We start from the raw sequence: 144179 nt of genomic DNA, 5'->3' as shown, positions 1-144179 counted from the left end.
GGGCATGACATTTCAGTTAACTAAGTGCAAATTTGGTGCAGAACTTTTAACTTTTTAGGACATACTATTTTCGAACAAGAATATTGCCTGATCCAGACAAAATTAAAGCTATTCCTAAATTTTCTAAACCTACAAATAAGAAGGAATTAAGGTCATTTCTTTGTGTGTGCAACTTCTAGGACTCTAGCCTTAAATGCACCTAATTTACATCATCCTTTAAAGAAAAACGCAATATGGGGATAGTTAACTGATTGACAGTTAGTTTTTTATGAGATTAAGAAACAAATTTGTGACAGCCAAATTCTACATAGACCTTATCTTTGTTCTCATATGACCTGGTGATAGTGAATATGGGTTAGGTGCTTATTTATTCCAGCAAAAGGAGGTAGATGGACAGATGGATCAGTATGCAATCAGCTTTGCAAACTGTAGTTAGTGTCAACATGAGAGAAGCTATACTGTAAGAGAAAAAGAACTACTTGCCATTGTTTGCGGATTCAAAAAGCTTAAAAAAAGTTTAAATGGGCGGGAGGTCATCGTTCTACCGATCATAAAGCTTTATGGTATTTGCAAGAACGTAAACTTTATCATAACAGGATAACATATGGGCCTTATTCTTGGAGCAGTTTGATCATACTATTTTACATATTAAGGGTAAGCAGAGCTGTATGGCAGACGCTCTATGTAGATTGCCAATAGGGAGTGAGCAGGAAAATGTTGGAATGCAGAGTGATTAGAACTTCAAAATCCTGTTTATGAAAGATGTAAAAGTTGAAAAAGAAATAAGATATGTGAACAGTTGAGGAGATATCAAAATTAGCGCTTAATTGCAAAAAAAGCAGTTTGAGAAAATTCCGTTTAAAAGACGCAGACCTTATTGTGATCAGTGGAAATTATGTTGGTCTAAACAACACGTTGATTTACTTATTAAGTTTGTACATGAAAGTTTTGCACATTGTGGCAGTATGAAGTGTACTTGGAAGTCGCAGGAGAATGTTTATTTTAGTAATTTGCCTAGAAGAGTAAAGTCTTATGTTGCAACTTGTGACAGATGTCAGGGGGTAAAGGTGACAGGTCAACGTCATAAAGGATTGCTACATATGATTATTCCTAAAGGTAAATCTAAGTTCATTGGAGTCGACTTCTATGGTCAACTTCCTCGTTCAAAAGAGGGGTGCTCATATGTGGTGTGTCTAAAAAGTTTGGTGAATTGTGTCATATCTGAAAGGCAGCTTATCACATGTGTGCTTGCATGTGCATGGGTCCTCAGAGACTTGGAGATATTCGATACGTGGCATGCAGTGCATGTGACTGGCTGTGTAAACAGCCTGCAACAAGTTGAACGTAGTCATTGTGAGAGGAAGTGTCACAGCGCAATGGAGCAACGTGCAAACATCAAGTTCAGCTACAAATTGGGGAAGACTGCCATGAGACACATGGAATGTTGGTGCAGGTGTACTGAAGGCAAGCCGTGAGCAGAAAATTTGTTTACGAATGGTTTAAATGCTTTTGTGAAGGGAAGGAAATAACTAAGGATGAGCCACGTTCAGGTCGGCCATCGACAAGCAGAACCCGAGAAAATATCGAGAAAGTGCGGCAAATGCTGGCACACGATCGGCGACGGACTCTCACATTGATTGCGGAGGAATTGGGCATTAGCAAGGACACGGTGCACACCATCGTCCACGATTGTTTGGGTACCTAAGCGAAAGATGTGCTCCTGATTTGTGCCGCACAAACTCACGGATGAGCAGAAAGCAAAACGGATGGAAACTTCTGGTGATTTCATTTCCATGTGTGACCAGGATCCATTGTTTCTGAGCACCATGAGATCTGGTGCTACCAGTTCGATCCGGAATCAAAACAGCAATCAATGTCACAGTGTTTTCACAGTGTTTACCATCTTAGCCGCGACCAAAAAAAAAAAAAAAAAAAAAAAAAAAAAAGACTGAAGGCCAATAAAGAACATTTGTTTGTATCTTTTGTTTTGTTTGTTGTCTGATAGTATTCACCGAACTTTTTAGACACACCATGTATGTATTTGTAGTTGTGGATTTGTTCACTAAATTAGTTAAGCTGAATCCATTGAAGAAAGTCACTAACCACAAGTTAATTCAGTCTTCTGTCAATTATTACTTCACCAACGTGGGTTAACCAAAAGCAACCCTCTTTGATGATTGCAGACGATTTACATCCAATGTTTGGAAGCAGTTTGTTAGAGATAAGAACATCAAACATACATGCATTGCAGTCTGTTCATCTTCTTGCAATCCAGCAGAGAGATACGTGATGGAGTTGGACGCCTCTGTAGGACTTATTGTGCTAAGGAACACAATAACTGATATTCTTACATAAAACAGTTAGGGGAAATCCTCAACTAATTACAACATACCACCGCTGCGTTTTCTCCACACGAAATTCATTACAATAAGAAGCCTGCAAACTTTTCTTATAAATTAGTTAAGTTCCCTGTATGCTCTGCACTTTCACCTGATGAGAGAGAGGATATTGTGAGGAAATATATGGAAGCGTACTGTAATAAGAAAAAGCTAAGGCATGATAAAGGTTTGAAAGTAACACAGTACAAAGTCGCTGATCTAGTATTAACCAAAAGCTACGAGAGGTCTAAAGCAATAAACAAAGAAATCAAGAAATTTTTTAATATATTCATTAGACCTTCTGAAATTTCTGAGATCCAAATGCTTATAGAGTTATTTACTCAATATCAAGAAAAGTGTTTGGTTTGAGAAAATTGTTGAGCTGAAACCTTATGTTAATCATTAATTTGCAGCTTCAGGCAGAGGTACGCTTTTTGTGCACCATGTGTGCGGCAAACGCAAGGTCCCTAGCCAATGTGATATTTGCTTCTACAGTTTTACACATCAATGCCACATTCCTCTTACACGAGATTACACAAATCTTTCCTTATGATGCTTGATACCATGGGTTGTCAGTAGAAGTGTGGAGGATTGGATAATTAAGCTTACCTTATACTTGTTACACAAACGTTGGGATTATACCCATATACATGAATATAATGCTCCTGAGAGATACTTATACTTTGATAATATTTATAATTGACACATTCTTATTATGATTATTCGCTAATATGCTTTTATGCATTTCACATACATGAATATGATGCTTTTGAATGATTATTGTGATGGTTAAATAGATAGTCGTTACACACTTGAAACACTTTCATATGGAATCTCTTATGTCTTACACTTACTGGATGATGCTTTGAGAAGAAGGTGATGCACCTTATTTATTATTCTGTAGATATTGATGCAATTGTGCTTTGTGGTGTGACTCTATGAAGTATTTAATAGGATTCTGTCATTCTATTGAAGTGTTATGATGACGATATGAAGTTAATGGCTTTGTTTCTATGACTGACTCCATCACTCTGCTGAGTGTTTGGTAGTGTGTTCTCTGGTTTGGCCTTTATGCTTTGCATCCCTCTGTTTTGGCCTAGTGGACCACAGATAATTTATTAATTGATTTCTGCATTGTCCTAGCGTGACAACAAAAATTTACCTAATTGTTCTCTCACTTGACCATTATGCTTTGCAACTTTCTGTTTTGTCCTAGATTGACAACAGATAGTTTACCTAACTGCATTACATTTCATTCTTCACTGACACTCTTTATTAATATTTACTCATGACTCTATGAACTTGCTCAATTATAAATGATGTTTAACTCTATTGGATTGGACACTTATATATACTTGGCTCTTTCTTGTATTTGTTGTTACTCTTGTCTTGCTTGAATTTTTCTTTATTTCTGGCTTTGGTGGAACCTCTTGTAATTTTGAATATATTGTGTTGGTTGATGAATCTTGGGTTTTTGCTCACCAGTCCTGTTCTGTATAGCAGAACTGTGTTTTAGGGAGTTGGGATTTTGAGCTGATGTTTGATGTGACATTCTTAAAATGGACCGATGACGATATCTGGAACAAATTTTTCCATATACATATGTACATGCTTTTTTCCTATTTGACTCCTGGTATCTTGTTCTGTATTTTTGACTTTCATATTTGCATATTACGCTAAGTATTATGATTGTGATAGTGCTCTGGAACTGGATGTTCTATCTTACCATTTCTTGATGTCTAGAATTTTGGTTTTTTTGTTGTGTAAATGCACAAACTATTTAAATTTCTTTTCAATTTTTCAGTAGCGTATTAGGGTTAGCTTTTTAATCTTCATGTTGTATTACTTTATCTATCTTAAGTTATACAGCCTATTACGCGAGTTTGTTTCTAAGCCATCACTTCTTGCAACACCTACATCTGGGTATCACCTTAATTGACGTGGGGGGGGGGAGTGGTATTCAGGGAAATATTTGGAGAATCTTTCTTCTGTTCTTCTGCATTCATAACATACCGTAAGTATTTTTTATGTTTTATGCTGTGTCATCCATGTGATGATCACCCAACTGATTTACCTCTTTGCCATATGCTTATGTCTCTGCCACTGAAAACCTTCTCATTATCTGTGTCATATGTTGACTTTAACCCAGGATTTCAGGAATGGTCCAGGAAGCAAATCTGCAACTTGATTACCTTTGAATTGTATTTATTTTGTGAACACCCACTGTGATTTCTTATTTATCTAAGTAAATGATTAATTACATGCTAACTAAATGAACACTTAGCCAAGATTAGGTCAAGTAAGGCACACTTTTTATATGATAAATATATGAACTTACTGGATCCTAAGTACTAAATAGAAAATTTGGAATTTAAAGTTAAGCTTACTGCTAAGACATACAGATTTTCTCCTAAAAATACATATTTTGCAAGAAATTTCAAAGATGACACTGTGATGCTGTGTATCCTGTGATACAGATTGAAGTTTGGTGGTGGTAAGTTCCTATGGGACCAAACTGCTGAGTTCATCGGTCCCTAGGCTTACACACTACTTAACCTAACGTAAGCTGACTTAACGCTGAGGACAACACACATACCTATGCCCGAGGGAGAGCTCGAACCTCCGACGGTGAGGGGGTGGGGGGAAGGGGGGGAGAGTCCCGCGAACCGTGGGAAGTCGCCCTAGACAGCGTGGCTATCTCGCGCGGCAGCAGATGGAAGATGATTGATTATACATATGTTGAAACTGTACTCATATAACACAAAGGTGATAATTCTGATACAAGCACTTTATACTCAGCCATTGTATATGACTTTTGAGCTTAGAGTCACACTTGAGATATTAGGTAGGTTTCAGGCTGAGTAAGCGTTTTGTCTCACAGGAATTTCCTGCTTCGACCGTTGTGGGATCGATACTGGTCTACCTGCTTGCTTTCATATTAGACTCATCTGTTGCCTTTGAAATTCTTTATATATAGAAGGAGGAAAACTATTCAATGTTAGGATACTAATGTGACGTATAATATGGTGGTTATGCTTATTTAACTCAGTATCTTGATTTTACTATTTATGTATTATTTCTGCTACACGTTTTTCTTTTCTAATTTTGTGGTGAAACGACCTCTTTCAGGAACTACATTCTGAAGTGAATAAGATTTAAATAGAAAATCGTTATCATAAATGTACATAAACGACAGAGAACGTTGATATGAGGAAGGAATTTCATACGGGGATGGGAAGGTAGTCCTATATCAATCAAAATTCCTTAACGTCGTCTAAATCGAGATCAATTATGCCGATACGCGTCTTGCTATTCTCATTTCTGCCATTTCTCATTACTTTTGTCTTTTTCCGGTTTGCTCTGGCATGAGCCACGAAGTCAGTCCGCATTATTGTCTTTCAGAAGCTGTTTGTGTGAGAGTCTTTCGGAGGCTGTCAGACGGCCAGTGTATATTTCATCTATGTACTTGATAACCAGTCACAATATATGGTAAGAAAAGCGTTATACTCGGTGTTTTATTTAAAAATTAGCACAGTAGCAACGCAAGATTCTGGGACTTTCTGAAGCAACAATCCCCGAGGGTACCAAAGTTGAGTATCTCATCTTATGGAGCAGCTAAGTCATTATGTGAAATTTTTTAGTTTTCCCTCGTCTTCGTACTTGTGAATGGTGGAGGCTAAACTATTAAGTTGCTCCGATGGTGTGATTGAGGATTGACTATTACCACTGTCGAACTATAGCCAAAACTAGGGGAACTATATATTTTTCTCACTCAACGTCAGTGATAATTAAAATGCTTCCCTTCTCTCACAATTAAAGGTGGCATTTTATGCTACCTTGGAAGTAATATAATCCGTGAAGGACGAAACAAGGAGGACACAAATAACAGACTAGCGCTAGAAAAGAGACATTCCTGACCTTAATTTGAGGAAGAAATTTCTAGAATGTACGTTTGCAGCGCAGCATTGTATGGCACCGACTCATGGACCGTGGGAAAACTTGAATAGAAGAGAATCGAAGCTTTTGAAATGCGGTGCCACAGAATAACGTTGAAAATCAGGTAGACTCATAAGATAAGGAATGAGGAGGTTCTTCACAAAATCGTCGAAGAAAGGAACATATGGAAAACACTGACAACGAAGAGCTGGTAGCAAGCTTCCATGCTGCTCTTGTGACTATGCTGCGAAGACATGTGAAGCATGATCCTGACAGCCAACAATTGTTTGAAGATGCAGGGAAGTCGCTTTCAATATCTGCTCTGAAGATCATACATTTGTGTCATGAAAGATATACTGTCACTGGTAGTTTACTTAAAATATTCCAACTAGCCTCTCTTACTGAATGTAGTATGTATTCTTACCGTCTCCACATTGCTAAGTTTTGCAGTCATTTCTGTCGTATGATAGGTAGATTATTTTTAACTGATGGTTACTATTCATTAATATTGCTGGCATTTCAGAGGAATAAGTGTTAATTTCAATAACTGTTAGAACATGTGTCGTTTGATAAACAGGGTATGCTACAATATTATTGGGAAGATCAAAATAAGAAAACTAAAAAAAAATTCACCTAGACCCTGAGTGGGACTCTCGAACTTAACGCATTACACTAATACTGTTTTTTTCCTGCTATTAGTCTTCTTCAAATTCAATTAGGTTGAAATGCTTCGTATGTTTTATGGGATATTGTGGTAAGAAAGAGCCATCACTTGGATGTTTTGGCTACATTTTATGTGATTTTATTCTGAAGTACGTCTTTGATGTTGTTCTCTGAAATGTAATATTTAAACTTCTAATGATGTTGTTGTGTTATATATGGGGCGATCGAAAAAGCTGGATATTCCAAAACCGGTATACCAATTAGAGAATATAGCCATGAATATTGAGGCGATAGTCCCATCGACGCATCAGATTTAAGATACCGATTTGCTAAAACACTATGTTCTGCTGCATAAATAAATCCGTAATTGCCTCCTGCACATCCTCGTTCGACCTTTCAGGGCCTTCTTTAAGGGCCGCAAGGGTTGAATATCACATGAGGAGAGATGTGGACTATAGGGCGGTTGCTTAAGTGCATGAGGCTGGCCTCCCAGATTAACTGGCGTCTTATGTCAAATCGCGACCTGTGCAGAACTTGGTGCACCATTTCGCAGCGGTAGTTATCGACATACATGCTACCCCGTATAAATTCTTAATTGTCTGATGGATGTCTACCGGTACTGCCCTCCGGCAGCGAAGAAAAGAATAACAGCACACTGGTCCTATTTGAACGTATCTGAAATAACGTCGCTATAGTTCACGTTTTCGCATTTGCCAAAGACAAGAATTTTATAAACCCCCATCGAAGTCGCGCTACATTGCATATACTATCCTACATCAACGCCACGAGACGGAAACTCTTTGATCACTTCGTATATATTACTGAATATACGCATTGTCACATCATCCTGGTATAGTTATTATTCTTGGACTTTGGAAGCTGTTTTCAATCCAGTCGTAGTATGTTATTTTATATTAATTGTGTGCTCCACTGTTCTGTTTATTACTGCTAGTTTTTTCTGCTCCAGTTCCGTATTTATATTTGATTTCTGCATGTGGACAAGCACCATAAAGTGTCCACGATTCGGCAGCTTGTACAGTAGGGCGACGGTTTAAGTCTGAATTTGTTTAGAATTTTGCCTGTCGACTTGACGTTGTTTACTTCATCGTACAAAAAAATGGTTCAAATAGCTCTGAGCACTATGGGACTTAACTTCTGACATCATCAGTCCCCTAGAACTTAGAACTACTTAAACCTAACTAACCTAAGGACATCAAACACATCCACGCCCGAGGCAGGATTCGAATCTGCGACCGTAGCGGTCGCGCGGTTCCAGACTGTGGCGCCTAGAACCGTTCGGTCACCCCGGCCGGCACTGCATCATACAACACTGAGCGAATTTGTATTGGTAGTATTAGGTTACTGATATTTTACCAGACATTTGTGGCGTGCTTTTGATAATGGGATTCAGGCAACCTTCTCATTCAGAGTGTATATATGTATATATGTATATTTGTGGTTTTAATACTCTCCAGACTCGTTAGCTTAGCTTCAGTAAAACTGAATCCATCAAAACAACATCTCACGCAATCCATATTTTTATTTATGTTACCCATAATTATTGGGACGTTTTTGTTTTCGGGTTCAAGGTAATAAGCTGACTGGCCAGTACAGCTACACAGTTCTGAATGAAAATACTTTCGTATGTGCGATCACAGAATTGCGAAACTGCCTTTTTTTTAGTACATTTTCTACCAAAAACGTGGACTGTACTAAATTTTGTTAAAGCCCTTTTCGATTGTCAGTATGCAAGAAATTGCGCTATGACCTCCGAATGCGTGCATTTTGCTTCAAATGCCATTGTGGCATGAAGTTCTGCTATGAAATATGAACTGCTATGTTTAGTAGCAGTAGCAGCTGAAGAGCGCACACTGAGGTTACGAAAGTCAAGGGATAGCTCTTGACATCGTGTCGGGTCTCCTTTTGCTCGGCGTACTGTAACCGCTCGGCGTGGCACGGACTCAACAGGTCGTTGGATGTCCCCTGAAGGAGTATTGAACATGCTGCATCTGTAAACATTCGCAATTGCGGAAGTGTTGCCGGTGCATGATTTTGTACACAAAATGACCTCTCGGTTATATCCCATAAATGTTTGATAGAGTTCATGTCGGGTGATTTGGGTGGCCAAATCATTTGCTCTAATTGTTCAGAATGTTCTTCAAACCAATCGCCAACCAGTCTTGCCAGGAGACATGGCGCATTGTCATCTATACAAATTCAATCATTATATACCAGGTGATCAAAAAGTCAGTATAAATTTGAAAACTTAATAAACCACTGAATAATGTAGATAGAGAGGTAAAAACTGACACACATGCTTGGAATGACATGGGGTTTTACTAGAACAAAAAAAAAAGTTCACAAAATGTCCGACAGATGGTCCTGGACAGCAAAACGTCAGTAACAGCTACCGTGACGGGTGAGAGGTACGCCGATATGTTACAGAATCGCATCATCTCCACACCTGCTGGAACGTACGATGTTTATGCAGGATGGCGCTCCACTCAATATTGCTAGACGCGCGAAAGATCTCTTGCGCGCGTCGTTTGGTGATGATCGTGTGCTCAGCCGCCACTTTCGTCATGCTTGGCCTCCCAGGTCCCCAGACCTCTGTCCGTGCGATTATTGGCTTTGGGGCTACCTGAAGTCGCAAGTGTATCGTGATCGACTGACATCTCTAAGGATGCTGAAAGACAACATCCGACGCCAATGCCTCACCATAACTCCGGACATGCTTTACAGTGCTTTTCACAACATTATTCCTCGACTACCGCTATTGTTGAGGAATCATGGTGGACATATTGAGCATTTCCTGTAAAGAACATCATCTTTGCTTTGTCTTACTTTGTTATGCTAATTATTGCTATTGTGATCAGATGAAGCGCCATCTGTCGGACATTTTTGAACTTTTGTATTTTTTTGGTTCTTATAAAACCCTATGTCATTCCAAGCATGTGTGTCAATTTGTACCTCTCTATCTACATTATTCCGTGATTTATACAGACAGATGTTGTTGGTATACCTCAATGAGGACACATGGAAATGTGTGCCCCGACCGGGACTCGAACCTGCGATCTTCCGCTTACATGGCAGACGCTCTATCCATCTGAGCCACCGAGGACACAGATGAATAGTGCGACTGCAGGGACTCATCACTTATACGCTTCCCCTGTGACCCACATTCCCAACTGTCCACAATCTACATACGTAATGTACCTAAATGATATTTGCCCATCTACTCATTACTCGCGCACACTAAGGTGACGATTCCCATAAGAGTTCGGGCAACCTGGGCGCATTCCTGATTCTGTGGTTCTCGGAATATTGAATACCCTAATGATTTTTGAAATGATATGTCCCATGTGTCTAACTCCAACTACTATTCCGCGTTCAAGGTCTGTTAATTTACGTCGTATGGCCGTAATCACGTCGGATACGTTTTCACATGAATCACCTGAGAACAAATGACAATTTCGCAAATGAACTGCCCTTTTGTACCTTGTGTACGAAAAACTACCGCCACCAGCATATGTGCATGTCGCTATCCCACGGCTTTTGTCACCTCAGTGCGTATGAAGTAATATTCAATAAAGAGGGACTTGAAACTTATTCAACTTCTTTTGTCACCCTTTTCTCGCGATCTGGACCAAAATTATCCGCTACTATACTTTTGAAAAAACACTTATTGAAAGGTTATTCAGTGTTTAGACCCTCTTTGATCAATTCACAATTTACTTTTAAAGTTATCACCTCATTTCCGTAATTTCCTATCTCTTCTTATACTGTGTTCCAAATGCACTACTGGCCATTAAAATTGCCACACCAAGAAGAAATGCAGATGATAAACGGGTATTCATTGGGCAAATATATTATACTAGAACTGACATGTGATTACATTTTCACGCAATTTGGGTGCATGGGTCCTGAGAAATCAGTACCCAGAACAACCACCTCTGGCGTAATAACGGCCTTTATACGCCTGGGCATTGAGTCAAACAGAGCTTGGATGGCGTGTACAGGTACAGCTGCACATGCAGCTTCAACACGATACCATAGTTCATCAAGAGTATTGACTGGAGTATTGTGACGAGCCAGTTGCTCGGCCACCATTGACCAGACGTTTTCAATTGGTGAGAGATCTGGAGAATGTGCTGGCCAGGACAGCAGTCGAACCTTTTTCTGTATCCAGAAAGGCCCGTACAGGACCTGCAACATGCGGTCGTACATTATCCTGCTGAAATCTAGGGTTTCGCAGGGATTGAATGAAGGGTAGAGCCACGGGTCGTAACACATCTGAAATGTAACGTCCACTGTTAAAAGTGCCGTCAATGGGAACAAGAGGTGACCGAGACGTGTATCCAATGGCAACCAATACTATCACGCCGGGTGATACGCCAGTATTGCGATGACGAATACACGCTTCCAATGTGCGTTCACCGCGATGTCGCCAAACACGGCTGCGACCACCATGATGCTGTAAACAGAATCTGGATTCATCCGAAAAAAATGGCGTTTTACCATTCGTGCACCCAGGTTCGTCGTTGAGTACACATCGCAGGATTTCCTGTCTGTGATGCAGCGTCAAGGGTAACCGCAGCCATGGTCTGCGAGCTGATAGTCCATGCTGCTGCAAACGTCGTCGAACTATTCGTGCAGATGGTTGTTGTCTTGCAAACATCCCCATCTGTTGACTCAGAGATCGAGACGCGGCTGCACGATCCGTTACAGCCAAGCGGATATGATGCTTGTCACCTCGACTGTTAGTGATACGAGGTCGTTGGGATCCAGCACGGCGCTCCGTATTACCCTCCTGAACCCACCGATTCCATATTCCGCTAACAGTCATTGTATCTTGACCAACGCGAGCAGCAATGTCGCGATACGATAAACCGCAATCGCGATAGGCTACAACCCGACCTTTATCAAAGTCGAAAACGTGATGGTACGCATTTCTCCTCCTTACACGAGGCATCACAACAACGTTTCAGCAGGCAACGCCGGTCAACTGCTGTTTGTGTATGAGAAATCGGTTGGAAACGTTCCTCATATCAGCACGTTGTAGGTGTCGCCATCAGCGCCAACCTTGTGTGAATGCTCTGAAAAGCTAATCATTTGCATATCACAGCATCTTCTTCCTGTCAGTTAAATTTCGCGTCTGTAGCACGTCATCTTCGTGGTGTAGCAATTTTAATGGCCAGTAGTGTAGTTCTAATCTTGTTGCTGGAGCAACTTCCTTTTCTCTTTGAAAATAGATGCAATCTGATTACTTCATAATTTTGAGCAGAGCCTTAAGTTCAACGGCGTTGCCGCAGTGGACACACCGGTTCCCGTCAGATTACCGAAGTTAAGCGTTGTTGGGCTTGGCTGACACCTGGAGGGGTAACCACCCGGTTCTGCAGAGCGCTGTTGGCCCTTACGAGACTAGTGGAGGAGCTACTTGATCGAGAAGTTGCGGCTGCGGTCAGAAAAACTGACAACGACCGGGAGAGCGGTGTGCTGACCGTATAGACCTCCACATCCGTATCCAGAGACGCCTCTCGGCTGAGAACGACACGGCAGTCGGCCAGTACTGCTAGGTCTTCCGAGGCTTGTTCCGACGGAGTTTTAGAGTATATACGGAGTTTTGCAATATCAGTTGTAATTTGATTTAACCTGTAATCATCCATGCTTACAACCTTGTTATTCTGATTCTATACGTTGCCCAGGGCTTAGAATAAATTAGACTACTTACAAAGACTATTTTAATACAACAGTTTTCAGAGTAGCCTATGACTATGCAACGGAATGCATTATACATACTTTTCATTAATTAAAGTCGAAGTTGCTGTATATATCTTTCCACTTTATGTTTCACAAATACATTTTGAAGATCTTGTCGAGTAATCATAGACTTTAAGGTAAAGTCTTTGTTCCACGCGGTCATAGTGTAACGAATCAATAGCACGCGACGGGGTTTAATAACTAGACAAACAGGCCACAGCTCCATAACCAGTCATACTGTCAGAGGTACGCAACACGTCGCCTGCGATTCATCGGATTTCTTGGAAATTACGAGCTATCAGCAATCGATCGCTGCGATCTGCGATATGCACAGAAAAGTGGTATCCACGGACAGACTGCGCGACTTGGCGACAGATTCCCGCATCCGCCGCTCGTGCGGACAGGAAGACACTCTTGTTTTGCTGTTGATGAACTTAAATGTACATATTGGTTTTCTGGCTAATGCATATACACCATACTGTGCCCAGAACAATACGAGTTATCGTGAACAGCAATAAACTTCGATGAATTCTTTTTAACGTAATGTCATGTATTTTAAATAGTTTTGGTTCCCATCAGATCTTAGAGGGTGTTCATGTCGGGACAAGCTACAAGTTAATTTCAACAACTATATGAACCTATTTAAGTTAAGGACGCAGGAGAGATATACATCTTCTTAGCGCTGGAACTGTAAACTAAGATTTTTCATATTATGGAAGAACGATTAAATTTTATGCATTTCGCCAGTCTATGTGAGATTCTTTATTTCGCTCTAAAATATACAAATGAAGTCCCTAATGGAAGAAACTATCAAGAAAATACGAACCGGGAAGTACAAACTATACCTGACTTTGTTTCCAAACTTTGCTTCAGAACTTATTAGACTCACTACTCTTTATGTCAAGAGTTAAACATACATTCGAAGTTATAAAATCAGATCCACGTACTGGCCATTGCTTAGGCTTATACGTTGTTGCTGATGCAGTAAAATTTAACGTACACAGAGGGTCTGAAAAGGTTAAGTTGTAGATGGAGTGTAGTATCTTTTTATTCTGTTATCATGGATATCATTAATGAAATCTCTCAGATGTTAGCTAAAATATAAATAATTGCCGAAACCATGATCACAAATGCATAGGCGCAAGACTCATTTGGAAGAGAAGAAAACGAAAAAGAGAAATTAGTTTTAATGTCCAACAAGGTAAAATTAATTTTCTTCCTAAGAGAGCGAAAAATTAAAGACAATATCCGAAAAAGTTAGTCCTGCATGAGAAAAAGTAACTGCAACATTCGAAGCGAATGAAATACTGAAGTCACAACCCAACGCAGTACATCAATAACGGGAAAGTAGATTCGATTTCTGAAAGAGCAGGCTCAGTGCCTGCTCAACAAACAGCCATAGCATATGAATTAATTCGTGTAAAAGCAACAATGTAGAAGCCTAAGCGACAAATTCAGAAACAAGGATTAGTTGTAGGTAAGGAATCTATGAAATGGAGAAAAGATAAAGATAAGTTACAGATGGAAATGTTAGATAAAACGTGCGACCAGTGGGGAAAAAAAACAAAAAACAAAAAAAAACAATAACGTCCTGTTTTGAAGAGGAGAGCAAGATAAAGAACGGTGCGATGATCATGAGACTGCAGTCAATACTTATCAGAAAGATTCGTGGAGTGCCTAGATACGTTCGATACTACACGATTATCGTTGTGCAATCACAGAAATGTATCTAAAGCCTCTCTTTGGCACATTAAGGAAGACACGTAGGCAGCCTGACTACGCAATAAAATCTATAAAAGAACCGTGAGGTAACAATAAACATCGAAAATCAAGATTAGAAGTGGCGTACCAGTAAGATAGGGATGTAGTCTGTTTCCTCTACCGTTCAACCTGTATGTCGAAGACGCAACGAAGGAAATATTATAAACATTCAGAAGTGGGGTGAAGATGCAGGGTAAAATAATATCAGTGATAAGACTCGTGGATGACATTGGTGTCTGTGAAATTTAGAAAGAATTATAGGCTCTGTTGAATGAATCAACATCCTAGTTGGCATAGAAAATGAACTGAGAGCAAACCAAAGAAAGGCTATAATGCTGACTGGGGTAACAGAAATGAGATTACTGACAAACATAAAATAGACCAGTGAAGGAATTGTTACTTTGGAAACAAAATAAAACAAGGACGAAGCCAAGGAAGGTTACTACAGGAAAAAAGCTCTTTCCTTGCCAATATAAGTCTACCAGTAATAAACAGAGATCTTCGTTTGAGAAAGAAAGTTTTGAGAATCCATTTTTGGAGCAAGCGTTTTAATGAAGTAAAGGAAGGGAGTTTAGAGTTTAACATCCCATCGACAACGAGCTCATCAGAGACGGAGCACAAGTAACTTGATTACCGTATCTCACAAAGCCATCAATTGTTGTTTTCGTGTTAACTTTTCTGTCTGAGGTTTCACTGTACGATGTTCGACAATCGAAACTATACCAGGTCGCAAAAGCTACGATAAACTGCAGTAAACTTAATTCTATGTATATTTTTTGGCCCTCAAAATCCATAATAAACTAGCTTTCCAAGAAGACGATCCTTGAATCCTTCTCTAACAGAAAATCAGCTAATGCAGTAATAACACCTAGAGAACAAGAAACGTAAGCACGACGTCCATATCTCCAAACTCCATTTCTACCCGGATCTGCAACGCACCCTGTCGACTTTCCCGCTTCGCTGGCGCAAGTTGCAATCACCTGCCACTACAGGGCTCCGAATTGTAGCTTGTTAACGTGGCTGTGTTAAAGAAACTACAAGGGGATTTCAATAAATAAAACAACACATTTTTCTCTCTACCAGTTTCGGTTGAAAAAATATAGAATCCGTTATCGGAAATCGTGGAATATTTCCACTTCAGTCCATACAGTTTCATGAAGCTCAGTTAGGCGGCGGCGCTATACGTAGCCTTCAAAATGGCGATTGTAACGCAGGTGCGTTCCAAGCAGAGAGTTGTCATTAAGTTTCTTTTGGTGGAAGATCGAAGTATAGCTGATATAGGCCCCTGTAGAAGGTCTAAGGAGACCTGGCAGTGACCAAAAGCACGGCGAGTCGTTGGGCGAGGCATCTGTCATCATTACAACGAGGTCGCGCAAACCTGTCCGATCTCCCGTGTGTTAGCCGGCCGCATACAGCTGTGTCTCTGCGACGTTGGAACTTGTGGACACTCATTCGAGGTGATCGACAGATCACAGTCACCTCGCTGCGCAACTGGACGTCTCTGTTGGTGGTGCTGACACACTCGTCCATCAGTTGGGGTACTCAGAGGTGTGTGCCCGCTAGGTTCCTCGACGCCAAACATAAGGCCTTAACGAGCAACGAAGGACCATCTGCACGGAGTTACTTGTGCGTTACGAGCATTGCATGAAACTTCGAACTGCAAATAAAACAGCGATCTATACAGTGGCGCCACACCGCCTCCCCGCCAAAGAAAAAGTTCAAAGCCGTATCCTCGTCCGATAAAGTTCTGGCGACGGTTTTCTGGGACATTGAAGGGGTTATTCTATTTGATGTCCTCCCTCATGGTGCAACGATCAGCTCTGAAGTGTATTGTGCTACCCCAAGGACACTGAAAAACCGACTTCAGCGTGTTCGTCGCCACAAAAATGCAAACGAACTTCTCATTCTCCATGAAAGCGCGAGGCCTCGCACGACTGAAAGGAGCATACAAAACTTCATGCGACTGTTTTTTCTCATCCATCTTGTAGGCCGGATCTCGCACCTTCCGACTTCCATCTGTTTGGTCCACTGGAGGTCGTACTTCTTGGGAAGCAGTAGGTGGATGATGGGGAGGTTATTGAAGCAGCAAAACAAAGACACCGGCGTTGACCAGTAGAGTAGTACCATGCGGGTATACAGGCCCTCTCAGTAAGGTGACGTGAGACCGTTTCGTTAAACGGAGATTATGGTGTAAAATTGGATTTTCTAGCCCAAAGGGTGTACTGATATCCTGAATAAATCCAACCTGATTTCAGGAAAAATATGTGTTGCATTAGTTATTAAACGCCCCTCGTTTCTCTGTGCGTAAGAAACAGAGTGCTGTAGTCTAGTTTCTACCAGTCCACAACCTCTCCTGTGACATATGTAACAATCCGACGCCCTGGGTTCTCTGTCATCCATCATCCTCAATATAGTCGCGACTTGGCCCCATCCGATAGCCATATGTTTCCAAAACTTAAAGAACGACTTCGAGGACTTCACTTGACAGTGATGCAGCCGTGCAAGTACGGATGAGGTGTGGATCCGTCAACAAAGCCAAACATTCTATAGTGACGGTATCAACAAAGTGGTCCCTTGTAGGGAGAAATGTGTTCGTCGTCAGGGTGACAACGTCGAGGAAAAAATATGTAGACATGAAGAATAAAGATATAGAATGCTAATAAAGTTTGCTTCCTTTAAAAAGCTTTAAGAGTTTTCACATAAAAAATTCAGAGGCTTGCACTTCAGTACGCCGTCGTATTTACCGTACACGAGTAGATCGCTATATTCGTCTTGCTCAACATTTTTTGTCCTCTACTGCTCCGGTTTCTTCCTAGCACATATCTTACCATTCTGCCCCTTCTTCTGTTAGGCTTTTCTCTTGCGTATTCTACAGTGGACCTCCTCATTCAATAAAATGTTCTGCATTCTTCTGTAAACCACATCTCAGGTGCTTCGACTCCATTCTTTTCCAGTTTTCAAGTAGTCCGTGATTCAGTTCATTATGCCGCGCGAGGTGGTGCGGTGGTTAGCACACTGGACTTCGGGGGATGTGAAGGTTCAAATCCGAATCCAGCAATCCACATCCAGGTTTCCCGTGATTTTCGTAAGTCGCTTAAGGCAAATGCCGGGATGGCTCCTTCGATCCAGCAATCCACGTCCAGGTTTTCCGTGATTTTCGTAAGTCGCTTAAGGCAAATGCCGGGATGGCTCCTTCGACAAGGGCGTGGCCCTTGGAGTGGAAGGTACTGAGGCACAACTTAATGTCACAGCACCTGACCTATTCAGAAGGATCGAAGAATAAGCAAAAGATCTACGGCTGGTTGTCAGTAGAAGAAAAACTGTAGAAGCCACTGGCGGACGAACTAAAATGTTGCGTTGCAGATCCGGAAAGAAATGGAGCTTGGAGATATGAACGTCGTGCTTACGTTTCTTGTTCTCTAGATGTTATTACTGCATTAACTGATTTTCTGTTAGAGAAGGATTTAAGGATCGTCTTCTTGGAAAGCTAGTTTATTACGGATTTTGAGGGCCAAAAGATATACATAGAATTAAGTCCACTGCAGTTTATCGTAGCTTTTGCGACCTGGTAATGGTTTCGATTATCGAATATCGTACAATGAAACCTCAGACAAAAATGTTAAAACGAAAACAACAATTGTGGCTTTGTGAGATACGGTAATCAAGTTACTTGAGCATGATGTTCAAAGGACTGCATAATATTTTGCTTTAGCGGATAATTCATAGAATGTGCAGTCGTATGCCCAAGACGTGGCTTGTTGTGCTCCACAATTGTCGTCGTTAATAGTGGTATAAAAAGACAGTACAGTGTTCTTTTGACTCGCTAGTGTAGAAGATGTCACGCAACCAGATAAGAGTTGAATCCGTTCATTTTGTACGTTTATTTAAGCATTTAAACCGACTTGCACTTCCTTTGTGTACATGAGATCATGTGTATCAGATAAATTATCTTCTAAAACCTAGATCCAAAAATTTTATGTAACATTTTAGAGTACTTTCCGTGTTGATTACATCAAAAGCAAAGGGCCTGTCGTGAGATACGGTACACTGTCGAGCCTTGAGTGCTGTGGATAAAGTATTTTGGAAGTAAGCGTAGCAAAATTGATCTTCGCGAGTAACACTTAAGCACTAAGCAAATTAAGCAGCTATATCAGTTCCGAAAAATCTTTACCATTTACCAGTGCAGATATTTACGTAGTCAGCTCTGTAATTCTGCTCTTTGGCTAGTTTGTTGTAAGGAAGTATATGATAAAGCGACGTAAATATAAGTCTTACGAAGTCGATTGCCTTGGAACAATATTAAGTTTTGAGCCTAATTTAATTGTAACATCTTATTACATTCAGTTTTCCCTTTCAACAACACTGTACACGCAGTGTACCTACATTGTAATTTTTAGTGGTCATGAACTCGTAGCGGTGGCCGCGCGGTTCTAGGAGCTCAGTCCGGAACCGCGCGACTGCTACGGTCGCAGGTTCGAATCCTGCCTCGGGCATGGATGTGTGTGATGTCCTTAGGTTAGTTAGGTTTAAGTAGTTCTAAGTTCTAGGGGACTGATGACCTCAGATGTTAAGTCCCATATTGCTCAGAGCCATTTGAACCATGAACTCGTAAAAATAGATCAAGATTCAAACTTCCAAGTAGCTGCAGGTAATCAGCAAATTTTATCCCAGATTTTTCTCTTGTTATAACAGAAATACCGTTGTTGCTTGTTAGGCTGCGCCCACTGTGCCAGTGACATCGGTGAATTCAGCTGGCGACAGACATCGGCCGATCCTTTTAAATCAGTGCGTCAGTACGTGTGCTGTCACGGTGCTACCAACCTCACCACCCGAGAGAACAGACTTCGGACAACAACCGGAGGAATGGAAATAAATTTGTTTTCTTGCATTGAGTCTTCTGACATTCTCACACACGAAATGTGCACTGTGTGAAACTGTTAAGTTTAGTCCAAGAGAGAAGGACATTGTGGCACCCTGAGGATGAAAAGTATCATAATGTGGATGTAGCTCAGAATCCATGAACTGAATTCGCAGCGTTACTGGAAACCACAAGCAGGCAGAGTCTGTAACAGAAATTTTAGGTGTAAATTGTAACCTCAAGAAATAATTTTCTCGAGTGAGAAGGCTGGTATATCTCATATTTAAAGCTATTGTAGTGGATTTCTTTTAGATTGGGTTAAAGAAACAGTCTAGATGGCAACGATACTTATTTATTTTGACCGGTTTCGACTTTAAGAACATCCAGGGAGCCGTCAGCACCAGACATTTTGAAGATGACTAACTTATTTTAAAGTCGAAACCAGTCAAAACAAATAAATATCATTGCGCTCTAGACTGTAATTTTAAACAAATTATTGTACCAGATTGCTGTTCTATGGACGATTATGTCTATATTTACATATCTTAGAGTGTGATAGGTGGGCATCAGCTGTCTACAAATTATTGTTACTGCTTACTGGGTTTCTTTATGCCAGTAGGGTGATAATTCTATTACATAGGATGGTTTGCCCATGTGGTGTATGTGTTCCCACTTTTCAGCGCATTAGATGTTCAGTGTGTCTAGTCTAAGATTTTTGTTTGCTTTCACCCATATACTGAACGACAATCAGCACAGGCACTGTGTTGAGACGTCGCGCCTACTCAGGCAGCAACCAACAACGCAGACAGGTTATCCGAGCCTGCACCTCACAGGGGACAGCTCTCCAGACGACAACGAGGGATGGTCGTACTCTGCCTGGACACCAGGCCTCAACCCAAGTGCCGCCAGAGATAGCTGGCCCTGTGAATCTTTTCTCCCCCATGGGCCACGTGGCCGTAGGAAATACCTGCAGTATCCTGAAACCCAGGCAGTATTTAGGGCCACACCTGGGCTACACTTAATCAGTTCACTCCGACTGCGTTTCCTGGACCAGTCGCCGATTGTGAAACCATTCCCACAATCAGGATTTTACTCTGAAGCCACCACTACGACGAGGACTCCGTCCACGTCCACCTTCGCATCTAGCAGCTGCCACCTATCGCCCTACACCATTTGTGACCTCAACACCGAAGACATGTGGCCTCTGACGGCATGTCCAGCAACTGGACTTTGTAATATTTGTCTTTGTTTTTCATTAGCAATATACCACACTTGAATTTTTGTGCATCCCGTTGGTACTTTAACTTTTGCTCGTCCTCTCAAGACTTTAACTACTGCATGCCTCTTCTGGACTTGGCCTGTGGCACACTTAGTGCATGGACATTATATTTTGGAACTTTCAATTTAGTGTGACATTTTCAGATCTCAGCCTTCAGACATTCTTATTGTTCTTTCGATATTCAAAATTGAATTGTTTTCAATTATTGTGTTCTAGAGTTACTTCCATTGGAGAAGGTTGTTTCTTTGTTTTAAAATAAACTTCATGTTGTTGTTGTTGTGGTCTTCAGTCTTGAGACTGGTTTGATGCAGCTCTCCATGCTACTCTATCCTGTGCAAGCTTCTTCGTCTCCCAGTACTTACTGCAACCTACATCCTTCTGAATCTGCTTAGTGTATTCATCTCTTGGTCTCCCTCTACGATTTTTACCCTCCACGCTGCCCTCCAGTACTAAATTGGTGATCCCTTGATGCCTCAGAAGTTGTCCTACCAACCGATCCCTTCTTCTAGTCAAGTTGTGCCACAAACTCCTCTTCTCCCCAATTCTAATCAATACCCCCTCATTAGTTATGTGATCTACCCATCTAATATTCAGCATTCTTCTGTAGCACCACATTTCGAAAGCTTCTATTCTCTTCTTGCCCAAACTCTTTATCGTCCATGTTTCACTTCCATACATGGCTACAATCCATACAAATACTTTCAGAAACGACTTCCTGACACTTAAATCTATACTCGATGTTAACAAATGTCTCTTCTTCAGAAACGCTTTCCTTGCCATTGCCAGTCTACATTTTATATCCTCTCTACTTCGACCATCATCAGTTATTTTGCTCCCCAAATAGTAAAACTCCATTACTACATTAAGCGTCTCATTTCCTAATCTAATTCCCTCAGCATCACCTGACTTGATTCGACTACATTCCATTATCCTCGTTTTGCTTTTGTTGATGTTCATCTTATATCCTCCTTTCAAGACACTGTCCATTCCGTTCAACTGATCTTCCAAGTCCTTTGCTGACTCTGACAGAATTACAATATCATCGGTGAACCTCAAAGTTTTTATTTCTTCTCCATGGATTTTATTACCTACTCCGAATTTTTCTTTTGTTTCCTTTACTGCTTGCTCAATATACAGATTGAATAACATCGGGGACAGGCTACAACCCTGTCTCACTCCCTTCCCAACCGCTGCTTCCCTTTCATGTCCCTCGACTCTTATAACTGCCATCTGGTTTCTGTACAAATTGTAAATAGCCTTTCGCTCCCTGTATTTTACCCCTGCCACCTTTAGAATTTGAAAGAGAGTATCCCAGTCAACATTGTCAAAAGCTTTCTCTAAGTCTACAAATGCTAGAAACATAGGTTTGCCTTTCCTTAATCTAATTTCTAAGATAAGTCGTAGGGTCAGTATTTCCTCATGTGTTCCAACATTTCTACGGAATCCAAACTGATCTTCCCCGAGGTCAGTTTCTACCAGTATTTCCATTCGTCTGTAAAGAATTCGCGTTACTATTTTGCAGCTGTGACTTATTAAACTGATAGTTCGGGAATTTTCACATCTGTCAACACCTGCTTTCTTTGGGATTGGAATTATTCTATTCTTCTTGAAGTCTGTGGGTATTTCGCCTGTCTCATACATCTTGCTCACCAGATGGTAGAGTTTTCTCAGGACTGGCTCTCTCAAGGCCGTCAGTAGCTCCAATGGAATGTTGTCTACTCTCGTGGCCTTGTTTCGACCCAGGTCTTTCAGTGCTCTGTCAAACTCTTCACGCAGTATAGTATCCCCCATTTCATCTTCATCTACATCCTCTTCCATTTCCATAATATTGTCCTCAAGTACATCGCCCTTGTATAGACCCTCTATATACTCCTTCCACCTTTCTGATTTCCCTTCTTTGCTTAGAACAGGGTTTCCATCGGAGCTCTTGATATTCATATAAGCGGCTCTCTTTTCTCCAAAGTCCTCTTTAATTTTCCTGTAATCAGTATCTATCTTACCCCTAGTGAGATAAGCCTCTACATCCTTAAATTTGTCCTCTACCCATCACTGCTTAGCCATTTTGCACTTCCTGTCGATCTCATTTTTGAGAAGTTTGTATTCCTTTTTGCCTGCTTCATTTATTGCGTTTTTATATTTTCTCCTTTCATCAATTAAATTCAATATTTCTTCTGTTACCCAAGGATTTCTACTAGTCCTCGTCTTTTTACCTACTTGATCCTCTGCTGCCTTCACTACTTCATCCCTCAGAGCTACCCATTCTTCTTCTACTGTATATCTTTCCCCCATTCCTGTCAATTGTTCCGTTTGATCTCCCTGAAACTCCGTACAACCTCTGGTTTAGTCAGTTTATCCAGGTCCCATCTCCTTAAATTCCCACCTTTTTGCAGTTTCTTCATTTTTAATCTACTGGTCCTAACCAATAGATTGTGGTCAGAGTCCACATCTGCCCATGGGAATGTCTTACAATTTAACACCTGATTCCTAAATCTCTGTCTTACCATTATATAATCTATCTGATACCTTTTAGTATCTCCAGGATTCTTCCAGGTATACAACCTTCTTTTATGTTCTGGAACCAAGTGTTAGCTATGATTAAGTTATCCTCTGTGCAAAATTCTACCAGACGGCTTCCTCTTTTATTTCTTACCCCCAATCCATACTCACCTACTATGTTTCCTTCTCTCCCTTTTCCTACTCTCGAATTCCAGTCACCCATGACTATAAATTTTCGTCTCCCTTCACTACCTGAATAATTTCTTTTATCTCATCATACATTTCATAAATTTCTTCATCATCTGCAGAGCTAGTTGGCACATAAACTTGTACTACTGTAGTAGGCATGGGCTTTGTGTCTATCTTGGCCACAATAATGCGTTCACTAAGCTGTTGGTAGTAGCTTACCCGCACTCCTATTTTTTTTATTCATTATTAAACATACTCCTCCATTACCCCTATTTGATTTTGTATTTATAACCCTGTATTCTCCTGACCAAAAGTCTTGTTCCCCCCACCACCGAGCTTCACTAATTCCCACTATATCTAACTTTAACGTATCCATTTCCCTTTTTAAATTTTCTAACCTACCTGCCCGATTAAGGGACCGGATATTCCACGCTCCGATCCGTAGAACACCAGTTTTTTCTTTCTCCTGTTAACGACGTCCTCTTGAGTAGTCCGCACCCGGAGATCCGAATGGGGGATTATTTTACCTCCGGAATATTTTACCCAAGAGGACAACATCATCATTTAACCATACAGTAAAGCTGCATGCCCTCGGTAAAAATTACTGCTGTACTTTCCCCTTGCTTTCAGCCGTTCGCAGTACCAGCACAGCAAGGCCGTTTTGGTTAGTGTTACATGGCCAGATCAGTCAATCTTCCAGACTGTTGCCCCTACAACTACTGAAAAGGCTGCTGCCCATCTTCAGGAACCACACGTTTGTCTGGCCTCTCAACAGATAAGCCTCTGTTGTGGTTGCACCTACGGTATGGCCATCTGTATCGCTGAGGCACGCAAGCCTCCCCACCAACGGCAAGGACCATGGTTCATATTTATGTTAAATTTGGGTATTTTTCCTGTACAACGTCCAGCGGACACATCAGAAGGTTAACTGATATTTGTATGTTTTGCTGAATGTTTTTGATGTTGTACAGAGTGTTTATAATCTTGCTTTCCAATGTCACCATAAATCATCTCCAATATATAATACACTCCTGGAAATTGAAATAAGAACACTGTGAATTCATTGTCCCAGGAAGGGGAAACTTTATTGACACATTCCTGGGGTCAGATACATCACATGATCACACTGACAGAACCACAGGCACATAGACACAGGCAACAGAGCATGCACAATGTCGGCACTAGTACAGTGTATATCCACCTTTCGCAGCAATGCAGGCTGCTATTCTCCCATGGAGACGATCGTAGAGATGCTGGATGTAGTCCTGTGGAACGGCTTGCCATGCCATTTCCACCGGGCGCCTCAGTTGAACCAGCGTTCGTGCTGGACGTGCAGACCGCGTGAGACGACGCTTCATCCAGTCCCAAACATGCTCAATGGGGGACAAATCCGGAGATCTTGCTGGCCAGGGTAGTTGACTTACACCTTCTAGAGCACGTTGGGTGGCACGGGATACATGCGGACGTGCATTGTCCTGTTGGAACAGCAAGTTCCCTTGCCGGTCTAGGATTGGTAGAACGATGGGTTCGATGACGGTTTGGATGTACCGTGCACTATTCAGTGTCCCCTCGACGATCACCAGTGGTGTACGGCCAGTGTAGGAGATCGCTCCCCACACCATGATGCCGGGTGTTGGCCCTGTGTGCCTCGGTCGTATGCAGTCCTGATTGTGGCGCTCACTTGCACGGCGCCAAACACGCATACGACCATCATTGGCACCAAGGCAGAAGCGACTCTCATCGCTGAAGACGACACGTCTCCATTCGTCCCTCCATTCACGCCTGTCGCGACACCACTGGAGGCGGGCTGCACGATGTTGGGGCGTGAGCGGAAGACGGCCTAACGGTGTGCGGGACCGTAGCCCAGCTTCATGGAGACGGTTGCGAATGGTCCTCGCCGATACCCCAGGAGCAACAGTGTCCCTAATTTGCTGGGAAGTGGCGGTGCGGTCCCCTACGGCACTGCGTAGGATCCTACGGTCTTGGCGTGCATCCATGCGTCGCTGCGGTCCGGTCCCAGGTCGACGGGCACGTGCACCTTCCGCCGACCACTGGCGACAACATCGATGTACTGTGGAGACCTCACGCCCCACGTGTTGAGCAATTCGGCGGTACGTCCACCCGGCCTCCCGTATGCCCACTATACGCCCTCGCTCAAAGTCCGTCAACTGCACATACGGTTCACGTCCACGCTGTCGCGGCATGCTACCAGTGTTAAAGACTGCGATGGAGCTCCGTATGCCACGGCAAACTGGCTGACACTGACGACGGCGGTGCACAAATGCTGCGCAGCTAGCGCCATTCGACGGCCAACACCGCGGTTCCTGGTGTGTCCGCTGTGCCGTGCGTGTGATCATTGCTTGTACAGCCCTCTCGCAGTGTCCGGAGCAAGTATGGTGGGTCTGACACACCGGTGTCAATGTGTTCTTTTTTCCATTTCCGGGAGTGTAGAAGATTCCTCTCTCCCTCTCATACATTCCTAAAACATGTCTGGTTATTCCAGTAACTGAGGAAAGAGTGTACAGTACTGGCCACGTTTTTTTCGAGACGTATGTAGCTCCTTCACATGCATTTTAAAAGCAAAAGCCGCAGTCTAGGAGTCGTCTCCTGGCACTCCACTCGCCCAAGGAGGTTAAAACAGGATGTATCCTCGTTGATAGGATGAATTCTAAACTAACCTCCTTTATCTGGCCAAAAACTGACGAAGGAGATCGAACTTACTCAGACCAAGCTGTCGGCCTATGTTATGGTGCCTCTGGCGATTACGTCTGCCAACTGTTGTTGGTGTCACGATGAACACAGCCTTAATCGCTTCAGTTCTTAAGGGGACTGGTCTGCGAACATAAGTAGAAAGCTTCAAAAATTTGTCAGTTTTCTGAACAGTGTAGCTGAAAGAATAAAGAGTTGTAAGCCCATGTAATGCTTATAATCTTTTAAGAGATCTTTTGGGAACAATTTGATGTATGAACCACAGCTTGTGATCTCACACTTTTTCTGAATTGTATTTTGTGCTGCAAATCAAATGAAGCATATTAATTTTTTTGTACTGTATAAGTACATCCATCTCGAAATGAAAACAAAGTAATAGCCAGATTTTTTCTGGAAGTTCTTTACGCTATTATGTTTAAAGTAGACTTTTAAAAAGATGTTGTTGTTATAAATTATGATTCAACATATTTAAGTAATTTTTATTAAAGATTTAAACAATTAAGTAATAGCTTCACCCTCCATTGCCGGTGGTGAACTGGAGGCGAGCTCGCGGCCGCGGACTGTATGTACCTGGCGCGCCAACGTCCGAGGACTTCTCCGCGGTCATTTCCGGTGCGGTTCTCCTCTTGCTACCTGCGACGGTCGTTCGCTGCAGTACGGGCAGCCAGGATCCGTTTACCTTAAGGCTTTCCTCTTTCTTGTTGAAACTGTTCGCGTGTTTTTGTATTTCTACAGCTTCTCTGAACAAGCGCGTGTGATAGTGCTTCTCTACAGCTAGAACTTCCGCGTCGGCGAATTTTATTACGTGGTCGGTCCCATTCAGTGCATGCTCTGCCACGGCCGATTTCTCCACCTGCCCCAACCTGCAATGTCGCTTGTGCTCTTTGTTCCTGGTGTTAATTGATCGTCCAGTCATTCCGACATAAACTTTTCCGCATGTGCATGGTATACGGTATATTCCCGACCTTGCAAGTGGGTCTCTTTTCTCCTTCGCCGATCTAAGACACTCTTTGATATTCCTTGTCGGTTTGAAAATCGTCTTTACGCCATGTTTGCGCAATGTGCGGCCGATTCTGTCCGTCACTCTGGGAATGTATGGCAGAAAGGCCGTACCCGACATTTCTTTTTCTGGTTCCTTACTTCGCCGAGTGTTGGGCTCTGTTACACTTCTAATGTAATTTGTGGAGTACCCATTGCTCCTCAGAACAGTTTCCAGGTGTTGCATTTCTCGTTTGAGGTGTTGCGGCTCATATATTCGCCCTGCTCTCGTTACGAGCGTACTAATCATGCCTCTTTCCTGGCTCGGGTGGTGGTTTGACAGTTTGTGCAGTTATCGGTCCGTGTGTGTCGGTTTTCGATACACGCTGTGTCCCAGGTTTTCGCCTTCCCTTGTGACCAGCACATCTAGAAATGGCAGTTTATTGTCCTTTTCTACTTCCATGGTAAATGTTATGTTGGTATGGAGGCTGTTCAAGTGTCTTAGGAAGTCACAGCGCTGTTCTTCACCATGGCTCCACACCACGAAAGTATCATCGACGTACCTGTACCACACCTTAGGTTTGCAAGTCGCCGAGTCCAGTGCCTGTGCTTCGAATTGTTCCATGAAGAAGTTGGCCACCACTGGACTGAGAGGACTACCCATGGCGACGCCTTCCAGCTGTTCGTAGAAATCGCCATTCCACGTGAAATAGCTCGTGGTGAGACATGCATGGAAGAGCTTTTTGATGTCTTGCGGGAACATGGAACCGATGTGCTCCAGAGCGTCACTGAGTGGCACTTTCGTAAATAAGGAAACAACATCAAAGCTGACCAGGATGTCGTTTGGTGCAAGTTTCAGTTTCTTCAGCTTCTCAATGAAATGTCCTGAGTCCTTAATGTATGTGTCGGTCTTCCCCACGTGTGGCTGGAGGAGAGAGTCCAAGTGTTTTGCCAGTTTATACGTTGGTGAGCCAGGAGCGCTAACGATCGGTCTCAGTGGAACGTTGTTCTTATGGATCTTGGGTAGTCCATACAGCCGAGGTGGTAGGGCTTCTGTGTTGCGCAGGTTTCTCTGTATGTCCGCCGGCAGAGAAGACGCCTCGATTAATCGATTCGTATTCCGAGTGATACGCTGCGTCGGATCTGCGCTTAGTTTTCGGTACGTCATCGGATCTAATAGGTCTCGGATCTTTTGCTCATAATCTTTGGTCTTCATTACGACGGTCGCATTCCCCTTATCGGCAGGCAGTACCAATATACTCTTGTCGACGTTGAGATCCTTAATGGCTTGTACCTCTTCTTTCTTCAGGTTGCAAGCTGGTGGTTTTGCTCGGCGCAGTATCCTGGCTGTTTCCGTGCGTATTTCCTCTGCCCTTTCACAAGGAAGGGTCCGAATGGCTGCTTCGGTGTTGGCAACGATGTCCTCCATAGGTATAGTTCTCGGGACGATAGCGAAATTCCCTCCTTTTTGAAGAACAGACACTTCCTCTTCGGACAATTGTCGTTCAGTGAGGATGACCACTGTGTGTGACATGTCGGGAATCGCCTTGTTAGTCCGCTTCCGGCATCTTTCAAACTTTGTCTTCTGCCGCTCGGTGCAGCGCTCGAGTTCGTTCTGCATGCTCCTGTGAGTGATGCTGCCGACCTTGTCCCAGTCGTCTCGATGCATTCTGCTACTTAATTGATAGAAAATGTCCAGGAGTTCCTGATCCGTTCTTGCCAAGTCTCTCCGTGTTGTATGTATTCGCTCACGAAGAAAAGCTCGTTCCATTCTGTCGTAGATACGATGTGCTTGGGCGGTGGTGAATAGGCGCTTACATCTCAAGAACTTCGGTGTAGCACATTCATTTCGGCACCGCGACAGAAAGGCGAGAGAGGCCATCAATCGCGCTTTCTTCTTCCGTCGTTGGTCAAGGCGTCGGTACAATCTGCAAATCTCCTCCCCGTAGAGGCGTAATACAAAATTGTTAAGGCTTTCGTGGCCACTTCTTGACAAACTGCCTATTGGCTTCTGTCTCGGGTTCTTCGGCCGACGTTCATCTAATGATTTTTCTGACGTTTCGCCAGCACGACTGGCTGGCATTGTCAAAGCTTCACCCTCCATTGCCGGTGGTGAACTGGAGGCGAGCTCGCGGCCGCAGACTATATGTACCTGGCGCGCCAACGTCCGAGGGCTTCTCCGCGGTCATTTCCGGAGCGGTTCTCCTCTTGCTACCTGCGACGGTCGTTCGCTGCAGTACGGGCAGCCAGGATCCGTTTACCTTAAGGCTTTCCTCTTTCTTGTTGAAACTGTTCGCGTGTTTTTGTATTTCTACAGCTTCTCTGAACAAGCGCGTGTGATAGTGCTTCTCTACAGCTAGAACTTCCGCGTCGGCGAATTTTATTACGTGGTCGGTCCCATTCAGTGCGTGCTCTGCCACGGCCGATTTCTCCACCTGCCCCAACCTGCAATGTCGCTTGTGCTCTTTGATCCTGGTGTTAATTGATCGTCCAGTCATTCCGACATAACCTTTTCCGCATGTGCATGGTATACGAATTATTCCCGACCTTGCAAGAGAAACCTGCGCAACACGGAAGCCCTACCACCTCGGCTGTATGGATTACCCAAGATCCATAAGAACAATGTTCCACTGAGACCGATCGTTAGCGCTCCTGGCTCACCAACGTATAAACTGGCAAAACACTTGGACTCTCTCCTCCAGCCACACGTGGGGAAGACCGACACATACATTAAGGACTCAGGACATTTCATTGAGAAGCTGAAGAAACTGAAACTTGCACCAAACGACATCCTGGTCAGCTTTGATGTTGTTTCGTTATTTACGAAAGTGCCACTCAGTGACGCTCTGGAGCACATCGGTTCCATGTTCCCGCAAGACATCAAAAAGCTCTTCCATGCATGTCTCACCACGAGCTATTTCACGTGGAATGGCGATTTCTACGAACAGCTGGAAGGCGTCGCCATGGGTAGTCCTCTCAGTCCAGTGGTGGCCAACTTCTTCATGGAACAATTCGAAGCACAGGCACTGGACTCGGCGACTTGCAAACCTAAGGTGTGGTACAGGTACGTCGATGATACTTTCGTGGTGTGGAGCTATGGTGAAGAACAGCTCGGTGACTTCCTAAGACACTTGAACAGCCTCCATACCAACATAACATTTACCATGGAAGTAGAAAAGGACAAGAAACTGCCATTTCTAGATGTGCTGGTCACAAGGGAAGGCGAAAACCTGGGACACAGCGTGTATCGAAAACCGACACACACGGACCGATACCTGCACAAACTGTCAAACCACCACCCGAGCCAGAAAAGAGGCATGATTAGTACGCTCGTAACGAGAGCAGGGCGAATATGTGAGCCGCAACACCTCAAACGAGAAATGCAACACCTGGAAACTGTTCTGAGGAGCAATGGGTACTCCACAAATTACATTAGAAGTGTAACAGAGCCCAACACTCGGCGAAGTAAGGAACCAGAAAAAGAAATGTCGGGTACGGCCTTTCTGCCATACATTCCCAGAGTGACGGACAGAATCGGCCGCACATTGCGCAAACATGGCGTAAAGACGATTTTCAAACCGACAAGGAATATCAAAGAGTGTCTTAGATCGGCGAAGGAGAAAAGAGACCCACTTGCAAGGTCGGGAATATACCGTATACCATGCACATGCGGAAAAGTTTATGTCGGAATGACTGGACGATCAATTAACACCAGGATCAAAGAGCACAAGCGACATTGCAGGTTGGGGCAGGTGGAGAAATCGGCCGTTGCAGAGCATGCACTGAATGGGACCGACCACGTAATAAAATTCGCCGACGCGGAAGTTCTAGCTGTAGAGAAGCACTATCACACGCGCTTGTTCAGAGAAGCTGTAGAAATACAAAAACACGCGAACAGTTGTAACAAGAAGGAGGAAAGCCTTAAGGTAAACGGATCCTGGCTGCCCGTACTGCAGCGAACGACCGTCGCAGGTAGCAAGAGGAGAACCGCTCCGGAAATGACCGCGGAGAAGCCCTCGGACGTTGGCGCGCCAGGTACATATTGTCTGCGGCCGCGAGCTCGCCTCCAGTTCACCACCGGCAATGGAGGGTGAAGCTTTGACAATGCCAGCCAGTCGTGCTGGCGAAACGTCAGAAAAATCATTAGATGAACGTCGGCCGAAGAACCCGAGACAGAAGCCAATAGGCAGTTTATCAACAAGTGGCCACGAAAGCCTTAACAATTTTGAATTAAATAATAGTTTGTTTTTAAAAAGTCTTTCAGATGTAAGTCATAAGAATAGTCTACGTCTTAGTTAAGCGTGTTTTAAGACAGTGTACGATATTTCAGCCCTCTGTATTTAATAGTTTTTTACCAAAGTGTACCAGAAGATCAAAAAAGTGAATGCCTGGGAAATTCTAGTTAAAGCTTGTTTCTCTACCTACCCTACGCAACAGTAATGCATCCAAGGTCCATAGTCATTTTGTTTCTGGTGTTGTTCTTTTTCATATTTGTTCTTCTTATTCTTGATTCTTTGATAGCTTCCAACACTGCTTGCAACACTGCTTCGAAGAGTCTCTTGCAGTCAATTGAAACTGAAATTCTTTGCATATTTAGTCCTCCAGGCACTCTTATCAGTTCTATAACCTTAAACTTTGACACTGCACCATCAATAAAATGCGGCAGAGCATCCAGCATATGTATTTTCAAAGTATTTAGCCCTACCAAAACAATTTTTTAGAATTCGTTTCCCACATGCAGCTGTTAAAACTCTAATTTGGGTTTTGAGTACTACTGTGTAATTATTTCTCTGATTATATTGTGTCACTAAGAGATTAGAGACTAGAGCGTCATAAAAAAACAAGCAAGGGAGACCAAAATTCTGTTTTTAACAGAGCTGCTGATGCGACATATGTGCAGACACTTTTAAATTCATCTGATTTTTGGGGATTTCTTCTGTACAATTTCCATGAAGTTAATTTTTTTGTTCTTCAACAAACTACAGAGAATTCTTTAAGACGAAAACTAAAAAATCGATTTTTTAACATATATTCACGCACTAGTCCCCTTAAATATAACTTGTAATCCTTTTGAATAAAAAGTCCAAACAGTTAAAAGACTATCAGCCAACTTCCTTCCATGTTAGCGGTTTTCTGTTCTGGAAAACATTGCACCAGTCACGAGGCAGTCCTCTTGTGAAGTTGTTCAAGGGACGAATTCGTTGCTGTCTCTAATCAGCCGGAAATCGCCGTGACTGCTGTCAAACGATGGGAAGCTATTGCAAATGGATGAGCTGGGCGAATTTCTGAGAGCCACGTGCCAGAGATACCAAATGTACCTCAAGTATTACCCCTCAGGCGTGTCAGTGGAAGGCCTCGGGCCCTGTAGAGGGAGACAGAGAAGAGATAAAACTGAAGATATTATACCCCTGAAGATATTATACCCATCCGCTTAATAAACTAGTAAGAGATACTGTCTCCAACTGAAACTTAGCCAGCGACACACAATCTGTGACGGACCCCGCTGTGACCTATGTCAGGGTGAGGCAAGCGCAAATGGATAAGTTCCGTAATTCGTCGGTAGTTCGAACATACAGCGAATAATGATAGGCCTTAGGAAAATGAGGGAAAGGCGGAGGAAGTATCAGCTTTTGCGCTAGTTTTGTGTGCCTGTAGTCTAATTCAACATGTTGGATATGTAGTTCTGGCAGCCACTGAGAAAGCAGAGTGGCTCTAACTGTAGATTGTGGTGCATGTTGGAATGAACAACACCTATCATATTGGTCTAACACAAGTAGAAAGATTAAATGTTCAGTAAACTAGAAAAAAAAGGTAGTAGCGTCTTATCTCAGGAAGGAACTTCAATCATTTAATTCTGGGCCCGAGCACGTAGAAGTATTATAGTACAAGTTTAAAAGACTAATTGACCAACGCTGGTTAGACACATATCTAGCGGAAGAGTTCTAGATGTGAGTGACCCTCCATGATATTCAGTCGTTGTAAGGAACTGTTAATGGCTCTGAGCACTATGGGACTTAACATCTATGGTCATCAGTCCCCTAGAACTTAGAACTACTTAAACCTAACTAACCTAAGGACAGCACACAACACCCAGCCATCACGAGGCAGAGAAAATCCCTGACCCCGCCGGGAATCGAAATCGGGAACCCGGGCGTGGGAAGCGAGAACGCTACCGCACGACCACGAGATGCGGGCGTAATGAACTGTCTTAAGACACAGAAACGACTTACAAATAGATATAAAACGAAGTATACGGCTACAGGTTGTGGTGCTGAATGAAACGCGTTTATCGAAATACTGCCACACTAAACCAAACTAAATTCTAATCATATGTAAAGAGAATTACTGTCGTCATACGTAGTGTGCAGGCAGTCTTGGAGGCCACAGGAAATGAAACTGACTGTAAGAGAACAAAAGCAAATGTTTCTTTACAAAGAAAGATACAAAAATACCATCCCAGATTAATTTTCGCGCCACTGCAAAGATGAGTGATGCAGTTGTTAACACCGGCGGTGTTAAAAGACAGTTGAAATTACTGAAACTGAACAAAGTCCCTGGGCCACAAAGAATCCTTAGCAGATTCTACGCAAAATTCTTTAACCATAATGTATAGTAGTTTCCTCAGACTAAAAACTATGCTCAGTAACTGAAATAAAGCACAGGCCACATCCGTCTATAAGAAGGATAGTGCAAGTGAACCACAAAACTACAGACCAATATATTTTCCAATGATCTGTTGCAGAATCTCAGAAAATATTCTGAGAGCTTGTGCAGAATTACGTCGTCCACGCTGAACAGTGACAATTCCGTATACTCTACCGTGTGAAACCCCAACTCTCGCCTTTTCTCACATGTCATCCTGAAAGCCACTGATCAAGGCAGTCATGCTGGTGCTACGTTTCTTGACTTGAGAGAAGCATTCGGCTCGGTACCACCGGAAGTGCGATAGTATGGGATATTAAGCAAAATTTGTGACTGGATTGCACGTTTCTTGGTAGACGGCATGCAGCATGTTATCTTAGATGGAAAGTCACGTCATCGACAGGCTTAGAAATTACTTCATGTGCGCCCCAGGGCGTGTATTGGGACCCTTGTTTTTCAAGATGTACATTAATGACCTTGCAGAATATGTTAGTAGTAAACTCATACTTTTCGGTGATAATGAATGATCTGTAATGGAGTACTATCTTGAAAAAGCCACATAACTTTTCATTCAGGTCTTCATGAAATTACAAAGCGGTGCAAAAACTGGCAACATGCGTTAAATGTTCAGAAGTATTGTAACATTGTACATTTCAGGAAACAAAAAAAAAAAAAAAAAAAAAAAAAAAATAAAAGAGCAAAGAAGTAGTATTTTAAGACTCCAATACAAGTGTATCATATCAGCAGTCAGTTAACTCCTACGAATACCAGGGTGTAACAATTTGTGGGAACATGAAACGCAATGATCACGTAGTTTTAGGCATAAGTAAAGCAGGTGGCAGACTTTGGTTCATTATGTTGGATAGTGGGAAATCCAATCAGTCTGCAAAGAGGACCACTTGCAGAGCACTCATATGACCCATCATACGACATAGCTGTAGTGTGTGGTACCCATCCGAAATAAGACTAACTTTGGATATTGAACGTACACGTATATAAAGGATAGTAGCACAGATGGTTACAGATTTGCTAGATTTATGGGAAAACGTTATAGAGATGATGAATACAAACTTGCAGACACTTGACGATAGGCAACTATCCGGTATAGCCCACTTAATTTGAGAACCAGCATTAAGTGAGGAATCTAGGAATGTATGTATCATCCCACAGAGACAGCGAAGCCAAGATTCGACTAGTTACAGCGCACACAGTGGTATTTAAGCAATCATTCCTTCCATGCTGCATGCATGAGTGGAGTGCGTAGAGCCCCTGATAAGAAGTGCAACGAGACATATACTTACCAGTGGTTTGTACAGTATATATGTAGATGTATTTTGGGAGATACCAGGAGATATCAGACGATTCAAGTTAAAGCTAGATGAGAAACTGTATGAACGTTTTTGTATGTATATCTACTCTATTTAGTGCTCCAAAAGAGCTGCTGAAAGTAAAGAAATCAGGCTAATAGTTGATTGGAGTGATATCGAGACTCAAAGGCCCATACAAAAGTCCACTTCGTATCCCAAGTACGTCAAGAGGAGGAGAAGCCTTTGTATTAAAAGAAACGAATGATAAACAAACTATGATACTGGTCAGAATATAGCCTGAAAACTTTAAACAACAACCACAGCACAGTATTTATACAACATGATCTCATAGCATCATATTGGAAAATTGCATTAGTGCAGAAATTATGAAAACATCCAACTTTCAGGCGTGATGAAAAGCACTACCATAGTTTCACCATACAAACTGAACGTAAATCCTGGAGTATATGTGGGAAATATCCGCATTGGATACTGCAATGTGAACTACAGGAAAGAATAAATGTTTATATTATGATTTATTAATAGTTACATGTGTGATCAGAGAGGACATGAACTGCTGGAAAAGGTTTTGCAAGCTTTTAGGAAAACTGGTTAGTTGTAAATATTCAGAATCTAAGTCTCATCGAGGTGTGGTCACATAATAACTCCTGAAGTCGTATTGCCAGACAGAAGTAAGCTGTGCAGACAAGGATTTTCGGAGACTGCTTCCTAGGAAAGTCATTTACACTCTTGCACTGTTGTTATTGTCTGTTTATTTCAAATCGTGCATCAAAGTCAGGGCCATTAAATCTATCCTGCAATGGTGCACTGTATCCAATTCTTCCTGTTTAGTCACTGCTAAATGTTACAGTTGATATTTGTGGGGCACTACAGAGGCGACGAGATGATGGGCGATATATTGTGGTCCTCAGGCCATTTTTTACAAAGTGTCTGAAAGTGTACACACTAAAGAAAGTAGTTAGCGGGCCTATAACTAAACTAATTCATTAACGGTCTATTTGAACAAAGTTGACAAACCTGCATACTTTCTGGCTGATAAGTTCAGAAGTTAGAAATAGCGAAACTGTCCTGCATAAATCGAAATCAAGGCATTTGTGATTTTAAAATTCCATTCGAATGCAATTGCGCAGGAACAAGTGCTTAGACAACTCAATCGGTTTCTGAGATTGTGCTGCTGGTTTAACTACTTGAATCATTTTGAAGAAACATGAGCTGGTGATTGGCACAAAGCAGATTACTGATTAGGAGAACGTGGCATGTGTCATAGCCTGATTTCTCAGAAGCTTCACTCAGTGGAAGTGGGGTAAAAATAAGTGAACATATGCTTCATCGGTTCACGGGCGTAGCGTCGGATAATGTTGGGGAACCTGCACAATATTTCAACGAGACAGCTGCTCGTCGTCTTCAGGTGGTTACTCACATGTTTCTGTTTCTTTTTTTGTTTTTGTTTATTATATTTTTTAACGTGTTGCTGCAATGGCCCGTCAATATATACCCAGAATCGCTAGAAAAGCGCAGGCGCCAAAGGGAGGGTCTATACTCTGTAACGTCATTGTAGACGTAGCACGGGGACATCCAGTGTCCCCTGCTGGAGAAACGGGTCACGATCTTCGTATGCGCGACGCGTGGAAAGCGCTGCTGCAAATCGCGGCCCTGCGCATCCGCGGGCAGAGTAAAATGTGCGGACTTTGATTCTCCGTCTATGTTGCCTCGGATTCGTTCGTTTGCGGCCGACGATGCCTCAGTGCTGCCAGGGCTGCTTCCCATACCTCTATGAGTTGAAACACCGCGTCTGTATTAATCAGGTCGTTACTTATACGTAACTCGACTGCTTCTTTAACGATGGTGTCCCAGTACGTGGAAACGGACGGATGGATCTTTGTCTCTCCGTAGTTCACACTGTGTCCTATGTCAAGACAGTGTTCAGCAACAGCAGACTTTTCTGGCTGACCCTATCTGCTGTGACATCTGTGTTCAGCACATCTATCCTTGACAGTGTCACACGTCTGGCAAATAAACACTGGCATGGTATTTTATACATTCCTGCCCACCTTAGACCTAGGTTGTCTTTAACAGAAACCACCATAGTTTGCACTCGCGCTGGTGGGCAGAAGACTTTTTTTGTGTTTCTTGAATACCCTGCTAATCTCAAAGGACACGTCACCATCATAAGATAGAAAAGTTCTCTGTTTCTTTGTGCTGTTCTTGAGCATCAGTGTGTGCAGATTGAAATGCATTACGGATCATTGTATCAGTGTAACCGTTTTGTACAGACACAGAGCTAAGATGGCTAAGCTCAGCTGATAAGCTTCCTGCATCTGAGGTAACTCTAGCCCTATGAACGAGAGTCTGTAATACACCACTGCGTTGAGATGGGTCATGGCAACTTGCAGCTCGTAGATACAAGTTGTGATGAAGCAAGCTGGGATAATTTTACTTCCCCTCTGTCTCCTTAAAATTGATTTCTTTTGTTGTTGTTGTGGTCTTCAGTCCTGAGACTGGTTTGATGCAGCTCTCCATGCTACTCTATCCTGTGCAAACTTTTATGTCTGACTAATTACCATTAACATATGTGAGTATAATCTGCACTTCCATAAAAGAGAAAGGTTGGCCCTCAGTTTCAAAGAATATAACACCAGATCTAATTTTGTGTTTAGTTTTATGTATGTAACCGATTTTCTAACTTATTTTGACTATTCCTAGTTAGTATCTTTTGTTATAGGGTGAAATCAGTAATTGTTCCGTAACTTAAACTCAATTGTTGGCTTATAATCAAATATAAATTCTGTACTAATTATAAACATTTGGAGTAACAACTAATAGTGTTCTTAAAGGATATATGTGGTTCTATTCGAAAACACGTTAGCAAACCCAGCCCTTAATTAATTCCCAAGTAATTAACAGTTTTGTCAAAAGTATTGTTTGCGAAACGATACTTGTTAATTTCATCATTTAAACAAATAGTTCGCCCTAACACTTGTAGTAGAAGAAACTGTTTAAAAGACGCAATTTTTCTATGCATTCAGTTAATTTAATGAGTTAAATTTTAATTGTAATTTGTGTAAATTAAACATCGAACAATGTGTAGTTTTAGCGCCTGTTATTGTGCTGACATATAAGGGCTCGCTTTTTGGTCCCGAGACGGTCAGTCCACGGGCGAGTTTCACACAAGAAACCTGAGCTGGTTAGAACAACAACAGTGCATCAACTTAACCTTGAAATACGTAAGTGTAACAAAAATAAGCCGTGCGTTAAAACAATGACAGTGTATGTTAAATTTATTTGAAAGACTCTGAAATATGTGGTTAGGTTTATACTGCTTATAGATGTTCAACAGTAAACTATTGTAGCAGTATGTGGATGTTTGCCTGCAGCCTATTAATGAGGCTTGTCTAAAGTTAAACAATAGTGCACTGGGCATATAACTGTGTAATATTGGAGGGTTGTGAACAGTGAAAGTAAAGTACTGTGAACACACAACTGTGCACCTGTCGGCTACATCATTTACAGTAGTCAGTACAGAACTTCCACGCTATATTTTTTCAGCCAGTATCACAACGCAGTACGTCGACACCCAGGACCATCACTGAGGAAATAAAGCAGGCGAACATCGCAAAGTCAGTGGGAGTTGGTTTACGAAACGCACTGGGACCCAAGGAACCGTCTTCTTTTCTGACATTTAAGAATGGAAGGTCTCCATTTTTCTCCACTTCCTTGGTGAAACAAATGTTTGGATGAATGGAGTTAAGGTGTTACAGAAATGCAGGAAGCGTTCTGATTCAACTAAATAAACTACAAAGGTGTCGCCACATATCTCCAGGAACATTTAGGTTGCAACGCCGCTGACTAAAGTGCTTTTCCTCAAAGTGTTCCATAAAACAATTAGCTAATATTGGAGTCGAAGGGCCATCCATAGCAACACTGTCAGTTTGCTCAAAATACTGTCCATTGAATAAAAAGTAAGTAAAGGTAAGCACATGTCGGAATAGATGTTAGATGTCTTCCTCCAACTTAGTTCTTATAAGTTGTAATGAATTCACCAGACATACTCATGTGAACAATGAGACCACATCGAAACTCACTAATACGTCATCTGGTTCGAGATGTAAAGTTGTCAGTTGTTGTATAAAATCTGCTGAGTTTAGAATGTGATGTTTACATTTTCCTATCAAAGTGTTCAGAAGAGAAGCGAGATGTTGGCTAGGTAATATGTGGGGGTCCTACAGTGCTCACAATGGGGCGACGTTGAACCCCTTTCTTATGGATCTTAGGCAGCCCGTAGAGCCGTGGTGGAGCTGGCGCTTGCATTCTTAAGCTCTTTTTAAGATGTTCAGAAAAGTGGCAGGATTCGAAGCTCACCAGTTTTTATACAGTGACTGAAGACTTTACGTCTCCGACCAGACAACTTATTACTGAGTTTCGATATGGTCTCCTTGTTCATACGAGTACCTCTGGTGGATTCATTGCAACTTATAGGAACTAAGTTGGAGGAAGACATCGTAACATCTTACATCTATTCAAACATGTGCTTACCTCGACTTACCTTTTATTTAATGAACAGTATTTTGAGCAAATTGACTGTATTCCGATGGGTAGCCATTTATCTCCCATAGTAGCTAACGGTTTTAGGAAAGACTGCGAGGAAAAGCACTTCAGTCAGCGATGTTCAAATCTAAACGTTTCTGGAGGTATGTGGTCGACACCGTTGTAGTTTGGCCACATAGATCAGCAATGCTTCCTGCATTTATGGAATACTTTAGCTCCATCCATTCACATATTTGCTTCACCATGGAAGTGAAGAAAAATGGAAACTTACCATTCTTAGATTTCTCGAACTGCGGAAAAGAATACATTTCCTTGGGTCACAGTGTGTTTCGTAAACCAAATCACACTGACCTATATCTACGAGCTGCCGTTACCCATCTCAATGCAGTGATGTGTTACGGACTCTCGTTCAGAGGGTTACAGTTATTTCAGATGCAGGAAGCTTATAAGCTGAGCCGGCCCTGGTGACCGAGTGGTTCTAGACGCTTCAGTCCGGAACCGCGCGACTGCTAAAGTCGCAGGTTCGAATCCTGCCTCCGGCATAAATGTGTGTGATGTCCTTAGGTTCGTTAGGTTTAAGTAGGTCTAAGTTTTAGGGGACTTATGACCTCAGATGTTAAGTCCAATAGTGCTCAGAGTCATTTAAACAATTTTTTTATCAGCTGAAGTTAGCCACCTTTGTTCTGTGTTTGTACAAAACGGGTACACTGATAAACAGAACCCTAATGCATTTCAACCTGCACACTTTAAACCTCAAGAACAGCCAGAAGAAACGGAGAACTCCACTAGGATGGCTTTTTTACCGGTTGGTTGGTTTTTTGGGGAAGGAGACCAGACAGCGTGGTCATCGGTCTCATCGGATTAGGGAAGGATGGGGAAGGAAGTCGGCCGTGCCCTTTCAGAGGAACCATCCCGGCATTTGCCTGGAGTGATTTAGGGAAATCACGGAAAACCTAAATCAGGATGGCCGGACGCGGGATTGAACCGTCGTCCTCCCGAATGCGAGTCCAGTGTCTTACCACTGCGCCACCTCGCTCGGTGATGGCTTTTTTACCGTATGCTGGTGGCGTATTCTTTTTCGATTGGCAGGCTGTTCAAGAAGCACAAAATAAAATGTCTCTTCCGCCCTCCAGCGTGGGTGCAGACTATGCTGGGTTCTGTTGCAACCCAGGTCGACAGAGGCCAGTGATATATAAAACCCCTTGCCAGTATTTATTGGCCAGACGTGTCGCACTGTCGAGGGCTGCTGTGGCAGAACATTGCCTTGACATGGGACACAGCGTGAACTACGGAGAGAGAAACATGCATTCTTCGGCTTCCACGTACTGGGACACCATAATTAAAGACGCAGTCGAATTACGTATGAATAACGATCTGATCAATAGAGACACGGGATTCCAACTCACCATAGCATGGGAGCCAGCACTGGCAGTACTAAGGCCTCCTCGACTGCAGACGAACAAATCCGAGTCAACATAGACGAGGAATCGGAGTCTTCCTACTTAAGGGGAGACAGTGGCAGTCTTGCACTGATATTTTTGTAAATCCATATCTTTGCCTTTTTTTGTTCAATCTCATTGAAATTTTGCACATTTATGTATAGACATCTAATATGATTTTAAAATAAATTCAGAATTTTTAATAACAATCTAATACAGTGAGATAATTTTGAATTTTTTTGAATTATTATTTTAAGGTACAGTTTTTCGTAATTTCGAGGCAAGTTTGGCAAATTTTTTAGTGGTAAAATAATCTACACTAATAGGTGTACAGTTAAGTGCAGTAACTTTTTGGAAAATTAATGCTATTATTTTCTGTGATATTTTGGATTCGAACATTTTTTTTCAAGCAAACTATTCAATATAGTATCAACCACAAAACTGTGTATAATATCTCGATAAAAATTTTGTTCCACTTAAATATTGCTTCAAAGTAAAATAATATTTGTGCCAAATTTCACTGCAATCCTCCCAGTAGTTTTTGATATATGTGTTCCTGACAGCACAAAACCTTAAGTTGCAGAAAAATCATTTAAAAGTTTGGATGAAATGTAAAAAAAAAAAGAAAAAAAAATCTATCATACTTTAGCTAAAACTGTCTATATCCATATTCCATTTCTTCCTCATCATGCTCTACAGCTCTTTTAGCTTCTCTGCTCCTTTGCCTAGCAATTTTTTGTATGTTCTGGACTGAAGTCTTCGCCTTTGCTATTCTTTGCTTATAGATGATCTGCAGTATCTGCTCAGTGAAGACTCCAGGTGCAAAGCCCAAATTGCTGAGGATGTGAAGTCTTGCCACATTCCCAGCATTAAACACTGCTGCAGCTTCAAAAGCAGGAATCTTCACCACCAAATTGGAAACATAGTCTTTGGACATCTTTTCCAAATAAGAGCATTGAAATTTTCATTTGGGTTCTGTGTTTTCCCATGCAGACATTTTTCTAGCAGTTCTGGTGAATCCAGTGCTCTAAAAGTTGGTTTAATGACCATTGAAACCTCATAAGGAAGGTTATTTTTACGGGTATAAGCTTCCTCACTTTCCTTACTTTTCAGAAATTTGAACCATTCATTAGAACAGAGGCCATGTTGAGGTGTAGTGTCTGTCGACAAATAATGAAACCAAATGGCCCATACTGCTTTCTTCATAGTGTCCTAGCTTGTGAGGTTTCTTCTAATTGCAGCATCATAATAGACTTGTAGACTGTCAATTCTCTTCTTTGTTAGTCTGTTTTTACCTCCCAGTGGCTTCCCATCCTCTAGTAGCTTGCCTTTATTGTCTGCAACAAGTATTCGGAGTCATCCACCCATCCTCTTCTGAATATGGCCTAAACACTCCAGTTTCTCAATAGTGCAACATTGTTGAAAGCACTAGAGTTTCCATTTCCTAAATACTGTACGTATCTTACTCCATACTTTTGCAAAGATCTATGGAAAATGAATTTCATACCTGCAGCTTCCATCCCACCACTGGAGTCTGCATAATTTCTGCTACAAACAGCTTCATGGGCTTCTTGCCATTCTGTTTCTTTACCTGCATCAATATACTTCTTGTGCAAGGAACATGCAGAACAATATTTAGACATCACCTCTAAGTGTAATACTTTTCCAGTGTTGAAACTAATGATCGTTGAATCTCCATGCAGTGAAGTATGCCCCCTCTTCATCCAGGAACTGTCACAGGAAACTGCTATATCGTTGCTATTAGTTGCTTCACAATTTTCTTGAATTGCCCCCAGGACTGCCATTTTCATGCTCTCTTCACGTACTTCTGCAACTGCAATGAGGAGAGCAGTATTCATTGCAGAAAATTGTAGGGGAGGACCAGGCATGTTCATAATACCACAGAAAAGGTTTCCACCACCTCTTCCAATCCCTATACATCTTAGTCCATAAGCAAATCTCATATTGGCTTCATAGATTCTATTACTGACCTTTGATGTCTTGAATGGTCTGTCAGCATCACAGTTTTGACACAAAATGTGCAAAGTGCAAACCAAACCTTCTCTCTTTCCATCATCAACCAAATCCACATTTCCTCCACAAACAGAGCACTTGCGGGCTTTTCTAAGTGCTTCTACCACCATTTCCAGATCCACAATTCTGAAACCTGTATTTCTGTCATGATTTGTTTCTTCTGATACAATCCATGTCCCAAGTTTTATTTTAGATGCACTTGGAGACAAGTTGATGTTTGCATCTGCAGGCCCAACCATAACCTCAATGTCAGTTTTTCGCTTTATATTGGAAATATGGGACTTATTATATTTTTTAAATACTTTACCAGGCCTTGGCATTGTAAAAAGCGATCAACAGATTAAACCTTGCCGGCTGCGGTGGTCTAGCGGTTCTAGGCGCTCAGTCCAGAACCGAGGGACTGCTACGGTCGCAGGTTCGAATCCTGCCTTGGGCATGGATGTGTGTGATGTCCTTAGGTTAGTTAGGTTTAAGTAGTTCTAAGTTCTAGGGGACTGATGACCACAGATGTTAAGTCCCATAGTGCTCAGAGCCATTTGAACCAAGATTCAACCTTGCACAAACAATGGCAAAATAAATCAAACGTCACTCGAATTCCACTGAACAGCACAAAACTTGTTTACAACACTCCACAGCCTTCTATACCACACTGGTTGAACCAGAAAATGGCCCCACAGCCTTCTTTACAACACTGGTGTTATGTATACAAAAAAATCACAGCCTTCTAAAGCTATATTTTCTAGGTTCACAGGCCAAATTCTGCATTAAAATTTTTCCTCCATTTGGTACATTGAAAAGCGGGCTTGGCGCATTACGCTGCTTAGGGTTTTAATTTTTTTATGCCATTTGTAGTTCGAATTTCAAGGAAAAAATTTAGAATAATAATCTGTATTATATTTACTATCAAATAAGCAAATAAAAATAATTTGTAAATTTTTCATTACTTCTGCCACCGTTCCCTTAAACTGGGCTCCAACACTGCCGGCGCGCGGGCTGCGCCGCGATTTGCGGCAGCGCTTTTTTCCGCGTCGCGAATGCGACGACCGTGCCCTTGTCTCTGGCAGGGGGCACTGGATGTCGCCGTGCTATATGATTCGTCTACGATGGCGTTATAGACCCACCCTTTGTCGCCTGTACTTTTCTAGCGAGCCTGCGTATATATTGCCGAGCCATTACGGTAACACGTCAGTAAGCACGTGAAGGTGACGAGCAGCTGTCTCGTTGAAATACTGTATTGTGCAGTTTCTACAACATTATCCGCCGCGACGACCGTGAACCAATGAAGCAGCTACTACGTCGGGAAGTCTCAAACAACACAAGCGAATAGTTGTCTCCGGTTATCTGTAGATGTTCGACAATTCTGTGGAAATGACGGTCAAAGTTTTCGGGTAATTAATGTGCCTTTTAGTGAAGAATCAATCCAGCTGATGCTGTGGTACAGGGGCCAGCATCGCTGCATGAAACTTTTGTGGTCCGTGTTCTAAAGCCGACTATTATTACTTTTTTTTTACATTTATTGACCCATGTCTGCATAAGAGTACTAAACAAATGTTTTCCGATGCATATTGAAACAACGTTCCGTATTTGCTCACTAATTTATGCCTGGAGAATGGATTTAAAAAAGTAAAAAAATCCAAAATATCAGTAATGAAGGGAAAACTTATTTGAAATTATTTTCGATGAAATTCCTGTAGCGTATCTTGAGTCATAACCAGTAGCAAGAGTCAGTTTTCGAAAAAGTGATTCCTTATGTGTGATTTACTGCAAAACTATTGCCAACACAATTCAGTAATGTTAACGATGTTTCTTTCCCGAGTGAGATTCGTACGAACATATGTTGCTGTTTGCAAACTTTGCTTCATGCGATGCTAATGATACTTGGAATTTGTATGTTTCGAATATCTGTATGATCGGTATTATCCATGGGAATACACCAAATCTTCCTCAAGAATAAAGATAAGAAAAAAATATAAGAATTACGAATTGATGTAGGAATGAAATATAAGAATATGAAATTTTAAAAACATTCTAATTCCCGAAAATACCATACACGTATATTATATAATAAATGTTTGATACTTATTGTGAAAGCCAGTTGTAATTTTACACTTAATATAACGCCTTTGTATCCCCAACTTGATAAGAAGCATTTTTGTAGTAACTTTCTATAGGCATGGGTAGATAAATGTGAAAAATAAAATAAAATGAAATGAAATAAAACAGTATTAGAGTTTCGAACATGAGAAACAAAGGCAGAGTCCACAACGGTAACCACTTTGCCACCATTTGCGTCGAGCTTACCGCACGCTAATGATGTCTAAATTACGTCGAAAACTTTGAAGATCGTTTTCACAGAACACCAAAACATCAGAAGTGCAAGTCCCACGTTTCGATACGGAACGAGAGACCGACAGTAGTGCTCCAAGTGTCCTGGGAGTGAGCTTCGCATTTGGAAAATTTTGGTACGATTATCTGTATTCTAGCATTGCGAAATACGAATACTAATTGATGATATTTTGCATTTATACTTCATGGGTGGGTCTTGTAGTCTGGCATAAAAAGTATTTATCTGTAAAACCCAATATTACAATTTCGATTATGTGGCTGTTATAAGTTGAAATTATATTCCTGATTACGCCTTCCTTGTGGTTATTGCTCTCTTGAAATTGCATGGTAAATATGTTGCTCGTATTCTGCTTAATTTTTGGTCTCATCTTTAATTTTGGGCAGGTAAATGATCCATATTTGTATTCTGTATAATTTTTGTTACCATCCGTTTTTCGTATTTCCGAATCTGATGGAGACCACCAAAATTTTCATTAACTTTGCTCAAATGTACTGTCTGTAGTACCTGCCAATAACGTTTGAAAACTCGGCGTAAGTATGGTCACATTTTCATCATTTGTAAGGAAGAACGCTCTAATCACCAAGACTACAAAGCATACTCATCCATATCTACACCCGTACTATGGAAGCCACTGTGAAATGCATGGCACTCCCTGGAAAGAAACAACACCATCCAAAGCACAATTAAGTAATCATTCTGTGACAAAATGTAATAATGTTGAATACCAACACCGTCAAACCCGTTAACATGAAGTTCTCCATTAAATGAGAGAAAGTACAGAAAACGCTTGCAAACAAAAATAAAGTAGAATAAAAGCAATATACTTAACATACATTTAAAATGAGCAGTTCACACACAGATTTGTGAGCATTAACAAAAGCACTAAAGTCCTCAGAACACCGTGACGCAACCTGCTTCCATTTTTTTTTCTTTTTTGTGTTTCAATTCCCCAAGTGGGCCTGGCTGGCAGCAGCATATGTACTGCTCTTCAGCCAAAAGGCAATAATGATACAACAGAAGACATTTAAAATTACAAAAGAGAAAATATGGCGGACAAAATATATAAAAAGGGGGAACGTAATGGAAGAGAGACAAAAGGGGGGCGACTGTACAATGGAGGTAAAAACCTTAAAAAACTATTGTGCACACAAAACCTCACCATGGGACAATTAAAGAACACAAGGTGAAGTATGGCTGCAGCATAAAAGTATCGATGGACGACGTAGCACATAACGATCACTGACAGCAACACTATGTACAAGTCCAGCAGACAACTAAAATCACAGATCTTGATGCACAGGAGAACAGCACCAAACACAACTCTGACGAAGCACACTGATGACGATAAGCAAAACACGGGATCTGCCAGAGGCATGGAGATGGGGGAGAAGGGAAGAGGGGAGGGAGGTGGGTAGAGGGGGGAGACAGGCGCGGCCGCGTCGAAGAGGGCTGGGGAGGGAAGGATGTGGGAGGGACACAGTTGAGGAGGGGGTGCAGGGACTCAGGGGGGGAAAGGAGGAAAATCCGCTCTGGGAGAAGGTTCTATTTTGTATGAAACGGAACCAAATATGGAATCATTTACCCTCCCCACCGAGCAGAACTCAATTAGAATATGAGCAACATATTTACAATGGAATTCAGATGGTGCAATATGCACCAGAAATCGTCATGGGAAACATAATGTGGTGAAACAGGCTTCTGTTAACTATGGAACGAATACAAACATATAAAACTAAAAATCAGTCGTTAAGAAATCTAGATGATGGACTGATAAACCTGCAGCGCTACAAGTGGCCTGACAGCCAACCAGAGGTCGTATTGCCGAAATTTCTTATATGAGCTTCGTCCTCGTGGTCGCTTTCTCATAAATGGTAGTGTTTCTACTGATTAGCTGAGACAAGTGTTCACGTATGTGTTTCCTCTTGCGCCAAACTAAGTTTATGGTGAAACGTAACAGCTCAATTTTCAAGCGACTTCGAAGCTAATTTGGACTGCATGATTAACTGTTATGATGTACGGTAGGACCCGTATAGGTATTTCGCCTTTTGAGCTCTGTGACGTAATTTTCGACAACCTATGTAAAAGTACTTACAAAAATTTCGTCCATCCGTTTGTAGGAACTTGTACTGTCGATTTACCTGCAATTAGAGCTTTTCATTTACAAACTATTAAGTAACAAAAGAGACACCAAATATTCTGTAATTATGGCATTTGAAACCTGTAACTACTCTATCATGTTGTTAGCTTACTTCGCTATTGGCTTCCATAACAACTCTAATTACCTCGTAATTACTGTAATTCATAAAATGAAACCAGATTGACAATGTAAATGAAGTGTTTATTTGGGCAGCTGTATTACTTGCTGAAATTGTGTTCACGCTAAAAAATAATGTACTCATATGTGAAATAGATAACATGGGAGGAATGCTTGGGATAATATAGTTTCAATACAATTAACAAAAATGTAATTAGAATTGTCTATTCGCATCAGTACACTTATTTTTCCGTGAAAACAAGAGATATGTAATTGTGTTTGTATCACATTTCATGCAATTCAGTAGTAAGCACCAGATGACAACATTGTTTGTAACCATCCACAAATTCTGTAATTCTCATTAGCAGCAACACATCAGTTGTTAGCAGGAGTGTATGAGATCCACGAGAAATAGTGTGGAAGGTCCAGTATGAACACACCACTCTGTGACGTAATAAATTGCGCACCTGAAACATTAACTGACTTTTCACATTTTCAGAGAACCATGGTGTTCTCTGGCCCACTTTCATTTACGAAACTTACAGGAAACATCAACTGCAGCGAAGCAACGAAATGAAGATGAGCTCTGGTCAACATTTATTACTGGGAACAAATTGCGTTACATGCAGCAAATTTCAAAGGCATTTATTTCAGCTACCATTTTGTAAAGACGTTTACTTCGAATTATTTTCTGTTGTCAATATTTATCCTAAGGAAGGTATCGAGAAGCTCGGTTTGGCGCTAGCCGTTACGGGTGCCGCAGAAGGCAACGAGCAGTGGGGAGTCATTGCCAGATGTCAGATACACGGTCGCATGCCATGAGAAATTCATAAATCCGTTAGATGTTGCAGTGTTCGTGGATGCAATTTAGAACTCATCAGTATAGAAGCGAGTCGTTAACAAAGATCAGTAGAAGCAATGGTTACCTCATAAAAGTAGTAACAACCCGAAATAGGAGTGAATGTCAGTGCGTGTGTGTAGAAACGTCAGGAATGTGAACCATGCCTTGTGCTAGAGACAATAAAGCTTTGAGTTCGAGGATATCAGTGTCTCCTTTCGAATCCTTTTCATGGCTATTAGAACTAACTGAATATGAAGATATTTAATTGATAGTGTGATGATTTTGATAGATCATATACCGGAAGACACACGGGCTCATTTTAAGTCTTCAAGTGAATGTTCCTTGAGAGTAACATGCCCATTCTAAGCTGCGTAGCATAAACATTAATCTGTTCACCATGGTTATACTAACACAGTGGTTTTAGAGAGAAACTTGGTCTTGAAATAAGAGAGTACGCATCTTACAGTTGGCGACTGTGGCAGGACATTTTGAAATCTTATTTTCAGAGAAAAGAATGGATATGAGTAGGGCGACAAGGGGGCTGCAGCCCCAAAGTACCATTATCCAAGAGGCGGCCGTTACATCAGCTGATGACGTCATTCACGATGGATGTCATGATGTCAGTTGATGACGCAAGACTTGACAACAGCATATGACATCATCCAAGATGGCAGCCGTGACGTCAGCTGGTGACACAAGTACTGTTATCCAAGATGGCGTCTTTTGGTGGGAAAGTGCCATGCCCCCCTACCACACCCCCCCTGGCAAGAAGTTCAAATTCGATCAGCACAATGTAACACACCACAGCTACCTACTGGTGGGAAGTTTAATTTCCAGCAGGACAATGCAACACACCACAGCTACCTCTACTAACATAAGAAAATTGCGGGAAAATAGGTTATTTGGGCTACCTCCACTGACCTAAGTCATCCGCCCGCCACCTCTTTCATTTTATGAATTACAGTAATTACGAGGTAATTAGAGTTGTTATGGAAGCCAATAGCGAAGTAAGCTAACAACATGATAAACAGAGTAGTTACAGGTTTCAAATGCCATAATTACAGAATATTTGGTGTCTCTTTTGTTACTTAATAGTTTGTAAATGAAAAGCTCTAATTGCAGGTAAATCGACAGTACAAGTTCCTACAAACGGATGGACGAAATTTTTGTAAGTACTTTTACATAGGTTGTCGAAAATTACGTCACAGAGCTCAAAAGGCGAAATACCTATACGGGTCCTACCGTACATCATAACAGTTATTCATGCAGTCCAAATTAGCTTCGAAGTCGCTTGAAAATTGAGCTGCATGCTTTACCACATATGTGTTGAAATGAATATTTCTCATTGATTTAACTTTTGTTTTGAATTAGGCACTGAAGTCTTACATACTACTAATAATTACAATATGTGATGGCAACAACATGGTAAGTACAGGATGGACAAAGGTAGTAAATAACAAGGTTCTGTGAGGGCATACCATCAAACACATTGGAGAACTACTTGAACAGTATGTAAAGACCAAAAAATGATGTAAATTTAGGCTTGTGTATCAAGATTTTATTTCTCTTTACAGACACTGACAAACAGTACAAGTAAAGGAAAATGTATAAGTCAACAGAATGGCTCTTAATTTGTGGCATATTTTTGAATTTCCAGCTGGTACAATTCCAAGATATTTAAATAATTGCTTCTGACATTTCCAAAAATTCTTTTGTATTCTGTAATCAGTTTTTGTATATTGTTTTATACACAGTTTTTATAAATTTTGTGAAAGGGTGCATTAATGTAATCTGAGGTATTAGAAGAAATTGGGAACTTGTTTACCAGACTGTAATATTTCCATATGAACATTCAGCAGTGTTGAATTTATTTTCTAAACATTGCAACTTAAATTAGCTACCTACAAGACACACAATATATAGAAATTAAATAGATTCATAGTTTTATGATATTGGAAAAAGTATTTCGTGTGGATGATTCTCTTCCATCTTTTTGAGGTATATTCTTTAACAGTTTTTGTGATATGATTTTTCGATGCAAATTAAGGTATACAGGTTGCTTATCAGATTTTGTAATACCACTAACTAACTTATGGCATCACACTGTGCCAAAAATCCATCCGTTCCTTGTTGAGCCCTGTACCTGCTTCAAGAGTGGAGCCTATTCCTAGATAATTTGTGCTGTCTGCCTCATATTGTTTCCAGTCTTCTGTAAGTAATTCATCAGTGTCATATGGAATTGGATCACTGAAAGGAGAAAGTTCAGAATTACATTCAAACTCTGTAATACTTTATTACTGTTATTTATAATAAGAAGTAAGCTTAAGACTTTATGTATCTTTCCCAATTTTATAATAGTTTGTAAAAATTTGTGCAGAAAGCTCTCTTTGTAACACTGATAATACTGAATCAATATTAGATTCTCAGTCTCTGTAAATATTATGTAAATTTATAATTTAGATTTTAGTACATTTGCAATTTCAAATCTGCAACATCGTGAAATAGAGAAGTGTCTTTTAAGAGCCAATGTCAGTAAAAGCTAAGTAGAATTATATATTAGAACAGCAATTCTAAATTTGTACTAGTTTGGTTACTGATGGTTACAAATTCAGCGTAATCTGTTGAACTGTTTTTCCTTGCCTATGATGTGAATATAAATGAATCAATGAAAACAACAGTTGCTAATCACTGAAATGTCCAGTTCCAGTGGGTAGTTACAATTTACTCAATTCTTGACAAAAAGCAAAAATTGTCGAATCTGAAAAGTATTAAAGTGTAGTCCTGAAACACATTACTTCCCTTGTGATTGTTGGGGTGCATACTTTTTGAACAGTTTATTTATTAATTTTTACATGACATGTTGTGGGTACATAGACTGTACAGTAAGATGTCAGACAGTATTTGACAGAGTACTATTTCTATCATTATAAAACATCATTAATTATTTAGAGCTACAATTCAGATTATTGGTACATTGTTATTAGAACTGGACCAATGGTTATAATGCTACTATACTTTCAGTTCATAATAATGGTACATTATTATTTGTATTTGTACAGTACATTATTGTTTATCAAAGAATAGTTTCAGACTTGTAAGCAATAGTTAATTAGATAGGTCATCAGTGCAGCTTTGAATCCTGTAATACTCTTTACAGAATGTGTGTGTGTGTGAGTGTGTGTGTGTGTGTGTGTGTGTGTGTGTGTGTGTGTGTGTGTGTGTGAGTGAGTGTGTGTTGCAGAAATCCATTTTGGAAGAGCTTAATTTTTGTTCAGTACATATGGAGACCCATTTTTTGCCTCCTATTGTGGACATGTACAACTTTGTTTCTGAGGAAGATTGCAGGATTTTCAGTCACATACTGCTTTACAAATACTATGGTTTTATGTATGTGAAAGTATGGAAGTTGAAGGATTTGCAGTTTTTTGGAGAAAGGATTGTAATTTTTTCCTTGTGTGGTCCCTTTTATGATTCTTATGAGTCTTTTTTTGCATTGTGTTTAGCTTAATGCTGTTTGGAGAAGCTCGCAATAAAATAACTCCGTATGTCAGAAGTGACTGAATATTTGCATAGCACGCACTTTTTAGACAGTCTTTGCTGCAGCAGTTGTCAAGCATCCTCCCCACAGAACATGAAGTGCTCAATTTCTTTTTGTGAGGTTGTCAGTATGAGTTTCCAACCTGCAGAACCCAAAAAACTTTGTTAGGTCAGTACTTTTTACAGCTTTGTTAGACAACTGGATATTTACAGTTCATGGAACCTTTTCATTGACATTATATAAGTTGAGTGCTACAGTTTTTCCTACATTTATGATTAGCTTATTGCATGTGAACCATTCTTCTATGCTATTCACTGGCTTTGTTGTATTTTCTTGTAATAATTTTGTGCACTGATGAGAAAGCTTATGTCATCAGCAGACCGATAAGCATTTTGACAATAAATGTTTGTTTGTAGGTCATTTGTACAGGAGGAACAATGCTGGTCCCAGTACTGATCCTTGAGGAACACCATGTTCACCTTTTGGTAACATGAGAAAGTGGGTGATTTTGTTGTATTCATTGTGATGTATTTCCACTGTTTCTTTATGTCTACAAAGCCATGACCTGACCCTTCACAGCGGTGCTTCTGATGCCCTGTTAATTCAATTTCTGCAGTAGTTTCTCATGATCTATAATACTGAATGTCTTCAACAAGTCAGGGCATAAACCAGTAACATATCTGACACTGTCCACTTTCTGGTAAATTCCACTCAGGAATTCATAGATAGCAGGGTCAGTTGGGCAGTTTTTTTCAAATCCACACTGTGCTGTGGACAGAATTTGCTCTTTTTGCATAAAGCCTGTAGACTTTTGTGCAAGAAATTATCTAAAATTTTTGAAAAGTCAAACAATAAGGCAATTGGTCTGTTATTGCCAACTACTTCTACATTTCCTTTTTTTGTATATCAGTTTTAATTTAGCAGTTTTTAGACAGGACAAGAGTGTTGCTGATGCCGGTGAACTATTTTTGCGTAATTATACCAGTGATTTTACAAGAGCTCACTACACATTTTTTTCTTATTTTTTCAGGTATGCCAGGTACTACTGAAACCTGTTCATTTTTAAGGTTTTTATGATGTTCAAACTTTCTTCTTCTTTCATTGGGTGCAGATACAGTGAGGTAACAGAGCTGTTGATCCTAAATTATGATCCTCTTGCACTTTGATTGCTTGGGGTAATCATAATGATTACCTGTCCACTTATATCTGAAAAATAGCTTTTGACGATATTTTGACTTTCCTTGGGTCTGTTATTTTCTTTTCATCTTGTCATAACTTGATGTTGGTAGTGATATTCAGAAATCTGTGGATGTGTTGTACATTTACAGATAAACAAATGATTATAATTTCAGAAAACTTGATGATTTATTCAAGAGAAAGCACTTCCTAAACTGAGCAAGTTAAAATGTGTTGGTCCACCTTTGGCCCTTATGCAAGCTTGGCATTGATTGACAGAGTTATTAGGTGTCCTTCTTAGGGATATCATAACAAATTCCATCCAGTTGGTGTATTAGATCATCAAAATATTGAGATAGTTGCAGGACCCTGCCCATAATGCTCCAGACACTCTAATTGGAGACAGGTCTGGTGACCTTGCTGACCAGTAAGGGTTTGGCAAGCATGAAGACGAGCAGTAGAACATCTCACTGTGTGCAGGTGGACATTATCTTGCTGAAATGTAAGCCCAGAATGACTTTCCATGTAGAGCAACAAAATGGGGCATAGTATATTGTTGATGTATGGCTGTAAAGATGACAACCAAATGGGCCCTGCTATGAAAATAAATGGCACTCCAGACCATCACTCTTGGTTGTCACACTGTATGGTGGGCAACAGTCAAACTGGTACACCACTGCTGTCTGGCACATCTCCAGACACGTTTTCAGCCTGGAATCTCATTGATTGTAATAAAATAGTCTTCAGCGATGAATTTCACTTCAAACTGAGCCCCAGTGACCAGAAAAGACATGTCTGGAAATGGCCCATACAGTAGTGGGATGCCACCCTGACTGTTGCCGACCATACGGCACAACAACCATGAAGGATGGTGTGGGGTGACGTTTTTTTCATAGGAGAACCCCTTTTTTGTCATCTGTGCCGCCCATACACCACAACAGGATGTTGACAATATTCTGCACCCAGTTTTGCTTCCCTTCATGGCAAGTTATCCTGGGCTTACATTTCCACAGATTGAGATCCACCTGAATATTGTTAGGGTTTCTACTGCTTATCGTTATGCTTGCCAAACTCTAACTTGGCCAGAAATTTCACTGGATCTCTCTTCGAGTGAGAATATTTGGTGCATTATGGACAGGGCCCTCCAACCAGCCCTGGATTTTTACTATCTAATATACCAACTGCACAGAAGTTGGCACAATATGCATCAGCAGGACATTCAACAACTTGATCGATCAGTGCCAAGTCAAGTAACTGCTTGTTTGAGGGTTAGAGGTAGACCAATGCATTATTGGTCTGCTTAATTTGTGAAGTCCTTTCCAATAAATCACCTAATTTTCCTGAAATTATAATAATTGGTTTTGCTGTATATGTACATCACATCTTGTGATTTCCATCCTATTTGGATAATTCCTTTGTGGATTATCCTTTTTTGTCTTGGAATGTATGTTTTCTTAACAACTTTTTAAAGTATTGTCTTGGATTTTCTGCAGTAAGCAAGAAATTCATCACACACCCACTGTATCTTTAAAATATCATATACTTTTATTGTTTTTTGTGTGAGATCTTAATTCCAGCTGTTATCCAAAACTTGTTTTTGTTATGAGATCTTAATCTGTGTTTGTTAATTGCAAACACATGTTCAAGTAGTTAGTAAATATTTACACAGATCTGTTGTACTTTTCACATGTGCTGCAATTATAATATACTTCATTCCATGTTTCCTTAGCTAACAGTTGTCTGAAGGTACTTATAATTTTTTCACATAGGATTCATTCTTCTTTAACTAATTGTGTTTCCATTGTGGTTTTGGGTTTAGTATGATCACTAAATCTCATATTTATGGATTCAGCTCAATAGTGGTATACATGGTTTTAGTAATTCTAGTGGGAATGTTTATATTGGTCTATAAATTACAGATTGAAATTATGGTCATGAGATTTTTGCTTTTCATTTGAGTTTTGCTGGAAATTTATGTTAAAATGACCACATACTATTAAATGTTTCTTATTAGCTTTAAGTTTACTGAGCGCACTGTCTACTTTTGTAAGAGAGTATGTAAGTCCCCATCTGGACTTCTATAGAGGCAAATTATAACTATTTTTATCAAAGCAGTTTCTATAGCTGAAATTTCAAAGTCTTTCTCCTTTCATTATTATTGTTACACATTTCTGAAAAAGACATAGCTACAACTACAGGCTAATTTTATAGAACTGTATATGTGAAATGCTTTGAGCTACATTTTGTAACATTATTGTTAGGAACTGGACAACAGATGGAAAAGTGTGGAGTATCAGTTTAATGTTGCACTGACACTGAGGCTATTGGAAGTTGCGAATGACACTATTACAATCAAACGTACTAAGTAAGGCATCAGATCTAACACATTACATTAATTCAACAATATGGAAAAGATGGGGTGGTACTAATCACGTGAGAAAGGGACTAAATGAGAATATTTGGAGCATTATGGGCATGAATCTACAACCAGCTCAGGATTTTGACTGTCTAATTGGTTATTTTAGTTACTTCCATGCACTGTCGTTTTATGGCATAGTTTCCTGGGGTAATCAGCCACTTTCCAAAAAAAATATTCATTACCCAAAAGAGAATTATTAGGGTAATGAGTGGAGTCCTGCGTAGACATTCTTGTAGAAACCTTATTATAAAATTGACAACTACATGTCAATATATCTACTCTCTGTTATGTTTCATTGGAAAAAGTGAGCAACTACACAAAACCAATGATTAATACCATACTCACAATGCCAAGAGGAAGATGGACCTCCATTATGAATTGAAACACCTTAGTATTGTACAAAAAGGAGTCCATTACATGAGCTGCAAGGTGTTCAATACTCTCCCACCATCACTGAAATCACTTTCCCACAAGCTTCCCAAATGTAAATAACAGCTTAAACACTATCTAATAGACAGTTCCATGTATTGGGTTGAAGCATATATAAATTGTGTTAACTCTAATTGATTTTTTTCTTTTAATTAAATCTGATTTAGACTTACGCATTATGATAGTTAGAATCATTGTTAACATTACTAATGACTTTTGTGTAGCTATTAGGATCTACCTTTATTTTAACTTTTTAAAGTGTAGTTTTGTCCTTACCTATTAATGTGTATTTTGTGTTATATCTCCTCTTTTGAGAGGGTTTTTTATGTGTTCCTTTTCTATAATTTCTAATAATCTGACATGTCCTACATCCATGCAAATCTCTTGCTGTATTGGATTGATGGGATCCAAATTAATAAATAAATAAAATTGAATGGAATTTGGCACAATAGCTATAATGAGGGCATTCAACAACTTGACCAATCAATGCAAAGCCAAATAACTGCTTGCATAAGGCCAGACAGGTTAAGTCACATACAGGCACAATGAAAAAGACTTCTAAAATATTAAGCTTTCAGATGAAGTCCTTCTTCCAAAACAGGTAACTCTGTGTGAATCCTTAATATTTCAGCAGTCTTCTCCACTGTGCTTTTCTGCAATTCAATGCCTCCACTCCTCCTCTATGTGGCAAGTAGCAATTAATCCTTCCCATATTGCTGTTATTCCATCCAAGACTTTCCATTATTTGACATTATGTACGTTCATCAGCTTTGGTGCAATGTCTTCAAGAATTTCAGTATCTTAGAGGCAATGGACAAGAAGACATATTCTTTATAGTGTAACTGGAGGCAATTGAAGTTATAGATTAAGAAGAATAAGAGAACACTGTAAATTAGAATGTTAATGATTAGAGACGAAATTAGGCCAGTTTTTAGATGGTTGGTACTCCTAATTGGAGAGACAGAAATTAAAAATACTGCTCAGTTCCTTAGACAGTGAATACTACAAATAGGCACTTGATAAAACATGCAGTCAGACTACACAGATCAGTCTAAGAAAATATACTGCTGTGTTGTTATTTCTGTAACACTGTACAAAGAAAGTGGAAATTATCAAATTGAAAAATGAATTAGGCAAGATGATTACATTTTGCAAGAGTATTTATTGTAATTTTAAAGAACTTTTTTGAAATATTTAACCGGGATGAGAGAGCAATTCATCTTACATGATCTTAACTCATAGAAACTGAGTTTCTTGTTGACATTGGTTTGTTTGCTTCAGCTACAGAAGAAATTCAACAAGGAACCAAAGAATTGGTTAGAACTAGTATGGTAACTGATTCATATTTGTTCTGTCATGTTGCAAGTCCTTCTAAAGATACTTAGCTTCTTCATCAGATTAAAGTATCAAATTTCATTACTTCCAATCAACAGCTCCTATTTATTTCTTTGTTTTTTGCTGGTGTGTTATTTGATATGAAATTATTTTAAGATCTGCAATCTGAGGTAAAATTTTCTTGATAACAATAAAACCTCCTTCTGCATATCTTCTTTGTTCTGTACTAAAAGATTCAGTGCTGAGCACAGGTCTTTATGGTCATACCAATGACTTTCTAATGACACCACAAAGTGAGGTGATCCAGAGGTTAAGGCACTATAATCACATTTAGTAGAAAAGGTTTTCAAAGCCATCCAATTTCAGATTTAATATGCAAGAAGTGCTAACTTATTATAAGGCCTAACAAAGATCTGCCATATCTTAAGAGCAATGTGACATATGTTAAATCTTGACAGAAAAGATTCACACAAATTTCTGACCATATACTGACCAGTTCACTACAAACATATACCGAGAATAATATACATAAGTAATTTATGTTATTTTCTTTTCTGTACCAGTACTAGTACAGATGTATTCATTGCCGTTTTAAACAATCTAATAGAAAGTATGTGGAAAAACAGTGAATGAATGAAATGAATTACTTTACCTATATTTCACAAAATTTGTCCACAGTTGTAACAACTGCATTGCGATTCTGTATCCAGCAGAATCTGTTTCTAGTGATGTATAGTAACTCATGTATCTTCTGTCATCACCATGGGAAGCACCTGTGCAACACACACCATATTTTAAGTTGTAGCTTTATGGAAGAAGCATTCTCAAGTGAAATACTTAAAATTGAAAGAGAAAAATCAGAGGGTGTAACTGACACTTTGAAGCATGTAAAATTGTTTACCTGGGAAATCAGGATATGCATTGAGAGGTCCACTGAAAGAAAACTGATAATAGTAAACAGGTTCTGAAGAATCCCTACTCATATTTCGTACAGTGGTGTCTACTGCTTCCACAATCATAAGATCTGATATCATCTGCAAACAAATGAGATTTTTCCCATATTATCCATACTTTACAATATGAAAAACAGTGAATGTGATAAAACAGTACTGGATATAGTAAAACTTCTGACCTTAATTAAATACAGAAGCAAACTACATGTTATTTATATTTGTCACTATTTTAACAATATTAAGAAAAGGATAGTTGCTACTCACCATACAGCAGAGATGCTAAGTTGCGATTGGCACAACAAAAAGATTGTCACAAAATGAGCTGTCAGCCAACAAGGCAACAAGGCCTTTGTCAAAAAAAGACAACAGACACACCCACATCCAAACACACACACACACACACACACACACACACACATTACTCACAAACACATGACCACAGTCTCTGGCAGCTGAAGCCAGACAACGAGCAGCAGTACATGATGGGAGAGGCAACTGTATGGCGGCAAGGAGGAGGCTGGGGTGGGTGGGAATGGTGAGGGATAGCAGGACATGGGTGGGGGATGTGAAATACTGTTAGTGGGAGCATGCAGGGACAAGGTGGAAAGAGGGTAGTGCATCTAGGTGCTGTCAGATGGGGGAGAGAGGGGGTAGCGGAAATAGAGAGAAGTAAAGAGACTGTGTGCACTGGTGGAATAGAGGGCTGCGTAGTGTATCAGTGGGAACAGGGAAGGGGTTAGATGGGTAAGGACAATGACTAATGAAGTTTGAGGCCAGGAGGATTACCAGATCATATGATATATTGCAGGGAGAGATACCACATGTATAGTTCAGGAAGTCTGGTGTTGGTGGGAAGGATCCAGATGGCATAGGCTGTGAAGCAGTCATCAAAATGAAGAATGTCATGTTGGGCTGCATCATCAGCAACAAGATGGTCCAGTTGTTTCTTGGTCACAGTTAGTCAGTAGCCATTCATGCAGACAGACAGACAGCTTGTTGGTTGTCATGCCCACGTAGCATGCAGCACAGTAGTTGCAGCTTATCTTGTAGATCACACGGTTGCTTTTAGAGGTAACCCTGCCTTTGATGGGATACGTGATGTCTATGACTGGTCTGGAGTAGGTGGTGGTAGGAGGATGCATGGGACAAGTCTTGCATCTAGGTCTATTACGGGGATATGAGCCATGAGACAAGGGATTGGGAGCTGGGGTTGTGTAGGGATGGATGAGGATATTTTGTAGGTTTGGTGGGTGGTGGAATACCACTGTGGGAGGAGTAATAAGGATGGTGACTTCATGTTGATTTACAGGGTGCAAAAGTAAATGTACCATATGCTATATAGGACGATAAGCATTCAACAGAAATGAGGAGAACATTGGTTGTACCTTGAGGAAATGTAGGAAGACTGTTAGTGTTCTCAACAATCATAAACAGTTATCAGATAGAGTTAGCAGAACAATCAGTGTGTTTGCTGATGATGCTGTTGTCTACAGAAAAGTATCCTTCCTGGATGCTTTCAAGGAACAATGTAGACAATACTTCATTTTGGTGTAATGAATAGATGCTCTATTTAAATATGGATAAATGTAAGATAATGCCCATAGAGAAGGAAAAGAAACCAAAGGTGTTCAGTTACAACATTAGTGATGAATTTCTGGATTCTCTCAGTGTTTAAATATGTTGATCTCATTTCATATCTTTTTGTAGTAATATTGGGATGTATTACTACAAAATGATATGAAATGAGATCAACATATAAAATCAGATGCAGTGAGGGAATCAGAAGGCTTTGAGTTTTTAAGATAATTCTGGGACTGTGTGATGCACCTTTAAAGAAAATGCTCATGTAACATAAGTCCAACCAGTCCTAGATAACACTCAAGTTTTTGGGATTCTTGGAGTCCTGATCTGTGTAACCAATAAAAAATTAGAACACAGATGCTCAGACAACTTAAATGGGAATCTAGGGAAGGAAGATGACAATGATGCTGTAAAACATTTTAAGTAAATTTAGAGAACTTGTATTAGGTGAAACTGTATATCTTATGGCATCATGTTCTGGGGTAACTAGAGATTGACAGAGAATGTGTCTGTTGCATGCAAGCGCATAACAAGGATAACATGGGATGTCCACTACATAACCCTTCGAACATACAAGGTGTGATTCAGAAGTTTCAAGACTGATTCATTTCTGAGTAGGGAAGCATGCAAAGATTGGTTCCGCTGCATGGAGGAAGTAGTGGGGGGTCTCACAGAATGAACTGAAGCTGTGACAGTTGCCTATGGAATCCTGGAGGCTGCACATCACTTGCAGCATGAGTGCATGTCATTGACCTTGGTCAAAAAGTGGGAGAGGTGGAATTGGAGCAGCTATTGGAGCAGCGTTATGTGATTAAGTTTCACGTGTGACTGAACAAAACTGCCATGGAGACTCTCGGTATAATTCTAAAGGCCTTTAAGGAAGAAGCCATGTCCCATGCAATGGTTTTCATGTGGCACAAACATTTCAAAGATGGCCACGGGAATGTTGAAGACGATGACTGCTCTTGGACGCCATCACCAAGCTGAACAGATCAAAATGTGGAGAGAGTGTGGGAACTTTTAAACAATGACTGTTGTCAGAATGTCAGTGCTCCGACACTTGAGGGATTGAGTTCACCGTGTCCACCCAGTGATCAAGGGCGATTGAATTCTCCTCCACGACAATGTGCCCACTCACCCGCATAATAAATTTCTAGTTCTGAGATAAGTCTTGAAACTTTTGAATCACACCCTGTATATTTTTGAACAGTTTGACATGTAATCATCAGCTTTACAGACATATTGACTCTTTAATGAAGTTTACACTGAGGTGACAAAAGTAATGGGATATTAATACACAAATATACAGCTGGCAGTAGTATTGTGTATGGAAGGTATAAAAGGGCGGTGTATTAGCAGAGCTGTCGCTTGCACTCAGGTGATTCATATTAAAAAGGTTTCTGACATGATGGAAATGTCAAGTGAAGGGGTAGAAGGTCAAAAGATCAAAGGAAAGCATCATAAGTGAAAATAAAGAATGCACAGTGATAGTGGTAGTGATTAGTCCTTTTGAATCACATGTAGTGCAGTTTTGTTGTCATCAGTATTATCAAGCTAGAACTAAAGAAAATATAAGCAGCAATCAAAAAGTTTCCATATGAAGGATTTGCTGCATAGTAAATGCATTGTAATGCGTCTATGATGTGTGCATATAGGCACTAATTTATAGGCAAGAGATTAGTGTGGCTTTGTGTCTGTCTGATGTGTGTCTAGTAAATTCAGAAACATGAGCTATGATGATGTTATTACTAAATGTGTCCAAACAGGACCAACATGCTGTTATTACTTTCCTTGCCCCCAAAGGACAAACAATGGTAGACAGATTCTGGAGAGTGGAAAATGTGTACAAAGCAGCAGGCTTGTCAGAAACCACCATTATGGAATGATGTGCAAAATTTTGTGCTTCTTGTGCTTCGACACAAGGTGGCCATCACTGATGTTATAACACAGAAGTTATGCAGACTGAGTGGGACATGCTTGAACATTGATGCTATAGTCCTGATTTCTCCCAATGTGATTATCACACCTTTGGACATTTCAAAGAGGCATTGAAAGGTTGCTGTCAGACCAGAATATGCAGGAGGCAGTTATGGACTTCTTCACACAGCAGGACATGGTGTTTTATGAAATGGATAAATGAATTTTCTTATGAACAATACTTTTTTAATTGATTTCTCACTCTGGAACAGTAAAATTCTTACTGATATGTTATTGGGGCTGCTTATACTTAGTATATTTTCTCTCATTCTGCACTGAATCAATACTTGGCTGAAGCTGCAATGATCATATGCAGCCCATCTCATTCTGCACTTAATGGCTGAAGTCATACATAGAAATGTTTCATTAATGACTAGCAAAGAGGAAGCTAATATAAAAATGAAAACAATCAATTATTGATATTATAATGTAAATGGATAGATAAAAATATCTACTCACCAAGTGGTGGCAGGGGAATACACATACACAAAAGGATTTAACTTTTACAAGCTTTTGGAAACATACTCACCAAGGGGAACACACACACAAAAGATTTGACTCCAAAAGCTTGTAATAGTAAAATCCTTTTTTTGCATATGTTCCCCTGCTGCCACTTGGTGAGTGGGTTTTTTATCTATCCAAAGAGAAAGATAAGACATAGGAGAAAAGGAACTGCATCTGAAGAACATTCATTAATCATAATGGCCTTAATTACTTGCAAAATATGAATTAGTACATTTATGAACTTTAACTGTTCTCGAGAGCCAACATACTTGCTGCAGTGGTAACACAGGAATCCCATCAGATCACTTAAGTTAAGTGCTCTCAGGCTTGGATTGCCCTTGAATGGAAGACTATCTGACTCTGCCAAACGCTGCCGGCAAGTGTGGTACACTGATCCCTTGTGATGCCAATTGAGGAGCTACTTCACTGAGAAGTATCAGCGCTGGTCACAAAAACTGACAATGACTGGGAGGGTGTGGTGCTGATCACAAGCCTCTCCATATCTGCATCATGTGATGCCTATCAGTTGAGGATGACATGGCGGACAGTTGACACCCTCGGCCTTTCAAGGCCTGTTTGGATGGGGAAAGAGAGAGGGAGAGAGAGAGAGAAAGAGGAAGAGGAAGGGAGAGAGAGAGAGAGAGAGAGAGAGAGAGAGAGAGAGAGAGAACTGTTCATGATATTAGGCATTGTATGAATGCTAGATTATTTTAATGTGTTACAGCTAAGTATCTTCCATATCACTTATACCTCTGCTCTTGTCTGGATGATATACCTACTCTCTTTTGAAGCAGAAGTTCTATGAAATGTCTGTGCTAGAGTTTCAGTAACTGTTGCTTTGATGGGTACTTTTTAACTTCATCCTCCATCATCACTGCATCATATACAAGAATTTGTTTCTCACAACCATAGCACGCTCATTTACTCTGGAATCCTTGTTATTTATACTGCCTTCTTGCAGCATATGATGATACTGACTGGCCAGTTTGACAAAACTTTTTCAGATACTTTAATTGTTAAAAATCAAGTAATTTTCTTTTAGTTTAAAATATTAATTTCTGTAAAACTATAATCCATTGAATAATTTGTGGATATCCTATAAACTGATTATTTCTTTCTGAATCATAATGAAAATTACTTTAAAAATAAACAACAAAATAATATTAAGGATTTAAACTTACAGTTGCTGTTGTGTCATTTAATTCTAGTGTTATCTCACTGTCTCCATAGTAAAACTGTCGAATCTGTGCTGATACATTGAATTGCTCTTCTCTGATTGGAAATCGAAGCTCATGAGCAACATAGCCATCAAAGTTATCATTCAAATTCTGTATACCTTCTTCGGTTCCAAACATCTCATTTTCTGTTAATCAAAAGTAGCATTATTTGTATAAATAAATGAAAATTCAGTGTTCACTAAAATATACATGCAATTTCAGCTTATCTTTTACTTTACTGGCTAATGTAGTACTGAAGAGCAATGATGTAGGTTAAAGTCTTGATGCGTTTGAAAGTGTTACTTCACCAGGAAGTTTCAATACAATTTATAGTCTGCTGAATGCTTCATTGAGGAACCTGCATTTAATTTACAGTTAAGCTGTTCTCCACCACATCATTTTTCCTGGAATGTTAGCCTAACAGTGTGTGCTAGAGTCCTTCTATTGTGTTTAAAAGTGTAGGTAAATGTACCAGTAGGTAGGAGCTCTGAGTCTGATTATTAGGTACAATTTGATCATGCAATTGCTACAGCTATTTTTGTGAAAAGCAAAGGCCCGAGTTGAGTTCCAGTCTAGCATGTTATCAAGCAATGTAAGAAAACATATATCAGCAACTTTTTGGATGGTTTTCAAGTTTTATAACAGTAATGTAGGTAATCATTTTTTAACTATAGTTTATGACAGAACTTATATTAGTTTGTCTGGAAGTTCCTAAACAATCTGACATAAATAGAGAAATACCTGCATGTATTTAAAGTGTTGGATTGGTTCTGGGAAGGGTAAGTCAGTTTGAAAAGTCTCTCCATCAACTGGGTTGTGGGTGAGGTTATGGAATGGAGAGAAGAAGATACTAAGGTTGAATACACATTTACAAAAATTTAGACCAGCATTTATAATTTGCTATTGGTAGAAAGAAGATTTTGAAGGCTGTATTTTACAAAGAAAAAATTTCAACTTTTGGATGAAGATGCTATTCATAATCAAGAACATCAGCATCAAAAAATGAAACTTCATGGCAGATTAAAACTATGTGGCAAACTGGGATTCAAATCAGGGACAATAGCCATTTGTGGGCTAGTGTTGTACTGACTGAGATATCCAAGTCTGATTCACAATCCATCTTCACAACTTCACTTCCACTGTTACCTCATCTCCTGCCTTCCAAACTTCTCAGGTTTGAGTCCTCATCCAGCAAACAGTTTTAAACTAACAGTTTTCAATTGGTGCACACTCCACTGTAAAGTGAAACTTTAATCTGGGGATTAACAACAAAACTAGTCACATGAATGTCTACTGAAAGTCACATAGACTGTACACATTACACAGAATAAAGTATCACATACAGATCTGTGGCCAACTGCTACTGTATCTAGAAAATGTGTGTGTCAGGGAGGCCTTGAATGATGCTCCATTATTTGGCATCTGTACACCTTGTTTCTTGGTATAGCTGATTCTCAAAAATGAAGAGATTCTTGTCAAGGTTAAAGATAAAGTGGAACTGGATCACAATTTCACTGATTCATGACTGACAGCAGAAGAAAATATCCACTAGTAGACAGGCCATGTGTATATGTATGTTTATATAGAGACATTGAAGATGAAATGAAACAGATATGTATTTCAGGTAGTTCAGGATGTCATTAGTATCTCTAAGACACAAATGATGCTTATGGATAAAAGATTGCATTGTTATGATTCTTAATCTCCTCTCTGCGTGATTCATGATGAAATAGTTCAGTAGTGAATGGTTGGATATCTGGCCATTCACCTGTGAACTACTTTGACTGCATTGTTGATGCTCTAAATTTGCAGTTTTACTGTAGGATTCACTTACAGTATTTTAATTTTGCTTTCATACCTTCAAATGTAGCTCAGCCTAAACAATAATTTTATCAAACCACAAACATCAAATTGAAATTATTCTCCTGCTGCTGTACCATTTCTCAATCCATTTCCCTGCAGTTCTTTTGACCTCTTCAATTGCAAAATGTGTCTGTTCCTATCTCTACTATGCACTATCTCAGCTTCATGATGGGAAAGATTTGCTGTCCACTTGTCCAGCTCTGCTCCAGTAATTTTCAATATATTGGTTTTCCTTTTGGAAATCTGTTTATTTCTGTTCCTACTATGCTTGTTTTTCTGCCTAACCATTGAATATTTTCAACTTCCCTATCATTTTTTATGAACTTCCAAATTCACAGGTTTCCAAACCTGCTCTGTTTTATTTCATTCCTATAAAGTGCAAAAGTAACCTTGTCAAAGTTTGAAAAACACAAAATCTATGCACTAGCAAAGAATAAACGTTTTAGTTGCATTAATAGTAAAATAATTGCTGTATGTAGATTATTTAACCCCACAACTGTGCTCAATGAACTCAGTTCGATCTGCCTGGTGGTTCTGTGCAGCATACTCAATGAATGGTGCTCAGGCCTGGTGTTGGCAACATTCAGGAGTCTCTACAAAGTGTATTTAGAGTTTTACATCAGCTGATACTTTCACATTAATTTTAAACACTACGTTGTTAACAACAATAATTAAAGTTATGAACAAATATGCTGAACATTTTATAAGTTCACATTTGGGTACAGTGAAACAAATTCTTGGAACATATATTGTCCAAAAAAGTTTGTGTGTACATTCACTCATCCAATAAAAACTTCAATGAGACTGTCAAAGCAGATCAACTGTAAATGTTTATTTTCATAGTACACATTCCTACTGCCAAAAGCTTTGAATTGTTGACAACTTACAAGCACAGCTTGATTTGAGAAAATTGCACCAAAATGTGGCAGATTATACCACACTGCAAGAAAGTGCTGTGAGGCACAGGAGTAACTAGTCAGGTGAGAACAGATAAAGGCACAAGCAACAGCCTGGTCAAGAGGTTAATAAGCTAACTACTGAAAAAAATGTTCTTTAGTGAGAATATACAGCTTTCTGTTTCACAGAAATGTTAATATGCAGAAATTTTCCATTATTAATTGTTAAATTTAATATCACCCTTAAGTTTCCTTTGAGTGCAAAACACTAGAAATGGTTCAATTTCATTAACTTTTCATTTTACCCAAAAGTAATGTCAACTGTGTTACTGAATGTCATTTTAAATGTTTATATTTTGTTTTCATACCTTGTGTCCTTATCAGCAATTCATAGTCTGTGACTCCTGTTAGGTAAGGAACATGAGTGTAGCGGTTTTCTGACATTATGACCCATGGCTCTTCTGTCAAGAAGGCATCTTCATGCTCTGGTTCCACGTGTGGTGCCCATACACAGATAAGAGTACTTAATCTATCCTGAAATGCATATTTATTTTCTGAATGATATCTACAGAATTTTAATGTTGTTCTACATTTCTGATCTTGAGTACTTTTTATCAACTTTCATATATTCTTTTATAGAGTACAATAAATAATAAAACAGTAGAACATTGTATAATTTTTTATGTAGTTTATAAATTTATTTGAAAAAGAACTGAAGTGATTGTTGGACATACATAAAATGTACGCCACATATCACTGATTGCTATATTAATAAACAAAGTATTACACTAATTGAGTTACATTACTATCAAAAGAAGAGGCATTTTGAGATACTACTACATACTCTAATGAAGACTCCAACACATAACGTTGGAAAGAAATTTGATTTGGTTTAAAGTTATTATGAAAATTTTTGTTTTATTAGTGATATTTTAGGCATACTGGTTAGACCATTACCAAGTTATCTTTTAGCATACACCTTCAATGGCCACCATATTGCACCAATGAATTAACCCTGACAAGCAACACATTTTAAGAATGATTTCCAATTGACCTCTTTTACTACTAATTCTATAGTGTTCCCCACCTGTGGCTGAACAGATTGCATTAAGTTTGCAGTAACATTACCACAAAAATGAGTACAATATTACAGTTTAAACTATGACACTAAAAGGGAACCTGTAAAACAATTAAGAACTAGACCATAATATATTTTACAATTGTTATACAACTATAAGACTAATATAATTTAGTTAAATAACAGAGTTGTTGATGTTTCATGGCACTGAGTTGTGCTCAGATGGACACTTTTCTATTATCAGATTTTCAATACTGTACAAAAGTTACTCTTCCAATCCAAACAAAATTTTAGTTAAAATTGCTCCACTGGTAACGACTGAATATTTCTAGGTAGTGTATTAAGTAGATTTAGGGCTTCCACAGGGAAGCTGATTTGTGTCTTCATTAATCAACATCTTGGCCAGTCTATGTTGTCTTCATTGTGAGCTGTACAAAAGTTACTCTTCCAGTCTAATCAAAATTTTAGTTAAAATTGCTCCACTGGTAACGACTGAATATTTCTAGGTAGTGTATTAAGTAGATTTAGGGCTTCCATAGGGAAGCTGATTTGTGTCTTCATTAATCAACATCTTGGCCAGTCTATGTTGTCTTCATTGTGAGCAGTGTGTTAATAACTTATCTTTGTGTGAATGAGGCAGCTGAAAATATATTGGCTGAAAACACTCAGAACTAATTTGAAAAAAAATAAATAAATAAATAAATAAATAAAAATTGTTTACAATGGTGAGCTATTTGCTTGAGGTAATGATCCTCACTGCTTTCTTTTGAGATAAAAGCACATTCTTGCAACCTGCAGAATGACCCCACAGAAACAGCCCATGTCTGATGTGGCTGTGGAATACTCCATACTCCATAGTACACTGTTAGTAGGTGCTTTTCTTATATTGTAATTTTTAGTTACCTCAAGTGGTATAGGACTAATAAAAGTTTGGCACACATATATTTCGTGTGTGGTTGTCGCGTTAACTTCATATCAATGAAAAATTCCAGAAGTATAATGATTGCAGTATCATCCAGAGCTCCACTACCACTACCACTGTATATCTTCCTCTGCTTTTTGTCTTCATTAATTTTCATATTGTTCATGATAAAACAGGGATTCTTCTTAATGTACAGGACTTCTACTTGCTGAACAGCCTATAACATAGCAATGCACTTGAACATAAGAGGTCTGTCTGAAGGAATGATCAGGAAGCTTTATGATATAGAAATTTTGCTAGAAAGTGTGAAACAATCTGTGAAAGTAATATGCCTTAATGGACATTGGCTAAAAACTGAAAATATCAGTCTCCTAAATAAACTTACAGGTTATAAAGTGGCTACCAGCTTTTGTAGGACCAATGGGTATGGAGGCTCTTGCATACAAGTTCATTCCATCGTAGACTATGATATCAGACAGAATTTTAGCCATCTGAATGAAGAAGGCACATTTAAAAGTTGTTGTATAGAACTTAAAGAGTATAACACACTAATTAACAGCATATATCGCACTCCTGGGTACCATATAAGCTCTGTATTTTTAGATAAGTTTGATACATTGCTACATAAATTAAAATGTGAGAAACTGTTCAAGAAAGTGGTTATATGTGCTGACTTCAACACAGATGTAAGGACTGATGACAAATTTTCTTCACACTTAAAGAACCTGGTAGCCACAAATGGGCTAAATCTCAATTTCGATCAGTATACAAGAATTACAGCAAGCTCTGCAACATGTATTGACAATATTGTAAGTAGTTATAATTATTATGTAAAAGAAAAGTTTCTTCTAGATTTAGGAGTATCAGACCATAAAGCACTATTTGTATCACTACCGAAGCAAAATTCAGTCTGCACAACAAAAAGATGTAGGAATTTCAGTCAAGAAAATGTGGAAGTATTTTGCAAAAACCTAAGCCAAACCAAGTGGACAGTCAGCAAACACACTTCCACAAGTGACAATTACAATAACTTTTTAACTGAATTCTTGGGTATATTCAATGAATGCTTCCCTTTTGTAACAGTGAGGACCAGGTCCCAAAAAAAGTAGATCCTGGGTAACAAAAGGAATTAGAGTGTCTAGTGCTACTAAGAGGAAACTGCATATGGAGGCAAAAGTAAATCTAAGCCCTCAATTTCTTAGGTATGTAAGCACATACAAAAAAACATTTGACAAAATAGTTAAACTAGCAAAACGTACTGCAAATAACGACTTCATTTCAAATGCAAAAAACAAATCAAAAGCTGTTTGGTCTGTTATAAGAAGTGAATTTGGCAGTGAGGCAGAGAGAAAATGCCCTTCTAAAATAGTGATAAATGGTAGAGCTGTTACAGAACCCAGTACCATTTGTGAATCATTCAATGACTTTTTCATAAACTGTAACAAATTTGGTGACTGTTCACCACCAAATACAAAGCCCAATATGACTGATAGCAATTGCACATGTTTTAAGTTTTCTCATGTTTCCGTCTCAGATGTCATCAAAATCATAATGCCCCTAAAAAATTCAAAATCTGCGGGGTGGGATGAGGTCCCCACTGAAATAATAAAAATAGTCCGTCACAGTATTGCATATCCACTCTTTCATAATCAACCAATCATTTGATGAGGGATGTTTCCCAGATCGATTAAAATATGCAGAAGTTTGGCCCATACATAAAAAAAGGCAAACAAGATGAATTGGGCAACTATAGGCCAATCTCACTGTTACCAATTTTCTCAAAAATATTTGAAAGAGCTGAATGTGATCAGATTGAAAATCACAATTCACCTAACAGCATTATCTTAGGCAATCAATATCGTTTCAGAAAAGGCCGCAGCACAATCCATGCAATAAATGAATTAGTCACAAAAGTCAGCAGATGTCTTGATGATAGAATGTGTGTGTCAGGCATCTTTTGTGACCTGTCCAAAGCCTTCGACACAGTAAATCATGACCTGCTTCTCCAAAAATTGGCACACTATGGTTTTCAAGGCAAATCTCTTAGCTGGATGTCATCATACTTGGCAAACAGAAAACAAAGAGTACTTATTAACATCAACGTCAAGAAATTTCTCTCTCGCTGGAAAAACACTGAATTAGGTGTTCCACAAGGTTCAATATTAGAGCCACTGCTTTTTCTATATTCTATTAATGATATGCCATGTCATGTCCAGTCTGATACTATCCTCTATGCAGATGACTCAACAGCTGTAGTCTGTTGTAAAAATGAGGTAGACCTAATTCGTCATATTGAACAAACACTTGGGGAAGTGGAGGCATGGGTCAAAAACAATAACTTGACATTAAATTTTACAAAAACAGAAATTGTTCATTTTACCACAAAACAATCTGCACAGTCTATAAGTGAAATAAGGTATATGGACAAAAAATTAGAGACTGCAGACTGTGTCAAATTTCTTGGCGTGTTAGTCAATAAAAACCTGTTATGGAGTCGCCATGTGGACAACATACTGGGTCGACTGAATAGCCTTGTATATATTATGAATATCTTGTATAGTATTATTGATTTAGCTGTAAGAGAAACTGTATATAATGCATATTTTGTTTCAGTCATTAGGTATAATATAATTTTCTGGGGTGTCTGAAAAAACAAATTTACTTAGAGCTTTTAGACTACAAAAAAGAATCATCCGAGCAATGGTGGCAGCAAAACCAAAGCAACACTGCAAACCTTTATTTGTAAAACTGGATCTCATGAGCATTCCAAGCATATACATCTACGAAACTCTCACTTTCACGAAAAGAAACCCAAAACTTTTTGAGGGCAACTTCTTCTTGCATCAATATGATACTAGACATAGAACGAGCTACATGTTACCTACCCACTGTTTAAAATCATATGAAAAAACCCCATACTATATGGGCATGAAATTTGTAAATAAAATATGGAAAGATATGGAAGATCCAAATGTAAAAGGTACCAAAATAGACCTGGAAAAATATCTGAAAGATAAATGTTACTATAGTGTAGAAGTTTTCATGAATGGTAACAATGCATTATAATTGTAATTAAAATACCTCTTTGAAGATGTTACACCATGTATATTATTAGTTTATTGTCTATTTTTAGTATTGTTATATATAGTGTAAAACTGACAAGTCACCTATGTCACAATCTTTGATTGTATAAGGCATGTTATGTGATAATAAAAATTGAATTGAATTGAATTGAGAAAGCTGGACCCTCCCCACCTGCTGTTATAACACTCCTGCCAGTAATTAAATTTCTTTTTCTTTCTTGATTATCATGTAAATGTGACTATTCAAATAATGTATATATAATGCTTACCCAAGCCTGTTCACATATCATTCACATTCTATTTCCTGCTTATTAATTATTCATCTGATGATGTTCATTCCACTGATTGCAGTAGTATATTTATTTTTACTGGAAACTTTATTAATTAAAAGTAATCAATCACTGGGCATTAATAATGTTGTGCATGAGTAAATATGGCGGAGATGATGGCTAGTTTTGGAAATATAGACACTACTTATTAGAAAGACTGGTATCAAGAGTTTACAGTAACGTGTTTGAATTTTCTGAACCTCATTAACTTACTAGATAATTAATATTAAACCTTACACACCAAAATTTCTATTGCAAATTAAGTCATTGAGCTTTTTAGATTCCAGCTTCCACCACTATACTTTTGTTGGCCTAATTTTCCTGGAAAGGTTCACAACTTTTACTAATTAATTAAATTTGTATAAATTAATGCAAATGATTGTAAGTCTAAATATTGCTGCCATACCCATAAACAGGTAATTCACAGAGTAGACACACAAAATACATGTGTAACTTTTGGTACATTACTAGTGCAGTACATACATTATAAATCAATTTATTGCTGTAGGATACAGTTCACCTAAATTAGCAAAATTTAACATAGCAGTTTTTCAAACTATTGTTTGTGGTAGTTTTTTAAATACTAAAATATTTATACACCAGTCTTTATAAGCCACAATCCAGCCCAAAATGGTCAGTCTGGCCCTGGAAATCTTAGAGGCACCATCTGTGCAACAGTTTGGGAACTTGTGGCAGTGAGTATTATGTGAAAGTCCCATGCAAGCTGGCATACAAGCAAGAGCTATGTGATAAGTCTGCTATCAGCATTCATTCGTGTGACATCTATGTGATGAAGAAGGAGTAATTTCATGTGCCATATCTCTGTGAACCTCTTTCATCAGCTGTCTAATACTGGGAGGCTAATGTCTGTTTATATTATGGTGTTAATTGCTCCGTGACAACTATATCCTGGGTGGTTATAATTGAACTGATGATGTTCTGAGTGCTGAAATGCACATTGTATACATTGCAGGTATGATAATTAATTGGTGTGTTTGCAGAATATGCTGAGAAAATAGCAGTTTCACTTTCTGGCACTATGTGAAAGTATGGCACAGTCAGAATGTGGTGCAGGTGCAGGAAAATTGGTGGAATAATCAAACACATGACAAAGGTGGTACAGTCACATTTATTAGAATATGGTCACAAATTACAGCATGTACTCAATATGGTCTCACAACTCAGCAATGTGCTGCATCCATAACACAGCATGGTCAACAGTTACATGCAGCATATCCAGTATAATCAGAGTGCTGTGTCATTGTATGCTATCCTTTAGATCAGAAAGAGTCTACATACATCCCTGACTGACTCAGTCTTTTAGATAACCAGAAGTCACACAGAATTAGGTTGTGGGATTTGCAAGGCCACACGACTTGAAATTACCTAGAGATGCTGCAGTCATTACCAAAGGTTTTTAAGCAAATTTTTCATTTTGTAAGTGATATGTAGTGTCACCCCATATTGCATGAAAACAGCTGGGTGGATACAGTCACATTCTTGCAAAGCTGCAATCACGTGTTGCACAAAGGGGTCCTTATAATTTTCAGATGTCACTGACATCTTACAGGCCTATGAGGTGTTATCGCCTTCAAGAAAAATAGACTGAGAATGAAGGAACTTGTGAAACCACACTACACAGTCATATAATCTGAGTGCAGTGGATGTTGCTACACATCATACAAAGGAGGAAAACCCCATATGTGACACTTCTTTGGATTAACAGTGGTGTGCAGTGTAAAACGTGCCTTGTCCATCTAAGGAAATTCTTCATCTGCATGTCACTTACGTTCATCCATGCCAAAAAGTGAAGGGTAAAGTCACAGCATTGTAGTCTACCTTGGTGGTTATTTGGTACACACTCTGAATCTTGTAGGGATACAAGGGTAAAATGCACCACAATATCTTTTGAACTATTGACCTGGGTAAAGACAGTTCCTGTGACACAGCTGAAGGACTGCATGCAGAATTTGTCCTGCATGGTTGGCTATAGCTACAGAAATGTCAAGTGTTTCTTCACATTTCTTGATTATATTCTTTAGCCCATTTATCCGACTTTGGGCTTCTTCACAGCTGGTTCTTTCAATGATATTCCAAAGCAGTACCACTATTGCTGCCATTCTGATAAAACAGCCTTACCATCAGCGCATGGTCTTTTTTCTCAATAGCTATTGCATATTGCACGGAAAGCATCACCCTTCTTAACCCTTTTCACCAACAGTCATATTTCAATAGAAATCAACACAAGTTTCCAGATAACAAATGATATACTGACTTCAAAACAGGAAAAGTGTCATATTCTGACTGCTTAAAGCAGTAAATTTTTACCTTGTGGCAGAGAGTGGAACTATTACTTTTTCAGCATACTTTGTGAGTGAAGTGACTAGTGAACGTACCTATGATGTTTCAGCATCCTGCAATGTATATTGCCCATGCTACAGCACTCAGAACACCATCAGTTTAATTATAACCATTGGTACACCTCTGTGCATTATTTTGAATCATTGTTGAACACACTGTGAAATATTTCCCATAAAGTAAATTTAAATGTAATGTGACCAAATTCTTTGATGAGACACCTAAACCAGAAAAGAATTTGCAGGTAGGTAACCTTTGCAGCCTGAACCACATTCTCCCCTTTCAAGAACAAAGTTGTATCATCCATGAAGTGCGAGTAAGCCTGTTGGAGCCTATGTCATTAACAAAAATTAAGAACAATGGAGGTTCCAGTTTGGATCCCTAAGGCACACCATATTGTAACTTCTTTTCACCTGAGTCTGCTCTTTGCACTTAAACTATCCATTCAGATAGGATTCAGAGCCTGTAGAACAAATCTCCCAATACCACATGATTTTAGCTCGCTGAAGAGGTTCTTAGGTGGAATACAGTCAGATGCCTTACTGTGACCACAAAGTACCACTGCTATAAACTTGTTGTCTTCAAAGCCCTGACTTATATTTGTGACTAGGTCAAGTACACTGCTGCCATTTACCTGCTCTTCTGAAATACATGCTGTGTATCATAAGAGTTGATCTCTTATGGACTACATCACCTTGGGTAACAATGATAGTATAGATATGATACTGTAGCTTGACACTTCATGTGGATTTTGTAAATTGGCACTATGTGTGTTACTTTTAGGACTCCTGGAAACTCACCATCTTGGAGGCATTTATTTCTACTGTCAGTGATTGAGCAATTTATATGTTGTTGTTCATTAGTTTATCTTTCAATTTGAAATCAGCTCCTATTCTTTAGCTATTATTTAATCCCTTTGTATCCATTTTTTCCAACTGTAAAACAGTTGTGACTTATGAAAGAGATCTGTAAGAAGTTAGCTGAAGTCCCAGCATTGGTGTTACCTTTTAGTGTGGTAAGGTGAAACCAGGCTCTTTTTTCACCTTACAGCATTCCTTTTTCCTTGCCAGTACCTGTTATGAATTTACTTCTGTTTTTACTACTGGTGTTTGCAAACGTTTGGATAGTAGGCTTCAGAGTGTATTATTAACCAACTTTTCAATTTCGTTTTGCTGTTTCTGCACTGGTTTTGGTCAGTTCTTTTTTTTATTTTTCTACAGTCATATTTCTTCAACCTTCGCACTTGTTCTTCACTTCCTGTCAGTCTGTATTCATGTCTTCTGGAGAGTTTTCATTCATCAGTTTGTTTTCATTTGTATTTTGTCTGTTTTCAGTCATGGATTTTGTTTCATTGAAGCACTCATTGTTTACACTTGAACTGGATGCCACTTCAGCAATGTTTAAATCTTCATCAATGTTATTTCTCATTGTAAAATTACCACTTGATGATTTCATAGGCTTTTTACTACTTATGATAAGTGGTTGTGGAAGGCACTTCTCTTATGCACTCCAGTATTCCATTTGGATTTTGTCTCTGGTTTGTGATTTTTACATGTTCAGTTTTTCTGTGTTATGCATGTCACTCTATTTTCAACCGCCTCTACACATTGTCTTTCCAAGTTCCGCAAAGACTGAGCTGCTTCTTCACTTTGTGATAAAAACAGTTCTCACCTATAGTATATAGCAATCACAGTATCTAGTTTTTCTTGTATTTGTTTGTGATCATTGGTAAGTTTTCTTACCATTTTAAAAAGCAGCAAATTTTATACTGCAGGCATCCAAAGCTGCAGAGTTGTGCATTGATGAAAAAGGATGCTTCACAGATATGAAATTATACTATGCAGTTTTACAGTAATGTCTGCAGGTAAGTTCTCTTTGTAGATTTGGTTCACATTGACATCTATGGTACACTGAATGCCATCATGTTACTCATTCTTCTATTCGGTACATTAAAAAAGTGTAAAGAAGACAGGTGGCTCATACTGAATTATATGTTGTATCAAATAGACATTATGGTTTGCAAAAACCCTCTGCAAGTAAGCCTATTCTATTGGTTCCTGCAAATTAGTACAGTAAAATTGTGAGTTTTTTATGATTAAGAATACTGTTTGCATTTTCATGAAAATGGTATTATTTTACTTGAAGGTTGTTTGAAACTTATCTCCCAGTTGAATTTCTTGCAAATATTTGCTCCAAAATTAGTTAATGTAATCACTGGAACTAGTAAAACATAAATACTGCTCTAACTACAAAGAAAGCTACTAGTTATTAACACTACAACAAATATTATGAAATCTAAAAAAAATTACCAGTTTTCATTCTTTTGTCACATGCATACATGAACAGTACAGTCCCATCAGCTACTCCTCAAGCTCTAATTTGCACATTTAACAGAGTAATATTGGAATTTGTTGTCATTTGCAAAAAGTTAAAAAATATTTACATTAAAAGAGGAAAATTTCCATTATGATTTTGTTGACATGTAGGGCAACGGCGGATGCAGGTCCTTAATTTGTATTATAATTTCATTATTAAAATTTTCCCCAGGTAGGTTACGTACACACACACACACACACACACACACACACACACACACACACACACACACACACACACACACACTACAGTACAAAAATGAATGTATAAATGTTTGAAATTACTTACGTATCCATTTTTAACATGAAAACTATATTTTTGGAAGCCCAAGAAGGTTAGATAGCTCTATTGTGTTTGCAAAAGCTCTGGGACTGAGAAAAATGTAAAATAATTACCTCTTGATTTAGTGCGGGGTATCTTGCTTCCACCAGGGCTGCTGCATCAACTGTCATCAGAAATTCCATCAGATCAGAAGAGTTCTGAGCATCATGTCCCAAATATGATGTGTAACGATAGGTTCTGTCTGTAGCATTTTTAGAAAATGACCATGGGCAAAGTGCTGATCCACTTTGTGCTATGGCACGTTTGAAAAGACCTGTGAACAGGGAAAAGTACTCATGCGCATCATCAGATGTCAATTTTAATTTTTAGTAGTTCTTCATTTTGTGTACCAACACTGTGCAAAATATACATTCTCTGTCTTTGTTTTTTTCACAGTTTCCTCACAACAAGGGGTTATTGAATAATGAAAAGGTACAGCATATGATTAACATTTGGTGAATTACAGAGAGAAGAAAATTTTTAGGCTGCTGTGATAAACAACTTTTAACAAGAATAGTGCCAATACTAGTACTTATAAAGATAATTTTGGCGCTGAGTTTAAGTATACCATTGATAAAAATGAAACAAAAAATTAAACTTTGAAATAAAAGGAAAGTGAATTCAAAAGATGCTGAAAGATGTGAATACTGATGGCAACAACTTTATAGAAGCAATTAAACATGCTGCATTTCAAGTAAAACCATGGAAAACACAAGGAAAGCACATATGGCAGAATATTAAAAGTGAAGAAGTACTTAGACAATAAATGAATGCTTAGAAAGACTAGTACAGTGGGAAAACAAGCAATGACTGAAAAATATATCAGTCTGAGAAGAAGCTTACTGACAAAATTATTAGGCATAAAAGATAAGCTTTGAAAAGGAAAAACTTAAAATTACAGAAAAACACTTTTAAAAATGTAATACAATGGACTATTACAAAAATTTGAGAAATACACGTATGATTAAATTCTACAATCACTGTGCTTCAAGAAAGCAAATGGAAAACTTGTATTTAACAATCAAGAGGATTGAAAGCTAGTGGCATATTTTGAAAACTGATATGATTAAAAGTTACATTAAACTATTAAAGCACAACAAACCCCAGCTGAAGATGACCTCACAGCAAAAATTTTAAAAAGCAATAGAGACCTAGGTGTCACTATTATGAAAGAAAAACTAGATCAGGCCTGGAACACTTAAACAATTCCTGGAAATGGAAGGCTATTGTGATTCACTCACTTCATAAAAAGGGGAGAAAACAGAATCAGTAATTAAGAGGAATTTCATTACTACCCTTTGAATACAAAATCTTATCAAAAGCTGTTATGGATGTATTAAACCCACAGTTAGATGAACAAATTGGTAAGTATAAGGCTGGATTTAGGAGTAGCAGATATTATCCATAGCAAATTCTAAAGATTAAATGAATAATTAGATATCTGAAAATATCAAGTAAAAGGTATGATTTTAAAAGGGCATATGATTCAATAGACAGAGACTTCCTTCTCAAAATCTTGAAGTAATTTACTTTATGTAAAAAACTTTGAAAAGATTTAAACAAGCTCTTACAGACGCAATATAAAAGTTAAATGTTTTGTAACAACTTTTTATTCCTTCTAAATTATATCAGGTGCCAGACAAGGAAGTAATTTGTCACCACTATTATTCAGTTATACCTGGAACATGTTACAAGAAAATGAAAAGTCAATAAGTACACAAGGGCAGGTAAACTGAAAGAAGTAGTAATTTGTTTGGCCTTTGTAAATGGACCTATAATAATTGATGGAACCTCAGAGCATGCAAAGTAAAGACTACAAGTTCTGAAGGTATATGGCTATAATTGGAAAAGACAGAATGCATGACCAATGAAAGTAACCCTCCAAGACAAAAAGAAACAGGGAAGTACTGCATCACAACATCAAAACACAGAAAATATAAACATTAAAAGTGAAAAAGAAGTAATTAAAAACGGAAGTGAAAAAACTGAAAAGGGCATATGTGAAAGTGACAAGTCTGTACAATAAAACACGTTCTTATGAAGATCTTAAATTAAGGCATTATATCATGATTGTGAGACAAGAAGCCATCCATTGGCCAGAAACATTACTTTTCTCTGGATGTAAAACGGATTTGTAAGATTTGGAAAAGATAAAAAGAATACTATTGCCAAAGAATATTAAGTCCAATCGAGAATAAAGATGACAAATGGGTTTTGAAGCCAAATAAGGAGATATATTCATTTTGTCCTAAGATAGCAGATAAGACCAAGAAAACCCATATTGTGCTCTAAGGACAACTAGAGAGAATGAAGGATGACGGACAAAAAATGACGATCCACACATTCTCCCAAAATAGGTAAACAGACAGAAAAACTGGATAATCAGGCACGACAAAAAATTACTTAGAAGAAAAGCAAATTGAGCAGATGACTTACTCAACAGTGTCAAATTCAGACCAGAAGTCAAGAAATTCAAAGATTTTTAGGAAGGTAAAACAAAAAGAAAACAGCTGGAATGAAATGGTCAGATGAGGGAAAATGAGGTCATTCTGAGAAAATGAAAGTGATCTGAAGAAGGATGAAGCAAAAGACAAATAAATAGTTATCTTGATGTGATTATTACTTGGCCTGGTAAAAAAAAAAAAAAAAAAAAAAAAAAAAAGGAAACTCACTCTCTCTCTCTCTCTGTGTCTGTATGTAAGAAAAAGAGAGAGAGCATTTTAACATGCTACATTAGAAGAAAGCTTCTCATCCAGTATGGGAAGTCTCCCCTGAAGTGGGTTGTGGCTGACTTTTCGGAACGCTAACCCTTTTTCTAAATCTCTCCAGTCCATTTCCTTCACGCCTCATCCTTCCCCTTCAGCTGTCCCACCAGAAGAAGGAGCCTCTGGCTCCAATAGCTTGCTTATGTGAAACCTTTTTTTATGTGTGTGTTCTCCTTCCATCATTTGGTGAGTAGATATTTTTATCTATCCAATTACATCATATTGTCAAAAATCAATTATTTTCATTGTTCTGTATGCCAGGTAGGAAAGGTGTTGCTTCTAATCATCACTCTGGATGAAAACGGATTGTTTAAAGGAAGGGCTAAAAATTAAGTATATTTTGGAGTATTGAACATCAAATGAAAATCTTAAGTATTTCATTTTTATGTAGGTGATTTGAACATGTCTGTGTTATTCTGAGCTGTAAGTTTTAACACCCTATCTTTGGGTTTGCTCTTTAAATCCCATTTTCCTATCTTCCATAATATAATGACTAATTTGGTGGAAAAAGAATGTGTCAAGTTTTGTAAGTATACATTTATTGTCCTTGACAATATTTAAAAGTTATGGATATGGTATTATTCATTTGAAACAGTCTCAGTTAATGGAGATCTATAACACTTGTTAGAATAAATTGGTTCTAAATCAGCCTGTTATCTTTCTGGAAAGGGTGAGTGATGTGGAAGATTAATTTAAGAAAGTAAAATTGCGTTCCTGATGGTATAAGGAAGTTCTTACATATATTTAGAAACTGTATTGTTTTATATGCAGGTGTTCTTACCTTGACCATGAGATTCTCAGTTTTTTAGTTAGTAAATAAGTTTTATGTTTCATAGACCATTTGTATGAGTAATCATAAGGACTTGGAATGAGTCATTAAAATAATTACACATTCATATTGAAATACGGTTACATGCTGCTAATTTACAAGTATTTTAATAACATTTATTTTTAATTGTTTATCTTATTTTAAATACAGGTATAAGTTAATAATTCCCTACCATCACCTTTTAAATATTACAGTAATAGAAATTCCTCTAAAGAATAGATGAAGTTATCAAATATTCAGTTTGACTGCAAACTTAACTTTCCTGTCTGTCATACATTTTATGCCATTGAGTAAGTTTTGTTGTGAATATTGTACAACCCTTTTCTTGCTAAAGACAACCTTAATGTGAAGTACTGAATGTCATTTTTATTCTGGTATTTTAATTATCTACCTCATTGTTTTGTTTTGAACTTAAGTGGATTATTTATTACAAGCTTCTTGTGGAAATATATTTATGATGAAGCAGTAATCAAAGTTCCTACCTCCTTAAACACATGTCTGGAAGGTGATCATGGCTGAGTATCACATATTGTTGTTACTGTATGGTCTTGAGCAATAAAAACTTTTCTTTCTTAAATGTGCTAGGTGGTGATTTCTGTAGATAAATTCTTGAACATAGTGGCAGTTGTACATTCATAAGAAATAATATAAACTCCATAAATATAAAAATTCCTGTTGAAATAATGACGAAAAAAGATGTAGACCTAGCAGGAGCTGAAATAGTTGACACAACTTGTCATTATTTATTTATACAGAGCTCCAACTGGTGACATAAACACTTTCAAAAAGTTTGGAATATTCACTTAACAGACTAACACAAAGAAACAGAAGAGTTATTCTATGTGATGATTTTAATATTGATTTTTCCAAGGACACTAAAGAAAACAATGAATTACTGAATCTCTTGCAAACTTTTAACATGAAATCTACCATAATAACAGCAAATTATATCACAAAGACTTCATCTACCACAGTAGTGTTTTGAGAATTTCCGCATAAATTCTAGAACTACTCAGCCCTCTACTGTCTCTAACAGCACCAACAAGTACTTGTCAATCATGCTAAGGAAGTTGTAATATAAGAACATGGCAGTCCCAAGGAACTTCTGTGTTATAACTTTGACTATTGTACTGATTAAAAAAACAGTTGAATTGAAAAAAGATTTTTAGTAACTTTTAACACAGATGTGCTAGAGGCAAGACTTGTTCATGATTTCCATGGTTGTTGAATCAACTATGTGGTAAATGTATCTTAATTTTTGTCTAATGTGATACAACATGGGTGACTTACAAGAAGTCTAATGTTTATGTGAGAAATGATAATTTTGTTCTTTATGGAAGTTGAAATAGACCAAATGTGAACTAAAAGTGTTCTTTTAGTACCTACTTATTTCATGAGTAGAGAGAGAGAGAGAGAGTGAGTCATATATATTACTTTAATTAGCATCATTCTTCAGAGAAGACTTACATAGCCAGCTATCCAGAGAATAAGATCAACTGTGTATACTAAGTAAGTCCACAGGAGTAAAAGAGGTGAGAAGGTTGCAATCCAATTTAACACATTCTTGTCATCAAAAACATTAGACCACCATTGATAAGATATTTGTAAATGTAGAAATGAACTACAAAATAGAAACACTAAACAAGGGCTTTGGGTATCACAAAGCTGAAAAACTCTCTCTGAGTGTGGAAAGTGAGCTGAAATTGCAACAGTGCCTAACAGCCACTGGTAGAAACTACAGTGATGAAAATATACATCACTTTCTTCAGTACCTGAGCAAAGATCACTGGAAAGAGAAATATAAATGCAAACACACTATCTCCATTACATGAGCAAGGAACACTGGAAAAAGATTTACAACTGCAAACACACAACTGGAAAATTTAATAACTTTATTAGCAATTTTTCCTAGTATTTTGAATTGTGCTTCCCAACACAGAGCAAAACGTACACAAGGAAAACAAAAAATTAAGGGATCACTTCTGGGATTCTGGTATCCTCTAAGAAAAAAATATTACTACACAGATTGTCTAAACAATTCATGTCACCAGGATTTGAGACTTATTTCAAAACCTATAAAAAGATCTTCAAAAATGTCAAACAAGGAAAAATAGAGGCAAATGATACTATATAAAAAATTTCACCAATAAGATGAAACCCATATGGAATACTGTAAGGAAGCAAACTGCTGCAAAGCAGACAGATTTCCATTATATTAACTGTCTAATGAAGAAGTGAGCTGTGCTAACTGACCCTAGAAAAACTGCAAGTAAATTGAGAAACTTCACATTCTTGCACACAGCAAATAGCATTTCTCAGTCATATTTATATCCTCTCCAAAGCATTTGATGTCATCAGTCACAACATCTTGCTTAAGAAACTTGAATCTATGGTTATTAGGGGCTCAACTTATGAATTGATAAAATTATATCCCCAAAATCGAGAGCAGTTAGTTGAGCTTGCAATCCAAGAACAGAACAAGGTAAAGTCCTGTTGCTCAGAAAAGTAGAGAATTAAGTACAGTGCACCAAAAGGCTCCATTCTAGAACCAATTCTATTTTTACTCTTTGCAAATGACTTGGTATCAACCAGTCCAGACCATAATTACATAAAATTTGCAGATGACACAAATGTGATAACAAAATGAAGGACCAGAGAAGAATTACTGCAAGAGATTAAAAGTGTGCCACCCACACTGCAGACTGGTTTTATGGAAACAATTTAGTAATAAAAACAGAAAAAAGCAGTTACAATGTACCTACAAAGGGCAAAATATATGTCCACTAACACCAGTCATCAGCTTGTTTACCAGAACCCTTGAAAATGTAAGCTCTAAAAAATTTCTTGAAATATGGATCCAAGAAGATCTAAAATGGGTTCAACATGCAAAATATATTACAAATAAATTGAATACCATTTGTTATTCCATCAAAATTCTTTCTGGTTCCACATCAAAAGAGACACTAAAAATGTACACTTTGCCCAGGCAGAATCCTTACTGCAATATGGGATAATCTTTTGGGGAAAGGTATCTGTTAGTAATAGTTGTTTAATATGCCAAAGAGTCATAGATAATGCTGCCTCTAGAAACTCATGCAAGCCCCTATTTTAAGAAACTTCACATCCTTGCACTACCATGTCTAAATACACACATCAAAATAAAGTTTTGCATCACCCCACTTCCCAGAACTCCTGAAGATAGACATTGACTGTGGATATTGTATCACAGACACATCCCATTTGGCTGTTCAGAGATGTCACCAAAGCTGCCCAAAAGTTTAAACAACAATGCATGAGCAGCACCTATTAGATGGAGGGGGTCCGGCAGCCAATCAATTCCAGTCATTCCATCAGGAAGGAGCTACATGGCTCCTGTTGTCTGTAGTTCAGCCATGCCTAGATGGTCAATACTGTAGTTCAATCATGTTCACATTGTTACTTTGTGTCAGGAAGGGCTCCCAACAAAGGATGTGTCTAGGCGTCTTGGAGTGAACCACAGCGATGTTGTTCGGACATGGAGGAGATACAGAAGTTGAAATACACCAAATGTGAACTAAAAGTGTTCTTTTAGTACCTACTTATTTCATGAGTAGAGAGAGAGAGTTCATGCCTTCCATGCCTTCTCTCGGGCCACTCAAGGGCTACTACTGCAGTGGATGACCACTACCTAAGGATTATGTCTCAGAAGAACCTAAACAGTAATGCCACCATTTCGAAAAATGCCTTTCATGGAGCCACAGGATGTTGTGTTACAACTCAAACTGTGTGCAACGGGATGTGTGATGCACAACTCCACTGCTGATGTCCATGGCGAGGTCCATCTTTGCAACAATGACACCATGCAGCGGGGTACAGATGGGCCCAACAACAAGCTGAATGGACTGCTCAGGGCTGGCATCATGTTCTCTTCACCTGTGAGTGTCGCATATGCCTTCAACCAGACAATCGTCGGAGATGTGTTTGGAGGCAACCCAGTCAGGCTGAACACCTGAGACACACTGTGGCATTATGTGAGGCCAGCATATTGACTGGTAGTCATGGAAGGTGCCATAACAGCTGTACTATTAAGAGTAGTTTTTGTAGTATCCAACTGCAGCAGAACCTCTAGTTGTTTTTGCCAATGTAATGTACTTTATGATTAGCTTATGTGGAACTTTTCAACTAATAATATGAATCTACCATCAAAAAGGTTAAATTTTATGTCAGCATTTGGTTGTTTAGAAATTTCAACCTAGATCATCTCTTGCAAGATATTCTTAAAAACAATTGTCCTGGAGTCGTGGGGAGTATATGTACTGTAAGGTTCTATCCTTTTTGTTCTAATGAATTCCGCTTCACAATCAAAGAGAGCATTTGTTACTGGTTATACACTTATTTTCTTGTTTTAATTTTTATCAAAGAAAACATAGTCAATTAGAACTTACTGCCTTTACGTGCATGTATTGTAAATGTAGTTACTAAGATCAAACTGTAAGATCCAGATAATGTCTCCAGATGATTTTTGTTATTCCTTAGAAAATCTACATTGAAGTAACCACAGTCTATTAATTGCTTCCTTCTGTCTAACAGACATCTATATGCATCAGAAGCAGTTCATAGTTTCCCAGTTACAATTTAAAAAGTGAACTGTTCTTCAGTATTAACTCACAAGCATACACTTCTATCAGTTGATCACTACAAAATCTACTTATTTCAGTGTTTTAAAGACATCCTTTTCCAAAATATCCATTTTACATCAGTAAGGTGCTAAAGTGTAATATTTTACATTTAACTTCTATAGCCCTGTTGTTATGTGCAGCTCATATAGGAACAGGATGTCTATCTCTACAGATGTCTCTAAATTTTCCAAACAGACAAGAAGCTCTTCTACCTTATTACTCAGACTTACAATGTACTTATGAAATAAGCTAACCTTACTTCTCTGCACATTCTGAAGCATTTTGTGGGGCTCTTCTGCTGTTTTAATTTATCTCACAAATAAGGTGCCTGAATCCTGATTCTAACCTAAAAGAAGATACCCCTTTGGCACCAATAACTACAGGAATCTTGCAGTATGTGATGCAGTTTCTGCAAGAAGCTCAGGTAACCTACTTTACCTTTCTAATTCAGATGTAGGGCATGTCTAGTGTATCCACATCTCACAACTGTAGCAACAAATGTCAAGCTCAGATGAGATTTTGTTTCATTAAGCACTGGGCTGCTCATATCCATGTTCACGTGGTACACAGCAGTATTAATGTACGGCTTGTCATGGTGTGAAAACACTGGTTACTTTCTGATGATCAAACCAGCTATGTATTCACTGAGGTCATGTCAATGACAACCTGTAGTGACTGGACAAGCACACAAAATATAATAATTATGGCTCAACTATGTCTAAGGGTTGGCTGTGTACTGCTGTATTTTGATCAAAATAATTAAGCATTGATGTTTCTTAGCTTAGTAGTCACTAACATTTTATAGAATTAAGCATATGTTTCCCAAAATTTAAACAAGAATTATTAACAAATGATTGAGGTATAGTATCCCAAAGGAAAATGAGGTAGCCTAATGTGTTGGTTTAAATTCAACTTGTAAATCTACTTGCAAGCAAAGATACATGGAAAACGTGCAAAAAAAATGGCCAAACGTTTCTATGTAGACTTGAAGCAGATACTTGTATATGTCAATCTGTAGAGTGGAGCAAAGTGTGCAGAGCATCAGACAAAACGTTCTGAACACTAACAAATCTTCCAGTTTGTAGTGCATGTAACACAATTTCAATGCTTTACAATATTTTCAATGTTTCACTAAAACTCATTGATGATTAAATTAATTGCAGCACTAATGTCAGTCCTACTCTTCACTTGTTTAATTCTTAAATATCCCTATGTGGTAAACCATAATTGCACCAAGTTCATACTACAACCATCCTGAACCATATTACCACAAGCAGCTTGTTGATCATGCAGTCTTATTGACAAAGACCATAGTTCTTCCAGCAACAAGAATCAGAAGACCATCTTCACTTTACAAATAACAGTGAAAAAACCCAAAAGGCTCCTCTACTTGCAAACTCCAGTGCTTGGACACATGACCAAATACTGCAGTCAAGTCTCTTACTTTCCCTGGCACACCTTATCAAAAATATTGTTCATGCTGTATTGTATACATTATGTAAATTCAATAAACATATTCTTAAATGTACAAATATGTACAAATTATCCCCTAACTAAATATCTATGCTTTATCCTTTTTATTTATTATTTTACTTTTGTTCAGAAAGGAAATCTCAGAACCTAGACAAATATAAGTCTGTATTCTATTTCTCATTGCACCACTATAAGACTGAAAGTGCATTTCTTAATTTTTTATGAACATAACAAATAATTTTTACATAAATTATTGAATTATAGTTCCTACTGCACTGTCAACATATTGAAGCTAAATAATAGTGTTCATGTGCAGCATTCTATGGTTTATCACATATTAATTAAATATTATAAATAATCTGTTTAAGTACTTGTTTTTGTATATATTACACAACAATGCTTCCCATCATGTAACTGAAGTCACAACCTATTTGTTGGTGTGTAGTACATGTTAATAACATGACTGCTAATGGCCATTACTTGTTATAAATTAATAAATATTTAAACTTTAATAACTTTGAAATCAAATGTTATATAAATATGATAATAATTTTGTTGTGCTGGAGTGCTTCTTTTGATTCAAAAAGTCATTATGTTTTTGTAGCTCAACTGCACGCAGTTTTGGCTATTTTAGCAAATATACAATACTTTTAATATAACACATTCAGTTGCCATGCTATCTGGAAATTCACCTTCTTTGTTATCAGGTGCATTAGTGTTGGACTTCCCCAGGGCTGTACTCTTTTCATAGAGATCTACATCTACGAGTATACTCTGCAAATGCAAGTGCTCCACAGAAGGGTCATTGACTCACCTTCACAATAACTCTCCATTATTCCCATTTTGTACAGCACATAGTAAAAACTTAACACCTGTATCCTTCTGTGCGAGCTCTGATTTCCCTTATTTTATTATGATCATCATTTCTCCTAGTCTAGGTCAGTGTTACAATACAACCCTGTGGTCATTAATCCCTGTATCCATTTTGATACTTGTCATCAACTCAGGATTATTTGCTGCTAAGAGGTCAGGTGTGTTTTCACAACAGTTTACTATTTGTGTGGGCTCTTGAACTAACTGCTTGAGATAATTTTCAGAGAATGCATTTAGCAGATTTTCTGACAATGTTTTATGTGTACCTCCAGATTTAAACATGTATGTTAAAGTCACCACCAACTATAATTCTATGAGTTGGGTAGATGTTTGCTATTATACTCAAGTTTTCTTTGAACCTGTCAGCAATTGTATCATCTGAATTGGGAGGTCGGTAAAAGGATCCAATTATTATCTTACTCCAGTTACCAAGAATTACCTCTGCCCATAGTAACTCAAAGGAACTATCTACCTCAATTTTGCGACAAGATAAACTATTTGTAACAGAAACAAACACGCCACTGCCAACTGTGTTTAGCCTATCCTTTCGAAACACTATTGATTTCAGCTGAACTTATCTCCAGTTTTAGCCAGTTTTCAGTGCCTATAATAAAAATTTGAGTATCAGTGCTGTCTATAAGTGCTTGGAGCTCTGTTACTTTCCTAAGACAGCTACGTAAATTTACAACTGATATTCTGATGGTTCCTATATCTACATTCTTCCTGTGTTTGGCCTGTACCATTTGTGGCTGAAGCCTCTTCATGTTTTCTCAAGACCTTCTAACCTAAGAAACCACCCTGTCCACACCACACAGCCCCTGCTACCCATATAGCCAAGTCCTGCATGTAGTGGACTCCTGACCTATTCAGCAGAACCTGAAACCCAACTACTCTATGGTGCAAGTCAAGAATTCTGTAGCATACATGGTTGCACAATTGTCTGAGGGTCTGATTCAGGTCCCCTCCACTTGGCTCTGTATCAGAGGTCCACAAAGAGTCCTCTTGACTATGCTCCAAATTGTGAGCTCTGCTTTCATCTTGCAAGCTAGACAGACAACCTTTACCACTGCTGTTAGCTGCTTGAAACCAGAAAGAATCTCTTCCAATCCAAAGTGACACACATCATTGGTATTGTCGTGAGCCACCACCTGCAGTTGGCTGCAACCTGTGCTCTTCATGTCATCCAGAAGGACCTGTTCCATGTCTGGAATGACTCCATCCAGTATGCACGCAGAGTGCACACTGGCTTTCTTCCCCTCCTTGGCAGCCATGTCCCTAAGGGGCCTCATAATGTGCCTAACATTGGAGCTCCCAACTACCAATAATCACACCTTCTGTGATTTTCCAGATCTTGCAGGCTGAGAGGTTCCCTCTGAAACAGGACAGCGACTGCATCTGGCTGAGTGACAGTGTCAGTCACAGACAGCACCTGGAATCTGTATGTCAGTCTGACAGGGGAGGCGTTACGTACAGCCCCTGGGAAGTCTTTTGCCACCTACCATACCCAGAGGTGACATCCCCTCAATTACAGGTGAGGGGTCAACCTCAGCATGAGCAGTAACTGGGCTGGCCACCAGTGAGGACCAATTGGAGGACATGGACGTGCTGGATGTCTGTTGGATCCCCACAGCAGGCCCACAACAGTAATGCCCATCCATTGAAGCTTCAGGCTTTGTAACTGAAGCCATCGCAGTCTGGGCCTGAGAGCAGAGTGTCACCAACTCAGCTTAAATCCGCACACAACGGTCACAGTCTCTGTCCATACTAAAGACCATAGAAAACTACACTACTAAGACAGATGAACTATTGACACATGCTGCAGAACTCTACTGTAGCTCTGACAAAAATGCAAGAACTGTGCCTAATAAATTAGATTAACATGCAGAAATTCAAAAATGAAACTACCAAAGCAGTCAGGTGAGACCAAATAATTTTCCCCTGATTAGTAACTTGTAATATGTCACAAAATCAGTTTACTTTCCAATACAAATGAAAACTCAGGAACTATGTCTGTTAAACATTAAATTAATATATCCAAAAACAAAGATGATGTGACTTACCAAACGAAAGTGCTGGCAGGTCGATAGACACACAAACAAACACAAACATACACACAAAATTCAAGCTATCGCAACAAACTGTTGCCCCATCAGGAAAGAGGGAAGGAGAGGGAAAGACGAAAGGATGTAGGTTTTAAGGGAGAGGGTAAGGAGTCATTCCAATCCCGGGAGCGGAAAGACTTACCTTAGGGGGAAAAAAGGACGGGTATACACTCGCATACACACACACATATATCCATCCACACATATACAGACACAAGCAGACATATTTGACCCGTCAACTCCTAACCTTAATAAAAGTCCTTAATCTTTCCTCTCCCACATCCACACTGGCTGTTCAGAGCGTCATCCTACAGGCCAACCGCAAATTAGAACAGCATGCCACCCTCCACCTCAAAAAACTATCCAATCTCCTGGTTTCCCACCTCCGGAAAGGCAACTCACTCACCCTTCACAACCTTTCCAGCAAACCTCAACCTCCTCTCATTGCACACAAACCCAGTCTCTCCCATCTACTCAATCTCCCACTTCCAGCTCCACTCCCTCCAAAACCTCAAAATTCCAATCAACACAATCTGGAACCACAACACCCTAATTCAGTAGTTAACCTTTCCTCCAAACCTCTCTCCCAATCTGAAACCTCTGTCCTATCCAAAGGCCTCACCTTCAGCCCCACTCCCAGATTCAACCAAACAGCCCTCGTCAAAGATTTACTGTCCTACTCTCGTACTCTCTGCTGGAAATATCACTTTTCCATGAAGAAAAATGATCCTAATCCTACTCCCAATGATCCAACTACCCAGGACACTATCCAAATTGAACCCTGCCTGGAACAGTTCTGTCCTCCGTCGCAGCGGGGCCCACCTCCTCTTCCTCAAAATCACCCTCTCCAAACCTTCCAGGAATTTCTGACTTCCAGCCTTGCATCTCAATCCTTCTTAAAAAACCTTAATCCTACTCCCAACATCACCACTGCTGAAGCCCAGGCTATCCGTGATCTGAAGGCTGACCGATCCATTGTCATTCTTCCGGCAGACAAGGGTTCCACGACTGTGGTACTTGATTGTCGGGAGTATGTGGCTGAGGGACTGCGTCAGCTTTCAGACAACACCACATACAAAGTTTGCCAAGGTAATCCCATTCCCGATGTCCAGGCGGAGCTTCAAGGAATCCTTAGAACCTTAGGCCCCCTGCAAAACCTTTCACCTGACTCCATCAACCTCCTGACCCCACCGACACCCCGCACCCCTACCTTCTACCTTATTCCTAAAATTCACAAACCCAATCATCCCGGCCGCCCCATTGTAGCTGGTTACCAAGCCCCCACAGAACGTATCTCTGTCTATGTAGATCAACACCTTCAACCCATTACATGCAGTCTCCCATCCTTCATCAAAGACACCAACCACTTTCTCAAACGCCTGGAATCCTTACCCAATCTGTTACCCCCAGGAACCATCCTTGTAACCATTGATGCCACTTCCTTATACACAAATATTCCGCACGTCCAGGGCCTCGCTGCGATGGAGCATTTCCTTTCATGCCGATCACCTGCCACCCTACCTAAAACCTCTTTCCTCATTACCTTAGCCAGCTTCATCCTGACCCACAACTTCTTCACTTTTGAAGGCCAGACATACCAACAATTAAAGGGAACAGCCATGGGTACCAGGATGGCCCCCTCGTATGCCAACCTATTCATGGGTCGCCTAGAGGAAGTCTTCTTGGGTACCCAGGCCTACCAACCCAAAGTTTGGTACAGATTTATTGATGACATCTTCATGATCTGGACTCACAGTGAAGAAGAACTCCAGAATTTCCTTTCCAACCTCAATTCCTTTGGTTTCATCAGGTTCACCTGGTCCTACTCCAAATCCCACGCCACTTTCCTTGACGTTGACCTCCATCTGTCCAATGGCCAGCTTCACACATCCGTGGTCTTCAAATATGTCTGCTTGTGTCTGTATATGTGTCGATGGATATGTGTGTGTGTGCGAGTGCATACCCGTCCTTTTTTCCCCCTAAGGTAAGTCTTTCCACTCCCAGGATTGGAATGACTCCTTACCCTCTCCCTTAAAACCTACATCCTTTCGTCTTTCCCTCTCCTTCCCTCTTTCCTGATGAGGCAACAGTTTGTTGTGATAGCTTGAATTTTTTGTGTATGTTTGTGTGTCTATCAACCTGCCAGCGCTTTCGTTTGGTAAGTCACATCATCTTTGTTTTTGGGTATATTTTTCCTATGTGGAATGTTTCCCTCTATTATATTAAAAACATTAAATTAATGTGCAGAAACTCAAGAAACTAAACTATCAAAGCACACAGATGAAATCATACAATTCGCTCCTAGTTAGGAAATTGTAAAAGTCACAAAATCGGTTACTTTCCTGTTGCCTCTTCTGTTTTGGCTGGCTGCTGGTGCCTGACTGGCTACCTAATGCCAACAAGCAATCACTAGCTTTCAAAACAAGTGAAGAAACAACTATTGACTCATACATGGAACTCTACATTAGAGTCCTCAGTCACTTTGCTCAAGTTGTGACACTGTCCAAATTTCCTGTTTCACCTAGGTCAGTCAAACACAAAAACAAACTGGCTCTCCACTGCTCACTTCTGTACACCACTCAACAAATTGGCCAATCTGTTAGTTTTGTCAGGATGGTGCTGCTCACTTCTGTACAGAGCTCAATAGTTTTGCCAAGTTTCCCACATTGAGTGCTGTAGGACTGCCACAAAACTTACATATGTGTAAAGTTGCTAGCTCTATTCCTTCCATATCACCCCTAATCCTGTAATTTTTATCATTAGCCAGGCTTTCCCCTGCTCCTCCTTCTATGAACACCTGGAACTTCTGTCAAAATCTTTGCACAGCTTCCCAATGTTGTCTGCCACCTGGCTAAGTCTGGCACTTTGCTTCCCAATACTTGTGAGCTGGTACTCTGTTCCTAATTTGTCCTATACCATCTGCCTACACCCCTACCATTGCTGTTATCTGGTGGCAAGATTTTTTTCTACACCTAGTTTCTTTGTTAGATGTCTGCTGCACCCTGTTGCAACATGCCACTAGATGAGACTCTTCCCCTCCCACTTCAGGCAAAGGATCATTCTTATTAGAAACTGTAAGTTCAAATGTAGTTGAAGAAACTGAAGAGCTATTCCCCAGTTGCTCACTGTTTGTTACCTTTACCCAATTCCTATCTAGTTCAAATTTCATTCAATCTATTTCAACTTGAATGACACAAATCTTTGCTCCCCATTCAGTGTTACTTTTTTCTTTTCCTTTTCCTTTTTTTTCTTTTTCTTTTTGCATATCTTTCCACAGGAGAGTCTCATTGAGTTCCCAATTCAGTTGCCCATTACACTCATCACCACAATAGAACTCCAACCCCCAACCTTCATATACCACTCCATGTGTGACTACCCTACAGTGACATCCAAACTTGTCATATGTTGCAACACAGATTAAATACTTAAAAATATAACTACATCATTTAAGACTCCTTAGTTTACTTGAATTTTCATTATTTATGAGCTGCAAAATTTAGGTCTAGTGGTTAGTGCTTCAGGTTTATAATGTAGTATACAAAGTTATTTACTCATGTTTCCACTTAAAACAAAAACTCAGTACTCAGTTAACTCCATTATGTGTTAGCTAACTTACTCACAATAAAATGTAACTTTGAATCACTATTTACCATGAGTATTACATGATATTAAACAGCACTTACTACTGGAAAAATATGGCCTACTACACATAATCTAACAAATTGTTAGTTTAGTTCTCAGAATTATGTATTTAAAATAAGAATCATCACTGATACTTCAAGAAGTTTGCAAGTTTAGAAGAGAGAAAGTAAAATGAAAATCGAGTTATTTTTAATATCAAAATGGTAATAAATTTCAGACCAGATTCCAAAAAGGAACAAATATTGTGTCCAAATTTACTATATTCTATGTAAATATTGCATTTGTTTATATTTAGGCCTAAAATTGAAATATTTTCAAGTATTCATAGTGAATCCATGATTTTATCAATCAGGCATTATTATTCATAATTTATATCCTATAGCTACAACATACCTTTTGACTTGGGTGACATCATGTGGTATTGAACTGCAGCTCCTCCTGAACTTTGGCCCTCAATGGTAACTTCATCTGGATTACCACCAAATGCAAGAATGTTTTGTTTTACCCACTGCAGTGCAAGGACTTGATCTTTCATTCCAAGATTTCCAGGCAGTAAAGAATCACCTGTACTCATGAATCCTGCAGGCAACAAAAGCACTTTCAACTAGAAGCCAAATTTGAAGGCTTCAATTTTTAATGTTTGACACATTTATTTTGTAAGATATTACAAATTCTAGCAAAAAGCTACCCTCATCAGTCATATGAAGATAGACATCATGTGACAAATTATTTGAACTGTCTGAATGAATTATTTCTATTTTGAAATTCAGATAAGTTTTTCTGAAAAAAAAAAAAACCACTAGGTTAGAGGAACAGTGGATTAATTGCAGCTCTGTGTTAATGAAATTAATAATGTCCTGTAAGGAAACATGCTATAATTACCTAAATTGTTCATAATGGTAGTAGCTACTAAAAGACTGATTCATAAAAATACAGTAGCTAGATAATTTATGGAGGAACATTTCTTTTCAAAAACTGGTTTATTGTGAAGCATAATCACTTATAATTTCAATACTTAATTATTGGTAACAGTCAAGATGTGTGACATTATTACAGGTGAGGTGAGGACTGCTGGAGATGCGTTTTGGTACTAATGTGCTATTATGGAATGCAGATATTTGAATTACTGATGGAAGAAGTATGTTCTCTCCATGCATAGCACTCTGAGCTCCTTTACTGGCTTCTGCGGTATGTATTTCATTCTGTAATCTGTAGACAATGGGATAGGACCAACTGTGTCCAAGATACTACATAGAATTGTAGCAAACACTGATCTTGTATTACATTTGTGTGCATTCTCAAAAAATAATGTGCAGCACATTTATAAAGTGCAAGCAGGCACTGTAGTTGTCACTCTATACTTTGTATTTGCAAGTACAGAGTAATTACACTGAAGCACAAAAAAAATGATATTGGTATGCACATTTAAATACAGATATGTAAACAGTCAGAATACAGTGCTGCAGCCAGCAGTGCCTGTATTAGACAACAAGTGTCTGGCACAGTTGCTGGGTCAGTTACTGTTGCTACAATGGCAGGTTATCAAGATTTAAGTGAGTTTGCATGTGGTGTTATAGTCAGCACCTCTGAGGTAGCAAAGAAATGGGGATTTTCCCATACGACCATTCCATGACTATACCATGAATATCAGGAATCCAGTAAAACATCAAATCTCCATCATCACTGTGGCTGGAAAAAGATCCTGCTAAAATGGGACCAACAAAGACTGAAGAGAATCATAAAATGTGACAAAAGTGCAACCCTTTGGCAAATTGCTGCATATTTCAGTGCTGTGCCATCAACAAGTGCCAGTGTGCAAACCATTCAATGAAACATCATTGATATGGGCTTTCAGAGCTGAAGAACCACTTGTGTACCATTGATGACTGCATAACACAAAGCTTTACACTTTGCAATGGTCCATCAACACTGACATTGGGCTGTTGATGACTGGAAACATGTTGCCTTATTGGATGAGTCTCATTTCAAATTTTAGTGAGCGGATGGACGTGTACAGGTATGGAGACAACCTCATGAATCCACGGAACCTGCATGTCTGCAGGGTACTGTTCAAGCTGGTGGAGGCTCTGTATTGGGTTGGGTTGTTTGGGGGAAGAGACCAAACAGCGAGGTCATCGGTCTCATCGGATTAGGGAAGGATGGGGAAGGAAGTCGGCCATGCCCTTTCAAAGGAACCATCCCGGCATTTGCCTATAGCACTTTAGGGAAATCACAGAAAACCTAAATCAGGATGGCCGGACGTGGGATTGAACCGTCGTCCTCCTGAATGCGAGTCCGTTGTGCTACGCTCTGTATTGGTGTGGGGTGTGTGCAGTTGGAGTGATATGAGACCCCTGATATGTCTTGATATGACCCTGACAGTGAAACATATGTAAGCATCCTGTCTGATCACCTGCATCCATTTATGTCCATTGTGCATTCTGATAGACTTGGTCAATTCCAGCAGGACAATGTGACATGACATACATCCAAAATTGCTACAGAGTGGCTCTAGGAACACTCTTCTGACCTTAAGCACTTTGACTGGCCACCAGACTCCTCAGACATGAACATTACTCAGCATATCTTGCAGTGTGCTGTTTGGAAGAGATCTCCACCCCATTGTACTCTTACGGATTTATGGACAGCCCTATAGGATTCATGGTGTCAGTTCTCTCTAGCACTACTTCAGACATTATCTGAGTCTATGCCATGTCATGTTGTAGCACTTCTGTGTGTTCGTGGGGGCCCTACACAATATTAAATAGGTGTACGAGTTTATTTGGCTCTTCATTATGAAGTCCATGAAACATTTCAAAAAGCTGGTACACATAAATGGCCAAGAACAATGTAATAAATAATACCATAAGAGAAAGACTAATTCTCAAAGTTTTTATAATGTTTGTAAATGTTCTGTGTCCACCCTTCATCACATGGACACTTCTAACCAGGCCTAGTATATGAGGAATGAAAATAAGAATAGCTGCTGTTATGTGGTATTGTAGATCTTGGAGGTTCAGTGGTAGAAGTGGGACATAAACAATATTCTTGATGTTATCCCACAAGAAAAAATTGCAAAGTATCAAGTCTGTGACTATAGTGGACACACAAGCAGCACAAAATGAACAGCCACAACATGACATATCCAGTGACATGGTGGCGTCTCATACAGGTAATCTCATACACAACTGTGGAAATGTGGAGGAATATCACTTTGTTGAGAGATGAAATTACTGCTATCAGTTTCAAGTTGTGGCATGAGTCACAATTGCAGAACACCAAAATAGGTGATGTCATAGAAATTTCTCTCACTAAGGAAGAAGGGTTCAGAGACAATCTTGTTGGACAAAGCACAGGACACATCAACATTGTTGGAATCATGGGCATGTTTGAAGTTGCATGTGGATTCTCTTTCCCCCATATGCATGTATTGTGTTGGTGGCCTTTTCTAAAAGATAAAAACTGGCTTTGTTACTCAAGACAATTTGCTTGTGAAGTTTACACTTTCAAGATAGTTCTTCACATCAGTGTACAACTACAGACAGAACAATTCATTGTGCATGGCATATGGTTTGGAGAAGCTGCATTTTGTATGGCTTCACTCTTAATTGCTCATGAAGAATTTTCCACACTGTTGACTGAGTTATGTTGATTTCTGCATGAGCTCAGTAGGTAGACTTTATGAGATTTTGCAGCATGTTTCTCATATGGTCTGCTGTCTGCTTGGACATGCCTTGTCAACCCAAAAGCTTTGGATCACATGAAGAACCATCCTCCTCAAATTTATTGTATCACTTTACTATGTTGTTGTAAACTAGTGGTGTCTTGTGATACTTGCCATGGGAAACTCTTTTTCCCAGTCACTACCAATTACAAATGGACAAACAGAAGCATGCAAAATGCTTTCTCTGCCAGGATAGCTGTAATTTTCAACAACTTTGGTCAGTGGTGCCGCTGTTGTCAGTTTCCCAAAAGAACTTGCTGGCACCTCATCCAAAAAAGCACTTTGTTGTTTGTCTCTCACATACTGCATTATTTGTGTTATGTTTACCATTTAAGTGCAAAGAAGGGAAACTCATTTCTTATTGTTGTGAAATAGAAGAGATAGAGTCATGGATATTATGCACAATTTGAGGTGGAAATCATTAAAACAAAAATGTTTTTCTTTGTGGGTGAGATCTTTTCATGAAATTTCAACCACCAACTATCTCCTCTGAATGTGAAAATATTTTTTTGACACCCACCTATGTATAGTGAAACGATAAATGTAGTGAAGTTAGAGAAATCTGAGCTTTAAGGTTTAAGTGCTTGTTTTTCCTGTGTGCTGTTAAAGAGCAGAATGGTAGAGAAATTATCTGAAGATGGTTTGATGCACCCTTTGCTAAGCACTTAGTACTGGTATCAAGTGTGAATCATAGAGTAGTCATGTAAATGGAGATGTAATAATTTTTTTAATGTTTCATGCACTTTATAGTTACTCTGCATAGTTTGAAGACAGAATCTTTGCTTGTGTAACAGTTAACCAGCATTATTTGATATGTATTGACACTTGACAAAGACAACTGTGAATTAAGACATAATGAGTAATTCTCATTCTTCTCTGAAAGGCCATATTCTATTCAGTTTTAGTTCACATAAGGTAGGAGAAAAATACATATACACTACTTTGTACTTGGCATTATAGAAAATATCTGATCTGAGGGTGCCAAGTAATTCATGGAGAGGGGCCTCCCATGGAACTTAAATGTTCTTCCATATGGGATATGGACTGATTAAGAATTTAAAAGATCATGTTTAATTGTCACATAGGAATGCTTGCAAAGGAAAATTAAGGGATAATACATGACTGGATTGAATTTATCTTGGCAGGGAGGTTGCAGCATACTATCTTTGATAAAGTGCCATGGAAGAAGTGAAAATAACTTCAGGTATGACCCAAATAAGTATATTTGGTTCTTTACTGTACTAGAAGGCAATGTTAATACCAATCTCAGACATTTTTCAGATTGTACAGTAATCAATGATGAAGTAACGTAAAAGAAACACTATTAAAAGATCGAGGCAGATATATGATAAAACTTCAAAACTGTGCAAAATTTTTCTTATTGCTTGAGACATACAGTAATATAAAACTGTGCCCTTAACTAAGTGCAGAAAAGTAGTACTGGTATCATACAAGTACAATATCATTTAGTCACAATTGGAATTGGTCAAGTCATACAAATACCCAGGTTTAACAATTTCTATGAATATGAAATGGAATAATCACATAGGCTCGTCCATAGATAAGACAGGTGGGAAACATTGTTTCACGTGCTGGACAGCAATCGTTCTACAAAAGGGACTGCTTACAAATCACTTGTGCATGTGTGTCCCATCTTGCCCAACTGCATGAGGCCCACAGCAGATAGGACTAACATGTTAAACATACTCAAGTACAGACAGCACAGTCACAGAGTTTTTTGATTCACTACAAAATGTCACAAAAATACTAAAAAATCTCGAATCAGCAGATGCTTGAAGATGTAGACAAATCTATATAAATAAAATTCAGTTGCTGCACATGTGAAAGAAAATCACTTGAAAACAGGTCAACTGATTTGGCTCACTTTTTTTGTTCTGTTCGTAATTGTCAGTACAAAGTTTATAAGAAAGAAAATTATGGGAAATCCAATGGAAAAGTTGAAAATCTGGATGTTAATTTTGTATGAAAATGCCATTGAAAGAAATGTGATGGTTGGTTTGACAGTTCTTAATTTTGACATTCAGTTTGACAATAATGATATCACATGTTTTTATAACAACAACAAATTCCAGAATGAATATTGCTGTTTTGCAAAAAAGATTACAATTGAAAACTATTTTCAGTGTGCTATTGGTGGTGATCATATCTTCAGTGTGTTGCAAGGATTGAAGTGATGTCACTTTGTGGTAATTTGGCACGTTGCAAACCTTCATTTTATTTCAGTTCATGGTTTATTTTCTTGGAAAGAATGCCACCAGTCAAGTGTGGAAATATTCATCAGTGGACACACAGTGCAGGCCAACCACATGAACACTGTCAGTGACACTGATAAAGAGCATAGACAGTCTTTGGAGGCAAATAGAATAAGAAATTCTGAAGTTCAATCCATTATGACTGTGGAACAACAGATACCGTCAAGTTCATCTTGCTCAGTTGGAGCTTTGCACAAAATAATTTGGAACATCAACAAAACAAACATGGCAATTTGAACTTAACATTTGGCTTTCAGATACAATCTAACAGTCAATTAAACCACTGAGATATTTGTTGACTTCAGAACAATGAACAATGTTTGTCATCACCTCAATACTTTGAGGTTTCAACAGAAACCACCAGGATTATGTTTTGTGAGCATGAAGATCAAATTACACAACTGATACCTCCACCCACCAGAGCCACTTTCTGGACAAGAACCTACATCAAATCATTTCTTGCCGAATATACAAAAGTATAATAATTCCTTCCAAATGACATAATTTGGGGTGAATATTATCAAGGAAAAAGGTTTTAACCCAACTTTTGAGGTAAATTCATTTGAATGAACCAACTGACTGACTGACTGACACACAATGCACAGCCTAAAGCATTGGAGATATAGACATGTAATACAGTAAGCAGTGTCTGTTAAACTAGTTGCAACAAACAACATTCTAAGCTGCACTGTGAAAATGAGTGGTTTTGTTTTCATTTTCACAGTCATTTTTAACAGGAAACAGGAAAGTTGTATTTATTGCTAACTTTATAATTCTACCTATTTATACATTAAAACCATATGCATTACTGTCATTAAAACTACTATCCCCACAGATCCAGCAACTGGAAAGGTTTCTCATATCCCATGTACTGATGGTTCCAACCAATTTACCCATTGATTCTGACTTCTGTTCACGATCGAGGTTTCATTTGTAATAAAAGGAGGAGTTGGACTGAGAAAGGAGGAGTAAAAGTACATATAAAAGGGGGATAAAGATATGGACAGAGAGATGAGGGAGGAGGAGATGGATACAGAGGGTGTGGGATAAAAGATGTATGGGAAGGAGTGGGAGGTGATGGACAGAGTTAGGGGAAGGAGGAGGAGGAGGAGGAGGAGGAGGTGGACAAAGGGAGATGGGGATGGATGAGAGGGATAGAGAGAGGGGAGAGAAGGAGATTAGGAGGTATATCTGATTTCCATATGTATTTAGTAACAGAACATTAATGGGCTCTCTACTTATTTTATGAAAGTCTTTTACAAAGTTTCAAGAACCAGTCTTAAGAGAAAAATCTAGAAACACAGTTCATGTCAAAGCATATTGCTACCATAAGGATTGAAAAAACAAGATTGTCTAATTACAGTGTGCACAGGAGCATTTAAGCAGTCCTTCTTCCTGTGCTCCATAAGTGATTGGAATAGGAAGAAACCATAAAACGTGATACAGTCATAAGAACCTTCTACCAAACACTTCTCAGTGGATTTCAAAGTATGCATATGGAAGTAGATATAGAGGCAATCACTATCCATAACAATGACATCTGTCTACACTTATCAGTTGTATGAATTCTTAGAGAAGTACAGTATATGAGGAATGGAATGATCAAATAGGTCCTACAACTGTTACCCTGGAGAGAATATGTAACTTGGCCTCAGTTAAAAACTGTGCCCACTCTCCCCCTCCCCTGACATACACCATCATTTTGTGGCATTTTTGGGTTGGCAAAAATTCCTTGCCTCTTGTCAGAACTTACTTATGCAATTCTAATCATATCGCTGTAATTATGCCTGTTGCTCAACACACTGCACATCAATAGTATTAACTTAGATGTGTGAATAGGCCATAAGCAAACAATAATATGTTGTTTTCCATTCAATATGCAAGTACTAATTCCTCCAAATTTTTTGTAGATATTATGGTTTTTTGCTTGGCTCTTAAACAGATTCAAAATATAACTGTTGGTGATAAATTTGTTCATTAAAGTTTGTTTTCAATGAAAATTCAGTATGTCATACTTTAAGATTTTTTAAGTTATTACAGTGTGTTTAATAAATAAAGATTTCTTAGCTACAAATGCTTAGTGTTATGGATCATAGTTTAGCATAATCTTCGTATTCTTCTTACCCAGAGCTCCAAGACGATACTGTATGGTAACTACAATAATCCCATGATCTATGTAGAAATCTAGTGGACGTTCTTCAGCATAACCTGTCATAAAGCAGCCACCATGTATCATCACTAGTACGGGTCTTGGGACACTAATATTTGATGGTAGCTGCAAATAATTTGAGAATAAGTACTATGAAAACACATCGGCAATCTACTGTCATCACTATTGAGTGTCAAATAAGAACATAAGCTAATAAATGCAATAACAAATTTTTTCATTGTTTTGTATATTTTGTAAATAAATTCAGCTGATTTTTTTTTATCATGTGGTAGTGGATATTACCATGAAAGTATAGCAATTCAGTCTTTTAAACACTTTATTCTTTTTGTTTCATACCTTTTGAGTATGTATATTTTCTAATTATATGTAAGTGTCTAACTTAGTATACATAATATACCTAATTACTTAGCAGTTTAATCATTATTAATTGTTGACATGAACTACAGAATTAATTTTTAGTGTGTGGTTACTTGTTTCACATCCATGAAGTTTATCATTTTTAATGTGATTAAAACATGATGATACTCTCCCATTATGCACCACCGCCTTATCGTAGCACTGTCCGTGTGGGCGGGAGAATTTGTGTGCTCCAAGGAAGCTGAGAGCTATATTGGCGGTAGTGTAGCTACCGGCAGTTCCGAACTAGCTGGGCAGGTCTCCGCAGAGGAGCCAGACAAAGTGTGCCTCACAATGACCCGTCTTATACCCTATATCCTATATATCCTATTCCCTACCTTCTCCTAAGTTACCATTCCTTTTCTTTCTCTAATTACCTTTACACACCACTGCCTTGTGGTTGGTCTCAGGAGGGAGAAAATCCTGAAAGAAAATCTGGAGTGGGGCTCCAAAGGCGGTTGGAAGGCGTAATACGTCCCCTTTTGGCAGCTCCTGCAACCGAAGTGATACCAGACGTATTGGCTTGCCTTTCCTCTGGATATTATAATTTAGGTTGAGAGGGAGACCGTGATAATTGGGCAACTCACATGTCTTCATATTTATTGCTCAGACTTGTAGCATCCTGGAGAGGACACTTCAGTGACATCCAAGGACTTCGGCATAACACGGGAAGAGGCAGTTACTGGTTATGAGCTCTGTCTAATTGGTGTAAGACTTGAGCGCCAGGGGCCACTTCTGACGGTGGGAGAGATCATTGCATCTCATTGGACAGCTAATGCCCGCCTAAAGCTGGGCAGCCCCCAGCCAATAAGGTGCTATCCCACCACTATCCGCCTGTTTCACGGGGTGTGTGGAGCTTAGAAGTAATCTTTGACAAGCGGGTTGATATAGTATACCTACTAAAAACAAAAATGAAATAATGAAGAAATCACTATTTCGTATTGCCACCTGGAATGTTAGGACCATGTGTCCAAGGTACATTGATGATGACCAAGAGGTTTATTTCATCCATAAGACTGAGAGCTCCATTTTTTGAATGTTGACATCGCGGGACTGAAGGAGACGCGGGCTCTATCAGGGAGGATAATTAGGGCAGAGTGGGGCACAATGAATCAGGTAGCATAATTTCAGTATAACGTGGTAAATTATTTTTTTCTCTGGGCATATATTGTCAGTACTGCTCTACCGACTGCCATATGTTAGTTTTGCGACAGTGAAGTAATTTTTGGAGACATAGATAGACTGAATTTTGTTCAATCCTTTGTCACCAAATTTTAGAGAAAGTAAGTCATTGTAACAGTATCAATACTGTATTTTAATTATATAGATTTTCAAATATTAACAATGTTCATACATAACCTCACACGAGCTTTGTTTGAAATATGTACTGTTGGGGCACATTGAACCAAGCTCTCCCGGGGCACAATGAGCCATGGTTCATTGTGCCCCAGGGTGGTCGATTGTGCTCCAGGACTCTTTTAATTGTCTAATACAAGCACTCTGTACTTTATTTCCTTAGCAAGGGTAAAAATATATGTGTAGGTATTTAAGGCTTGTGGATGTATCTGGTGAATCTGAGTACAACTTTGAAGACTTGGACAAATTACCAGAAGCAGATGATTTTGTTTTGACCAAATCTGAACTGGAAAACAAAACACCGGTTTACTATGTGGGGAAGATTTTGAAACCGAAGGATGACGCAGGAGAATATCAGGTATCATTTTTGAGAAAAAGTGAAAAAATGGGAGGGAAGTTTTATTTTCCTCAGGTAAAGGATGAAGCTTTTGTTCCAGATAGCAACATACTTTATATGCTCCTATGACTTGCTACTGATGGTGTGAGAACAAGACAAAAATCATATTTAAAATCTGGAATCAGCTTCAAGTCCATTGATGTTCGGTAATTCCAAAATAGTGTACATGATTGTGTGCCTACAGATTTAATTATGATTCACATGTGGAATATATGTAAAAATTATGTTTAAAGTACATTTATACTTACTTTCTATGCTAAATAGGTTCTTTCAATGAACCAAATTTTCTTCAAAGGCGTGCAGCTAAAAGACAATTAATGACAATGCAGTCATATAAGGCCATTTGATACTTGAAGGATTAAACTGTAACATCTGTAAATCTCTACTCTGTAATAAAATTATTGGATGAGTAACACGGGGAAATATTTTTTACGGTTCAATGTGCCCCACTCTCCCCTACACATTCTTTTGGTAGGGAAAGTCTCAAGATGAGCCAAGACTTCATGACATAGGATTTTCTGTTAAAAACACCCTCCTGAACTGTATTGTGCCACCATCCAGTGGAACAGAGTGAATTATTGCTTTAAAAATATGCTCCTCAAGCAGCACTGTCAACATCCTAAATGTGTACGCTCCCACCTTATCATCCAGCATGGAAGAGAAGGATCTGTTTTATGAATAACTCAGTGACAGAATAGCTGATGTACCTAGCAGCAAGACACTGTATATTCTAGGGGACTTTAATGCTAGAGTTGGATCAGATAATGACATATGGCCGAATTGCCTGGGAAATCATGGGGTGGTAAAAATGAATGAAAATGGCCAGAGGCTGCTTGAAGTTTGCTGCTTTTATGGACTCTGCATTACAAACACATATTTCCACCTTAAGGATCAGCACAAGGTGTCCTGGAGACACCCGAACTCTCATCACTGACATCAACTCCTCTGAAGTCCAAGATTGGTGAAGTCATTACTGATGAAGGCAAACAAATGGAAAGCTGGGTTGAACACTACCTTGAGTTGTACGCAGCAGAGAATGAAGTTAGCAAGGATGCATGTGACACCATCAAACAAATGCCAGTTATGGAAGAACTAAATGCAATGCCTACTACGGAAGAACTCAGTAGAGAAATAGATTCTCTTGCTAATGGAAAGGCCCCAGGTGAAGACGGGATCCTGCAGAGGTTATTAAGTATAACAAGTCTGTTGTTCTCAAACATTTATATTCACTTATCACAACCAGCTGTGAAGAAGGTTATGCCCTGAAGAGTATGCAGAATTTGAGGATACTTACTCTGTATAAACAGAAAGGGAACAGAAGTGACTGTAATAATTACCGAGGCATTTCATTACTAGGTGTAGCTGGGAAAGCTTATGCAAGGGTCAGCCTAATGCGATTACAAATCTTAGCTTCCAGAATCTACCCAGAATCTCAGTGTGGCTTCAGGCCTGGCCGATCAATCGTAGATATGATCTTCTCCTTAAGACAGCTACAAGAGAAATGTCATGAGCAGCAGAGGCCACTTTATATTGCTTTCATTGACCTTGTTAAAGCGTTTGATTTAGTGAGCAGAAATGGGCTTTTCAAACTGTTGCAGAAGATTGGACACCCACCTAAACTACTACAAATAATTGTCTCTTTCCATGAGAAAACACAAGCAACAATCTGCTTCAGTGGTAAAACATCAGAAGCATTCCCCGTTAAAAGTGGTGTGAAACAGGGGTGTGTGTTAGCTCATACATTATTTGGGATTTACTTTTCCCTTCTGCTCAGATTTGCCTTTGAAGACTGTGAGGAGGGAATGTATCTACATACAAGGTCCGATGGAAATCTTTTCAACATTGCTCGCCTCAAGGCCAAGACCAAAGTAAATACAATTGTTATCCATGAGCTGTTATATGTGGACGATGCAGCTCTAGTAGCGAACGCATAAGATGAGCTGCAGTATATAATTAACAAATTATCACATGCCTGTGAAAAATTTGGTCTACTCATCTGCCTTCAAAAGACTAAGATCATGGTGCAGTGCAAAACCAACCTTCCATCCATCAGCACTGATGGCAATCCTCTCCAGGTAGTTGATGACTTTACCTACTTGGGATCCACAATATGTAGCAACTTGTCCATGGACACTGAAATTACTAACAGAATCACAAAAGCATCATCTGTCATGGCTAGATTGAAAAACAGAGTATGGAACAACGGACTGCTTACCACAAAAACTAAATTAAAAGTCTGCAATGCTTGTGTTATAAGCACCCTGCTCTATAGTTGAGACATGGACAACTCTTTCTAAGCACGAATCTTGACTCAACAGCTCCATCTCCGCTGTCTCCGGAAGATCCTTCAGATCTCTTGGACAGATAGAGCACCCAACACAGAAGTCTTTCATCGTGCAAGCACATCCAGCATCTTTGCCCTCCTGAATCATCGATGTCTAAGATGGTTGGGATATGTCAGGTGCATGGATCCTGAACGGATACCAAAACAACTGCTGTACAGAGAACTTCAGGAGGGTGTGAGGCCAGTGGGATGATCGCATCTTCATTTCAAGGATGTCTGCAAGAGAGACCTGACCAAGACCAGAATCAATCCAAGTCGCTGGAAAAGCATTGCAGATGATCGTGTCAAATGGCGAGTAACTGTGTGAAAAATCCTTCACAAATGTCTGCTTGTTTCTGTATATGTGCGGATGGATATGTGTGTGTGTGGGCGAGTGTATACCTGTCCTTTTTTCCCCCTAAGGTAAGTCTTTCCGCTCCCGGGATTGGAATGACTCCTAACCCTCTCCCTTAAAACCCACATCCTTTCATCTTTCCCTCTCCTTCCGTCTTTCCTGATGAAGCAATCATGGGTTGCGAAAGCTTGAATTTTGTGTGTGTGTTTGTGTTTGTTTGTGTGTGTATCAACATACCAACGCTTTCGTTTGGTAAGTTACATCATCTTGGTTTTAGATATATTTTTCCCACGTGGAATGTTTCCCTCTATTATATTCAAAGTATTACGTGGTATAAATATAGCAGTGTTGTACCCTATTAGCTTATAACTGCCTCTACACCCATATTTATACACAACAGTAACCCTTAATTTATCAGCATTATTTGGTAGTACCCAGTTATAAGGTAAATAATTAATGTTCTCATGAATACCACAGGGTACATACTATTTGATTTAACATTAAATCACTACTCCTACTTCACCCTCCTCACTGCCCTCCATCAACCCCCCCCCCCCTCCCTCACCTCTCCCCCCTTGACTGCACCTATCTACCCTACCATCTTTCCCCCTCACCCCTGTACTCTCCAAAAAGCAACACTTTAGCGTCCTGCAGCCCTACCCGGTTTTCCTTCCCTACCCCCCCCCCCCCCCCTCCTCCTTACCCCCCCTGATGACCTTGCTGTTTAGTGCCCTCCACCATAAATCCTCATCATCATCCTTACCCCATCATGGCTGGCTCTCCCATCATGTGCTGGTACTCTGCTACTCACAGTCTGGCTTCAACAGCCAGAGACTGTGGTCATGTGTGTGTGTGTGTGTGTGTGTGTGTGTGTGTGTGTGTGTGAGTTGCATTTGCGTGAATGTGTGTGTATTTGACAAAGGTCTTTTTGGCCGAAAGCTCACTGTCTGACAGTTTTTTTGTTATGCCTCTCTGCAACTCAGCATATCCGCTATATGGTATCAACTATCTTTTACATAATGTTGTTAGTATATGAACTATTATCTTTAATCTGTATATTGTTTATGACTGTCAAACTGTCAACACTTCTCCTTCAGGCAATGCCTATGGTTTTACATGAAAGCGTTTGAAATCACTCACTATCATATACACTCTGTTATTGAGTTTTAGGATAACTGAAAAATAAAGAAAATTAATTTAGTTGTGTAATTACCTCTGGGGTAAAGACATTTAGGTAGAGACAGTCCTCAACTCCTTCTATGGTTCCATCACCAAGCCTCTGTATGCACCTCTCAGGATATGATAAAGCATCCTTTGTGTCATTCCAAGGAGACAGGGGCACTGGAGGCTGGAAATTGCAATAAAATGACAAACATGAGAATAAAGTTTCATCACTAATTTTATAAAAACACTTATTTTTCATTTCTTTTAAAGATAAATAATTGATTAGGCACATCAGCAAAGACTTCTGTCACTTTGTAACAGACCAACATGGCTCTATACTACTTGTTTTTAGGTCACTCCTAATGCTAATATTATTTTATCCTTTTCTGATCTGTTTTTGTTAATAATAAATATACAATAGTTGCACAGAATAACCAGTTTCTTATACAAGCAGGACTTCATTAAAATTTATTATTCATTGTATAATGTTCAGTCTGTTTAAGACAATAATATAGTCTGTTGACATAGAAGTATTTTCTTTAAGGAAATTTTCATGATTTACTGTGTCATGGCTTTCCAGTATGATTAACTTTGCTAAATGTCTTGGCCATTCAGTTTCATTAGTGTGATTGAACACTTGAGACTGGGCAAAGCCAGAGAATATGGAAGCAGACTTGGAAGAGTAAATACACCCAGGAGAAAGTGATTCATCACCTATGGGTATGGTTCTGGCAATGAAACCACACATACATCACGCTTGTACATCTGGCCACTAAATCACAGAAGTTGTACCATATTTTACAGACTATAAGATGCTAAAGACTATAAGATGAACCTTAATTTTAAGCAGTTTTTTTTATGTAACGTTTTTACCATTTTTATTATTAGATTGCAAAACCAGACTAAAAAAATTCTTAGTTTATAAAACTGAACTGATATTTAAAATAACTGAAAATCATCATCTGAAGTTTCTTCTTCTTAGTCTTTGTCATCATCATTATCCTCTTCATATAAGATGGTCTTCACTGCCATCAAGAGTGTTACTTATGCCACACTTCTTGAAAGATTTAAAAATAATGACTTCTCTCTCTCTAGTCCATGACTGTTTTATCCACTGACACACTTGTCTGGTTGTAGGTCGTTTTATAACTCCCTTTGGCATGAATTCATGTTGTGTTTCATCCATCATTCATTTGTTCCAGTCTTCTCATACATACATTTTAAATGGTTTATTTATAGAGACATTGCCGCACGGGGTAGCCGCGTGGTCTGAGGCATCTTGTCATGGTCCTTGCAGCTGCCCCCATCGCACGTTCAAGTCCTCCCTCGAGCATGGGTGTTTGTGTCATCCTTAGCGTAAGTTAGTTTAAGTTAGATTAAGGTGTGGGACCAATGACCTCAGCAGTTTGGTCCCAAAAGACCTTACCACAAATTTTCAATTATCAGGACATCAAGAGGTTGCAAATGCAAAATAAGCCCTCCCAGAATAACAGCAAGTTCTGTATTTCCTTGTCTCAATTTATCTTTCATACGATTTTTCAAATGACTACTAAACTGTTCTAACACAAGAAGAGAATTGTTTTTCAGTAAAGCACCTCTCCTTCTCTCCCACACTCTATTAATCCATAATTTCATACCAGACTTGCCCATTGCCCCATAGTCATGTACGCAAATAACAATACCTGGTGTTTTTTCAGAATATTTTGGCATTAGTTTGTGCTTGGCAATGGTCATTGGATTAAGTTTAGTACCATCAGCACAAGTGAAAGGACAACAGTGAAGTGCATTTTTGCTTGTCAACTTGTTTTCTTAGTTATAGTTTTAGCATTGAAGTGCAAAATGGATAAGCAGGGATGGATAGAGGACAAATGTAAGGATGTAGAGGCTTATCTCACTAGGGGTAAAATAGATACTGCTTACAGGAAAATTAAAGAGAGCTTTGGAGAAAAGAGAACCTCTTGCATGAATATCAAGAGCTCAGATGGAAACACAGTTCTAAGCAAAGAAGGGAAAGCAGAAAGGTGGAAGGAGTATATAGAGGGTCTATACAAGGGTGATGTACTTGAGGACAATATTATGGAAATGGAAGAGGTTGTAGATGAAGATGAAATGGGAGATACGATACTGTGTGAAGAGTTTGACAGAGCACTGAAAGACCTGAGTCGAAACAAGGCCCCCGGAGTAGACAACATTCCATTAGAACTACTGACAGCCTTGGGAGTGCCAGTCCTGAAAAAACTCTACCATCTGGTGAGCAAGATGTATGAGACAGGCGAAATACCCTCAGACTTCAAGAAGAATATAATAATTCCAATCCCAAAGAAAGCAGGTGTTGACAGATGTGAAAATTACCAAACTATCAGTTTAATATGTCACAGCTGCAAAATACTAACAAGAATTCTTTACAGAGAAATGGAAAAACTGATAGAAGCCGACCTCGGGGAAGATCAGTTTGGATTCTGTAGAAATGTTGGAACACGTGAGGCAATACTGACCCTACGACTTATCTTGGAAGAAAGATTAAGAAAACGCAAACCTACGTTTCTAGCATTTGTAGACTTAGAGAAAGCTTTTGACAATGTTGACTGGAATACTCTCTTTCAAATTCTGAAGGTGGCAGGGGTAAAATACAGGGAGCGAAAGGCTATTTACAATTTGTACAGAAAGCAAATGGCAGTTATAAGAGTCGAGGGGTATGAAAGGGAAGCAGTGGTTGGGAAGGGAGTGAGACAGGGTTGTAGCCTATCCCCGATGTTATTCAATCTGTATATTGAGCAGGCAATAAAGGTGACAACAGAAAAGTTCGGAGTAGGTATTAAAATCCATGGAGAAGAAATAAAAACTTTGAGGTTCGCCGATGACATTGTAATTCTGTCAGAGAGAGCAAAGGACTTGGAAGAGCAGCTGAACGGAATGGACAGTGTCTTGAAAGGAGGGTATAAGATGAACATCAACAAAAGCAAAACGAGGATAATGAAATGTAGTTGAATTAAGTCAGGTGATGCTGAGGGAATTAGATTAGGAAATGAGACACTTAAAGTAGTAAAGGAGTTTTGCTATTTGGGGAGCAAAATAACTGCCGATGGGTGAAGTAGAGAGGATATAAAATGTAGACTGGCAATGGCAAGGAAAGCATTTCTGAAGAAGAAAAATTTGTTAACATCGAGTATAGATTTAAATGTCAGGAAGTCGTTTCTGAAAGTATTTGTATGGAGTGTAGCCCTGTATGGAAGTGAAACGTGAATGATAAATAGTTTAGACAAAAAGAGAATAGAAGCTTTCGAAATGTGGTGCTACAGAAAATGCTGAAGATTAGATGGGTAGATCACATAACTAATGAGGAGGTATTGAATAGAATTGGGGAGAAAAGGAGCTTGTGGCACAACTTGACTAGAAGAAGGGATCGGTTGGTAGGACATGTTCTGAGACATTTAGGGATCACCAATTTAGTATTGGAGGGCAGCGTGGAGGGTAAAAATCGTAGGGGGAGACCAAGAGATGAATACACTAAGCAGATTCAGAAGGATGTAGGCTGCATTAGGTACTGGGAGATGAAGAAGCTTGCACAGGATAGAGTAGCATGGAGAGCTGCATCAAACCAGTCTCAGGACTGAAGACCACAACAACAACAACAGTTTTAGCATCTTTCATGGCAACAGTTCTGTTACCCGGCACATCAAATGTCAGAGGAGTTTCATCTGTATGCATTATTTAGCTTAGTTCCATACTGGTTTTCTTTCAGTGTTGAACAATAAAGTGATGGAAAGATAGTATTTTCTCTTTGTACTCTTGAAACATTTTCTGAGATATTTTGATTTTGGTTCACTTCAAAGTCCATGATGCTTCATAAACCTGCACCATCAACAAACTCCATCCTTAAAGTCTGTTAAGTTCCACTGTAGGACTAGCCTGTGGGCATGTATTCGAATCATTTCTGTATTGATTCCAGTACCATTTCGACAGTATTCTTGAATCCACTTCAATATGTCGTCTTCTAGTTTTGGCCATATTGCATTCAGTCCTCTATTTGCACATTTAGTCTTTCTCAGTTTTTTCGGTTCTTCTTTACTAGCCTGGCAGTTGGGAATGGTTTCTTCAGTTGGTGGAGGGCTGAAATGCCACTTACCTGCCCTGTTTCCATGTTCTTCTGCATATCCTATTACTTTCAATTTATAACCCACATCATACGAATACCTTTCTTTTTTTCCATTACAAAACTAGCTATTAATGAAAATATTATACTATTTCTGATAACACAAATCACTTTCAATTCCAGTTCAGTGTCAACATAGACTGCATCATAGGCTAGACAGTGTTCGGGGTTCATGATGGCGAGGAGGGATGGAGGCAGTGCAAGTGTGCTGGTGAATCCCTGCAACTCATATTCATCACATCGGTGCACTGCTGCTGCCAGTTGAATTTAATGTTGCCAGAAAGCAATAGATTTCCTGTGGCATAAAATACATGGCCATTTTTAAGATTGGTGGGAATATTAAATCAAACACAGGACATTTTTATATTAATTTTGAGTGTAAGAGACGCCTGAATTTTAGAGGCAATTTTTCACAGAAAAAAGTGTCTTATAGTCTGTAAAATATGGTAGTAAGCCACCTGGGTTTGGACACTTCTGTAACTACTATGAAAGGTTTCCAGAATTTGGAAAACCAATCAGAGAAAGAAGCAAGTAAGTGACAAGATACCTGGACACAAAACTAGTAGTCAATGGCAGGCTATAAATAGATATCATAGAGAATAAGTGGCAGTAATTCACAATATGAAGCTGTCACTGTGAGAGTTAGTTAACCATGAGGAGCCACTGTAGTACAGTTGGAGATGGGAGGTGTACCAAGATGCCTGAATAACAACAGTACAGACTTGATGCCCCAGAACTGAGAGTCACAGAGAACTAAGCATCCTACAAAGAAATCTGCATCGCATTTCAGTGTGCAGCTGACTTATGAAGAAGATTACCAGATGCACTGGATGGGTGTCTTCATCTGTGTGTCACATAACAGTAAGCAGATCAAGAGCATTCCTTATAGATAAGCAGAATGAGTCATGGGAAGCACTTGTGTCTGCTAGCTAGGAACCAATGTTGTTAAAGTAATTTGAACAATTTGCTGTGACAAAATTTCTCCTGAGGGAGCTAGGTAAATGAGCCATAAAGGTAAAGACACATAAGACATCCCTCCCAGAAGCCAAATATCTTGATTCAAAGATAATTGTTTAAATATATCCTACTCTGGTAATACCCCTTCCATACTCTTCAGCTTCCCTAAGTAACTGAGGAAGGCATTTCTTCCTTTTCACTTCCTATGATGTTACAAAGGAGCCAGCACACCACGAATTCTTACTCAACTCCTGTCAGCAACTAACAGGGATACAACAGCTATACATGTTAACAGTGTGAATGTAAGTGTTCAAGGTTGCTAAAATTGATTTCTTTCAAAAATGTTGCTGATCATTTAAAAGCCCTCATGCTAGTATTTTTAAGAAATATTTTACTTTTTCCCAAAACTTCATTGTTTCAAAAGTTACTTAGACACAAAATTATCATGTCCTAGAATGTTAAAATCTTAAAATATGATTAGTCCCCAAATTCAGTACCATAGTTCTGTAGTCCTTATTTTCCTGTTTTCATTAATGTATACTTTCATTAAAAACTTGTTAGTCTGTTAATTATTCCAATTAGAAAATTTCACTTTCTGGAAACTTTTTAGTGACCTTTGGGACTTCCCTATTAGAATGAATTCCTCTCCCATCAAACAGTACTTACAATTTTGCTATTTTCTAGTTATGCTGCTATTATACAAACAAACACACTGAACTGCCTATCTATCTTTGTCTCTCTTAATTTTCATTTTTTTTCTTTTTGTGTATGGTGATCCACAAAGCTACCATCCAGTATCATTATAATACATTTTAGGCAGAATCTTATGATTCTGCCTTAGCTCAAATGTAATGAGTTGTCTTGCACACGACGACTTTCCTTTATAACAATCGACATGGATTCACTGATCATGTGAAAGCCAATCACACTTTCCTCAAATACTCACAAGGAAGTAACATAGTTGCAGTAATTCTTGTTCCAAAAAGAATTTGATTCAGTACAATATCAATATATGTTATAGAAAATATGATTCTATTGGTTGCCAAGAAAAATTTATGAAAGAAAATTTATGAGTGGATTCATAATTCTTTGATATGGAGGACTCAGCGTTTCATTTTGTATAGAGAGTCATTGACAGATGGAGAAGTAACTTCAGGTGTTCCCCAGGAAAACATGTTAGGACCCTTGCTCATCATGTTATATGGGATGATTATAATTTAAGTTAAGCTTTCAAAATGCTGTAGAAATACCACCACTTGTCAGAATATATAGTGCATGGAGAATTGCTCAAACATTGGACGTACATGTGAGCATGGTGCATAAAATCCCGTGAAACATCCGTCTTTGCTATCCATTAAAAACTAACGATGTACATAAGTTTCTTCCCATTGACCTGCTTTAGAATTTCTTGCTCACTTCGAAATGGACAATGATTGGCTGTGGAAGATTTTGTGGACAGATGAAGCCAACTTTCACCCGACAGGATATGTCAATACACAGAATTGTTAAATTGGACAATGGAAAATCCACACACAAATCAGCCAGTGCCACTTCTTTCTGAAAAGGTCACTGTGTGGTGCAGGTCTACAGCATCATTTATCATAGGGCCATATTTTTTCGAAGAGACAGGTGCTTTCAGTCATGTTACCTGTACCAACACTGGTAAGCACTATGAGTTTCTTTTGCACACCCACATCATTCCATCTGTCCAACAGCATGGACGGGATCATTTTTATGCAAGATGGTGCACCTCTGCAGATTGCAAATCCAGTTAAGCAGCTGCTGAAGTGCCATTTCGGAAATGCTAGAATTATCAGCCGCCAATTCCATACAGCCTGAGCATCCTGAACAGCTGATCTTAATCCATGTGACTTCTGGCCGTAGGGCTATCTGAAACATTTTGTGTTCAGTGTTCTGACTGCAAACTAAGCTGCATTGGATGCATGCATTGTGCAACACATTCTGAATGTGACCCTGGAAACACTTCGATCTGTTGTAGAACATGCTGCTTCTCGATTTCAACTTGTTGCAGAAAACAGTGGAACAAGTTTTGCACCAGCCTCATGGAAATTAATAATCCAGTTTGATTTTGATTGATGCTTTTTATGCAGCTTTTGGACTCAGGCAATTAAAACCCAATGTGACTGATGATTTTATGCGTTTTTGGCCTCACAACAATTAAAAACTAGTGAGAGTGATGATTTTTATTGGTTTTCGGCCTCAAGACAATTAGAAACCTATTCTTCCTATCCAATGTGATGTGGCATTGCCATGGTGGATGGGCTTACATAACTATCAGTGTCACACCTGTAAACCCATGCACACTGAGTAGTACAGTTTGTTTGAGATCAAATACACACCTTAGGCATTGTTGTATGATTTATTTTTCATTTGTAACCAACCACTATTAAAAAAGATGATGTGACTTACCAAACGAAAGTGCTGGCAGGTCGATACACACACAAACAAACACAAACATACACACGAAATTCTAGCTTTCGCAACCAACGGTTGCTTCGTCAGGAAAGAGGGAAGGAGAGGGAAAGATGAAAGGATGTGGGTTTTAAGGGAGAGGGTAAGGAGTCATTACAATCCCGGGAGCGGAAAGACTTACCTTGGGGGAAAAAAGGACAGGTATACAATCGCACACACACACATATCCATCCACACATACACAGACACAAGCAGACATTTGTAAAGGCAAAGAGTTCGGGCAGAGATGTCAGTCGAGGCGGAAGTACAGAGGCAAAGATGTTGAAAGACAGGTGAGGTATGAGCAGCGGCAACTTGAAATTAGTGGAGGTTGAGGCCTGGTGGATAATGAGAGGAGAGGATATACTGAAGGGCAAGTTCCCATCTCCGGATTTCTGACAGGTTGGTGTTAGTGGGAAGTATCCAGATAACCCGGACGGTGTAACACTGTGCCAAGATGTGCTGGCCGTGCACCAAGGCATGTTTAGCCACAGGGTGATCCTCATTACCAACAAACACTGTCTGCCTGTGTCCATTCATGCGAATTGACAGTTTGTTGCTGGTCAGAAAATGTTAATAGTAACCTCAGATGTTTCACACTGACATGAACTGAACATATGACATTATCATCTGGGAGACTAATATGGGCTTTTTTCAGTCACTTGGTGCAAGTCTGTCAATTTGACACTATTTTAGTGACTTTCACATTCAGTGTTTTTTTACAGGTGGTGCAATAATGTGTAATGAAACAATGTCTGGAAAAAGCTGCACAAATAGTCAGTCAGCTCTTGATGAGTTTTCTAAATGATATGAAAATTAGCAGCTTGTTTTAAATATTTAGATTGTAAAATTGTACACCTCACAAAAAGAAAAAAAAGATAATATCCTAAAACTACAATATAAATGAGCCATAGCTGAAATTGGTCAACTCATACAAATATTTAGGTGTAACAATAGGTAGGAATATGAAATGAAATGATGAAAAAGGCTTAGTTATATATAAAGCAAGTGGCAGCCAGTTGTTCATTGGTAGAATACTAGGTAAATGCATTTAGTCTGCAAAGGATTCTTCTCTTGCTCTCAGAATATTAGATAACAGAATAGTCTATAGGTGTTTACTTCTAGTTTATAGTGTTCAGCAGGCACAATACTGTGGTGACCAGAAGTGTAGCCTTCATCAGGTGTTCTGACGAACTGATCTCCTGGAGTGTTTGGCTAATTTATGGCTCCTCACTAGGATGATCCAGACGTGTTTGGTACATGAGGACACATGCTAATGGGTGAAGAGGTGACTGCATTGGCGTTTGTGGCTGGCGACACTCAGCAGAGTGCCCTAGCTGAGGCAGTACTCCACACAACCTGCTCACCAAACCTTTCCAAGACCATAGTCATTATCTCTGGTATGTATTTCAATCATTTCTCTAGCAATGCTCTCCCTGTATTTCAACATTCTGTGCTAAAATATGGGCCCATTTGCATTCCATCACATGAGTCTTAGAAAAACAGTGCTATGTATTCTCTGAGTTGTTAGGATACTTCTAGTTTATAGTGTTCAGCAGGCACAATACTGTGGTGACCAGAAGTGTAGCCTTCATGTGTTCCTGGTGTTCTCAGTGACAATCTTTGATGGTGTTCGCTGTTTGTCCAATATATGTCTTGCCATACTGACATGCAATCTGGTATATCATGGACTTCTGTAAACTGAGGTCATCCTTGACACTCCCCAAAAATGATGCTTTGTTGGATGAGTGGAAGACAGTTTGTACCTGGTGATTTTTCAGTATGTACTTGATTTTTCCTGACTGCCTGCTGGTGTATGGTATAAAGGCTGCAGCTGCCTCTTTCTCCATGACCAAGTCCACCTCTATAGATTGTACTGTTGTGGTGGGGTGTAGAACACACCTAATTCACCATTCTGAGGCACCATTTTTCTGGAACATAGTTCTGAGATATTTCAGTTTTCATGGGAGACTCTGCATATGAGACAGTGCACACCCTGAGTACCAGTATTTGGTGCACCCCAGTCCTCTGCATAGAATGGTGGCAGCTGTCTGGGTACAAATATAGGTCAGTGTGTGTTTTCTTCCTGAGTGCCATCTGCTCTTCTCTTGACCACGACATCCAGGAGTGGTAGTTTTACCTCTGCCTCAGTCTCCACAGTGGGTCTGAAGTTGTGATGTATGGAGTTTTGGTATGTGTGGAAGTCAAGGAGTTGTTTTTCCATGGGACCAAATGATGGATTTTGGGACATAGTAAGTTAGAATTATTCCATCTGTTATGACTTCAACTCCTGACAATAACCAGATTTCTTTTCTTTCTGATCTTTCTCCTATCTGGAAACAGTTACTTACATAATTTACATGTGATATGTGCATAAATATTACAAAATCTTATCTATGCTGAGTTTCATTTGTAGTCATTGTTTAGGTGATTAATTTTAATGCATTGATTTTTAATGTATGTAGTTTCCATGAAAATGTTATTTCAATAGATATAAATAATTATACTTTTAACTGCAATATGACTTAGCAAATATCATGTGAGCTAATACATATTTATGGGCTTAAGGGGGCCACTCTTTATAAAAATTGGATTTCCGGCTTTTCAGTAACATAGTTGAAATTCTGTGAAACCAATTAACTTACCAGATAGTTAACAGCAATGTTCAGAAGCAGTTACATTTTCAGTTGTGTATGCCGATTTTTGCCTCTGTGCTTGTTAGATATCAATCTTTTCTGTTATACTTTCATTGATATAATTTTTATGCAGAAGGAGGCATATTTCATCAGTTGATTAAGTCATTAATTAGGGTTTCTGCATAATTGCTTGTCCTTCTAAATATGGTATTCTCAAAGTGGATGCATAAAATAGTTTTATAAAATTTTCTAAATTCCTAGACCACAACATATTTCATAAACAAATTTATGGTGAATAGTTGTAGTCAATAATGAGCAATAAAATATAACCTAGCAGGTATGCAAATGGCTGTGAAGTTTCCAAAATAGCAGTTTGTTCATATGCCATTCTTAAAATAGTCAGGCATCACCCAGAATAGCCAGTTCTGGTTGAGTGAATAAACAAACAACATCTGTGTTGAATTTGCCCATGGTAATCACTCATGTAACAGCTATGTTCAATCTGTCCATGAAAATACATGTATCAGCAGCCACAAAAACTTCGTAATGTCACTGCATAAGAACTTACAAGCAATTTCTTTAGTTCCAGTTTTTTACTATTTTGACTAAACTGTGTTGAGGTTGGTACGAGGGCCAGACCATTGTTGTTGTTGGAATGACTGATTGCTGAGTTTTAATTTTTGTTAAGGATGGGACTAAGTGAAATATTGCAGTGAACTTTTCTCTGATGAATTCCTGCAAGACATTATGTGTACTGTGAATAAAATATAAATATGAACATGAACCGTGTTCTGTGCCAAAATTAATCTTTGAGTTTAGTGACTTGTTAGAGCTACTAAAACACTGTGCTTCAATGACACTGTAATTTGTACATTAAATTCTGCCACAGGACTGTTCATTCTTTCGGAGAGCCCACCTGGCTGGAGTGCTATTAACCTTATGAAGTTCAAAAACTGGTTATTGTCCCAACCATAGGACACAGAGGATAATAAATGTGTGGAAAAGTGAAATGAAAATAAAGGTGTTGTGTAAACTTTTGGGCAAATACCATCCAGCACTCACTAAAATTTTCAGTTTAATGACAACAAACTGATGTGCTGCTGAGGAGGCAGAGAGAAAAAGACAATAGAAAATCTGGTTAGCTCATTTACAAAGTGTCATCTAATAGCAGAAGAAGCATTAGATTTCCATTTGGATCACTTCAGTGCTTCTTCCTCAAAGTGCTGCATGTGTAGGTTGGAAACAAGAAGATGAAAATGGGCTGCCCATTGTGACACATTCCATCTGCTCTTAGTATTCTCCATTAAACTGATAACACAGACCAATGATGGAAAAACTTTTTTGCTGAAAATACCTTGTTCTTATGTTTTTCAGGATGGAAAATCCAAATATGATACTTAAAAAACTGTATCACTCACCACTTCTTCACATTTTACACTTAAATTTATTAAATTAATATGTATTCTTTAGTAAAAAGAAATTACTTTGCTAGCACTCTGTACATACAGTTAAAATTACTCTTCTTTTAAAAATATTTTGAAATTACTTAAAATCTGGTACACTTAAAATTCCTGTTATTAATTGCACAATCTAACAATAATTACTAAATTTATTTCTGGACTCATTTATAAAATAATGATATAATTTCGTAATGATTCTTCCTCTGTCGAGAAAGTTCGTAAACTCTTTTGCTTTGTAAACTCTATGGAATATTGTGAATACCGCAGAATGTTACGTAGTAGCGGAAATGCCTCTGATGGAAGTAGACAAATTTCTAATCATGTCAACAACAGTGTGAATTCATGTTCTCAAGTGGAATTGTAAAGTCAATGTGATATAAAAAAATGGGATAAAATAAAAAGCTATTCATAGGAACAGGCAAATCTCCATTAGTTATTCAATTCAACAAAAACCCGCAGTGTTTTAAAAATTATAGCCTCAAGAATGTACCCCAGACAAGATTTAGATCCAAATACAATGAGATAATGAAGATAAGTAAGAAGTTTTTGTGTTGTATATCTTATGACTCTCAAAGCTTTGAAGATGGTGAAGTGTGGGAGAGTAAGATTTCATTATTCATGTTGCTTCTGCATAATGTTTCATTGTTTGTATCAATACACATTTGTATTGCTATATATTTTGAAATTTTGAACATTTGTAAGTGCAGTGGTAAACTCATACTGTAGGCTAAAATTTATTTGCGCTCTTATAAAATTGTTGAGAAAAATAGGCCTGTCATTCAAAACACTACATCCAAAACAGGTTATTTTTGAGAATTTTTGGACCGTCAAAAAACTACTTTTTTTAATATATTTTGTAAGTTATTAGTGTTTTGGATACCTTATTTTGTAACAAATCAGTATTTGTGATTGACACTTAGTGTCAAAGGACACATCATCCCAAATTTCATTCCATACCAGCACAAATAAACAAGTACATATCTGAGAAGTTTCATAAGTTACCATTTTCCTGTGCAATTCAAGGTAATTTGACATTTGTGATTTAGTTACTGTAGCACAAACACTGACCAGCTAGAACATTATAACCACTGAAGTACCCTTGATATAAACCCATCCAGGTGATAGCAGTATCATGTGGTGAGGAATGATTGCTAGTCAGACACCCACATGGTGCACATAGTATCAGTGAGCATGCTGACCACGTGTAGAATGGGGAAGGTGTGTGATCTATCTGAGTTTGACCAAGGGCAGATTGTGATGACCCAGAGGCTTGGCATGAGCATTTCAGAAACTGCACAACTTGTCACATGTTTGAGGAGTGCTGTGTTATATGTCTTCAACGTGTGGCAAAAGCAAAGTGAAACTACAACCAGATATCATGGGATTGGGCAGCCACCCCTCATTACAGATATCAGACATTATTGTCTGGGTAGACTGATAAAACAGGACAGATGGTAAACTGTGGTGGAACTAACATCAGACTCTAATGGTGGAGAGAGTACAAACGTGTCTGAATGCACAGTGCACCAAATACTCCTAACGATGGGCCTCCGCACATGATGACCTATGCATTTGTCAATTTTAACACCATGACACTGGCAACAATGACTGAAATGATCACATGACCATTGGAACTGGATGTTGGTGCAGTGGCAGAGCATTGCACAGACTGCTGATTTCCAGTACCTTCATCATCATGCTGATGGGTGAGTGCAAATCTGTCATCTTCTGGGGAACAACTCCTTAACACCTGTACAGCGGGATGGAGACAAGCTGGCAATGGCTCCATTATGCTCAGAGGAACATTCACGTGGCCATCCATGGGTCCAGTGGAGTTCATGATGGCCAAGACAAGGAGTATTGTACACTGGTTGCAGACCATGTACACCGCATCATGACCATCATGATTCCTGATGGCAGTAGAATTTTTAAATAAGATAATGTGCCATGTCACACAGAATGGAGTTCAATGGAGTAGTTCAAGCAACACAGTGGCGAGTTCCAACTGATGTGATCAGTGTATTGTAACTAATGTATTATGTTAAATGTAGTTTTTGCTTTCAAGAGAAGTACATATTATCTACATTCCTCATAAATTAACTTTATATTCGAATTTGTAAGTGATTAACCTCAAAAAGTTTTAGGAAACCAAAATCGTTGTCTGTTGCCTTAATAGAAATGTTGTTTTTTGTAGTTGCTTCAGTTCTTGAAAGATGATCATCAGTCTTATTTATTCACTGTCCTGTAAAACATTACACCAACGACAATGCAGCCCCACTGTGAACGCTATTCTTGAAGACAGGATGAGTTAGTTGATGTTTGTAAGCAGCTGTAAATCACCCTGATTACTGTCAAAGGATTGGTAGCTGCTGTGAATCAGAATGTTGGGAAACTTCCAAGAGTCATGCACTGGCACCTGAGGTACCAAAGGTACTTCAGCGCTTACCCTCTCCTATCAATCTTGTCTCCTCTGCAAGATGTGTCACCACTCATCCCCTTAACCATAAGTGGCATGTCGGTGGTACATCTAGATGTGCTGCACAGGCTAGACAGAGACCAGCAAATTTTGAGGTGCTGTCTTCCATTAAAACTGAGACAGAATCAGAGGAATTAACTTCATTTTTTGGGAAACCTGCCTTGTCCTGTGTGAAGAGGAGGCAAATGCAAAAGGGTATGTGTTTATTCATTTTCAACAGTTCACACATATGGTGAATAATGGTACTCCTTAGGGAAATGGCAGAAAAGGGCAGGAAAGAACATAAGATGCACTCAGGGTGTATGTCTGGGGTTTCATTCAACATGTTGAAGAGTCTGCACCAAGAGCTTTTGAGGGACCAGAGTGCAGACAACTGCAGATAGTGGCACATGTTGTAACAGACTATGCTTGTCATCTGGGATCTGAGATCACACATGGATCATTCCAGTGATTGGCAGAGAAGACCGAGAAGATAAGCCTTGTGCACAGGATTTCAACAAAGCTTGCAATTTGCAGCATTGTCCTTAGAAATGATTGTTGCCCCCCTAGTTCTAAGTTGAGTGTGAGAATTGAACCAGAGACTTTGAAGGTTCTGTGACAATTTAAGCTGTGACTTCCTGGACTTGTGCCATGGGGTTAAGAACTGTAAGATCTCATAATTGGGTCAGGTGTGCACTACATGTTAGAGAATGCTACTATAGGAGACCCAGAAGTATAAGTTTAAGATTCCAAAGAATGCCGCCCCCCCCCCCCACCCACCCACCCACCCCCAGGCAAGAGCATTAAAGTCATAGTAGTAACTGTTACTGTTGACCACCAGACTTAACTCCTGATTTAACCAAGGACTCCACAGAAAAACTTTCAGTTTGTTTGTACATAATTTTCTCAGTCTTACTGTAATCACTGGTGGAGACTTTCAACATCCAACAATCAATTGGGAAAATTAAAGTTTTGTTAGTGCTGGTTATGACAAGACATCCTGTGAAACATTACTAAATGCCTTCTCTGAATACTACGTAGAACAGTTCAAAACCTCACTCATGATGGAATATATATTACATCCAATGGCAGCAAATAGACCTGACCTCTCTGAGGATGTTCATGTCAAAACTAGCATCAGTGATGATGAGGCAGTTGTGGCAACAATGGTAACTAAACTACAAAGGACAACTAAGACAAGTATAAAGGTATATATTTTCAGTATACTAGATAAAACAACATAGAGTGATATCTCAATGGGTAACTTGAAACTTTTGCACAGGACAGGAACATGTAGAGGAACTATGGCTGGAATTTTGAACAATAGCTGACCATGCCCCCAGTAGAACAGTTCATAATGGGAGGGAACCACCATGGTATAAAGTCACTGTAAGGAAACTTCTAAAGAAACAAAGAATGCTGCATAATAGGTGTAAAACAAAACATGGAGTTATAAGTAGAGAGATGATGAGTGAAACACATTTGAATATCAAGAGAGCAATGTGTGAAGCCTTTAGTGACTACCTAGCAGAATACTGTCAAATGATCTTTCACAAAACCCAGAGAAATTCTTGTCTTATGTAAAGACCATTATTTGTATCATAGTTAGTGTCCAATCTCTCACAGATGAGAGAGAACATGAAACTGACAGTAGCAAAGGAAAAGCTGAAATTCTTAACTCCATTTTCAAATATTCCTTTACAAAGTAAAACCCAACATAACTGCCCCAATTTAAGGTCCGTACCAATGAAAAAATGAGTTAATCAAGTGTTAAAGTCAGTGGCATGGAGGAATAGCAGAAACTGTTAAAACTGTGCAAAATTCCAGTGTCCAGAGGAATTCCCCTCAGATTCTATACTGAATCTGCAGCTGAGTTAGCCACTCTTTTAACATTAACCTATAGTTCATCTCTCAAACAAACGACTATGCCCAGCAGTTGGAACAAAGCACAGGTCACACCTATTTACAAGAAGAATGGTATAAGTGACCCACAAAATTATCATCCAATATTCTGGAGACTGATTTGTTACAGGATCTTAGAACATTTCCTAAGCTCAAACATAAAGAGCTATCTTGAACACACTTACTTCCTCAATGTCAATAAGCATGGATTTTTTAAAAATTGACCATACAAAACCCAATTAACACTTTTCTCACATGGCATACTGAAATGTTGTATCAAGGCAGTCAGGCAGATGAAACATTTCTTGATTTCTAAAAACTATTTAACTCAATACCATATCCATGCTTCTTATAAAAAATATGACTGTATGGAGTAGCAAGTGAAATTTATAACTGGAATGCAGATTTTTTGATAGTGAGGATGCATCAAATTTTCTTGGATGGAGAGTCATCATCAGGTGCAGAAGTAACTTTGAGCCTTCAGGGAAGTGTGCTAGGACCCTTGCTGTTCATGTTGTGTGTTAATGAGCTTTCAGGCAACACAAATAGCAACCTTAGCCTCTTTGCAGAAGATACAGTTATCAGTAATGAAATATTGTCATAGAGAAGCTGCATAAATTTTCTTTCAGATCCTGATATGATTTCAAAATGAGGCAAAGATTGGCAACTTGCTTTAAATATTCAGAAATGTAATACTGTGTACTCCACAAAAAAAAGAAAAAAAAGAAAAATGTCATATCCTATGACTAAAATAACTCAGAATCACCGTTGGAATTGACCAACTCATACAAATACCTTGATATAACAGTTTGTAGGGATATGAAATGGAATGATCACATAGGCCCCATCATGGGTTAAGCAGTTGGTAGATTTCAATTTATTGGTGGAACACTAGAGAAATGAAGTCAGTTTATAAAAGAGATTGCTTACAAATGACTCATGTACCCATTCTAGAATATTGCTCAAGTGTGTGGGACCCATACCAAATAGGTTAATGGAGGATATTGAATGTACACAGAGAACAGCAGCACAACTGTCACAGGCTTGTTTGACCGATTGGAGAGTCTCACAGAGATGCTGAAGAAACTGAACTGGTAGACTCTTGAAGGTAGATGTAAACCATCCCAAGAAAGCCTACTTACAAAACTTCAATAACCTTCTTTAAAGATACAGGGTACTTATAAATGGTGGAATAATCGAAATTTTTATGACTTTATTAAATTCTATAGTCTTTCCTGATGACATTGATATATACATTATAGGGTTTCAAATGAAAAAGACTTATACACACCGAATTTTAAAGTTACGGTCATGTATGCCGCCACACCCCCTTTATTTCTGTTATGGAAACCAGTATGATTTCAAAAAGAACTGTGAACTTTCTGTTCCCAGCAATTATATGTATGGTGCATTGTATATGTAGATAACAGTGCAGGTTTCTAGTGTCTGTAAATGATTATCTTTGCCAGTATTTACTTTTGTTTCACTGAAGCATTTTGTTCATGTGTTACTGAATGTTTGTTGCCCAAGTGCTACATATATTTGAGAAGTACATATCCTTTAGTGTGCAATAAATATGAACCTTGCCATGCACCAAGAAATTCAATGAAAGGAAATTCTGTGGTAACCAGGACACAAAAAAAAAAAGCAAGCCACACTGTTGAAAGTAACCAATGTATCAGTTCTTCAGGGAAGAAACTCCCATATGGCACACCTCCTGGTGATTAAAATTTTTGTGTTGACAATGACACCGTTTGTAGTGGATTTGTTGTTGATGTGAGCATCTTATCTTCTTTGATAAAGGAAGTGGCAAAATGTAAATAATGTGATGGTGTAGGCTGTATGGAAATAACAAATAACTGAACAACAGAATAACAGGAAGGGTTTAGCTTCAAAATTTGTTGTTCTGTGCAGATCCTGCAATATCTCTACCTCAAAAATGACTTCAAACATTGTGCATAATTCATATGAAGTGAATTTGAAGTTAGTGTAGCAATGCGTGCAATAGCAAAAGGCTGCTCAAACGTTTTGTGGTTTGATTGACTTTCCTTCTCCTCCCAGTAGGTTCAGCAAGTGCATAAAAATACTTTTAGGTGCCTTGACGGTTGTGTCTAAATCATTTATGAAATGTGCAGTAGAAGAAGTAGTATTTATGGTGATACCTTGATAACAAAACTGGAGTGTTGTAGACATGTGCAAGAGAGGATGGATGCTAGATTGAGGAAGCTATGAAGAGAAATGAAAGGAAAGTTGCTATCTGATGGAATATCTCTGTCTGGCTGAGGAAGATTGACAGAAACTTAAATAGAACTTCTTCAGAGTTATTATTGACTGGCCATTAGACGAACTGCACCTCTGAATGATGTTACAGCAATGAGAAAAGCTGTATGGGCCACCTACTTCCATACGTTGTGCACAGATGACCACCCTGTTCACAGACTTAGCCCTAAAGGTGCAGATTCTTGGTGTGGCTACCAAAAAGCAAAAGAAAGTGGTCAAATATACCATCATAAGCATTCTCAACCTGATCCTGTTATGAATGAAATAAAACCAATTTTTAGAGACCTGAATTATCCTGTTTTGCCTAGTAAATGTCTTTGTGGGGGCACTCAGAATACAAATGAAAATTTCAACAATTGCATTTGGGAAAGATTACCCAAGAATTTTTTTTGCAGGACTAAATACATTAAAAGTTGGTGTACTAGATGCTGTGATATGTTTCAATGATGGAGTGATCAGAAGGTTGGAAGTATAAAATGTGGCTCTAATATGGAAGATCAATTGCTTGCATGGACAGACAATGGGTGCATGAAGCTGAAAGACTCATGCTTCACACTACCAAAGAAACAAGTAGTGCTAAAAGGAATGCCAAGAGCAAGCTTGAAGATGAAGCTTCACTGTCAGATATAATGAACCTGAAATTAACTTTTGTAATTGCAAATTTGTTAAAATTGTAATTTCAACAATATACTGTCAGTCCAATAGTTGCCTTTATCCATAGGAGATGGGTTTGAACAGTACAGTTACAAGAAAAACATAAAAGAATTTGTAAAAACTATTTTATTTTTTCTTACCTTAAAACGCAGTTGTCCTACTGGTGGTTCAGCATATGGGATTCCTCTGAAGATATAAACTGGATTACCTGATGTAGTGTTAAATAATCGTCCTCTAATACGACCCAGAGGTGTCTTAACTGTTTTGAATATTCTTTCTGCACCCTGAGAATGAGGTCAAAATAAAGTAAACTGTAAATTACTAAAAGGAAGACCAGATCTGATAGGAACTACAGGTAGAAACAAATGCTTGGTAGGTGTTAACAAAATTAAGAGAAGACTTTTTTTTATATGTTACACTACAGTATAAAATAATTGAAATTGAGATTCAAATAATGAAATTTTTCAAATTAATGTTTTTCACATAAGTAGGAATTAGTCATTAGAAGATTATAACAAATGATTTCTTACCTGAACATGCTTCACTGTAGAGTAAATAATAAATATCAGTGTCACATAAGCAATTTTTAAGTGAAACATTGTTGCAGCTTAAAGATGTTAATGGCATAGACTGCTAGGCACAGAGGAGTACGGGTTGGAAAGAGATGCTGTTTCTATATATACCTATCTCTATCTATAATTATAATTTTACTCTCAGATAAAATAAACATTAGGAAAAAGAGCTACATGTGAATCTGTTATTTAGTGATAACATGAGTTACTTATTGTGAAATCTTAAGAGTATACTTCAGAAAACTGTGGGAAAATATTGGTGATTATATAGTGTTGAAGTGCTGCAAGTAATTATCTCACACACTTTAAAGTAAATTACCTTGTCCATAACTGTGACATCAGGTTTTTTCTGATGTACTGATTACATGATAAACCTCTCTAAACCTGGCACATAAGAGCATACATAATTCTTGTTGGCAGGCAATAAAACTCTAATCAGTGATTTCATTTGATTTTTTATTTGGTCCTGTTGATTACATACTGTACAAAGGGTGTACTAGTAATACAGGATAAGTCAAATGAAATAATATAAAACTATGTGAGCATTTTATATATTGTACAAACACTTATATGATAATAACTAAACACTGGCTGAATGGAAATGAGTAGAAAGCAGTGAAAATAATGGATCATGTATTGGTTGCAGAAACACGTAGAAATCAGTTTTCATACGGAGGGAACTGCATACACATGAAGAAAGATAACACACTCAATAACTTAGATATTATTGAATCCTTAAACACTGAAAAAAGTTTTGAAATTTTGGGCATAGAAACTCTAGCATTCAAGTTAATTGTAATATGTTTATACAGATCTAAAGATAGTCACTTAAAAAAATTCAACACTCATCCTGATACGTTGCTAAATAAAGTAGTAACAAACCAAAAAAGAGTTCTAATATGTGGAGATCTAAATGTAGACTTTAATAAGCCAAGCAACTCAAAATTTGAGTTGATGAACGTATTAACTGACAATAATTTGGAGATTACAGTCCACTCCCCTACACATGAAATGAATTACTCTAGTACTACAATAGACCAAATAATAGTTAGCTCCAAAACAAAATATGTCAGTAGTAATTAAAGCTGGACTGGCATACCATTATGCAGAGGCTACAAGCTTTTGTGTAAACACTAATTCATCTTATAATTCTATGAGGAAGACTACACATGTGGGCAGAACTTTCAGTAATGCTGCAGTACAAACATTCCAGAATTACCTGCAACAAGAATCATAGAAGCTAATCTAAAGTACGGAAAATACTTCTGATGGGTTTCAGACAGTGATGAATATATTTATTTATTTATTTATTATCATCCCAATGATCACATCTGTGATATAGGATTTGTCAGGATACATTTCAACAACTATATAATATCTTTACAAAAAAATTTCTATGCTGAATTCATATGAATCTATCTCATGTTTAATACAATATACAACTAATAAGCGTTTTTATAACATAATTTCTTATCTGCTTGACAGACCTATTCCTTGATGTTGTGATTTCATTTGTCACTTTTAAGATATCATATATTCTTATACAGTTGAGCAGAGCTATTCACTTATACTGTAGTGACACTTGTTAAGCATGTGGTTCTTATTCTTCTTATGCGCTTGACAGACATACTCATTGATGTAATTTCGTTTGTCACATTAATTTGAACATGTATTCTTATACAGTTGCACAGAGATATTCACTTACAATGTAATAACATTTGTCAAGCATGTGGTCCTTTATATTCTAATACAGTTGAGCATAGAAATTCACTTACACTGTAACAACATTTATCAAGCATGTGATTCTCTATAACAGTTTTCAATTTATCCTTATTTTCCAGCTGTTTGGTATGTTTTGGTAGTGCATTAAAAAGTTTGATGCCTTTCTTACATACATGTTTCTGACTTTGGGTCCTTGTTGTAGCTTGTAAGTGGAGATCTTTACATTGCCGTGTATCTTAATTATGGTAGTCTGTATTGGTTTTCATTTTGTCCTGATTTCTTTTGATCACCAGCAAACATTTCAGAATGTATAATTTATTTATTTATTTATTTTATTTTGATCCAACATCAACTGATTACAAAAAAAGGTTTTTTTGTTCCAGTCTTCTGGATAAGTCAGAGCCTTACTTACTAGGGTTACATATTATTGGCTGGCACTTTTATCTACACAACTTTTTCTAAATTTAGTTGAGAGAACAGAGTTACATATATGGACTATACATAAAAAAAATTGTTATTGCCATACTTAGATTAAGGAATCTACAGTTTGTAACATAGTATTCATATCTGACATTCAAATATTTACAGTTTGTGACACAGTCTAAGATCTGAGATTACATATATTTTTAGATAGATGGTCTTCATCATACAAGTGTACTAAATCTATAAACTCATCTACTGAATATACAGGATTGTTTAGGAGCCATAATTTTAATTTCATATTTAGTTTTGTAATGGGCAATTTGGAGATATTAGGATGGAAGCAATTCAGTAGTTTTATGCCTGCATAGTGAGGGCTTTTCTCATAAATTGTTGTTCTATGAGAGATGATGTGGGGTCTCTCTCTACCTCTAGTGTTGTGATCGTGTATTTCTTTATTAAGTGTTTTGCTACTGTTTACTGCCATAATGATTATCTGCAGCACATACAGGTTATGAACAGTTAGTATTTTAAATTCTTTAAACAAATTTCTACAGGACTCCCTGGCACATTTCTTTTCCATAATTCTAAGTGCCTTCTTTTGTAAGGTAAGTACACTTTTCATATTAGCTTTACTGCTGGATCCCCATACCTCTATCCCATAACTTAGATGGGATTCAAATAGTACAAAATATATTTGCCTCAGAGTGGTGATGTTACAAAAAGATGTCAGTTTTCTTAGGACATATACGGTAGAACATAGCTTTTTGCAAATATCGTTCACATGATCAGACCAGTTTAACTCTGCATCTAGTGTCAGGCCAAGAAATTTGGTCGAGTATTGTTTTTAATGTATTTGTCATCCATTAAGATTTGGTTTTCATGCGTTTTTTGCCTCCCAAGATCAAATTCAATATAGACAGATTTATTTGTGTTTAATTTTAGTTTGTTTTCATTAAAATACTGCAGAATTAAGTCTGCTGCAGTATTGGATTCCACTTCGAGCTGTGAATAGTTTGGATTGCTGCATATTAACGTGGTATCATCTGCATATAAGATAGCTGTTGCATGGTTTGTTATGGACTGAATATCATTTACATAGATAATAAAAAGAAGTGGCCCTAATATTGACCCCTGTGGAATACCAAAATTTATGTCAGTGGTGTTTGATTTGTATGTTCCCTCTATAATGCTAATAGACACAAACTGCTTCCTATTTGTCAAGTAGGACCTCATCAGATTATGGGCTGTGCCTCGAATGCCATAGTTCCAAAGTTTGTCCAGCAATATGGTCGTATCAACACAGTCAAATGCTTTTTGTAAGTCTAGAAAGATGCCACATACATGTTCTTTATTATCTATTGCTTGAGTGACACCTTCAATTAAGGGATGGAATTGTTAAAATTTTCAATGCTTTAAAAAGGAGCCTACAATGTGTTTGAGGTGGGCTCTGGGTCATTATCTGAATAGCGCATTTTTGTAATTTGAAAATCTCATTTAGACAACAATTTGTTTTTCCCCGGAATACTATCCAATAGGATGCAATGGACTGAAAATAGCCAAAATATACTAATCTGGTAAAGTAATTACTACAAACTCCTGAAATTATTCAAGTACAAAACATGCTGAATTTAGTTTTAGTGCTAAGCTCACCACATGGTCCTTCCAGTTTATCTTCTCATCAATGTGCATACCCAGGAATTTTGCACAATGTACTCTTTCAAGTTGTTTGCCCTCCATGGTGGGATTTAGGTTGTCATGTTCACTTATTTTTCCATATTGCACATAATTAGTTTTTTTGCATTCAGTGTTAGCTTGTTTGCACTAAACCATTTTTGCATAACTTGTAGGACATGGTCCACAGTACTGTGCAATGACTGCTTCATATTACTAACTATTAAATTAGTATCATCAGCAACTAATATGATACTAGTTTTTCTCTCTGACACCTGAATATCATTAATGTAAATGAGTAACAGCAAGGGGCCTGATACACTTCCTTGCGGTACTCCTACTGTGACCTCCCTTGGATCTGATCTTAGTTTAGTTTTTTGGTTAATATTTGGTGCTGTAATTTCAACCACCTACATCTTCTTTTCCAGATATGACTCAAACCACTTCTTTTGCCGGTCCTCTGATACCTATAGCTTCAAGCTTTTCCAAAAGTATGCTGTGGTCAACAGTGTCAAAGCCTTTTGACAGATCTAGATTCATCCTGACTACACTTTTTCCCTCTTCCAATTTACTGATTATTTCTTTTGTGTATAGTTGTTTCGGTGCTTTTCCCAGCTTGAAATCCATGCTGATTTCTGTTTATCAGATTCCATATTAAGATAATGTGTGACTCTATATTTCATTAGTATCTCTAAAATCTTAGAGAAAGTTGGGAGAAGTGAGACAGGTCTGTAGTTTTCTATTTTAAGCTTATCACCCTTTTTCAACAGAGGAACGACTTCAGAAGTTTTCAGTTTCTGTGGAAACACGCCCTTAGCCATTAACAAGTTTTCTATGAGCGCCAATGGTTTCACTATTTGATTAACTGTTTTCTTTACTAGTATTATTGGTACCTCATCTACTCCAGCTGACATCTTGGACTTCAGACTTTTAATCACTTTTAAAACTTCCTTTTCATTTGTTGGGACTGCCATCATACTGCTGGCTGCCTTGGGCGCTGCTCTCTTAATCTGCTCCCCAAAATTCCTGCTTAATGTTTGGGGTATATTTAAAAAGTAATTATTTATATAGTTAGGCATGGCATATTTATCTACCATTTTATTCTCCTCATCTTTTAGATTAATTTCCTTATCTTTGATAAGTAACCCAGTTTCTTTTCTCACAATATCTCATGCTATTTTAGTTTTATTTCTGGGCTGTTTTATTTCCATGTCATTACTTAGTAACTTTGCATTTGCAATTACTCTGCAGTATGTTTTCCTATACCTTTTTACATATTCTATAAAATCAGTATCTGCACACTCCCTCATCTATGAATTGAGTTTTTTCATGTTTTCATATGATTTCTTAATGCCAAGAGTCATCCAAGAACTTGACTTTATGTGTCCAGTAGACTTGATTCTGGTCAGTTTCTTTGGAAAAACATCTCGAAGTTCATCATATAATTCGATTCAAATACACTATATGCTTCATCTGTACCTGTTTGTTTCATAACATCTAACCAATTTTCATTTTCTAAGATACTTATGAACTGATGACAGCTGTCCACAGAGAAGTTTCTTTTGTAAATATTATTTACATCTTTATCTTCCTTTGACCTTAAAGGGATTTCGATGGTGACAGCATTTTGGTCAGACAATCCTAAATCTATGTTTGTTACCTCTATGTCACTTGTTGACATATTTGAGAAAATGTTATCTATGAGGCTACTGGAGGTGTTTATTTTCTAGTTGAATTGTTCATGTGTGGTGACATGCTGAAACTGTTTAATATGTCCAAAAATTGCCTTTCTTATTGATTTTCAACTAGAAGATTAACACTGAATTCACCACAAAGAATAACCACAGTTTTTTTTTTTTTTTTTTTTTTTTTGAAAAAGTATTTAGCAACAATTCTAATTTATCAAAAAAGACTTATATGTTTCCACATGCTGACCTATACACTGTTATGACTATGACTTTTTTCATCAGGCCATATAGCTGGACAGCACCTGCTTCAAAGAACTTTTCAATGCTTATGTTCTCTGCTTCACATCACTTTTTAAATTCTAACTCTTGTCTAAGGTAAATACCAACTCCACCACATTTTGCAATTTTCCTACTATAATGATTTGCCAGTTTAAATGGATTAATATGAATACTACTAATTTCATGGTCCTTACACCAGTGTTCAGTAATACACAAGACATTAGGTTGGGTGCTATTTACTGCTATTTTGAGTTCACAATATTTGGTCTTGAGGCACTGCATGTTTAGAGTCATAATCTTTAGAACAGGGGAGCGAGCACCGATGGTATTTCTCCTTTCGTTTAACAGTTTTAACTTGGAGTTATCATTAAGGCCGGATAGCAAAAATCCTGTTGTACGAGCACCACAGGTTTCTTGTTTCTCTTGCTTTTCCTACTTGAAATGGATGACGCTGATTGATTGTTTATACTAGCTGTGGCAGCTGATGACATTTTTATATTAACTGTAGCAGATGTTGATGTTTTTAGTGTTTCAGCAAATGTTGCTCCTGTTAAGGTTTTCGTTTCTTCTGCTTCTGCCGTCATTTGGAGTGGGATTTTAGGGAACTTTTCTATTGATATATGGCTTATTTCTTCTATTATCTTTTCATCCATCATCTTTTTTCCATAATAGTTCCTGTGCTGTCCATGCCTCATTAAATATTTTCTCTCTTAGTTGTTTGCATCCACAAAAGTTGCACACTTAAAAGCACAGCAGATCTTCCTAAACTTATTATTTGTTGACTTTATTTCTTTGTTTACTCATGATTCCTTGATTAGATCATGTCTATGTGGCACACTTACAACAAGAACCTTTACATTTTGATCAGACAGCTTTTTTAGAGTTATTTGAAGTGCCCTTGTCACTAGTTGGCTTTCATTTTTGTATATGTCATTTGCTCCACCAATTAGCACACAGCATGTTCCATTCTCAGCTAAGCTCTCACAGTTATTTACTATTTCATTAAGGGGAGTGCCAGGTTTGACAATGCCTGTTACTGTAAATTGCAATGTCTCACAACCATCTCAACCACTGCGTCCCTTTCCTGCTCCTCAACTCTTGTAACTGCCATATGGTTTCAGTATGAATTGTAAATAGCCATACACTCCTTGTATTTTAGCCCTGCCAACTCTAGAATTTGAAAGGGAGTATTCCAGTCAACACTGTCGAAAGCTTTCTCTAAGTCTACAAGTGCTATGTAAATGGAGGTTTGCCTTTACTTAACCTATTTTCTATGAAAAGTTATAGGGATAGTATTGCCTTGTGTCTTCCTACATTTCTCCAGAATCAAACTGATCTTCCCCAAGGTTGGCTTCTACGTTTTCCATTCATCTGTAAAGAATTCATGTTAGTAATTTTCAACTCTCACTTTTTAAACTTATAGTTCAGCAATTTTCACACCTGTCAGCATCTGCTTTCCTTGAAATTGGTATTATTATATTCTTCTTGAGGACTGAGGGTATTTGACCTGTCTCTTACATCTTGATCACTATATGGAGGAGTCATTGTTGGCTCTCCCAAGGCTATCAGTAGTTCTAACAGAATGTTGTCTGTTCCCGGAGCCTTGTTTCAACTTATGTCTTTCAGTACTCTGTCAAATTCTTTACACAGTATCGTATCTCCCATCTCAACTTCATCTATGTCCTCTTGCATTACCCTCAAGTTCATCTGCCTTGTATAGACCCTCTATATACTCGTTCCATCTCTCTGATTTCCCTTCTTCAGTTAGGACTGGTTTTCTATCTGAGCTCTTCATTTCAAACAGGTGGTTTTCTTTCTCCAAAGGTCTCTTTACTTTTTCCCATATGTGGCACCTGTACTGATATATGCTTCTACATCCTTACATTTGTCCTCTGACCATTCTTGCTTACCCATTTTACATTTCCTGTCCATCTCATTTTTTAGACATTTGTATTTTCTTTTCCCTGCTTCATTTACTGCATTTTTGTATTTTCTCCTTTCATCAGTTAAATTCAATATCTCTTGCATTACCCATGGATTTCTACTAGCCCTCATATTTTACCTACTTCATCCTCTGCTTCCTTCAGTATTTTATCTCTCAAAGCTAACCTTTCATCTTGTACTGCATTCCTTTCCCCTGTTGTAGTCAGTCGTTCCCTAACGCTCCCACTGAACCTTTCTACAACTGCTAGTTCTTTCATTTTATCCAGGTCTCATCTCCTTAAATACCCACCTTTCTGCAGTTTCTTCAGTTTTAATCTACAGTTCATAACCAATAAATTGTGGTCAGAATCTACATCAACCCCTGGAAATGTCTTACAATTTAAAACCTGGTTCCTAAATCTCTGTCTAATCATTACATAATCAATATGAAATCTTCTAATATCTTCGGGTCTCCTCTACACATGCAACTTTCTTTCATGATCCTCAAACCAAGTGTTAGCTATGATTAAATAATGCTCTGTGCAAAATTCTACTAGGCACCTTCCTATTTCATTCATTTCCCCCACTCCATATTCGCCGACTATTTTTCCTTCTCATCCTTTTCCTACTATCAAATTCCAGTCCCCCATGATTATTCAGTTCTTATCTTCCTTAACTATCTGAATAATTTCTTTTAGCTAATCATACATTTCTTCAATCTCTTCATCAGTTGCAGTGTTAGTTGGCATATCAACTTGTACTACTGTGGTGGGTTTGGGATATGTCTCTGTCTTGGCTACAACAATGCATTCACTATGCTGTTCATAGAAGCCTATCCGTGTTCCTATTTTTTTATTCATTATTAAACCTACTCCTCCATTACCCCTATTTGTATTTACAACCCTGTATTCATATGACCAGAACTCCTATTCCTCCTGCTGCTGAGCTTTACTAATTCCCACTATATCTAACTTTATTCTATCCATTTCTCTTTTTAAATTTTCTAACCTACCTGCCTGATTAAGGGATCTAAGATTCCACGCTTCGATCTGTAGAATTCCAGTTTTGTTTCTCATGATGATGACATCCTCCTGAGTAGTCCCCACTCAGAGATATAAATGGGGAACTATTTTACCTATAAAATATTTTACCCAAGGAATGCCATCATCATTTAACCATACAGTAGAACTGCGTGCCCTCAGGAAAAATTATGGCTGTAGTTTCCCTTTGTTTTCAGCTATTTACAGGACCAGCCTGTTCACAGTACCAGCACACTAGAGCTGTTTTGGATGATGTTACAAAGCCTGTTCAGTCAGTCGTCCAGACTGTTGTCCCTGCAACTACTGAAAAGGCTGCTGCCCCTCTTCAGTACCCACATGTTTGTCTGGCCTCTCAACAGATATCCCTCTGTTGTGGTTCCACCTACAGTATGATAGCTCTCCGTATCGCTGAGGCACACAAGCCTCCCAACCAAAGGCAAAATCCATGGTTCATATTCATATAATAGTTCATCAAAGTAAAATACAGATTTTCTAGCTATGCTTTCACGATTTCCGTATCAGTTCTGCACTGCTTTAATATCTTCTGTTTATTAATGGAGAGCCTCCTTGTGTACTTTCACCATCAAGTAGAAAGAGAGAGCCTTTCAAGGACTGGAAGAATAACAAATTCTCCACAGTAAATGAAGTAGACCTTTATATTTAAGATCCCCAGATGATAATGACAATATCTTAAAGTGATGAAGCAGGCAAGAAGTGCCGATTGCCTAGCCATTTAGTGCCCATAAACTGCTTACTCCCAGCAGACATGAAATGGATCTGCCTGAATTTGCAACAAGCATTTTATGTACCCCAGAAACAAGTGCACCTAGTGAATTGTTCTTTAGCACAGGCATGTTAATAAAAGTCACTGCAGACAATTAAATCTAGAATGTGTATTGATGTACTGCTGTTCAACGGCACCTATTAATTGTCATCTCCTGCAAACAAGACAAAAGTGTCTAATGTTACTGTTGTAAATACTTGTGTATATATACTTTGTATGTTTTCTTGAGAAAGACAGCATCTCCTAAATTTCATGGATGGTATTTATTTAATGTGCATGAAGTTTCCTATTAATGACAGGAAGAATAAATATTCATTTTGAAAATGGGTCTTATCTTTTCTGTGATTGTACCTAATTATCAAATTATTTTCCATGTGTTGTTAGCTTTGTTATGTAAGGGTACTAAATTCTCCACATTGTTTAAACTGCACTATGAACAGGCATTTCCAAAAGTATGCATATTTGTATCAACGTCTCACAAAATCAGATGGATAACAGCAGATATTAAGGAGTCCTCCCAAACACTTAAACACTTAAACACCATGAAAATGATTCACAATGATCGAGAATTCTAAAATTTCTATCATAGATACAAAAAGATCTATAAGTAGGTGCTGATTGCTGCAAAAAAGTCATTTAATGACAAAATAATATATAATGCAGAGAATAAAACCAAAGAAATCTGGAATGTTATAAAAAAGGAAAAGGGGAGAGGCAAATGCAGAATAACATACTGCTAAGGGAGGGGGATAAAGTAATAAGTGATCCACAGCACTTAGCAAACTATGTAAACGAGCATTTTTCAAGTATTACAGAGAAAATACAGCAAAACTTCCCCCAAACAAATGTAACACCTGTAAATAATGTTGCACCAAATACAATGATGTTACTTCCAACCACAGAGAATGAAGTCAGTAAAACAATTCAAAAACTAAAAAATTACAAGTCAGTAGGCTTAGATGAAGTACCAATGTGTGAACTGCAACAATGCATGGGGATTATACAAGACCGCTTAACAAATATAATAAATGAATCCTTCACATCAGGGACATTTCCAGAGCAGTTAAAACAGGCAAGAGTTGTACCTTTGCTTAAGAAAGGTAATGCAGAACACATAGAAAATTACCGGCTCATATCCCTGCTGTCAGCATTCTCAAAAATAATAGATGCAATTATTAAAGACAGATTAATGAATTACCTGAATAAATACAATCTTTTAAGCGAATCACAGTTTCGTTTCCAAAGTGTCAAAAATACGGAGTCAGCCATAGTAGGATTCACAAAAATTGTACTTGATGCTCTTGATAAAGATGAGTGTGTCACAAGCATATTTTTGGATGTTTCTAAGGCGTTTGATACAGTTGACCACAAGATTCTATAAAATAAATTAGAAACATTAGGAATAAGAGGGATAGCTAACGACTAGTTTCGATCATACCTAACGGTTAGGATACAAAGAGTAGAGATATCACATATTTCGAATAGATCTAAACATTTAGTATAACACTTATCAGAACGAAAATAGATTAATATAGGGGTCCCACAAGGTAGCATATTAGGACCAAAACTGTTCCTGATATACATCAGTGACTTTTGCAGTAGTGTTACTCATGGTGAAAAAATCCTCTTTGCTGATGACAGAAATATTTTAGTCACTGAGAAAACAAGAAAACCTCTTGCTGAGAAATCAAATGAAACTCTCAAGGTAGTTTTTGATTGCTCAATAAGTAATAAAGTGACATTGAACATAAAGAAAACTAATGCCATGAATTTCAGTTTGAAGAGGAAAAATGACAGTGTTAAATTAAATGTAGGTGGCACCTCTATTGACTGTCTAACAAATGCAAAATATCTAGGAATGAGTATTGATTATCAGTTGAATTGGTGTGAACACACAAAGACACTTGCAAACAGAATGTCATCAGCGTGTTATGGCCTTAGAACCCTATCATCAGTGTGTAACATGCAATGTCTTTTAGTTACATATTATTTGTATGTACACTCAATTCTTAGCTATGGAATTCTCTTTTGGGGAACAAATGCACAAAATATGAACACAATTTTCAAACTCCAGAAAAGAGCCATGAGTATAATAACCAAAAATACTAGTCAAGCTCATTGCAAAGATCTATTAAGAACACTGGGGATTTTAACTGCTCAATGTGAATACATTTACCAGTCAATTGTACACATCAAAAATAACATTGGTAATTACTGCACAAACAGCTCTGTCCATGACCATGCAACAAGGGATAAACTCAACTTACATTTACCAAGAAAAAATAAACATAAAACTCAAAACAGCATTTTCTACCAAGGAATAAAACTGTACAAAAGATTACAAAAAGAGATTAAAGAAATTGCCAAATACACTTATTTAAAAAGGCAGCTAAAAGCACCTGTTACGCAGTACATTGAAGGATTACTTAGCTAAGACAGAGTAGGGGTTTGATAAAAAAAGGTTATACAAATAAATAATAATAACAATAATAATGATTATAAAATATCAAACATTCCACATAACACCTTCACTTTATTTTTATTTCCTTCATTTTTTCCTTTCTAGAAATACTTACCGCCGAGCTATGCATAGCACAATACTGACATCTCTTCCTCTTTCTGAGCTCAGCATCTCACTCATTATGGAGGGATGCTGACTCAGTTTTTCAGGATAGAAAATGGGAAGTTGTGGTACAGAAAATGGCCCAGAGATCACCAGTGTGCATGTGCATGTGTGTGTGTGTGTGTGTGTGTGTGTGTGTGTGTGTGTGTGTGTGTGTGTGTGTAGTGAGTGAAGTGATATGAAACAATGTGTGTATAGTGTGTGCAGTGACTGATAGTGAGATATGACTGAACAATGTGGCATTACATTATTTAATAAGTTATTTGTAAAAAAAGTATTGTATACCAGGAGTAAAGCTAATGATTGTCTCTGACTAGAAGTCTGTATATAATGTGTATATGAATTAGCTTATTTTAAATTGATCTAACTTTGTAAATAATTTGACATGTCCTATATGCTTGTAAAAAGAGATCTACAGACGAATAAAGCTACTACTACTACTACTTGGAAATGGTGCTGTTGTGTTAAAAAGGAAAAGAGAGAGAGGGGGGGAGTCAGACAGACAGACAGAGAGAAAGACAGAAAGAAAGAGAATGAGGGGGGGGGAGAGGGGGGGAGACAGACAGACAGAGAGAAAAACAGAAAGAACAGAGAAGGAGGAGAGAGAGAGAGAGAGAGAGAGAGAGAGTGGGTGGGGGGCTTTGGATTTGTGCAGTGCAGTGAGGCAAGGCAAGGACAGATTAGGCATCAGTGAAATCCAGTCATGTTTGATTATTCCCATGCCTGGAGTCCAGAAAACTGGCATGGAGTGAGTAGATAACCAAGCAGAGTCATGTTGGAGTCATATGGCTCGGTCTCTCCTTCAGCAGGTGAGAAGTGGCAGGTCAAACATAGAGCTGTGCAGCAATCTATTAAAAATGTTTTCATAATTTCACCAGGAAATATGTATTCATCCTATCATATTATGGGTAACTTGACTAGACCTATTACTTTTTGTACCTATGCATAGAAACAGATAGAAAAGGAACAATAAAGTGCTATATGATACCAATAAAAATTAGATTTACAGGAGTACTTGTAATAATTCTGGAAAATGAGCTCATTAATATTTAAACTATCAAGTTTTTCATTTAATCACAATTAATAGTCTTGATTTATGAGTAAATGGAGAGAAAATATCTTCCCATCTATGGGCACAAATTCATACCAATAATATAATCATAAATGACAGGAAAATCATAGCATTTGACTGATTCATGTTAGCCAATCATTAAGAATTTGTTTGGTTGGGGACCTGAAAAGCAATGTTACAGACACAGACAACAACTTTGTAGTAGGAGTAACTCATTGTTAGTATGCAGAGTGAGAAAATTGAGATTTAATAACCTGTTAGACATAAGCAAACAGCTATCAAATGTTATAAACTTTCAAAGAACCTGCGAGCAGTTGAAGAGCTGTCTAATCATTTATTTACTTTGTTAAATGAAATAAACTGCTTAGCTCTCTCTTGTTAATGAGGCATCAAGCTGATTAATTGGCCACCTTGAACCAAAGAGCTAGAGAATATGTAGAGAGGATGTGGCATGTTATTCAATACTCCCTGAATGCCACATTATACAATTATCACCATATCTTGTCTGGTTATTCTTCAATTGTTCTAAAAGTGATAGAGCAGGTATATGGTTTTGTAACCTACACAATTACTGAATTTCTTTTCAGAATCATGCTTACTGTGCACTCAGGGTGTAAATGCATGCGTATATTTTGAGAAAGATTGAAGGCTGATGTTTTATGACTGTGTTGTATTTTTGGAGCTTGATGTATTTGTTTCATAGGTACAATAAAGCTTGTTTCAGTCAAGTCTGCTTATCATATACCTTAAAGTCAGATGATATTCTGAGAATTTTGTAATGATGGAGAGTCCTGACAGAGGCTTGCATCGTACTTGGTAACATTTGTGGAATATCAGGAGCATAAGAGCGTAAGTTTTTGCTGAGGCTGAGAACTTACTTGGTGGGTGGAATGTATGGTGGATTATATCTTTCTTCTAGGGGTATTATAACATAAGTGATTCAGTTTTTGACAGCAAGCATTAATCCAATAATTGTTTCTGATGTTTTCTGGGATCTGAAGTATATTTTCACATTAAAAAACTGTAATATTAGGAAAAGAATAGTGTGCTACTGACAGTAAAGGTGACCTGTCAGGTTGCAGACAGTCATAACAAAAAGACTGTTACACATTGTTGATTATGGCTGAAGCCTTCTTCAGCCAAGAAAACGCACACACATTTACACAAGTAAGGACACCTCATGTACACATGACTGCAACCACCAGCAGCTCTAACCAGAATCACATTATAAATGTCACATTAAAAATACAGATTACAAACAGAAAGGCATTTAATTTCCTGTAACAGACAGTTACTTGTTTTAAATTATAGTTTCAGGCTAGAAGCATTTGTATGCAAAGTAAAAAGTGCAATTTATTATTTTGTTTATATATTGTTGATTTAGCCTGAACACAATTCTCTAGAAAACAATCTTGGTCCTTTTTTTGTACATGCATAGCTATTTTGCAAAATTTGGATATATGTAATGAGTAGATGATAAACTAATTCAGATGGAAGCTAGTTTAGCTAGGTAGTGCATTAAGTATTAATTTTATAAACTTACAGTTATCTGAAAACTTAGTTGTATATTATGGTTCAAGATGGCGGCTACAGTAAAAGTTAAGCAAGTGTCCTTCCAGAAAAACTTAAATTTTGCCGTAAAAAAGAAATCGTGTGAAAATTGTAAAGACGAAATCAAGAAACTGAATGAACGCATAACGAGCTTACAGTTCATAATCGGCAGTTTGAAAACGGACATTTCGAAAATACAACAAGAAAATAGTGAACTGAACGCGCTAAAACTTGTGCGAGATAGTTCGTCCGTTACGGAAAAGTGGTCTAATGTAAAGTGCAAGAACAGAAGTCCAAAGTGCAAATTCAGAAAACCTGCGAAAGTTACGCAAGCTTTGTGCACGAAAACACATTTCAAGTACTTTCGATCGCCGATAGTGAAAATGCAACTTACGGTTCCCTTGAACGATGGGAAAAGCAAAAAGACACTTTGGAGAATAAGGTAAGAGAAGAAAATTTACTGACGCAAACAACTGTGAAGGAGGTCAATATAAATGTGCCGACCAAAAATTGTGTCGAAGTGTGTAGTAAAACAATACAAAACGATTCGCAAATTGTGAACTCCAATAACAGGAAACTGTTTGTGTTTTCAGACAGCCATGGTCGTGGACTTCCGAGTAAACTAAAACAAACAACTAAAACGTTTTCGTGTGGTATAGTGAAACCGGGAGCCCCACTTAGCGAAATTAAAAAAATGACCGAATCGGCAGAGGCAAAAAATCTGCATGACAAAGACTTCGTTGTACTTATGGGAGGCGCAAACGATGTCTACAAAAATGAAACAGCGAGTGCAACGCGCGATCTTAAACAGTGTCTGAGGAACCTCACTCACACTAATGTAATACTTGTCAATATTCCGCATCGCTATGATCTTGTAAGATGGTCATGTGTTAACAGGGAAATAGAAAGTGCCAACAGTCAGTTTGCAAAAATCTGCAGACATTTTAAAAACGTGAAATGCGTTGATATAAGCAGTATTGGACGTAGATTCCACACGCAACACGGACTTCACCTGAATGGCTTGGGGAAAGAATATCTGACAAGCCTGATAACCAGGGTAATAAAAAACCATCAAAATAAATTCAAAACCAAAACGATAATTGCATTGCCATCGCCTGACTCCATAACGATAACACTTCAAAAAAATTCATTAGAAACTTCATCAGCAGCAGCAAAACATGTAAAAAAAGACCAAATTTTAACAGAAAGAACAGTGGACATCGATTCCAACAACAAAGAACTACTGTTCCTCATCAGCCAAGTATTATTTTAGACGAAAATAACAAAAACGAGAAGACTCCAAGTTCCAAAGGAAACACAGCAGTAGTGGTAGAACCAACATTTGAAGTGTCAGAAACAGCACCACCATCAACAACAACAAATAGAAGGCTGCTGGACAGAAGAAATGCTGAGCCTCCTTCTCATCTCAACGATTTTTTATGTGTGGGCCTGAAGAAAAAGAAGGGACAACAGTAGGTAGTGTCAGGTGTCTCCTCTCTCCTGTCTTAAGGCAGACTCCAATGGATTCTCAGTCAGGTAACAACACTAATAGAATGAAAAAGCAAGAGGAAGGCATCTCTTTCTTTCATCAAAACATAAGGGGCCTCTTAAACAAAACAGATCAACTCCTTATTAACATTAGTGAAAAGGACAGTATAAATAATGCCCAGATTTTGTGCTTAACTGAGCACCATGTTACTGATAAATGTGCCTTGCCATCTATAGTAAGTTATACTTTAGTAACATACTACTGTAGGGAAAGTAAAGATAAAGGTGGAGTAGCAATTTATGTTAAGGATAGTGTAGCATACAAAGCTATAGATATTAAGAAATATTGTGTGGAACAACAATTTGAGGCATGTGCCACAGAAATAACAACTAAATTCTACCCAATGATAGTGTTGGCTGTCTATAGGGCTCCTTCAGGCGACATAAAAACTTTTCTGTCATGGTTACTTTCAAAAGCGAAGGATATTGTAGTATTAGGTGATTTCAATATAAACCTTTTGACAGAAAATAAGAATAAAATAGACTTTGAGATTGTGATGACCTTACACAATCTGACATCAGTAATAAACTTCCCAACAAGAATTACATCCGAGTGCCAAACTATGATAGACAACATTTTTTTAGATGTAAATAGACATCAGAATTATATTGTCAGGCAGGTTATAAGTGGGCTTTCAGACCATGATGGACAAATTCTCACTATTTATGACGTTAATCTGTTCAAAAAAGAATTTCCTCGATGGAAATTCACAAGAGTAATTAATGAAGAAGCGAAAGGAACTTTCAACCACAGGTTGCAGCAAATGGATTGGTCTTTAGTATATAGCCATGATGATGTTGATACTAAATTTAACTGTTTTATAAATGAATTCTGTGCACTTTTTGAAGAAATATTTCCCAAGAAATGGGTCCGAAACAGTGCTTCCAATTCTGTAAGCAAGCCTTGGATTACAAAAGGTATAAAACAGTCAAGTGAAACCAAAAGGGAAACTTATACTGCAATAAGATTCTGTAAAGATGTAGAAAAATGGGAACACTATAGAATATACTGTAAAATTTTG

General features: G+C 38.4%; 1 protein-coding gene across 1 annotated transcript; it reads right to left on the bottom strand.

Moving 5' to 3' along the window:
- Window positions 1-50054: 50054 nt before the first annotated feature.
- Window positions 50055-126900, bottom strand: LOC126234522 (esterase FE4-like). Its single transcript, XM_049943219.1, has 11 exons — window positions 126792-126900; window positions 126402-126545; window positions 107342-107476; window positions 101256-101406; window positions 93528-93713; window positions 76867-77066; window positions 66694-66859; window positions 63531-63712; window positions 58236-58368; window positions 57987-58107; window positions 50055-50684 (listed from the first exon to the last, which is right to left on the bottom strand). Exons 1-11 carry the CDS (start codon window positions 126858-126860, stop codon window positions 50528-50530), a joined length of 1644 nt encoding a protein of 547 aa, XP_049799176.1. The 5' UTR covers window positions 126861-126900; the 3' UTR covers window positions 50055-50527.
- Between the last annotated feature and the right edge of the window lie 17279 nt (window positions 126901-144179).

Source organism: Schistocerca nitens, chromosome 2 (genome assembly GCF_023898315.1).
Source record: "Schistocerca nitens isolate TAMUIC-IGC-003100 chromosome 2, iqSchNite1.1, whole genome shotgun sequence".
NCBI classification, from domain to species: domain Eukaryota; kingdom Metazoa; phylum Arthropoda; class Insecta; order Orthoptera; family Acrididae; genus Schistocerca; species Schistocerca nitens.
The sequence above is the reverse complement of the archived record's forward strand: the minus strand, read 5'-3'. Positions and strand labels throughout refer to the sequence as shown.

What these genes read in the sequence shown, in the direction of transcription:
- LOC126234522 (XM_049943219.1), bottom strand. Translation starts at nt 126,860, where the DNA reads ATGTTTCACTTAAAAATTGCTTATGTGACACTGATATTTATTATTTAC. An exon ending in TAAATGTCTTTACCCCAGAG is followed by an intron (nt 101,407 to 107,341) that starts GTAATTACACAA and finishes AATTATTTGCAG; the next exon opens with CTACCATCAAATATTAGTGT. An exon ending in ACCCCGCACTAAATCAAGAG is followed by an intron (nt 66,860 to 76,866) that starts GTAATTATTTTA and finishes TATGCATTTCAG; the next exon opens with GATAGATTAAGTACTCTTAT.